The sequence below is a fragment of the Vitis riparia genome, chromosome 14, assembly GCF_004353265.1.
Source record: "Vitis riparia cultivar Riparia Gloire de Montpellier isolate 1030 chromosome 14, EGFV_Vit.rip_1.0, whole genome shotgun sequence".
Taxonomy (NCBI): Eukaryota; Viridiplantae; Streptophyta; class Magnoliopsida; order Vitales; family Vitaceae; genus Vitis; species Vitis riparia.
Genome location: NC_048444.1, coordinates 28,225,692 through 28,347,929, shown reverse-complemented (window position 1 = coordinate 28,347,929; position 122,238 = coordinate 28,225,692). Strand labels below are relative to the sequence as shown.

At 33.9% G+C, this 122,238-nt stretch overlaps 21 protein-coding genes and 2 non-coding genes across 31 annotated transcripts; 4 read left to right on the top strand and 19 right to left on the bottom strand.

Annotated features, from left to right (window-relative positions):
• Window positions 1-2,340: 2,340 nt before the first annotated feature.
• On the bottom strand, window positions 2,341-3,126 carry LOC117930957. The gene is made up of 2 exons (XM_034851774.1): window positions 2,900-3,126; window positions 2,341-2,815 (listed from the first exon to the last, which is right to left on the bottom strand). The coding sequence occupies exons 1-2, from the start codon at window positions 3,087-3,089 to the stop codon at window positions 2,565-2,567; spliced, it is 441 nt and encodes a 146-aa protein (XP_034707665.1). The 5' UTR covers window positions 3,090-3,126; the 3' UTR covers window positions 2,341-2,564.
• A 7,470-nt stretch (window positions 3,127-10,596) lies between these two features.
• Window positions 10,597-11,431, bottom strand: LOC117930895. The gene has a single exon (XM_034851677.1). It carries the CDS (start codon window positions 11,379-11,381, stop codon window positions 10,881-10,883), a length of 501 nt encoding a protein of 166 aa, XP_034707568.1. The 5' UTR covers window positions 11,382-11,431; the 3' UTR covers window positions 10,597-10,880.
• An 8,003-nt stretch (window positions 11,432-19,434) lies between these two features.
• LOC117931012 lies at window positions 19,435-20,282 on the bottom strand. Its single transcript, XM_034851852.1, has one exon. It carries the CDS (start codon window positions 20,213-20,215, stop codon window positions 19,724-19,726), a length of 492 nt encoding a protein of 163 aa, XP_034707743.1. The 5' UTR covers window positions 20,216-20,282; the 3' UTR covers window positions 19,435-19,723.
• Window positions 20,283-22,898: 2,616 nt separating this feature from the next.
• On the bottom strand, window positions 22,899-23,739 carry LOC117930945. The gene has a single exon (XM_034851760.1). It carries the CDS (start codon window positions 23,684-23,686, stop codon window positions 23,177-23,179), a length of 510 nt encoding a protein of 169 aa, XP_034707651.1. The 5' UTR covers window positions 23,687-23,739; the 3' UTR covers window positions 22,899-23,176.
• Window positions 23,740-25,478: 1,739 nt separating this feature from the next.
• On the bottom strand, window positions 25,479-29,214 carry LOC117930628. The gene is made up of 2 exons (XM_034851261.1): window positions 28,771-29,214; window positions 25,479-25,646 (listed from the first exon to the last, which is right to left on the bottom strand). The coding sequence occupies exons 1-2, from the start codon at window positions 29,212-29,214 to the stop codon at window positions 25,479-25,481; spliced, it is 612 nt and encodes a 203-aa protein (XP_034707152.1).
• Window positions 29,215-31,492: 2,278 nt separating this feature from the next.
• On the bottom strand, window positions 31,493-32,156 carry LOC117929819. Its single transcript, XM_034850241.1, has one exon. It carries the CDS (start codon window positions 32,124-32,126, stop codon window positions 31,650-31,652), a length of 477 nt encoding a protein of 158 aa, XP_034706132.1. The 5' UTR covers window positions 32,127-32,156; the 3' UTR covers window positions 31,493-31,649.
• Window positions 32,157-33,826: 1,670 nt separating this feature from the next.
• On the bottom strand, window positions 33,827-36,149 carry LOC117929818 (bidirectional sugar transporter SWEET16-like). 2 transcript variants are annotated; one of them, XM_034850238.1, is made up of 6 exons: window positions 35,969-36,149; window positions 35,826-35,862; window positions 35,515-35,725; window positions 35,233-35,394; window positions 34,931-35,050; window positions 33,827-34,108 (listed from the first exon to the last, which is right to left on the bottom strand). In XM_034850238.1, exons 1-6 carry the CDS (start codon window positions 36,000-36,002, stop codon window positions 33,959-33,961), a joined length of 714 nt encoding a protein of 237 aa, XP_034706129.1. In that variant the 5' UTR covers window positions 36,003-36,149; the 3' UTR covers window positions 33,827-33,958. The 2 variants fall into 2 exon arrangements, with proteins under 2 accessions (XP_034706129.1, XP_034706131.1); XM_034850240.1 differs by lacking the exon at window positions 34,931-35,050.
• Window positions 36,150-38,995: 2,846 nt separating this feature from the next.
• On the bottom strand, window positions 38,996-40,954 carry LOC117931226 (bidirectional sugar transporter SWEET17-like). Of its 2 annotated transcripts, none has more exons than XM_034852150.1 (6): window positions 40,840-40,954; window positions 40,692-40,728; window positions 40,403-40,607; window positions 40,146-40,307; window positions 39,894-40,013; window positions 38,996-39,446 (listed from the first exon to the last, which is right to left on the bottom strand). In XM_034852150.1, the coding sequence occupies exons 1-6, from the start codon at window positions 40,871-40,873 to the stop codon at window positions 39,294-39,296; spliced, it is 711 nt and encodes a 236-aa protein (XP_034708041.1). In that variant the 5' UTR covers window positions 40,874-40,954; the 3' UTR covers window positions 38,996-39,293. The 2 variants fall into 2 exon arrangements, with proteins under 2 accessions (XP_034708041.1, XP_034708040.1); XM_034852149.1 differs by having other exon boundaries at window positions 40,397-40,607; window positions 40,840-40,951.
• Window positions 40,955-45,200: 4,246 nt separating this feature from the next.
• On the bottom strand, window positions 45,201-47,698 carry LOC117930627 (bidirectional sugar transporter SWEET16-like). Its single transcript, XM_034851259.1, has 4 exons — window positions 47,665-47,698; window positions 47,527-47,563; window positions 45,579-45,789; window positions 45,201-45,503 (listed from the first exon to the last, which is right to left on the bottom strand). The coding sequence occupies exons 1-4, from the start codon at window positions 47,696-47,698 to the stop codon at window positions 45,201-45,203; spliced, it is 585 nt and encodes a 194-aa protein (XP_034707150.1).
• LOC117929870 (bidirectional sugar transporter SWEET16-like) lies at window positions 46,917-50,517 on the bottom strand. Its single transcript, XM_034850294.1, has 6 exons — window positions 50,377-50,517; window positions 50,237-50,273; window positions 49,452-49,662; window positions 49,171-49,332; window positions 48,861-48,980; window positions 46,917-48,606 (listed from the first exon to the last, which is right to left on the bottom strand). The coding sequence occupies exons 1-6, from the start codon at window positions 50,408-50,410 to the stop codon at window positions 48,274-48,276; spliced, it is 897 nt and encodes a 298-aa protein (XP_034706185.1). The 5' UTR covers window positions 50,411-50,517; the 3' UTR covers window positions 46,917-48,273.
• Window positions 50,518-52,910: 2,393 nt separating this feature from the next.
• On the top strand, window positions 52,911-61,783 carry LOC117930626. Its single transcript, XM_034851258.1, has 15 exons — window positions 52,911-53,061; window positions 54,963-55,044; window positions 55,183-55,250; window positions 55,391-55,488; window positions 56,359-56,495; window positions 56,718-56,785; window positions 57,460-57,523; window positions 57,743-57,774; window positions 57,832-57,900; window positions 57,976-58,010; window positions 59,072-59,214; window positions 59,315-59,404; window positions 59,503-59,631; window positions 60,332-60,514; window positions 61,436-61,783. The coding sequence occupies exons 1-15, from the start codon at window positions 53,051-53,053 to the stop codon at window positions 61,592-61,594; spliced, it is 1,368 nt and encodes a 455-aa protein (XP_034707149.1). The 5' UTR covers window positions 52,911-53,050; the 3' UTR covers window positions 61,595-61,783.
• A 771-nt stretch (window positions 61,784-62,554) lies between these two features.
• On the bottom strand, window positions 62,555-64,455 carry LOC117930212 (epoxide hydrolase A). 2 transcript variants are annotated; one of them, XM_034850729.1, is made up of 3 exons: window positions 63,935-64,455; window positions 63,148-63,389; window positions 62,555-63,055 (listed from the first exon to the last, which is right to left on the bottom strand). In XM_034850729.1, exons 1-3 carry the CDS (start codon window positions 64,397-64,399, stop codon window positions 62,809-62,811), a joined length of 954 nt encoding a protein of 317 aa, XP_034706620.1. In that variant the 5' UTR covers window positions 64,400-64,455; the 3' UTR covers window positions 62,555-62,808. The 2 variants fall into 2 exon arrangements, with proteins under 2 accessions (XP_034706620.1, XP_034706621.1); XM_034850730.1 differs by having other exon boundaries at window positions 63,148-63,386.
• A 2,577-nt stretch (window positions 64,456-67,032) lies between these two features.
• On the top strand, window positions 67,033-67,941 carry LOC117931151 (pectinesterase inhibitor-like). The gene has a single exon (XM_034852055.1). It carries the CDS (start codon window positions 67,142-67,144, stop codon window positions 67,721-67,723), a length of 582 nt encoding a protein of 193 aa, XP_034707946.1. The 5' UTR covers window positions 67,033-67,141; the 3' UTR covers window positions 67,724-67,941.
• A 5,891-nt stretch (window positions 67,942-73,832) lies between these two features.
• On the bottom strand, window positions 73,833-77,679 carry LOC117931380 (peptidyl-prolyl cis-trans isomerase G). The gene is made up of 6 exons (XM_034852353.1): window positions 77,458-77,679; window positions 75,418-75,496; window positions 75,263-75,325; window positions 74,453-74,497; window positions 74,311-74,367; window positions 73,833-74,227 (listed from the first exon to the last, which is right to left on the bottom strand). The coding sequence occupies exons 1-6, from the start codon at window positions 77,634-77,636 to the stop codon at window positions 74,135-74,137; spliced, it is 516 nt and encodes a 171-aa protein (XP_034708244.1). The 5' UTR covers window positions 77,637-77,679; the 3' UTR covers window positions 73,833-74,134.
• A 1,577-nt stretch (window positions 77,680-79,256) lies between these two features.
• Window positions 79,257-81,539, bottom strand: LOC117930065 (putative pectinesterase/pectinesterase inhibitor 28). The gene is made up of 2 exons (XM_034850511.1): window positions 80,315-81,539; window positions 79,257-80,216 (listed from the first exon to the last, which is right to left on the bottom strand). The coding sequence occupies exons 1-2, from the start codon at window positions 81,348-81,350 to the stop codon at window positions 79,483-79,485; spliced, it is 1,770 nt and encodes a 589-aa protein (XP_034706402.1). The 5' UTR covers window positions 81,351-81,539; the 3' UTR covers window positions 79,257-79,482.
• A 369-nt stretch (window positions 81,540-81,908) lies between these two features.
• LOC117930353 (putative pectinesterase/pectinesterase inhibitor 22) lies at window positions 81,909-84,187 on the bottom strand. The gene is made up of 2 exons (XM_034850973.1): window positions 82,868-84,187; window positions 81,909-82,789 (listed from the first exon to the last, which is right to left on the bottom strand). The coding sequence occupies exons 1-2, from the start codon at window positions 83,910-83,912 to the stop codon at window positions 82,119-82,121; spliced, it is 1,716 nt and encodes a 571-aa protein (XP_034706864.1). The 5' UTR covers window positions 83,913-84,187; the 3' UTR covers window positions 81,909-82,118.
• A 1,307-nt stretch (window positions 84,188-85,494) lies between these two features.
• On the bottom strand, window positions 85,495-92,428 carry LOC117930352 (F-box/LRR-repeat protein 3). Its single transcript, XM_034850971.1, has 7 exons — window positions 91,478-92,428; window positions 90,432-90,557; window positions 89,276-89,380; window positions 88,791-89,190; window positions 87,954-88,083; window positions 87,567-87,861; window positions 85,495-86,111 (listed from the first exon to the last, which is right to left on the bottom strand). The coding sequence occupies exons 1-7, from the start codon at window positions 92,105-92,107 to the stop codon at window positions 85,839-85,841; spliced, it is 1,959 nt and encodes a 652-aa protein (XP_034706862.1). The 5' UTR covers window positions 92,108-92,428; the 3' UTR covers window positions 85,495-85,838.
• Window positions 92,429-94,297: 1,869 nt separating this feature from the next.
• LOC117931056 (glycine-rich domain-containing protein 2) lies at window positions 94,298-99,606 on the bottom strand. Of its 6 annotated transcripts, none has more exons than XM_034851905.1 (8): window positions 99,342-99,603; window positions 99,132-99,246; window positions 98,375-98,755; window positions 97,819-98,088; window positions 96,456-96,973; window positions 96,211-96,335; window positions 95,516-95,676; window positions 94,298-95,417 (listed from the first exon to the last, which is right to left on the bottom strand). In XM_034851905.1, the coding sequence occupies exons 1-8, from the start codon at window positions 99,539-99,541 to the stop codon at window positions 94,869-94,871; spliced, it is 2,319 nt and encodes a 772-aa protein (XP_034707796.1). In that variant the 5' UTR covers window positions 99,542-99,603; the 3' UTR covers window positions 94,298-94,868. The 6 variants fall into 6 exon arrangements, with proteins under 6 accessions (XP_034707796.1, XP_034707797.1, XP_034707800.1 ...); XM_034851906.1 differs by having other exon boundaries at window positions 94,298-95,414; XM_034851909.1 differs by lacking the exon at window positions 99,342-99,603 and adding an exon at window positions 98,858-98,929 and having other exon boundaries at window positions 99,026-99,224.
• Window positions 99,607-104,898: 5,292 nt separating this feature from the next.
• LOC117931471 lies at window positions 104,899-104,997 on the top strand. Its single transcript, XR_004654046.1, has one exon. It is a non-coding gene; the product is annotated as a small nucleolar RNA snoR69Y (small nucleolar RNA).
• A 122-nt stretch (window positions 104,998-105,119) lies between these two features.
• On the top strand, window positions 105,120-105,209 carry LOC117931472. The gene has a single exon (XR_004654047.1). It is a non-coding gene; the product is annotated as a small nucleolar RNA snoR53Y (small nucleolar RNA).
• Window positions 105,210-105,456: 247 nt separating this feature from the next.
• LOC117930820 (F-box protein PP2-B15-like) lies at window positions 105,457-107,248 on the bottom strand. The gene is made up of 3 exons (XM_034851569.1): window positions 106,966-107,248; window positions 106,138-106,256; window positions 105,457-106,063 (listed from the first exon to the last, which is right to left on the bottom strand). Exons 1-3 carry the CDS (start codon window positions 107,218-107,220, stop codon window positions 105,604-105,606), a joined length of 834 nt encoding a protein of 277 aa, XP_034707460.1. The 5' UTR covers window positions 107,221-107,248; the 3' UTR covers window positions 105,457-105,603.
• A 2,273-nt stretch (window positions 107,249-109,521) lies between these two features.
• LOC117931065 (F-box protein PP2-B13-like) lies at window positions 109,522-111,960 on the bottom strand. The gene is made up of 3 exons (XM_034851920.1): window positions 111,567-111,960; window positions 110,627-110,745; window positions 109,522-110,128 (listed from the first exon to the last, which is right to left on the bottom strand). Exons 1-3 carry the CDS (start codon window positions 111,870-111,872, stop codon window positions 109,648-109,650), a joined length of 906 nt encoding a protein of 301 aa, XP_034707811.1. The 5' UTR covers window positions 111,873-111,960; the 3' UTR covers window positions 109,522-109,647.
• A 5,400-nt stretch (window positions 111,961-117,360) lies between these two features.
• On the bottom strand, window positions 117,361-119,351 carry LOC117931231 (F-box protein PP2-B13-like). The gene is made up of 3 exons (XM_034852154.1): window positions 119,052-119,351; window positions 118,757-118,875; window positions 117,361-117,906 (listed from the first exon to the last, which is right to left on the bottom strand). The coding sequence occupies exons 1-3, from the start codon at window positions 119,313-119,315 to the stop codon at window positions 117,432-117,434; spliced, it is 858 nt and encodes a 285-aa protein (XP_034708045.1). The 5' UTR covers window positions 119,316-119,351; the 3' UTR covers window positions 117,361-117,431.
• Between the last annotated feature and the right edge of the window lie 2,887 nt (window positions 119,352-122,238).

The window sequence follows — 122,238 nt, the reverse complement described above, 5'->3', positions numbered from 1 at the left end:
AGTAAGTCACGAGTTGCAGACCTAATTATTTTCTAATGCTTTTAATATTTGAAGGGCAAGATAAGGTTTAATGACATTCAAGTATTAATACCAATATTGGTTGACCTAACCCAATAGGGATGAGTCGTGGACATAATTATTTTCTAATGCTTTTAATATTTGAAGAGCAAGATAAGGTCTAATGACGTTCAAATATTTCAATTAAATTTAAGTATTAGGTGACAGAGATGCAGATATGAATAATATTGCATGCTTTGTTATTGATATTATCGAATATTTATAGAGTACATAATATCAGTTTGAAACAAAGGAAACAAACTATTCCTAAAATACAGTAACAGAAATTCAAACTTATTCAAATACAAATCAAATCAAAGTAGTTACAAAGTTACAACAATATTGACCATATCTGCTGTTACGCCCCCTCAAGTTGGAGTTCGGGAGAGAAGTCCAATCTTGGCCTTTAGAAGAAGAAACCGAGGTCGGGGAAGTGGTTTGGTAAGAGCATCAGCGAGTTGATCAGCAGAGGCAACATGAGCAACTCGAAGAGAACCACGTTGAACTTGATCACGAATGAAATGAAAATCAATGGCTACATGTTTCATTCTGGAATGGAAGAGTGGATTGGAACAAAGCTGAGTAGCGCCGACATTATCACAATAAACAACAGGACTTGTAGAGAGAGAGATACCAAGATCATGTAATAAGATTCAAAGCCATTGTTGAAAACTATTTTGATACAAACATCAAAACTCTTTACTCTGATAATGGTGGTGAATACATATCTCTTGTTACATTTCTGGCCACAAATGGTATATCTCATAAGACTACACCACCTCACACCCCTGAACACAATGGGTTTTCTGAACGCCATCATCTTCACATAGTCGAAACAAGTTTAGCATTACTCACTCATGCATCACTTCCTACAGTTTATTGGCCTCATGCTTTTGCCACTGCTGTATATTTAATCAATCGCATGCCAACTCCGTCCCTCAGTCTCTTCTCTCCTTATGAAATTTTTTTTGGTTTTGCTCCCAATTACTCCAAACTACGAGTCTTTGGTTGTCTTTGTTACCCTTGGCTTAGACCATACACCTCTCACAAACTTGAATCACGCTCCAAACCTTGTATCTTTCTTGGATACTCTTTAACTCAAAGTGCCTACTATTGTCTTGATCCTTCCACGTCAAAAATATATGTATCTAGGCATGTCAAGTTTGTTGAATCCTTGTTTCCCTTCACTTCTCTTACTCAAAAGTCTGATTGTTCCCAACCCAACACCATTAACTCTTGGATTCCACCGCAACTTTGTGTCACCACTAATCCCTCAGTATCACCACTCAATACGTCAACTGAAGTAGAGGCTCCTCAGCAGTCCCCATGTGAAGTTCTATCACCCTCCACCATATCCATGCCCTCACCTGTTCCATATCCCACTCCTAACCCACCCTTACCCACACCCACTTTAACCTCTCCTCATTCACACCAAAATTCCCATCCTCCTCCATTGAACCCCCCACCTCCTTCTCACCCTATGACCACCCGAGATTTGCTTGATGTGTCCGCGAGACGGTTTGGCATAGGTGTTGGCTAAAATGGTCCAAGCTTCTCGTGAAGTTGTAGCCTGAGCAATGAACGGAATAATGGTGGGAGATAGGGAGCCAATAAGTGCATTGAGAATTAATTGATCCTGTCGGATCCAAACGATATGGGCTGGATTCGGTATTGTGGCGCCGTTATAAGAGATGGTGCGTGATGGACATGGCGTTGATCCATCAATGTAGCCAAGGAGGTCATAACCTATGAACAATGTCTGAAACTGGAGTTTCCATGACACGTAGTTGTTGGCAGTGAGTTTGAGGGGAGCTTGAGCTGTAATATTAATGGTGATCAGTGTGTGATGGGGATCATTGGTATTATGGATGGTGGCAGAGTTGGTTGTCATGTTGACAGCTTATGGAGGAGAAAAAAGAAGAAATAAAAAAAAAGAGGAAGAGACTGGAGTTAAGATTGCTCTGATACCATGATAGAGATGCAGATATGAATAATATTGCATGCTTTGTTATTGATATTATCGAATATTTATAGAGTACATAATATCAGTTTGAAACAAAGGAAACAAACTATTCCTAAAATACAGTAATAGAAATTCAAACTTATTCAAATACAAATCAAATCAAAGTAGTTACAAAGTTACAACAATATTGACCATATTTGCTGTTATTAGGTTCTATTCAGATTTAAGTTAAACTATTATCTCATCCTATCTCAAACTAAAAAAAATAAATGCCACCTTAATCAACTTGACCATGGACTACAAGTATCAACAATCAAACAAAAGCAAATCAACCAAACTTTTAAATAACTTATATATGTGAATAAAAAACATCATTTTGTTTACATCTCGCTCCCCACTTTTCTTCCATCAATGCTAAACCTATAGATAGTCTTCACTATTGAAACTTGTGTTGCCATCCAGCATCCAACTCTGGATGGCTTAGATTTCCAGTACAAGGTATAGAGCAGCGGCTAAGCTTCTAAATACTCCAAAATGTTTGTCTTCAACTCCCTTCGTAAGGAGAAACGAAAGGGTTTATTCTAGGCATCCTTACTTGCCCACCGCCACATTGGAAGCCACATCCACATTGAGGACTTTCTTCAAAGTAGTCGATGGGAAATACGGAGAACAAAACTCCCACAGAGAAAAAAAGTTCATCCCCGTACCGGAGGATCTCTACTATCTGCATCCACATGAAGAACACCCTGACATAAATACCCTCCAAGGTAGATAGCTTGCCATTTGATATGTAACCTTTGATAGTGGGCATGTACTTCAATTGGTATGAGCTTTCAAGAGAGAAGCTGCAGGTATCATTGAAATAGGCTGAGAATTTACCTGTAGTGATGTTGAGGTCATAGCCTTTGACCCCTTTGGGAAGAAGGCCGACTGGGAAGTTGTAGTCCTCAAGAACCTCATAAGCTGTTCGGTTCTCCAGGGAGGAGCTGGCTGGAGTTGAATGTATCAGGATTAGGTAGATCAGGGTTGCTGCGAAAGGAATCAATCTTTGGGTTGTGGCTGAACCCATCTCTTCTCTGTCTATGGGAAGATTGTTGAAGCCTGAAGTCGGGCTGGTCCTCTTAGCTTGTTGATAAAGGCTAGTTAATGGAAGCCAGAACATTAATAATTTCAAAGAGCAATCATGGGGTGTTGAAAATTTGGTTCAACATTATTAAATAACTTTATAAATAAGCTAAAATAAGGCTTATCCTAGAAGCAATACTGCAACATGAATCCAAAAACTTTTGTGGAGCTTAGAAAAGAACGGTTACTTCTCAATGTTCTTATAAGCCTATTACAGGGACATTTTGAGTTTGGCTGAGCATGAGAGAAATGGTTTGACCGCGCTAGGGTTTGTTTGGTTTGGGTTGGGCTCATATTGAGCTTTGAATAATGTTTATATCCTATCCTTACTCGAGTTTGGTTTATTTGGGGTAACAAATTCTCAAATAGTGGGAAAATTGTGCTAGATCGGCATTCATAAGCACAACTTTGTGTACGACTGGCTAACTCTTGATTAGACTTGGGTCTCAACTCTAAAGTTATTTTATGGTATTGACAAGTAACTTTTCAACATCATAAAAGAAAAATAGTGGCCAATGAAAAACGAATATAGCCAAAAAATTTAAGGGTTTTGTTTTTTTTAACCTCAATCTCATTTCTTTATATCTTTATTCAATGTTTTGAATTTAACTATGCACATTGACAACTTAGGACTTTGATATAGTACTTATTCAATATGATATTATTTTTCTAGGAGAGTATAGCATACTAAAACTTATTCAATATGATATCATTTTTCTAGGAGAGGATAGAATATTTTAATATTAATTAACACAAAAGAGGTGTATGGAAGAATTCAAAAATTCCTTTTGCTTTCTAGGTTTGGAAAAATATGGACCTTTAAGATCGATCATGTTGTAGTGTATGCAAGGAGTGATGGTGAATTTTGAACTCTTTCTTGCAAAGCATCTTGTAGGCAGCTCCACATCTCACTCAGCGAGATTGATTGGTGTAGATGTAGTGGATCTAGCAATGTGAGAATGGGATTCACACATGTGATATGGACAGGTGGATAATTTGATTTTTGAGTGGCATAGTTCACACGTGTAGTGGATTAGCGTGTTTTATTAACAATACAAAATATGGAATACAAAACGTTGTGGATTTCATTTTTGGATGCATAAAAATCTAATGGATCAAAATTGACAAAACAGAAAATTAATCAAGTAATATTATATTTTGCTTTGGGATATATGGTACGAAATAAAAACTTGAGACACTTTATTAATCGAGTCAAAATCTTGAAGCTTCTACTCTCATTTGATTGATGGAAAAAAACAGAAGGGGCTGTGTGGTTATCTTCAAAGCAATACAATCTTGAAAATTTTTTTTAGAGCATGCATGCCTTGGTACCTCAACCAAAACCATATATATTAGTTATGTATTCTCATCAAAGACCCTTTAAATTCATGTAATTACTTTTTCATCATTTATTTCACATTATCAAAGATTCATGTAGGTTACCCTTTCATTCATTACATGTCATCAAATATTCATGTAGTTAGGTTACAATTTATTTTCCTTCTACCTCTCCATACTATTATTATAATTATGTTATTATAATTGTTTCTATTTCATAAATGATGGAAGAAACACTTGACAAGAAGGTTATCCTACTCAAGAGAAGGAGTTGTGAGAGGTGACTCTTGGGGATGCTTACAATTGAACATATTGACCATAAGGAGGAATGAGAAAGAAAGTGAAACTTGAGAAATAATTTGGAAAACAACTAAATCGTTGGAAGTACTAAGAAAAAAAAAAAAAAGAGGTCAAGAACAATCTTACAAAGTTAGATTGGTTAAAAACAAACACAAAAAGTCACAAAAGACATGAAATGGCATGGTGGAGAGAGCTTATGCCCCAAAGAAAATGAAACTTAAATGAGCGCTAGAAGGTTTCTTATAGCCTTTGTCTATGTGGGAGTATTGGATGCAATGCTTGGAGCTAGATTAGCACTTGAGTGCTACAAGTATTGGATATGACTTTGAGCACTTAAGTACTTCTAGCGCTTGATGGGCATTGGAAGCCCACTAGAGCACTTGAGTGCTAAAAGGAGCACTTGAGCACTTCAAAGAGTGCTTAAGCCCTCAATACCCCTTATCAAGTGATAAGGACAATAGTAGCGCTCCTTTGAGCATTTGAAATATCCTTTTTGATGTGAAAAACTTAAGAACTCAACCCCTTATACCCTGAAAGACTTGGAAAAACATTAGAGATCAACAATGACGACCTAAGGCTCTAAAAATCCATAGAAACTTGAGTTATTAGCATGAATGAAAATAAATCAAGTAATTAGTTGTACAATTAATATCCAAGATTTTAGGAATGAATCAACATTGTACTAGAATTAATTGCAAAATAGTACTTATCCACAATCCTATGCCTAGTGAATGTGAGTTCTCCTTCTTTATTAAATACTTCACAAATATTTTAGGAGAACTTCACACTTAAATCACTATTACAAATTTGACTTATACTTATCAAGTTAGCCTTAAGTCCATGAACAAAAAGGACATCATTCAATTTAGGGCATCCAGGAATAGACATACTACCCCTACCTTAGTCGAGCAATGCTTTTATCATCAGAGGTGTCATTATCTCTATTGAAATCTTCAAAAGTGGTAAAGAAGGATTTGTCCTTAGTTATGAGTTTGGAGTGGCCACTATTAAAGTACTATTTGCTAGGGGCCTAAACTCAAAGTGCAATGAATACCACATTGCACTTAAACTTGTCCTTTCTCAACCACACTTGTTTAATCTTAGGAGTATTAGAAGAGCTCTTCTTAATTCTCAGCTTAATGCTAGACTCTTTTCCTTGCTTGATATTTAAAATCTAATTTTTCAAGAAATTTAACTTATTCACTATCCTATATATTTAGATGAGATCAATACCTATTGAAAAGTCTATTGCAGTATCTACCTTGAATGTGTCTTGATTTCTTGTAAATTGAGTACTAGGGAGGTATGCTAGAGGGAGCTACAAGGTTAAGAGTTTCATCTTTGCCTTTAACAAAGATTATTTCTCCACTAGTGGGAGTTTCAATCTTGTTTACATAGCCAAGACCTCTCTTTATCTCCATGGGACTTACATTTATCAATTGTTTCATTTAATATTTTAGTCCTATGGTGAAAGTTTTTTTTTAATTTTTTTTTATTATTTAAAGAAACTACCTTTCTTTAATGTTCAATCTCTTAGGCTAAAGTATTGTTTCTCTCAAGCAGAGATTTATAATCAATCTCAAGAAACTGAATCTTTTCAAGAGGGTTCAATTTTTCTTCATTTAACACACCAAGCTCAATTTTTAGTAATTCATAAGTAGTAGTAACTTTCATGCAATTATTCAATAAAAACTAATACACTTCACACCTATTTTCAATTATGGAGGCATTATCATTAAAATCACTATTACAACACTACCGTTATCATGATCAAAACCAAATATTGAAAGCAAGGTAATCTTTTTAATCATACATGTTGTCATTCCAAGTTGCCTATATAAACTTTTTTAACAACTTTTAAGGCTAGGATTGTTAGAAGACACATGTCTTAACCCATCACACTCTTTTTCCCTTCTTTAAGTCTTGTTTCCTAAAGAGCTTTTTTTCAAAACTTCATGGTATTTTTAATTCATTTAGACATTAAGGCAAGCTCTTCCATTCCTACAAACTTATAGTTTTCAATATCTTTTCCTTCATTCTTAGGACCTTTCAAGCAGGTTTCCTATGGCTTTTTAGTACCATGTAGAGCTATTTCATTTGTTTGAAATGATCCAACAAGTTCATGAACTTTCATAAAGTTGATGTTCTTGCTTTCCTCTATGGCCATAACCTTAGATTTGAATCTTTAAGGAAGAGATCTTAGAACTTTTCTCACAACTTTGGATTTAGGTATCTTTTCCCCTAAGTTAAAACAAGTGATTATATCACTAAGCTTAGAATGGAATATATAAAAGCTTTCATCCTCTTTCATCCTTATGATCTCAAGTTTGGAAGTGACCATCTAGATTTTAGACAACTTTGTAGCAAAAGTACCCTCATGGGTCATTAAGAAAATGTCCCAAGCTTCCTTAACCCATTTACATGTGGCCATTCTATGAAATTCATCAGAATTGACCCCATTAAAAATGTTGTAGAGAGCTAGAACATTTATCTCACTGCCCTCATTATCCAGTTTGTCCCGTTCTTGCTTAGGCTTGAGTTCTCCAGTATTTGATCTTTTAGCTCCATCCAATTTTAATGGTGATCCACATCCAAATTCCACTAGAAGCAATTAGATCTAGTTTAAGTAATACTTAGGGGTGGAAGGGTGAATAGATGTTTAAACCTTTTTAGCCTATAAATTAATTATTTTTTAATTTTGTAACGGGAACTTTTCAATTTAAGGAAGCTTAAAATTATCACCACAAGAAATACACTTTTTTTTTTATTTGTTTATGTGAAAAACTATTAGGATAGAGCCTTTAAAAGCATAACATGATGTAACGGATTTGAAATTCATTATTAAATAATATTCCAATTTCACTTTTATTTATCCTTATTCCATGTATTGTACTTTATGAGCATTTTCACCTAACATATCTTACATTGTACATGATTTGGGTGCATTAAAAGTTACATAGAAGATCCAATACATTAGTTCCTTGCTAATTGATGACTTGTTTAAAGTCGATTCATGGACTTAGGCAATCCATTAGAGGCTATAGTGCATTACTTCATAATTGAAGGGATAATTAGTCTTAGTCATTAGAATGGGTGTCCTATGGTGAGTGAACTAGTGTGTATGGTTACATATTAAACAAAACCTACAATGAGTTGTGACATAAGATATCAAGTAGTCATGACCTCACCAAATTGCTTCATTGTGTTGTCTCTCAATCTTGAGAGAATATTGAGTTTATAATAAAGTTAATAGTGGTTTTGACTTACGAGTGAGATCATAAGTTGATCATATATTTCCTATACATTGAGTTACTGTTGATGAAAGCCGATAGCAATAGGTATTCTCAATAGAGGCATCATGATATTTCATGGAATTGAGATAGAGTGTCCCCTTGGGTAATACTAAGGAGGTGTGTTTAAAAAAATTATGGTTATAGTAGTTCTATAAGTGGAACTTGACATTAGCTTTTAAGGAGCTAAAACATGTTAGTTGAACACAAAATAAGAGGATTTGTAACTCAATGATAATAGAGGTGGTATTGAAAGACTGATAACTTTCACTTTGTTAGATCATAGATACCAATTCATGGGAAGACTGAGTGCAATGGATAGCAGGTCATGGACTCGAGCACATAGTGTTTTATTATTATTTACATAAGATACTGGAGTTCAATTGATTCTCTATGAAAGGATGTTAAATCAACTTTAGAATTGGATTATAAGAGAACCAATACTCACATGGGTCTCAACAGTCCTTGCTTAAGCTTATGTACCTTGTTGGCATGGTTTGTGAGGGTTGGATTGACTTTGGGTTCGCTTTTGTGCATAAGAGCGTTTTGGTAATTACGCAAGATTGCATACAGATAAGTGAACAAGGTCTCTAGATTAGACTAATTAATTAATTAATAGGACATGTTGGATTAATTAATCAATTAGGACCTGTTGTTAACTCTTAAGTGACCTAAGCCCTTAGTGGGCTCAAGTCACTTAAGTCCATTCGGGAACCCTATAAATACCCCCTTAGGAGTTAAAGTTTCCACAACTTTTCCACAGAGTTATCATCTGCCTCTAGAGAGAAAGAGAGTCATAGCCTTTACCATCTCTTCCCATTCTCCTTCCACTGAAAGTATGCCAAGATCAAGGAATAGCCATCAGATAGAAGATCTTGGTTCTATAAATATTCTAATGACATCGATTTGATTCTTCAATAATTGGATTCAAGTTCGGGAATATACAAATCTAAAGGTTAGTATTTTAACCCTAAAGATTAATTTTTTTTAAAAATTGATATTGATTTTATTGATTAGATCTAAGATGCCAACAAAGACCACCCACATAGCATACAAATATAAAAACCACGGGGGTTATAGACGTCTAATCATCAATCCACTACTTGAAAGTACAATGCATATATGGTTTTACCTAACAAAAGGTATCTCTAAGTCTTATTCCCTAGCACTTATACTACACTTAATGGATTTTATCTCGATGCTTGAAGGATGTAGATGACATCATTCTTAATCTAGTAGAGGTGAAGACAATTGTTTTTTAGAGTTTTGGGAACGAAAAAGTAAATTTGGTTTTTTCAAACATTTGCATCAAAGAGGAAATCCTTTTCAAGCAACGTGCTTATAAGCCAAAGGACTTGGTGGACTAGATATAGGATTCTCCCAAAAATAAAGCTTTTAAAAATTGGAAAATCAAATCTTCAGAATTCTAGCAAATTCTGCCATGGGCGCTTTAGCACTTATGGAGATTTTAAAACTATTTTAAAACATTTAGCTTAGTTAGCTAAATGTCCACACCAACCTTAACTAACACCAATTTGCTTTTCCCAAACCTTTCTATACTTACCTATATCATCTCGATTGATCACATAGTGATCTTGAGTCTTCAATGGAGAGTAAAATATAATCTAAAAAGGTTCTAAGCTAAAACGAATGGAACAAAATTACTAATCCTAAACTACATAGCGTAATAAACCAACATTCATCATTGCTATCATTATTTTTATTAGTTTTCTAAAATCTAAAAGCCAAATATTCAATGATAGCTATATGGGCTATGCCACTAGCATTTACAAGCAATGACATAATGAAAGCATTCAATTGATACTATATCTTAAACTTGAAATCCAACTCGAATTCAAGATAACATGACAAGGAAGAAAATGTACCACAACTTGTGGTTTCATTTTTATAGCATGGATTTTACATTAAAACCCCTATAAAATAATACACTTGATATCAAAAGAATTTATTATCTTAATGAAGTTATAATTTATTAGTAAATGAATATTTATTAATTTAAAGAGAGTATTATGTTTTTTACTGTATAGTACTTGTATGTGTACAACTTACAAAGAAAAATACAATTAACCAAGGTGGTCAAAAGTTAATACATATACAAGTTTAAGAGACTAAAAAATAAGGGATATTGATTGTTAATTGTAAAATATAGAAATACCATATTAATTATTAATTGTAAAAGATAGAAATATCCCTAAAAGAAGGTGATGTGGTGTTAAAATTTAATGACGTCCTGGTTTCAAGAAAGAGAAGTTGATATTTATGTCCACTTAATGTGTATCATTGTTTTAATCGCAACTATGAAGCATCAAATCGCTTTTTAGGAGATGCAATGAAGAGAAATGATACATAGGAAATGAGCCAAATACCCACAGTATCTTCAAGCAAATGCCCAAAGCACCTTCACACACAAACCCTAGTACATCCATAAGTAAATTTCTATGCATCAATATATGAATAATGAGAATTACATTTGCTAAAAATCCCACATTTGAAATCGGTATCTTAAATGACAGTGGTAACGAATTGACGATAAATATATAAATGAATTTATATAATTGCATTATGCACCTTACCCCTATTCTTGATGGTGCTCGAAGGAATAAGGTAATATTTGACTTTCCCTTTCTTAATTTTTCCATCTTCAATGGGAATACACATTTGTACATGCATCCCAAAGATCAACTAAAAACAACAATAATTCATCATAATAAGCACAACCCACATCAATCAATCCAACAAACAACTCAAAGGAATTCAAACAAGCCACTTATCTCAATTCAATTCCCCTACCAAGACCAAGCAAAAGGGTTTATTCCAAGCTTCCTTGCTTGCCTACGACCGCAGTTCAGGCCACACCCACATTGAGGAGAGTCCTCAAAGTAGTCAACAGGAAACCCCGTCTTCCCAACCCCCACAGAGAAATCAAGATTATCGCCGCTCCTGATGATCTCTTTTATGTCCATCCACATGAAAACCACCTTTACACTGATACCTTCCAAACTAGATAGCTTGCCATTTGATATGTAACCTTTGATAGCGGGCTTGTACTTCAATTGGTATGAGGCTTGACGGAAGCTGCAGCTATCATTGAAGTAGGCTGAGAATTGACCTGTGGTGGCGTTGAGATCATAGCTTCTGACCCCTTTGGGAAGAAGGCCAACTGGGAAGTCGTAGCCTTCAAGAACCTCATATGCTGTTGGGGAGGAGTTGCCTGGAATTGCCTTGATCAGAATTAGGCAGAAAGTTGCTGCTAGAGAAATCAGTCTTTGGGCTGTGGCTGAACCCATCTCTCTCTAGATCTGTCTCTTCTTTCTTTTTGTTTTATCTAACTGCCCAATTGAAAGGTAGTTGATGAAGCCAGAAGTTTCGGCTGGTTCTTTTATAGTTTCTTGATTAAGGGCTGAAGGGGAAGCCAAACCAATCATTTCAAAAATCAATCTTGAGGTCATGAGAGTTTAGTTGAACGTGTGTAATAACTTTCTGCATAAGTTAAAGCACAAAAAAGGGTTTACGGAAGGGAAGGGGTTTATGTAAGAAGCAACACTGCCTTCAATATTAAGTTTTTTCGTACTTTAGAAACTTACGAAAAAAATCATTCAAATGCGTCCAATTTTTTTTATTAAGCTTAAAACAAAACTTTTGAATCCTAACCTGCTTACAAAGGTAGCTGGAATTGAGTGCCATGAATGAGTGAGCTATTTGACATGTCTTTTGTAGGTTTTGGTTAAATATAATCGGATTTGATACAAATTTATGTCGATTTGCATAATTCATTTAATAAATATGTAGTCCTAATTTAAGCTATTTGACTCATTTTAAATTTGTTTTTTTTTTATTTTTAAGTAAATAGGTCAATTAAGCCACAAATATATTTAGTTAAGATATTAATCATATAAACTTATATAAAACCTAATTCAATCTAATTATTAAATGAATTAAATAGATTATACAACGTGTTATATGTTTAATAATTAGATAGTATTTTGGTTTATATTTTTTTACACTATTGTTATCCATATCGGGTTTGAATTGTTTTATATAGTAGAATACTTAGACTTTAACATAATATGAACAAGACTCATCAACATAAATAGCCATTCAAAACTAAGATTAGGATTTATCTAATTTATCTCTAGATAAAATTTCTAGTGTAATTCAACAACAATAATAACTTACATTGAAAACACTGTAAATGATATTGACCTCCTACATTAATGATTCATTAATTTATCATCATCACTATTATTGTTATTATTATTATTATTAAAAAATATGTTTCTAAATAATTTAAATTATATATCATATTTGATTTGATCATGGATTACACCTGTCAACAATCAAAATAATAAAACTAAATTAAATCAGCAAACTTATAAAAATTAAATTAATAGACATTATGAATAATCTTTTGTAAGTTTCATTCCTTTTTTTTCCCCTCATATGAGACAAATGTGTTGCTATCCATTATAAGTCCTCTGAAATATTTTGGGATGATCTAGATTTGAATTTGATTGTTGATGCATGTAATCCATGTTGGTTTGAAGACATGTTGGTTTTTATCTTTATGTTCATGCTTGAAGTATTAAAAATATTTATTTCATTTATTAAAAAAATCTAAAAAGTAACAATGAGATGGTCTTTGCGCTGATAAAAATAATTATTATTATATTTATTTTATTTCACCTAAAAAATAAGGCATTTAAAAAACTAATAATTTTACAAAATACAATAATTTAATATATTTTCGAATGTCTCACAATACCAAAATTTATTATAACAATAAAAAGTCTAAAAATTAGTGATGTATTACAAAAAATAATGATTATATTTGTTTTTATTTTATAAGATATTTAAAACTAATATCTTGATAGAACCTAAAACAAGTTGAAAGATATATAACCATAAAAAAATTTATAACATGCTTCTCAATATCTAAAAATATCACATTTTTAATTTGAATGACAAAATTAATTAGAAGCATTGAATGAAACTCTGAAAATGATTTTTTTAATTCAAAGGTTTTTTTCATTTAAACTAAATTATCTTAAAAAGTGACATAAATTGAAACATAAGTATCACATTGGGAAAAGCTTAAAGTTTGAAATAATATTACTTAATAAAACAAACTAAAGCCTTGGATAAATTATTTATGTGCTTATATGGCATGACTAATATTCATTGTGCAATGAGGTTCATTTTTTTTGTTGGAATATAATCCATAGACACATATGGGTATGGTCCAACACTACTCAATAATCCATGTTGACACTTTTCATTAATTATGAAAGAAGTGAAAACAAAATGTAATAAGAATTCTTAAATTTGATACTCCTAATAATTATTAAAATGAATTCTACCAAATGATAATTTTGATGTTCTGCAGATAGAATTAGTGATGTTTTTATATATATATTGATATTAGAGGGCTCACTAAAACATCTCAAGTTTCATATGATTGATGTTACTAGACTTTTTGTTCATATCCCTTGGTGCTTTTTGCTCACATCTCTTTAAGGCTATAGACAAGAGTCTATGTGCAAGGTGGGGCTTTGTATATATTAAATGGAATAGTGTGCTGGATTGAGTACTCCGAAATGGTTTACAACTACATCTTACCTGTAATGCATGGTTAGTTCCATGGAAATCTCTTCCACGTCCACCATGGGAGACATCTCAAGAACCACCAGTTTTGTTCTTGCCTCCTTTCCCACCCAATCTCATCCAAATTGGACGATAACAATTTTCTGGTTTAGAGAAAATATACAGATATTGACAAAGTTAAGAGGACACAAGCTGCAGCGTTTTCTCTTCGATTCCTAAGTCTTGGCCTTAAAATTTATTTCGCAAGATGATGAAACCTAACATCGGATAAACCCTGAGTTTCAAAACTGGGAACAACAAGATCAACTCATCATGTCTTGGATTCTTGCATCCATATTTGATGCTCTTCTTACACGCATGGTGAACTGTGATACTTTGGCCCAAGTATGGAAGACTCTTTATCTGTATTTTGCTATCCAAGTATAAGCCAAAGTAACCCAATTCAAGAGTCAACTGCAAAACACTAGGAAATGAGACCTACCTATAAATTACTACCTCCTCAAGATCAGAAATATTGTTGATCTTCTTGCCCTAATTGGCCATAACCTTTCTATCAAAGACCATATAGATGCAATCTTTGAAGGCCTTCCTCAAGAATATGAAACCTTTATCATCCTCTATAAGCCCAAGGATTGATCCGTATACCATTGAAGAAATTGAAGCACTCCTTCTTGCTCAAGAAAGTCGTATTAAGAAAAGCATCAAGAGCTCAAAATTTTCCAACCCTAGCTTAGTTAACTTAGCCACAACCAATGGTTCTTCACACCTTAACAAAAGATTTGGAACAGTAACTCAAGTATGAATTAGCCTGGTCATTTTAGAGAAAATCAAAATGCATTTTAGTACTCAACAAGATCTCACAAATTATCTGGATATGGAAAGCAAAACTTTCGTGGAAACTTCTCTCAACGAGGAAAAGGATGACATTACAGTTCTTTGGGCGGAAACAACAAACATCGGTCAACTTTGTAGGGGAATGGGTCATGTGGTCATGCAGTGCTGCTACTTATTTGATTAATCCTTCACTAGACCCTCACAACTTTAAGGGTATCATCCTCAAGGGAACATAGCTCACCTTCCACGACAGTTCCCTAAACAATTCTCCCCAAGAATCTCTTCTACATTCGCACAGCCTGCAACACTAGAAATCTCACAAGACACTAACTGGTACCCAGACTCCGGAGCAATGAATCACCTTACGTCTGACCTTAATAATCTCATGACCAAAACACAATTCTTTGCATCAGATCAAGTCTTCGTGGGAAATGGTCAGGGTCTCTCTATTCACTACATTGGACATGTATCATTTTCATCTCCATTTGTTCTTTCCAAGTCACTTGCCTTAAAACAACTTCTACATATTCCATAAATCACCAAATAAAACCTTCTTAGTGTTTCAAAATTCGCTAATGATAATCATGTGTTTTTTGAATTTCATCCCACCTCTTGTTTTGTCAAGGATCTTGCCACCAAAGCAGTCCTCTTGTAAGGCCAACTTAAAGAAGGGTTATATGTATTTGATAATACACAAACAAACCTCACTTCAAACCTCAATCCATCTTGGAGTCAACTCCCTCCAAACTTTAAGGCTCAGAGAATTCCAGCCTAACATGTTTCACATATGCACCTACCTCCTCCAAGACGTTCACTGCAACTGCTACATAACCATCTTGTTCATCTTTTGATCTATGGCATAATAGACTTGGTCACCCATCTGCACAAATAGTATCTCTTATACTAAAAAAATGTAACCTTGCTCATCTTAATAAAAAGTCTTATACTGTTTGTTTTGCCTACTGCATGGGTAAAATTCAAAAGTTTCCATTTAATTCCCCTTTCAACCTCTTCAAACATAAAACCCTTAGAGTTGATACATTCAGATTTATGGATATCGGTATTATATTCATTTTGTTGATGCCTACTCTTGATTTACCTAGATTTACATGCTTAAACAAAAATCTGAAGCATTTCAAGCCTTTCTTAACTTCAAATCACAAGCTAAACTTCAACTAGATCATAGAATCAAAGTAGTGCAAATTGATTGGGCAGCGAGCATTGTACCTTGACCCATTATGTCCTCTCCAATGGTAGTATACATAGAACCTCATGTCCCTACATTCATGAACAAAACGAAATAGTTGAGCATAAACACAGACGCATCGTTGAACATCGCCTTACCCTTCTAGCTCAAGCCTCTTTACCTCTCAAGTACTAAAATGAAGCCTTTTGCACCTATGCATTTCTCACCAATAAATTGCCCACCCCAATTCTAAAAAATAAATCCCCAATAGAGATATTCTTCCACACCGCACCATCTTGCTCTCAGCTCAAGGTGTTTGGTTGTACTTGTTGGCATCTTAGATCTAAGCAACAAAAGTAATAACATTTAAAAAAAAAAATTGATCTTTTAGGGTTAAATAACTAACCTTTAAGTTTGAATGTTCTCAAACCCTAAAATCCAAATGTTGAAGACGACCTTGAAGTTGTTGGAAGTCTCGTAAACCCACGATCTTTGGCTCAATGACTCAACTTTGTTCTTGGCACACTTCCAATGGGGAGGAAAAGATGGTAAAAACTATAACTCTCTTTCTCTTTGGATGGTGGAAGAACAAAAGTTATGGAAACCCTAACCCCTATGAGGTATTTATATAAGTAACTTGAAGCCACATGGACTTGCGTCACTTAATCTAACCCAAAATGGGTTCTAATTGATTAATTAACCCAATAAAGCTCACTGATTAATCAATTAGCCCAATCCAGATACTTTGTTCACTTACCCCTATGCAACCTTATGTAATTACCAAAATACCCTTATGCACAAAAGTGAACCTAGAGCTAATCTGACCCTCATAATCCATGTCAACAAGGTATATGAGTTCAAAGTGGGGACCACTAGGACCCATAGGAGTATTGGCTTCCTTAGAATCTAATTCTGAAGTTGATTCAATATCCCACTATAGAGAATCAACTGAACTCCAATCCTATGTAAATAATAATGAGATACTAAGTGCTCGGATCTATGACCTACTATACATTGTGTTCAGTCTCCCTATGAACTGATGTCCATAGTCTAATAAGGTGAACGTTATCAACCTTTCAAGACTACCTCTACTATCCTTGAGTTACAAATCCTCCTATTATATATTTAATTGACATGTCTTAACTCTCAAAGAGTTTATGCCAAGTTTCACTTAAGGAACTACTATGACCATAGTTTCCATGAACACTTCTCTTTAAGATCACCCAAGAGGACACACTGTCTCAATCCCATGAGATATCATAGTGCCTCTATTGAGAATACCTATTGCTACCAATTATCATTAATAGTGACTCAATCCATAAGGAATATATGATAAGCTTACAATTTCACCCGTAGGTTAAAGTCACTACTAACTTTAGCACAAACTCAATATTCTCTCAAGGTTGAGAGATAGCACAATGAAGTAGCTTGGTGAGGTCATGACTACTTGATAGCTTTAAGTCATGACTCACCTTAAGTTATGTCCAATGTGTAACCATACACACTAGTGCACCCGCCATGGAAAACCCATCCCTCCAATTAGGAGGTGATGTACTACAACCTCTAATAGGTTGCCTAGACCCATGAACCGATTGTGAACAAGTCATCTATTTGCAAGGAACGCATGACTTAGATCTTCTGTGCAACTCTTAATGCACCTAAGTCATGTACAATGCAAAAAATGCAAACAAGAATGCTAATAAAGTATAATACATGGAATAAGGATAGATAAAAATGAAATTAGAACATCATTAAATGAATAATGAATTCTAAATTTATTACATCATGTTATGTTTTTAAGGGTTTTTCTTAACAGTACCTACTACCCTAATCTCAGGCCTTATAACAAGAACAAGCTTTAATACCACTTCATCCCTTGCACATTTCTTAGCTATAGTCTCAACCACAAAGGTTACAAATGTCTTAGCCCTGATGGTTGTACCTCAACAAATATAAAGTTCAGTTGATTGAAAGCCCATTGGCTACAAATGGATGTTCAAGGACAAGGAAAATCTTGATGACACCTTTAGTTTTGTTGTAAAAGCAACTACAATACAAATTGTTCTCACCATTACCTTAAGTAAGGATCGAAAGATTCGACAAATTGATGTCAATAATGGTTTTCTCAATGGAAACCTTCAAGAAGAAGTTTTCATGGATCAACCAAATGGATTTGTTGATCCTCTAGCCCCAAATTTTGTGTGCAAACTGAACAAGTCCCTTTATGGTCTCAAACAAACCCCTAGATCTTCGTTTGAGAAGCTCCGCCAAGCCATTGTTGATCTTGGTTTTACATCAACCAAATCTTATCAATCACTCTTTGTTAATGTTACTCCACAATGCTCTACCTAAATCCTAGTTTATGTGAATGACATTTTACTAATAGGTAGTAGTGAGAACCTCGTCCAACAAGTGGTCACTTAACTTAATCACAAATTTGCTCTCAAGGATTTTGGAGTTGTTGATTACTTTCTTAGCATCCAAGCAAAGTCTACCTTTGTAAGGTTACACTGATCTCAGACTAAGTACACAGTTGACCTTCTTCACATGACCAATATGCTTCATGCCAAACCTATTCCCACACTAATGGTTTCCAACCAACAATTAATTGCCTCTGGTAGTGATCCCATCTGCAACACTCAACTCTACAGAAGTACTATTAGAGACCTCTAATATGTCACAATTACACGTCCAAAGATTACCTATATAGTGTGAACCGTGTGTGCTAATTTATGCAAGCCCCTCTTGTTGTTCATTGGAAGGCTGTTAAGAGAATCCTTTGCTACTTAGCCTGCACTTTCCACCATGGACTTTATCTCAAACGCAGCTCCACCTCACATCTCAATTTAATAAGATTTTGTGATGCTGATTAGACATCTAACATGGATGATCAACACTCCACCTCTAACTATCGTTTCTTTCCTTAGCCCCAACCTTGTTTCTTGGCAATCCTGCAAAATAGCATACCATCTCCAAGTGGTCCACCGAAGCTAAGTATCCTTGCAGATACTCCAAGTGGTGAATATTTTTCAATATATCCTTGCAGACGTATTCACCAAAGCTATTCCCAGCTCTCAGTTCGTTATCAAGTGAGACAAACTCAATGTAGCACAAGCACAGTATATATTTTTCACCATTACTATTATCTGCCTAATAAATTGTATTAATCACAACGTGGGCAATTTCTAGCCTAAAAAAGGTTAATTATACGAAGCATGAAAGTGCTTTCTATGAGGTGCCATGAAGAAAAATAATGCCTATGAAAGGAGCCCAAGGCCCAAATCATCTTCAAGCACTTAACCTTAATAATGAATTCAATATTTTTCAATCAGAAAAAAGAAAAATAAACTTGGAGTTGGAGACTGCAGGTTAAGCATCAAGCACACTTCGAATACAAGATATAGAGAAAGAAAGGCCTCAAGATATTCGTAGCAAGATAAGCCAATATTCTCTAGGCTATATATGAGAGTTGTTTTTCAATTTTCACTCAAAACCATCCATATAGAGAACTATTTTCTTATGTTGAAATTTTATATAAGAGAGGTTCTTAGTTGCCATGGCCACAAGACCAGAGAGAACCGTATTTGTGTAGAGGTCTGCATGCACAAACCCTAGTACATGATCCATATGTAAACTTCAATGATTCATCAAACGGCTAATGAGAAATACTGTTGATGGAATCCCACATTCGAAATCGATATCATAGATGACAATGACAATGAATCGATGAAAAATGTATGTGATATATACATATATAATTACATAACTTACATTCTGTACCTTATATATATGAGGAATAAGGTAACATATAACTTTCCCCTTCTTTTCACATTTATCAAAAGGAATACTGCTTTATTTTGCCGGGCATCCCAAGATCAACTATAAACAACAATAATTCATCATAATAAGCACAACCCACATAAATTAATCCAGCAAAAATCTCAAAGAAATTCAGGTACGGCACTTGACTCAATTGAATTCCCCTAATAAGAGGATGAAACAAAAGGGTTAATTTGCTCTAAGCTTCCTTACTTGCCTAGGACTGCAATTTATGCCACACCCACATTGAGGAGGCTCCTCAAAGTAGTCAACAGGAAACCTGGTGGACAGAATCCACACATAGAAATCAAGACCATCTCCATTCCTGATGATCTCTGATATGTCTATCCACAAAAAGAACAACTTCACACTGACGCCTTCCAGGCTAGATAGCATGCCATTTGATAAGTAACCTTTGATGGTGGGCTCGTACTTCAATTGGTAGAAGCCTCCAGAGAAGCTGCAACTATGACTGAAATAGGCTGAAAATTGACCTGTTGTGTCGTTGAAATCATAGCCTCTGACCCCATAGGGAAGAAGGCCAATTGGGAAGTTGTAGGCCTCAAGAACGTCATATGCCGATGGGGTGTTATTGAAGGAGTTGGCTGGAGGTGTATGTATGAGGATTAGGCAGAAAGTTGCTGCTAGAGAAATCAATCTTTGGGTTGCAGCTGAATCCATCTCTGTGTTTCTTCTTCTCCTTTTTTGTTTGATCGAAGAGGTACCGCTGATTGAGAGGTAGTTCAAACCAGAAGCCTGGCTGGTTCTCTTATAGTTTCTTGATTTAGGCTGAAGCAGAAGCTGAAGCAAATAATTTCGAAGAGCGTTCTTCAGGTGATGGAAGCTTGTTATTGGATGTGAAGTAACTTTCGCATAAGTTAAAAAGAATGTGAAATAAAATAATAATAATAATAATAATAATAATAATAATATATCAAGATATCAAAATTTATGATAATAATAATAATTTAACATTATTGCATTGACAAAAAATAATTATTACATTTTTCTTATTTTATAAGATACTTGAAAACTAATAATTTGACAAAATCTAGATAAAGTTAAAGAAAATTGTAACAATCTATTACATTTTTTTTAAGATTAAAAAATGTCATAACCTTTCATCATAAGGGTAGAAAATGACAAAATTAATTAAATGCTTGAAAAAAGAATCTCAAAAAGTGACATTTTTAATTAAAAAAATGTGAGCAATTAAAAAACAAATACATTAAAAAAAGTCTGAAAATTTGAAAGAAAATTACCTTAAGACTTAAGTTAATAAAACAAACTTTTTTAGATAAACTATTTGTGTGCTTATATTGTATGGCTAGCATTCATTATGCAATTAAGTTGATAATTTTTTATTTTTTTTACATTAGATTATTCATAGAGACACGTAGGCATGGTCCTGCACTCCCACAATACTCTATGATGTCACTATTTGTTTAATTATGAAAGAATTGAAAACAAAAAGAATATTCTTAAATCTGTACTCATCTTCTACAACAATTTAATTTTATTGGCTTTTATAACACACATTCTATTCTACTTAAATGGGAACTATTAAGTTGTAAACTTTGATATGTTGACGACATGATAATTGTCTGGATTTGATTGTACAAAAAGAAGGAAGGGTGGGGGGAAGGGAATGAGTTACAGCCTTATAGGGACTCGAATTGAGCACCTTCTGCATACATGCATTTATTGACTATTGGGATTTGGGACTTGACAACTAGTAAGTTCCACATGAGAAACATGCTGAAATGAGAAAAAGAAATTAGCAAAGAGACCACAACTTATTGCCACCAGATTACAAATCTGTTGTACATTTGGACTCTCCAAATTTTCTGATTAAGCTGCAATTACAATGATCTCAATAAGGACAATCCGAAATATCACTAACAAATCTCTCATCTTTTGCCCAGAAACTGACAAAGAAACACCCCAAACCAAACAAATCAATATTAAAAAAAAATGCCTAAAACGATTCCTATGGAGAAAATAGTAATAGCGTAAATTGATGAGACTGCTAGTAGTTGTGAATATGAGATTAACAAGGATGAATCAAGAGGAGATGGAGGAAATGAAATTATTGAATGGATTTTCGGATGGATTATCTAATGGATTTCTATATTGAGTAGGAGGAACAACAACCCCGGTGATAGAGAGGAACGAGAACCCTAAAACGAGAGAGGAAGACCGGAAAGGATCAAAGGAAGCAAATATTTATAGGTGGGGGGTAAACTTGTAATTTCATATTCGGGTCGGGGTGAGGCATATTATTACTAAACTCGATCCTGCCCCGAACCTGATTCAGGTTTAAAAAAAAAAAACCGAACTCATCCCATCCCTGATTTCTATGCTCCCATACCCATTCTAATATGGGAGGGTGATTTGAAAAACCCGCAAAATTGTCATTCCTAGATAAGATGATCACAAAATTATTTAGAACAACAATCTCACTTTAGTTTAATTAAAGGAGGTCAAATGCTTACCCTTTGGATTTTGGTACTTCTCCAGAAGCCCTATCTCTCTCTTTATGGCTTTGGCAATGTGGATTTGGTAGGCTGTCCTACCATAAGGAGCACTATAAGTTTTTGTGTTTTTATTGAAGCCAATTGCATTTTATGGTATTCAAAGAAAGAACCAATAGTTGTTTGTTCTAATTCTAAAGACACTCTATAGCCTTCACTAGAGCTAGGATCACTAGACTAATGTTTCTATATATGTAGGGACATTGGGTTATCTCTTCTAAAACCACCATAATTATTTTGTGACAATATGAATAATTTACATATATCAATTCATCCAATGTTTCATGCTCACTTGAAACATATGGAGCTCAATTACCTCCTTTTTCATGAAAAAGTTGCTATGCCAATTAGCTAATATTTTTATAAACCTCTTGTTGAAAACTATTTTTATATTATTTCAAGACAAGTTGGACATTCATTTTCATTCCTACCCGAGCTTTAGGGTGAACCTGAAATTGATTGCAGGCTCTGGAGAATCTTGTGGGCTCTTTCTTGCAAGGCATCTCGAATGTGCGAGATAGATTAGCACTGATTTTATGTTTCTTGTGTACCTCCATGAGAATGGGCTTCATATGAATGAGATCATGCATGACAATCACTTAGTCATGTCCTTAATTAATCAGTAACATCAAAACATGTGAATATAGTACTGCTATATTAAACTTTTGTCATTACTTGAGCCGCACATGTATTAAGAATTAATACAGAAGCTACCATAACCACAAGAAGTGATGAAGCATGTTTGACTAAACTTAGGCCTGCACACACAAACCCTAGCTCATATATACGAAAATCTTCATGCATAATCAAACCAATAATGAGAAACACTGTTAATTGCTGGAAATCCCACATTATCATAAATGACAATGATAATGAATTGATGAAAAATATGTGATATATACACTGTTACATTCTGCACCCTTATTCTTGAAGGTGCATATATGAGGAATAAGGTAATGTATAACTTTGGCTTTCCTTTTTCATCACCAACGTAAATTATAAATAATAATCATCAAAATAACCACAACCCACATCGATCAATCCAGAAAACAACTCAAAGAAATTCAAGGACACCACTCATCTCAATTCAATTCCCGGCCCCTACTAATTAAGGAGAAACAGAAGGATTTGTAAGGAGCTTCCTTGCTTGCCTACGACCGCAGTTCATGCCACACCCACATTGAGGAGACTCCTCAAAGTACTCAATAGGGAACCAGGCTTTGCCAACCCCCACAGAGAAATCGATATCGTTGCCCCGCCGGAGGATCTCTACAATGTTCATCCACACATGGAAGAACTTCACACTGACACCTTCCAAGCTATCTAGCTTGCCGTTTGATATGTTACCTTTGATAGTGGACAGGTATTTCAATTGGTATGCGCCTTCAGAGAAGCTGCAGGTATCATTGAGATAGGCTACGAATTTTCCCGTGGTGGAGTTGAGTTCATAACCTAGGACCCCTTCTGGAAGTAGGCCTACTGGGAAGTTGTAGTCCTGAAGAACCTCGTATGCAGTAGGGTTTTCATTGGCGGAGGTGACTGGAGGTGAATGGATCAAGATTAGGCAGAGGGTTGCTGCTAGAGAAATCAATAATCTTTGGGTTGTGGCTGAATCCATTGATCTCTCTTTCTTTCTGTTTTTTCTTCTTTGTTTTATCCAACTGCTGCCAATGGAAATGAAGATGGTTCAAACCAGAAGCTTGGCTGGTCCTCTTATAGCTTTTCGATTAAGGCTGAAGTGGAAGCCGAAACAATAATTTCAAAGAGCAATCCTAGGTAATGAGAAATAAATTTTATAATAAATTAAAAAAAGGACTTAAATAAGAAGCGATATTATCCTATCTTCTATATACGTTAAATATTTTTCTTAAATTAGAAACTCTTCTACGGAAAGTACTCGAACACATCCAAAATGATTCATTAAACTTAAAATGATAACATTTTGGCTCAACCTTGCATAGACTAGTTCATCATTGAGGTGGTTGCCTAAGGCCCCTCTAAGTTCTTTGAGCTTGGATTAGTAAGGAATAGAGACAATATTACACTACAAAAAAAAAAAAAAAAAAAGGGCCAAAACAAGCCAAGAGTTGACATCCCACTGTTGTATGTATATGGTTAAAATTATGTGGGCTTTTGATTAATGTGACTATAATGAAGTTCTCGAAAATACATTTTTCCTAATGCGTATATGATCTTACAATAGTAGAGTGTGATTTTAATCAATTCATCGCTTGAAAGAGGTATACATGAAAGTATTTGTCTCATGAAGGAACCCTAGTGACTTGTTAATTAATTTTTTTTCATTATCATCATTACATTTTCTCAATTTTAAAGCTAGTTTTTCATTTAGAAATTAAGTTCTCATCTTAATCTATTACTTGACATGATAATTTATCCAATTGTAATTGGAATTATATGTAGGTATCATCCATCTTCAAGTAGACTCAATTATTAATAAACATTATTGGAATGAAGACCTCTGTTGATCTCTAAGTATGGTTTGATCATTTAGACATTATTTTCTCATGCAGGGTCTGTTATTGTATGTTTTTGATCAAATTTCAGACCTTTAATGAAGTTCTTATCTCAATAGCTTAGTTCTCTCTTACACACTATATATATTCAATGCATCAATGAGCGAGGTCTTCATCAACTCAAAGTCTTGTTTGTATTTCTTCAACTGGCCATTATGGAAAATGATTTTAATTCTGAAATTTTCTCTACTAAATTCAATGTAAGTACTCACCATTATCAATTCTATATTTTGTAATTCCTCCTTCACATGGCATGACGATGGATTACAAATATCAACAATCAAACAAAACCAAATGATCATAATATATGCTCAACACATTGTTTCAATCACAATTCACTTTGAGATCACTCTTGAGTGACCCATCTAGCTAGCACAAAGGCCTTTTAAAACTATATTGTTCTTTCTTTTGGATTACTCCACCTATATGATCACCATTGAAATAATTTTCATTAAAAAAACAACTTAGAAGAAAAGAAAGGACTCATATATGAAAATATTGTTAATTTATGTGATACTCAATTTTTAGTTTTATTTATTTGGGAGCGAAGCTGAGAGGGTTAGAATCACTTCCCGACATTTAGACGATTACAAAAATTAGGTGTTTAACAAAATTTCAAAAATCACTTTTAAAGTTTTAAAGAATCATTTAAGTGAATCTTGAACTAGTATTTGATAAATAAATGTTTGCTCTAAAAATCACCTAATTTTTATGGGGAGGGGTATATTGGGCTTTGCAGGGATGGATCTGCCTGAGGAGGTGTGAAGAAGTCTGGGATTTGTCTAGTTTCGGATGGGCTCATAATGGGCTTTGAGCAATAGTTTTGGGCTTGGAGTTGGTTGCCTGAGCCCATAAGTACTTATTTTGCATTCTTCTTCATTCAATGTTAAACCTAAATTCTTCACTGTTTTCATGGATCAGAAGCTTGTGCTGCCATTCATCTGCCAACTCATCTGAAAGATTTTGGGATGCCTTGGATTTCCAGTATATAGCATAGAGCACAATCTGAGCTATTCCAAGAATGAATCCAATCCCATTTGGTACCTATAATTTAGAACACCATGCCCAAAAAAATTGTTTCAATCATAACTATATTGTGTGCTTCATTAAAATTCTTTCTAGGAAGTGAAATCAAGACAAAAGGACAAGGAAGAGATGTTGATCCATCATCCTTTATGTATGTTTAACCTTATTAGCAAATTGAAGTACTTTCAATTAATAACTTTCAAAAAAATCTTAAACCTTGCTTGGAAATTGTTCTTAAAAACAATTTTTTATTTAAAAAGCAGAAAACGGTTTTCAAACTTACAAAACAAGTCTAATATTTTTTTTATAGAAACCAATTCTTTAAGAATTTGTTACGAAAATATGTTAATTTTAAAATAAATTTGAGATGTTTTTAGTTATTTTTTTGTAGCGTTTTAAGTAATAACTAAAAATCAATGTTTTTAATTAGAACCGGAAGGGTCATTGAACCGAAAAATTAAATTATCGGTATCGGTTCAAGGTTCATCGATCAGACAGATTATTAAACTGTAATTAAACTAATGATGTCATAAATATATAATTTATATATTATTAAAATTAAAAATAAAAATAATAAATTCTACTGATTGATAACTTCTTTTCTATTTGTTGAGCTTTTTCACAAATTTTTTTATCTGTAAAAGTCACCATATATCATAAAATTATTTGAAATCAAAATATTATTTTTAAACTAGAAAATCACTTTCAAATATGAAATTTAGATTAATTAAAATCAGAATTTTTATTTAAAATTAGAAATTTTAAAATTTATTTTTAAATTATAAACTTATTTTAAAATCATGAACTTACACAATGTTTTCATAAATTTATTTAAAATCACAATGTTTTCACTTTTCAAAAGTATGATTCATCAATTTAAATTAAAATCACAAATTTTAAAAATCAAAAAGTTAAAACAAATAGAAATGTAAAATAAATTATAATGGAAATAAAGTAGATAAATTACAAAGAAAATGGGAGGGGAGACTTACAGTTACAACCCGGAATTAGACTACTGATGGCATCCGCGATGTCCCCATCAGCCAGTGACGTCGATGCCGATGTGCTCTAGAGCTTGAAGGAGGCGCATTGGACTAGAGCACGAAAGGCGCTAGGCAGCTAGGGGAGGGCAATGGCGCATAAGGGTTGGAGTGGGAAGGGGGGAAGGAGATAAGGTAAAACGTCATTTCGATGCACGCAAAATGCATCAAAATGACTTTGTTTTGAATCTATTCGATTCATGAAGAACCATTTGATTTAGCCAATTCATCAATCCAATTGCCAGCTCCAGTGCTTCACGGTTGGCTCAAAGGGTGACCAGTTCAAAAGGTCAAATCGAATCGGAATGGTGATCAGCCAATAATCAAACCGATCAAAAACAGTTCAATCCGATATGGTTTTCAAAACACAACTAAAAATATGAAGAATGTTTTGGGAATTCTTAAATTATATATAAATATATAATAATTTCATAGAAAATGAATTGAGAAAAATATTTTCATATTGAAGTTTTCAAATAGAATTTTGCTCTTAAAATAAACAAAAATTATGTTTAAGAATTGTTCACAAATTTTTTTTTTTTCAAAATTGTTTTTAAAAACTTTCCTAAACGTGTCCATTTAATTACTCCTCAACCCTAGGCAGATAAAATTAATTAGGGTTTCGAGCAATAGATTAGCTAGTGGTACCATTTGTAGAACATGGAAGGGAAAAAGAAAAAAAGACCCTTAAAAATGTCATTTTCACAATATTAAATAATAGATTAGATAGTAGTACCATTGTAGCATATGGAAGGGTTAAATGCCAAAGACCCTTAAAACATGTCATTTTCACAACAACTTTACATGGGTTTTTTCTCTTTAGTGGACGAGGGTGAGAGCTTACTCCAACGAAGAAGTCTTTCACAAGAATAGCTCTCACTAAAGGAGTCTTTCACAAGGATGACATAAAAAGTCCAAATTGTTCCATTTAAGGGAAGGGAAAATAACATAAGCAAAGACATACTTTATGCTTTTTGTCATCACCACCTTCTTCTGAAAATTGACATTTTGATGTCATTTTTAAGTTTTAATATTAATATTAAATACATCTACTTTTCAATAAAAGAAAGAGAGAGCTCAACCTTAAAAATAAAAAATAAAACTTCTAGTTAACATTTTTGCAAAGGGTGAAGCATATATACATTAATATATTTAGGATTGCATTCAATCCCAAACACATGAATTTGAATTAGATTATATGATAAACTTGTTATTTTAATTTTAGTTAGTAGAGGTTTATCCCCTCAAACATCATGGCTATATTTGGTTCTCGAAAGATTTGAGGGAAAATACAGAGGAAAAATAATAGAACAGAAAAGTAGGAAGAAATAAAATATGAAATAAAATTAAAAAAAAAAAAGATTAAAGTCTATAAATTATTTTCATCTACTTAGTTAAACTCATTTATAATATTTTAACTAATTTTAATTATATTTTTCATAATGAAACCAAATATGAGAAAATCACTTTTTTATTATTTTTTTCTTTCATTAATATTTTCCAAGAATCAAACATAGTCTATTTATATTACCTTCCACTGCCTTAGACTACTAAAATACTTGCTGTTGAAGGTATATATAGTGAAACCAAACATGAAAAAGTCACTTTCTTTATTTATTATTTTTTTTTTCCTAGTATCTTTCAAGAACCAAACATAGCCTATTTGTATCACCTTCCATTGACTCTTTTTTTTTTTTTAGACTACTGAAATACTTGTTCTTGAATGTACATAGATGAGGAAGAAAGTAATGTAAAACATCGATTTAAAGCCCATTTGACAGTGAATTTTAGGAAACGCTTTTAACATTTTTAACACTTGAAAATTTTTATCATATAAGTATTAGAAAGATTCGAAACGTTTTTTAGAATCAATAGCAAAAGCACTCATCATCAATGGGAAAGATCAACTGTAAATTAAAAACAGTAATTCATTAAAATAAGCACCACCCACATAAATCAATCCAGAAAACGAGTCAGAAATTAAAGTACACAACTAAATTCAATAGTCTACTAGTTAAGGAGAAACAGAAGGATTTATCGTGTTCCTGTTTGCTTGCTTGCTCGCTTGCCTAGGAAGTAGGAAAGCAGTTCATGCCACACACACATTGAGGAGATTCCTCAAAGTCCTTAATATGGAACCTGTCTCTTGCCACCCCCGCAGAGAAATGAATATGATTGTCACGCCGGAGGATCTCAACAATTTTTCTCCACTTATGAAAGAACATCACACTAACACCTTCCAAGCTAGATATCTTGCCGTTTGATATGTAACCTTTGATAGTGGGCTCGTATTTCAAACGGTATCCTCCTTCATAGACGCTGCAGCTATCATTGAGATAGGCTGAGAATTCACCTGTTCTGTGGTTGAGCTTGTAGCCTGTCACCACCTCTTCTGGAAGAAGGCCAACTGGGAAGTTGTAGTCCTCAAGAACCTCGTATGCTGTTGGGATTTCAGTGAAAGAGTTGACTAGAGTCAAATGTATCAGGATTAGGGAGAGGGTTGCTGTTAGAGAAATCGATAATCTTTGGCTTGTGGCTGAATCCATCGATCTCCCTTTCGGTTTCTTCTTCTTCTTCTTCTTCTTCTTCTTCTTATTTGAAATTAACCAAGTTTGGGGGTTCTCTTATAGCTTTTCGATTAAGGCTGAAGTGGAAGCCGAAACAATAAATTCAAAGAGCAATCTACTGTCATCACCACCTTCTTCTGCAAATTGACATTTTGATGCCATATTTAAGCTTTGATATTAAATACATCTACTTTTCAATAAGAGAAAGATAGAGCTCAACCTTAAAAACTAAAATTAAAAATAAATATATAAATAAAAACTTCTAATTAACATTTTTGCAAAGGGTGAAGCATACATTAATATATTTAGGATTGCATAAGGGTTCAATGCCAAAGACCCTTAAAACATGTCATTTTCACAACAACTTTACATGGGTTTTTTTTCCTTTAATGGATGAGGGTGAGAGTTTACTCCAACGAAGAAGTCTTTCACAAGGATGGCATAAAAAGTCCAAATCGCTCCATTTAAGGGAAGGGAAAATAACATAAGCAAATGTATATACTTCATGCTTTTTGTCATCACCACCTTCTTATGCAAATTGACATTTTGATGCCATATTTAAGCTTTGATATTAAATACATCTACTTTTCAATAAGAGAAAGATAGAGCTCAACCTTAAAAAATAAAAATAAAAATAAATAAATAAATAAAAACTTCTAATTAACATTTTTGCAAAGGGTGAAGTATACATTAATATATTTAGGATTCCATACAATCCCTAACACATTAATTTGAATTAGATTATATGATAAACTTGTTATTTTAATTTTAGTTAGTAGGGGTTTATCTCCTCAAACATCATGGCTATATTTGGTTCCTGAAATATTTGAGGGAAAATGCCAATGTTTTAAAAACCGGATCGGTCATTGAACCAGAAAAGTTACCGATTCACGGTTTACTGGTCGGACCGCAGGTCAAACCGTTATCGAACCGGTGACGTCATAAATATATATTTTATTATTTTATATAATATAAAAAATTAATAAATTAATAAATTCTATGTAAATTTTGATAGCATCTACTTTGTTTATTGAGTAACTTGAGTTTTGTCACAAAAATTTTTACCTGTAGAAGTCATCAATTATCATATATGATATTTATAACACAATATAAAATGTTATACATTCATAATGTCAATAAACTCAATATTTATCAAATAATCAAACCATTACTATCCTATAATAACCAAATTATCAAAGAGTTGTTAACTTAACACATTGTCTATAACAAATAATACAAATGTCAACCATATGTCCACAACACTTAATATAATTACTCAAAATAAAAACATAACATGTCAATGTTTGAATATTCATGAAGATTTTTGCATACTAATAAATATAAAATTCATGTCTTCATTTATTTTGGAAATTGGAATATGGAGATTGAAAATGAGCATTTGGAAAACCAAAAAAAAAAATTAAAATAATTTGAACCGGTTTTTTCCTCAGAACCGGCCGGTTCGTCCGGTTCACCAGTTGGACCACCGGTTCAAGCGGTCCAATCCCGGTTCGGTCCTCATATGGTCTAATGACCAGATCGAACCGGAACGATGATCGGTCGGCGGTCCAACCGGTCGGACCGGCCGGTCCGGTCCGGTTTTTAAAACCATGGAAAATGCAAAGGAAAAAAGTGGAACAAAAAAGAATGAAGAAATAAAATATGAAATAAAAAAAATATAGATTAAAGTGTATAAATTATTTTTATCTGCTTATTTAAACTCATTATCATCTTCTAACTAATTCTAATTATATTTTTTTATAGTGAAACCAAACATAAGAAAATCATTTTTCTTATTATTATTATTATTTTTAATATTTCCAAGAATCAAACACAATCTATTTATATTACCTTTCACTGCCTTTTTTTTTTTAAACGAGACTACTGAAATACTTGTTGTTGAAGGTGTATATAGTGAAACCAAACATAAAAAAGTCACTTTCCTTATTTATTTTTTCTTTCTTTAGTATTTTTTCGAGAACCAAATATAGTCTATTTCTATCACTTTCCTTTGACTTTTTTTTTTTTAGACCACTGAAATACTTGTTCTTGAATGTACATATATGAGGAAGAAAGTAATGTAAAACATCAGTTTAAAGCCCGTTTGACAGTGATTTTTAGGAAACGTTTTTAACATTTTTAACACTTGAAAAATTTTATCATTCAAGTGTTAGAAAGATTTGAAACGGTTTTTTAGAATCAATAGCAAAAGCACTCTTAATTTCTTGTTTCATCATCAATGGGAAAGATCAAGTACTGTAAATTAAAAACAGTAATTCATTAAAATAAGCACAACCCACATAAATCAATCCAGAAAACGAGTCAGAAATTAAAGTACACAACTAAATTCAATAGTCTACTAGTTAAGGAGAAACAGAAGGATTTATCGTGATCCTGCTTGCTTGCTTGCTTGCCTAGGAAGTAGGAAAGCAGTTCATGGAACACACACATTGAGGAGATTCCTCAAAGTCCTTAATATGGAACCTGTCTCTTGCCACTCCCGCATAGAAATGAATATGATTGTCACGCCGGAGGATCTCAACAATTTTTCTCCACTTATGAAAGAACATCACACTAACACCTTCCAAGCTAGATATCTTGCCGTTTGATATGTAACCTTTGATAGTGGGCTCGTATTTCAAACGGTATCCTCCTTCATAGACGCTGCAACTATCATTGAGATAGGCTGAGAATTCACCTGTTCTGTGGTTGAGCTTGTAGCCCGTCACCACCTCTTCTGGAAGAAGGCCAACTGGGAAGTTGTAGTCCTCAAGAACCTCGTATGCTGTTGGGATTTCAGTGAAAGAGTTGACTAGAGTCAAATGTATCAGGATTAGGGAGAGGGTTGCTGCTAGAGAAATCGATAATCTTTGGCTTGTGGCTGAATCCATCGATCTCCCTTTCAGTTTCTTCTTCTTCTTCTTCTTCTTTGAAATTAACCAAGTTTGGGGGGTTCTCTTATAGCTTTTCGATTAAAGCTGAAGTGGAAGCCGAAACAATAAATTCAAAGAGCAATCTACTGTCTAATTGAATGTGAAATAATTTTATAATAAGTTTAAAAAAGGGGTTTAAGTAAGAAACAATATTCTCCTATCCTCTATCTTAAATTTTTAAGTCAACAATAATTTCAAAGAGCAAATCTTTGGGTAACCACAATTTAATTGAATGTAAAATAACTTTTATAATAAACTGAAAAATGGGGATTAAGTAAGAAGCAATATTGTCCTATCTTCTATGTTTAATTTTTAAGCGGAAACAATGATTTCAAAAAAAAAAAAAATCTTTAGGTCATGACATTTTAATTGAATGTGAAATAACTTTTATAATAAGCTAAAAAAAAAAAAAAGCTTAAGTAAGAAGCAATATTATCATATCTTCTCTGTTAAAATTTTTTTTAATTGAAAGAATAATTTCAAAGAGAAATGGTTAGGAAATGATAGTTTAATTGAATGTAAAAAAAAAAAAGGAGGGCGGGGGTGGTTTAAGTAAGAAGCAATATTGCCCTATCTTCTATATTAAATTTTTAAGCTGAAACAATAATTTCATAGAGTAATTTAATGACAATTTAGTTGAAAATGAAATAACTTTTATAATAAGTTAAAAAAAAGGTACAAGGACTTAGGTGAGAAGCAATATTGTCCTATATATCTTCTATGTTAAATTTTGAAATTGAAACAATAATTTCAAATAGCAATCTTCAAATAATGAAAGTTTAATTGAAAATGAAATAACTTTTATAATAAGTTAAAAAAAAAGTACAAGGACTTGTGTGAGAAGCAATATTGTACTATATATCTTCTATGTTAAATTTTGAAATCAAAACAATAATTTCAAATAGCAATCTTCAAGTAATGAAAGTTTAATTGAATATAAAATAACTTTTATAATAAGTTAAAAAAACAAGGGTACGGAGATTTATATGAGAAGCAATATTGTCCTATCTTTTATGTTAAATTTTTAATCCCAAACAATAATTTTAAAGCACAGTCTTCGGGTAATGACGATTTAATTGAATTTGAAATAACTTTTATAATAAGATTAAAATAAAAATAATAATAAGACTAATAATGTAAGAAGCAATATTATTCTATCTACTATGTTAAATTTTTTTCTTAAATTAAAAACTCTTCTTAAAAGAAAAAAAATACTCGAATGCATCCAAAATGATTTATTAATTTGGCCTATTATGGGGGTATCTCGACCTAGGACTAAATGGGAAGAGGTTGAGTGGGCTAGGGTTTGTCTAGTTTGGGACCTTAGGTTGGCCTCATAGTATGCTCTGAATGATGGTTTTGGCTCAACCTTTCACAGACTAGTTCATCATTAAGGTTGTTGCCTAAGGCCCCCTCTAAAAAAATGCCTTTGTATAGCTCTTGGGCTTGGATTATTAAGGAATAGAGACAATATTACAAATAAAAACCAAGAGTTGGCATATCCCATTGTTGTATGTATATGGTTCAAGCTCTTGGGCACATTGGGCTTGGCATGCAGGGTTTGTCTAGTTTCGGATATGCTCATATTGGGCTTTGAGTAATGGATTTGGGCTTGGAGTTGGTTGTCTGGGCCCACAAGTACTTATTTTGCATTTTAATTTTATAAATAAATTAATTACTTGGATAGGCCAAAGCACTTATAAATAAATCACAAAAATTATAAATAAGTTACACGTATGAATTGAAAAAAAAAAATCACTTTGGATTCATCTTCATTCAATGTTGAGCCTCTACTCTTCACTGTTTTCATGGATCAGAAGCTTGTGCTGCCATTCATCGTCCAAGACGTCTGAAAGATTTTGAGATGTCTTAGATTTCCAATACATGGCATAGAGCACAATCTGAGCGGCTCCAAGAATGAATCCAATCCCATTTGGTACCTGTAATTTAGTGTTAACACCATGCCCAAAAAATTGTTTCAATCATAAGATATGTAGTGTGCATCATTAAAATTCTTTCTAGGAGAAGAAATGAAGACAAAAGGACAAGGAAGAGATGTTGACCCATGTTGAACCTTATTAATGAATTGAAGTACTTCCAATGAATAAAACCTCTAAGAAAAATCTTAGAACTTGTTTGAAAATTATTCTCGAAAATAATTTTTTGTATAAATTTCTTATAGAAAAAAAAAAGTTCTTAGAGAATTGTTGATAAAAATATTATATTTAAAAACAAATTTGAGATGTTTTCCGTTGTTTTTTTATAGTATATTCAACAACAACTAAAAATTTGGTGGATATTTTGGAAACTTTTACAACTTACATAAATATATGGTATCTTTATAGAAAATAAATTGAGAAAATTGTTTTTCATATTTAAAATTTCAAATAAAATTTTGTTATTGAAAATAAATGAGAATTATTTTTAAGAATTGTTCTCAAAATTTCTATTTTTTAATAATTATTCTATAAAGCGTTCTAAAACAGATCCTCAATTCTCAACCCTTAAAAATTAATTAGAGTTTTCGAGCAATAGGTTAGCTAGGAGTATCATTCCAAGGACATGGAGGGTTGAATTCAAAAGAAAACCCTTAAAAATGTCATTTTCATGGCTTTCGAGCAATAGATTAGCCAATAGCACTATTTGTAGCATATAGAAAGGTTGAATTCAAAATAAAATATGTCATTTTTATAACAATTGTAGTTTTTTTTTTTTCCATTTTTTCTTTCTTTCTACTTTAATGGACGATGATAAGTGCTTACTCCAACGAAAAAGTCTTTCACAAGGATGGCATAGAAAGTCCAAATCGCTCCATTCAAGAGAAGGAAAAAAGACAGAAGGAAAGGCATATATTCCACACTCTTTGTCATCACCACCTTTTTCTGCAAATTGACATTTTAATACAATATTTATGCCTTGATATTAAATACATCTCCTAGTCAATATGAGGAAGATAGAGCTCAAACCCAAATAAAAAGCCACTAATTTTAATCAACATTTTTGCATCAAAAATTAATCAACTTTCATGTAGATCAATCAAATATATATACTTCTAGATTCTTACCATGGCTGCAAAGGGTGAACCATACATTAATATATTTAGGACTGCACAAACAATCCCTAATACATCGAGCCGTAAATCTCCATCCATGGCGAAAAGAGTAATCAGAACCACACCTGCTGGAAATCCCACATTCAAAGTCACAACTAGTATGGCAGTCTTGGCCTGAAACAGATACAATATTTGACAAAGATCATGAATGGATGAAAAATATGCATATATGCGCATATGATCATAGTCATATATGGGGATCTATAGTTGTAATATGACTGTATACAACTTTACCCTCACTCTTGTAGGTGCAAATATGAGGAATAAGATTACATAAACGAGCTCGATGATTATGCCAAAACCATTGACAGTGGCTATCAGGAGGCCTCCAGACTTCATGAGTCCATAGAAAACCCACAAGGATGAAGTTGCTAATGAGCTAACATAAGGGAGGCTCTCAAACTCCTCGGTCGATCGATGTTTTACTATTCGCGAGAACGTCGGCCTGCAAATTGCATTTCAAGTTTTTTTGCCAGTTGTAAGCAATATTAGAAACTAACTACTTCAGGACTCTTGAAGATACATACACTAATATCACTACTCACACAGGAGAAAGCATGTACAGTACAGAAATGATGTTCCCTGAAAAGCAAATTGAGCCAAAAGATCAACCATGATTCTCCCTTTGGATATGGCCTAAAACCCTAAACATATATGTCCCAAAAAGAGAATTGAATTGGGGTCTTACCTATTACTCCAGAAATGAAGCTTAGGGTTGCCATGTTGATCAGGAAAACCTTGGATTGGGAAAAGAGAAGAGATTGAAGAGAAAGGGCTGCAGCTTCCTATATAGCTCTTTTGTGCTTGGTTTGAAGGGAGTATCCTTGAATCAGCTATCTAGGAACCAAGGTTCACCTAATGTCAACATTAAAATTTTCATTTGAGAAAGAAAATGAAAGAAAATTAGCAGCCATGCTTGAAATCTTTAATTCATTTAGGCCTGTGAGACTTCACCTAATCTTTATTTTTAATATTATTAATTCAAACCAAAATTAACCATGCAAGTGTATGTATTTTTTATGGATGATGATAACAAAGTCCATGGAAATGCTCTATTGAACTTATTCTTCATGTCATTTTCCCCGTTTTTGTTCTCACAAATATAATTTATTTATTTTTGGCTAAACCATACATTAATTAGTTAATTTTAGAGAAGAATTCTTAAAAAATATTCCACTATTACTCTATATATTAATCAAGAATTTTAAAAATAATCTTGGATATTAAGTTAAACAACTTGCAAGTCAAGTGGATTGCACCAAAGATTATGATTTTGATGTTAAATTTATTTTTATGTGTATTATAACAATAAAGATAGTATGTACGTTTCATCTTCGTATATTAAATCCTTCTTGTAAAGAAAGGTGATCAAATCCTTAATCCAATGGGTTTAATTTAAAAACTTACACGTCCAAGTCGAATTTTTTTATTGAATTCTAATTCGTAGACGCCAACTCGTATGCCTTTTTTATCAAATCCTACTTTGAAGATTCAAACCCTATGCCTATAAATTATGTTATGGACTCCAATCACCACAAGATTCCTTAGTAATTTTTAAATGAAAATAAGAGAGAGGCAAGTTAAGGGTCAGTTAGATAAATTTCTTGTTTTTTATTTTTTAAAATAGAAAATTATAGTAGTTCATATAAAAAATACAAAAATTCTTTAAGACTCATCTTGTGGGAGTTCATTAGTCTGGGGACCCTAGAACTATGGTTATATATAGCTCTTTTGGAAGTGAATGAGTGGGAAGAATCGATCAATGGTTGTAATTACTAACACCAAAATATTTACTATGTAAAAGGCCACTCGATTAGCCAGGTAAAAGTCCTTTGCAAAGCATAAAAATGAAATATTATGTAAGGAGATTACTTGCTAAAAGACTATACAAGTCGTGGCTAAAGTTGCAAAAATAAGGGCTTGAATACCACTTGTAAATTTTATGAATCTAACTCTAAAAAAATTGTTTAAAATTTTAAAATATTTAAAAAAATTCTTTAAAAATGTATTAAAAAAAATTACTATCTCAAATCTCAAAAATTTTATAAACAATTTTTACAAACATAAGATGAGTTTATATTTTTGTAAAACAATTATTATATTTTATGGTGGATTGTGAAACCTAAATCAGTTTTGTTACATTTCACTTGAGATGTCGAGGATCAAGCTGTTCGATTAGCTTGCGAGGGGCAAGCTCCCTGTTGATCTCTCGAGGATCGAGTCGCCCAATTAGCTTGCAGGGATTGAAAGGGGTAGCACCCCTTGGAGAAATTTTTTGATGAGATGAATGACGAGTTTGCCCTTGTTATATATTTAACTCTTTTATATTTTGGGGTTTTGTTTTTGAGAGAGTGCGGCCATAATTGAGAGGTGTTTTCGATAGCTTCACTGTTGTAACTCTACTTGTTCTTTTATATTTATAGATTGTTGAATATTGATGCACCTTGTGGACATAGGGATCACATTGATCATCAAACAACATTAAAAATCTCGAGTTCTTTTTATTTTCTATTTATGTGTATGCGTGATTTGGTTAACATTTTACTATAAGGTACATTATTTTCTATTTTTAAAAATGGAAAATAGAGTTTATCTAATAGAGCATATAATACTTTATCTTGCTTCTTCTTGTAAGTTAGATTTAATATGACATCGTTTTCTCCTTACTTTGAAGTATTTTTCACAGAATATGGATGTCCCTGTATTTGGTTGTTTTTCACAATCTTTCGTATATTACCTTTCACTCTTTTTATAGACATTTGGGTGTATATATGATATTTGAAGTGTATTTGCATGCACTTTGGATATATGATATTTTCTTTAATCCATAAGTAGATTTTGTTTAGGTTATAGATTGTCTTGTGTAAATTCAAATGGAAGGTAAAATTGTTGTGGATAAATTTATCTAGCCCATGAAAAGTTTCCTAAATTCATGTATTGAGCTATCTTTATTTAGGTATTCTCTTATTTCAAATGTAAATAACATTAGGGCCTTGGGATGTTGGTGAAAAATGGTTGAGAAAAAAGGAAAGAAAATTAGGTTGTTTTCTAGGTACTATTCTACGGCTCAAGGGTGAAGATACAAGTTTTTTTATCAACTTTTTGGGGAAGCTTCTATGCTATGATTTCTCTTTCTATTCATTGTTTTTTGGGTGATGGATTCCACATCCAGCATTGATATATGTTTCCATTGGTTTTTAAAGTGAAAAAACTAATGAGGATTTATTTGTATCAATAATTTTATTGAAATTGAAGAAATTCTCTCTGTAGTTTTTTTATCGGTTATTCATATTATTTTTTGTGTCATTTTGGTTGGACGTTCTTATATTATTATTGTTGTTATGTTATTATTACAAGAGATTATTATCATTGTGGAGGAATCTTTTAACTTGTAAAGGTGAATACTCTATAATTACATTTAACTTCCCAACATAAGCGAGTAGGATGATTAAGGTTATATTTGGTTCTTGCAGAACAGGAAAGGAAAAAAATGTAAAGAAAATGGTTTTCTCATATTTGAATGTCTTATAAAAAATATTTAAAAAAAATTAAATAAAATTAAAATTAGTTATAAACTTATACATTTTAAATTATTTAATATTTATACCAAAGATTTAAAATAAGTTAAATGAATTTGAAATAAGATATAAAAATACATTATCGACTTTAAATTAATCTATTTTTTATTTTTTTTTCACTTTTTCTTTCTCTTGTATTTTCTCTTATATTTTCCCGTAACCAAACATAACTTGAGGATTTGGTTCGTGACCTAATGGAGAGCAACATACATTTCAGACCTGCACTACTCTTAACTCCAACAGACTTCAGTGGATGTAAGCATCGATTTTCAAATGTGAATGAAGTAGCCTTTGTGACAAATAAGAGATCGATCCCGGATCTTGGAGCCCTTACAATTGAAAGACCTTCAATTCTTTATGACATTCTTTCAATATTCTTGAGCCTCCATGTTTGCACAGTTCTTTTCTTTTCTTTCTTCCATGAATGTTAAACATCTAGTCTTCGGAACTGTTTTCGGGTATGAGATGCTTGTGTTGCCATCCATCCTCCAACTCCTCTGAAATATTTTGGGATGGCTTAGATTTCCAGTACATGGCATAGAGCACCATCTGAGCTGTTCCAAGAAGAAATCCAATCCCATTTGGTACCTATGATTTAGAGTTAAACCATTAATATTATATGCCTAATACCTTGTTTAAATCACAACATACATGCAATCTCAGCCTACACACATTTCATTATATTAAGAGAAATAATACTTAGGAGAGGAGCCAAAGGCCCAATGCATCTTTAATTAAGCACTAAGCACCGCATTAATCGAACAAGTACTTTTGAAGAATCCGAAAAATGGAAATCGGAGACTGCAGGATAAGGAAGATGCTAGCACATCATTTTTCTTCCCTAGCCTTCACCTAAAATTGAGGATAAATCAAAATTAACCTTTGTACTCCTAAACGCTAGGCTGATAAATTTAATTTGGGACCCAAGCAAGAGCTTAGTTAGTTTAGTTCTAGCACATGGAATAGTTGAATCCTAAGACAATCCCAAAAATATGTCATTTTCATGACAATCAATATATGTAGATGAGAGCTTACACCAAGGAAGAAGTCTTTCACAAGGATGGCGTAGACAGTCCAAATCCCTCCATTTAAGAAAAAGAAAAATGATAGAAGGAAAGGCATATACTCCACACTCTTTGTAGTCAACACCCTTTTCTGCACATTAACATGTTGATACAATAAAACTTTGGTACATATATAAATCTACTAGTCAATAATAATTTTGCATCAAAATTAATCAACCTTGATGTAGACATTGTAGCATTTTGAAGTAATAAAGGTTCTTACCACAACAACAAGAGGCGAACCGTACATGACTATACTAAGGCCTGCACACACAAACCCTAGCACATCGATGCGCAAGTCTCCATGCATTGTGAAAAGAGTAATGAGAATTACTATTGCTGGAACTGCTACATTCAAAATCCCAAGATATATGGCAGTCTTGGCCTGAATAAATATCAAGATAAAAGACAATGATCATGCATTAATGAAAAATATATATATGATCATGATGTTACAACTAGTCTGCAACTTACCCTTACTCTTAGAGGTGCATAAATGATGAATAATGTAACATAAACAAGCTCGATGATGATACCGAGACCATTAGTAGTCGCTAGGATGAAGCCCCCTGGCTTTATGACTCCATAGTAACACCACAAGGATGTGCCCAATAATGCAATTACATATGGAAAGCTCTCAAAATCCTCGGTTGATCTATGCTTTACTATTCGCAAGAACGTTTTTCTGCAAATCACATTTCAAATTTATAGTAAGTTGTATTGATCATAAATTAAGATTATAGGTTCTTGAAAGATATATGCTACTTACATGGGAGAGAGAACCACAGTCACCGAAATGATGTTCCCTGAAGAACAAAGTGAAAAACATTATATATGGCTCTCTTAAGCATGGTCCAAAACCCTAAAAAAGAAACAAGAATAAAGCATTGTATAGAGAGAATCCAACTGGGTTTTACCTATCACTCCAACAAAGAAGCTCAGGCCCTCCATGTTGAGGAAGAAAAAGGGCTGCAGCTAGTTAGTCCTTCTGTTGTTTTGGAAGTATAGCTTTATGGACTTTAGGGCTTTACATTGAAGTGCTTTCCCATGTCTGCACTAAAAGCGCTCACATTTTAACAGGGTCAATTTCACGGGACTCCATGCACCTAATCCTTGGTGTTATCTTACTGAGATCAACTCTATTGTCCTAACCCTAAGACCAGCATCCATGAAATTGTAGTCATCCTATGTGCTGAATTTATTAATGGTTCATAGAAAATGGTAAATAAATTGCTTGAAATGCGTGCTTTATATATTAAGTGCTCAGATCATACAATAACATATCATATAAGCTCTTATGGAAGCACGTTGGTGTATTGTTTTTATCTGCAGAAGTAGGTTAGCCATATTTTATCTCATTAATATATACCAATTTTTATCTCACGAGAATTATTTTTAGTAACAAAAGAATGAATTAAGACATTATTTAATCCCATGATTTAATTTTCTTTGCAAATTATTTTTAGTGCATAATCCTTAAGAAGAGTTGGGACAACTCAAATCACCAGGATCTTTGATGGAAAATCTAGCTGCCAAATTGTTCAAGAAGAGTTGGATTACCTTCAATTCCTATAATGTCATTGACATATGCAACCACATACAAAATAATTTGAAGAGAAAATAATTTTGTCTGAACTGAAGGAGAAAGTGCCTTAATTAGCTCTTGGTACCATGCTCATGGTGCTTGTCTTAGGCCGGAGATGGCTTTTTTTAATTTGTACACATCAAAAGTTGGGTCATGTATACATCATCGGACAAAGTAATGTGTAAGAAAGTATTATTTAATTTTACTATTGTTTAAGAAAGCATTATTTACTTTTAGTTGACCTAAACACCTTTTATATTTTCTTTTGGTTGCCTTAAACACTTGTGAGAGGGGGATTTGAAATCCCACTCAAATGGACCTAGCTAAACCCGAAATCCTAAGCAAATGAGCTTAGCCCCCTATGCGTGCAAATCTCTCACTTTGTTGATCATAAGCCCATGAGACTAAGGAAGTAGGAGACAATGTAAAGCCCAAAAAAGGTTCCAACCCCTTAGCTTTTTCACTCAAAAACACATACACACTATTCTAAATTTCTAACATATATGATATTGGTAGATGGGCCAAGGCACAAGTATGGACTTTCCTTTTGTGAATAGCTTTAGAAAGGCACAAGGTTTGGATTAATTTGGACCAAGCTTGTGGTGGAATAATTTTACTCGTAGTTGGGAAGAATGGAGAATCACTTCTTAGAGAGAAATTGAAGATTCTTCATAGGTATAGGCAAATGGTTTATAAGGTAGATAGATTGTAATGTGAGGAAGACGTAGGACCAATAGCAAGAAGAAGTGGAGGCATCTTGATGTAACAATGCGAGACCGGTTTCTACCATGTGAGAGTGACAACGCTCAACAATAGCATTATGTTGATAAGTATCGGGCGAGGACTTTCGGTGTTGGATGTGAAGGGATGAAAGAAATTATTGAAGGGGGTTGTACTCATTAAAGCACCATCAAAGTAGACACCATCAATAATTCGAGTGTTACAGAATTAATTTTCAACAAAATTAACTTTAGATTTGACAAATGCGATAGATATATCATATTTATGACAAATTAGATATAGGAATTTACTTCATGAAGTGGTCCACAAAGAACGCATGTATGATATCAAAATCCAACCATTGCAGTAATTGGAACAGGACCCTAATATCGGCTTGTATTAATTCCAAAGAGGAGAAAAAGATGATGGTATAATTAAGGAGATTGTAGGAGAAAATTAGACGATGTAAAATCTTGCAAAGAAGGATGGTCTAGTTGTCAATGCCAGTTTCCAAAATGGGATTTGACACCAACCCGTGCTTGAGTTGATTGAGAGGACCACCCTACTCCGCCCCTTGATTAGAGATATATGCTACTTGATATATGATGTTACCTGAAATGATGTTCCCTGAAAAGCAAAGTGAAAAACATGATATATGGCTCTCTTAAGAATGCTCCAAAACCCTAAAAAAGAATTAAGGCATGGTATAGAGAGAATCCAATTGGCTTTTTACCCATCACTACAACAAGCCTACCATGTTGAGGTAGAAAAAGGGCTGCAGCTAGCTAGCCCTTTTGTTGGTTTGAAAGTATAGCCTTATGGAATTCAGCTTTGAAACCATGCACTTGATTAGCAGCGTGATTTAGGGCTTTATAGTAAAGTGGCTTTATATTAAAGTTCTTTCTTTTGGCTTGTTCCACCTTGTCTGTACTAAGAGCACTCACATGGTCAATTTGTGGGGCTCCACCTAATCCTTGGTGTTATCTTATTGTGATCAGCTTTCTTGTCCCCAACCCTAGATCCGATTACAACTTGAAATATGGAATTTGAAGACAAAAACCATGACTCTAATAGTCTAATTCAATCATTTTCTCAAGTTATTTGAGTAAATATAATTGTGAGTCACTCTTATCAATCATAATTCCATACAATAAATCTAGTCACATTCCTTAATTTCGAAGCAACATCGATCTTGTTTGGTATTAGAGTGATCAGGATAATTATGACATATATCTTTAGAAATTCTAAATAAATAAAAATTTGTCTTTTTAAGGAAAAATATGGATCTAAGATCTATCAGATTAGAAAGTATGAAGGTCATGGTTGAAAATTATGTCAAAATATTCTTTAAGAAAATATTGTATTTTTGACCTTTTAACACCATTTTTAGAATTTGTGGGCTACTATTAAATTGTGGATTCCAAATATTAATTAATAATTCAGCCATACTTACAGACAAAAATTAAACAAACTAATGAAGATAGAAACCTCCATTAGCATTAAACATCTTGATTGTATATATATATATTCCACTTAATCCTTATTTCATGGCCAACATGCCGGCTAAGGAATAGGAAATATTTCTCTTATTATATATATGAATTCAATTTTCATATCATCCTTGGAAAAAACCATCTTAAATAGTAAAGTGGCTTTATATTAAAGTGCCTTCTTTTGGCTTGTTCCACCATGTCTGTACTAAGAGCACTCACATGGTCAATTTGTGGGTCTCCACCTAATCCTTGGTGTTATCTTATTGTGATCAGCTCTCTTGTCCCCAACCCTAGATCCAATTACAACTTGAAATATGGAATTTGAAGACAAAAACCATGACTCTAATAGTCTAATTCAATCATTTTCTCAAGTTATTTGAGTAAATGCAATTGTAAGTCACTCTTATCAATCATCATTCCATACAATAAATCTAGTCACATTCCTTAACTTCGATGCAACATCAATCTTGTTTGGTATTAGAGTGATCAGGATAATTATGACATAGGTCTTTAAAAATTCTAAATAAATAAAAATTTGTCTTTTTAAGGAAAAAAATGGATCTAAGATCTATCAAATTAGAAAGTATGAAGGCCATGGTTGAAAATTATATGCAAATATTCTTTTAAAAAAATTGTATTTTTGACCTTCTAAAGCCATTTTTAGAATTTGTGGACTACTATTAAATTGTGGATTTCAAATATTAATTAATAATTCAGCCATACTTACAAAAAAATTAAACAAACTAATGAAGATAGAGACCTCCATTAGCATTAAGCATCATCTTGATTGTGTTGTGTTGCAGATGTAAGAAGGTTCTAGGGTTTAAATTTCAAAGAGCAACAACTATCAGGTAAATCCGTGTACCTCTTCTTAATATTTAGTGGATTATAACTTTACCGTCTTTGAACCCATGCTTTTTATATCCACAAAGTCTTTGAAAGATCATGTGGGTGATTTTCCAAGTAAATCGATGTCAACTCATTGTGCAATTAAATTTCTCTACTTCATCTCTAATGCTTAAAGACAAAATTTAAAAATAAAAAAATCGGGTTAAAAAAAATAAGAATTGCCTATTCACCCTTCTAGATATTTCATAAGCAAGATCTACAAACATTCGGTACTCAATAGATCAGCCAAAGAAATCAATTGGAGACTGAGCAAGATGGTAGAGTCTGCGTAGTAATTTTAGCTAGGAATTGATGTTTGTTGAATCCTTGAGAAATCCTTGAAAATATGTCACCCCCGTTAACTATGAGAACTTACTGCAATGGAGTAGTCTTTCACAAGGATGGCATAGCAAGTCCAAATTAGAACACTCGAGGAAAGGGAAAATGATAGAAGAAAAGGCATGTACTCTACACTCTTTGTCATCACCACCCTTTTCTGCATATTGACATATGATACCTTAAGCTTTGGTATGAATACACCCCATAATCACAACTAAGAAGAATAGGGTTAGAACCCTCGTGTATATTTAAGCTAGGCATGCATGAAGAAAGAATTTAGGCCTTTAAGATAGGAACACAAGCCAATACCCTCTATTTCATATGGACTGGCCTTTGCACTATCAAAGGTGCCATTATGTGTGTGTGTGAACTTTGATAAAAGAGAGCTTCTTAACATAGCCACTAAAGGTGAAGCATACATGGCTATAGTTATGCCTGCACGAATAAACCCTACTACACCGATCCGTAAATCTCCATGCATTGTGTATTGAGTGACGAGAAATACTGCTGCTAGAAACCCCACATCCAAAACCCCAACAAGTATAGCGGTCTTGGCCTGTAATTATTACATATCATAAGAGATAATGTCATATGAATTGATGAATATATATAGTTATAATTTGCAGCTTACCCTTATTTTTGGAGGTGCATATATGAGGAACAAGACAACATAAACAAGCTGGATGAGTGCCCCAAGGCCATTGATAGTGGCTAGCAGGTACATTCCGGGCTTTGTGACTCCATAGTAGATCCCCACGGACGAAGACAATAATGTGCTAACATAAGGAAGGCTCTCAAACTCCTCAGTTGATCTATGTTTCACTATATGTGAAAATGTCTTTCTGCAAATTGTATTTCAAATTTTCTGTTAAATTAATGTTTCCAAAAAGGTTCTAGATTTAGAAGATATTTATAGTACTACTCACATGGGAGAAAGATAGAGGAAGATTGTAAAGATGCTCGCTGAAAAGACCAGAAAAACAAAAAATAAAAAACAAGGTGAAGATTCTTTAATGTGATAGTTGTTGGATGGGGAAAAAAATTAATTTTTCTTACATGAATGTGTGCGTGTGTGTTTGGATATCCCTTAATCATGTAGACATAGCCATGTTTTAAAATCGTAAGTGTCCTTTGAGGTTAAAGTAGATAATATATATACAATTAAAAGTGGATCGTCACAAATAGTATTAGAGTTGATCTCCAACCCTGATGTAAGAGTTTGTTTATCCTCAAAACAGATATTTATCTATTTGAACTCGTAATCTTGTGGGATACTGCTATGTGTTTTCATGGAGGGTGATTGCGATATCCTACGTCGGATAGAGAAAAAAGTTTCCAATACTATATACATATAAATTCATCTTAATCATGTAAATGTGTTTTAAAGTTGTAAGGACTCTTTCGATTCAGAATAGACAATATATCTACATAATTGAGAATGGATGGTTACATTTAGTTCATATATTTTTGTGGTCTATAATCCCAAATATATACACATATGCCAAAGAATTAGGATTTAGATTAATGACCCATTTGATTTTATTCGCATAACTAATCAAAGTGGTCACTGTATCATTATATATATATATATATCAAACAAGGACCAAGTATCTTGATCTGCAATGAGGACCAAGTATTTTGATCAGGAATTTATTTGTCATATTGTTTGAGATTTAGTTTGACATATATTGTTTAACAACAGATTTCATGTCAAGTGGATTGCACCAAAACAAGACAATGATTTTGCATTATATATATGGATTCACATGTGATATGCATGGACAACGAAGCTTTTATCTATATTATGATAAACCCTTGATCTTATGAAAGCCGATCAAAGCTTAATTTAAATTTAAGATCAGACAATCACAACTCATCTTTCCATGTTAGTTCACATGTTTACGTGCTTATGTATCGTATGATATTAAATAAAACTCATCAAATGACAAACCTTAGCTAATGAAAAACATGGTAAAATTTATATCTTCAAATTAATATAGAAGCATTGACACCATACACTAGAGTGAATTTTGGCAACACTTCCTATGTTCTAGTGAAGGGTTATGTGTTCATAGTCTTCATTCTCAGCATCCTTCTCTTGTTGCCAACTTGACTGGAGTTCATATGAGCCCAAAGATAGTGTTTTCATGATCTTCTATAAGCTGTATTGTCTAGCTATGGAGGGATTGGGGAGGCTTCTTCCCTTGATGAATCTGTGATTCTTCACTCTTGCCTTGCCACCATCATCATAGACTCCCATCTCAACCTCCCTTTTCACCAGTTGGGCTGAGTCATCTTCATTCTTTTTTTTTTCTTCTGATTTTGCTGGCACTGACTTTTTTCTGTAGATCGTGTTAAGGATCAGCTGGGCTGACCCCAGTATGAATCCTATAGCATTTGGCACCTGAAATAGTACTCAACAACATTCCCAAAAGAAATCAGAATTGTCAATAATTCAAATCAATATGCCCAGAACAATTTTTAACATTTCAGATCAGTGATATATAATTTTAGTATGAAGCACAAACAGCTTATATAATTCTAGGCAAGAGGTACAGCTATAGTATAGTTTATCTTACATGGGAGCAAGATAAACTAGTAGAGAGGCCATATTTCCTGCAAAGCAAACAGGGAAAAAGAAAATCAGCATAAAAACAAAACCCCAAGAAGCATATATCGAGAAAAGGGAGAAAAAAAAAATCAAGAAAGAAGCAAACCTATAATACCAACAATGAAGCTTGGATTAGCCATGGAAGCAGCTGAGATTGAATTGCAGTTGAAATGGTATAAGAAGAAGAAGTGTGTGCTGATGCATGTGAAGAAGGAAAAACAGAATGATACGTGTACCGTCTCTTTTTCTAACACGATGATCTGCCTTTCCCTGCATTTATCATTTCCAGACTGTCTTTTGTCCTTGGCTAGGCTAAATTAATTTCAAATCTTCATACCTCTTTCCAATGAAGTTTGGGAAGTCTTTTTCTTCATAAAAAATGATCAAATTTTCAGACTCTTCTCCAACAAATGATGAGTTATATAACACTCTGTATGTCTCAATGATCAAATTTGAGTTTGAAGAAGAATCTTAGAGAGAGTTTTCAATCTATTAATCTCACTTAAGAGGAAGTGGCTATGAACTGCAAATGAGTACTGCCAACTTCTAAGTATACAACTCACATGCCCTTCTTTACAAAAGGGTACTGTTATGTTTTATGCTGTCATTTTAAAGGATTCGATTTTCCCGGTAACTATAGCTTCATATTACAAGAACTGCACAGGAGACTGATTCTGTGCTGCATTAATTCTTGATGTTCTAATGAAGGTTGTGATCATATGTCACCCTTCTCAATGTCCTTATCTTGCTGCCGATCCTGCGGCTCACATGGACTCCAGGAAAGAGTTCTCATGATCTTCTGTAAGCTGTATTGTCGAGATATGAAGGGCATGGGGAGGCTTCTTCCCTTGCTGAGGCTATGATTTTTTGGACTGGCCTTGCCATCATCCTTAGAGACTTGCATCTCAACCGCTCTTTTCACCATGTGGGCCGAGCCTTCCTCCTCCACTCTCTCCTCTGATGTTGCTGAAGGCCTTGACTTGTTTCTGTAAACTGCGTAGAGGATCAGCTGGGCTGACCCCAACACAAATCCTACGGCATTTGGAACCTGAAATCATACCAGGCCATCACTCTTAACCGTATGCCAAAAAAACCAGCATAATCATATGAAGTATTCATAGAGGAGAATGGTGAGTGATGGTTGCAGTACTCTTTCTCAGGTTGTGAATCATTCAAATGAGTCGGAAAATTGGAACCCTTTTGCAGAACTCATTGCAGAAATATCAGCAAAGAGTTTCACAAATCACCAATGGAAAGTCTTCATAATATGGGAAAAGGGTGGAAAGAATTGAGAGAACTCACTCCAATAAAGAAATCCGTGACAAGCACTGCATAAACAGACCAAACACCTCCATTGAGGAATAGGAAAAATGAGAGAAAAAACGGCATGAACTCCACAGACTTCGTCTTTATCACCATCCTCTGTCGCGCACAAAATTGAAACAGAATTATATTAGTACTCACCACTGCCATTGCAGATCTCATGTTTCCGGGTTCTTGCTATAGCAATTGGCATCAAACACCTTATAATCAGCATTAAAACCACCCCTTTTCTCGCCTAATGTGGATAGCCATCATTCAAAAGGTTACCAAGCAAAGTAAGAAGCCTTACCATGGCTGAAAGAGGAGATGCATACATGACTATAGTCAATCCTGCACAAAAAATTCCCACACAGATAAGCTGAGAACTTCCATGGAAGGCTAGGAGAGTTAGTGCAATCACTGCTCCAAGAAAGCCAACATCCAATATGGCTGCCACTTTCATGGACTTGATCTGAAAAAATCAAGAGGAGAAACACAAAGGGTCATTGATACAATATACTAATTTCACTCCATGCATGACAAATATGCAATTCCATGACTTAGATATCAAAAAATCTATTAATATCTCACCTTTACATCCCTGGGAGCATAGATCAGAAACAGAGTGACATAGATGAACTGCAGAATGGCACCAGCACCATTCACAGTAAGGACGAGTAAGCCGCCAGGCTTGAGAATTCCATAGAAAGACCACAAACTTGTGCTTAACAGGGTAGTTATGTATGGAATTCCTTTGTAATTCTCTGTTGATTTCTTCTTCACTACTCTACGAAAAGTCCCTCTGAAAACCCCAATTTCATTAACAAATTATTGGTTTTTATTTCCAAATTGGGTATTCTTAGAATTACATATCTTGATCTGACCATAAAAGTACTGTACTAAAAATTGACACCAGAAGAAAAGTTCTAAGTAAAATGAAAAAGAATTCACCAGCTCACACACATGCCTCTGAAAATTATTGGTTTTTATTTCCAAATTGGGTATTTTTAGAGCTACATATCTTGATCTGATCATAAAAGTTCTGTACTAAAAACTGACAGTAAGAATTGATCAGCTTTCATACATATCATACAATATGAAACTGATGGATTTATGGTGTAGTGGTACATGTAGAGCATCAAATTCATCATATTCTGCAATTATCAGAAAAACCCAAAAAAAAAAAATGAAAGTAAAAAATTGAACTGGGCCAAAACCCCCTGGACCCTAGCTTGAAAAGGTATCATTGAATTGGATCTAGTTGGAAAATATAAGCCTACAAGAGACTTAACAAATACACCTGCTGCCATGCAAAAACATGGAAGTGCTTATAGCTCTAGCAACTTCATATTTTTAACAAACGGTTAAGTGCTTACATGGGGGAGGTAAAAACCAGTATAGAAATCACATTTCCTGCAAACCAAACAGCAAAAGGAAAACATCACCATACACAACAAAGAAAACCCACCAAGGAAAAAACTCAGAAGATTGAAGTTCAACAAACAATCAACTAAACCTATGATGCCAATGATGAAGCTCAAGCTAGCCATGGAGCAAAGGAGGTGGAGGTGGAGGTAGAGGTTGGTGACACTCAATTAATGAATGAATATATGTAGGAAAGAATGATTGTAGGGGTGTCTGCGATGCATGTGACAGTAGGACAGAGAGGCAATTGTGAGTCGTGACTGACTATGGGATAAAGATGACTTGCAATTCTTTTAAAGGAGTGATTCTCGATGAAGTTTGAAGCCTAGATGTGTGACATGTTTTCGTATGGGGATTTGTGACGGTTCCAATTAGGGCACGTGGACCACATCCTGTTTGGCCACCATGATTTTGCTGCTCTTTTGGGGGATATTGAAGAAGTGGGAGTTAGGAGGACTTCTAGATGATGTGTTTTACCTTGGTCCTTGAATAAATTTGGAATCTTGAGGAGTACGGGTAAAATGATGCTTTCCCTTAGTGGGTAGTTGAATTCCCTTGTTGTTGATTGGTATTTCTATTTATAGAGAACTTGTCACTTCTTGGGGTTGGTAGTAGTACTTTTCATTTAACAAATGAAGGTTTCGTAAAAGGCCAACATGTTCCAAACCATTTCGTGTCCAATTATTTACCTATTTTAATCTTATTCAAGATTAAATAATTTTTTTATAAGTTAAAAAAAAATGCTTTTCAAGAGGAATGATGATATTATTTTACAATTTTTTTGGTCAAAAATTATTTGGGTGATATTTTAAAATAGATTATTCTTTTGTTAGGTTAGTGGTTTATATGAATATTTAATAATTAGTATAATATGATATTAATTCATTTTAGGTTTTTAAAAACCAAATACTAAATTTTATTAAATATTAAAATCATGTTTGGTTATCAAGAAAACTACAGGGAAAATACAAAAAATAAAAATAAAAGGAAAGAGAAAGTAAATTTAAAGACAATAAATTATTTTATATATATATTCATGACAAGTCATTTTCCAAATGCTTCTTCAAATATTCGTGTTAAGGCGTCCTATGATTCTGAGACTGTTTTTCTAAAATAAAATCAAAGGTTTTTATAAAAGGTATCAGTCACATCTATAAACTAAATTTAAAGTCAATGAATTATTTTATATATTCTTTAAACTTGTTTTACTTATTTTAACATTTCAATATAAAAATTAAATAATTTAAAAATACATAAATTTCTAATAAATTTTAATTATATTTTATTTTCCTTCTATATTTTTCATATTATAACAAACACAAAAAAATAATTTTTTTTAACATTTTCTTTTCTTTCTTTAATATTTTATAGGAACATAATTTAAACATTTTATTCTCATGTAAATAATTTAAATCAAATATAAGTATTTTGATAATACTATTCTCGTACTAATTCTAGCTTTCTGGTTTACATTTATATAATACCATGTTTAAAAATTTATTAGGTTAGAGATTTGTTACCTTACTATAAAATACATTTATTATTATTTTTAATATGTTATTTAGAAAAGCTATTTTTGAGGACTTTTGGATAATCTCTTCTTATACTAACTTATTATCTTCTATACTAAAAAGTGTTTGTAAACCACAATACTTTTCTACTTAGACAAACACAAACTCTATATACATAGAAGAAAAAATCAATGAGAAGTTTTTCTTATTTTGCTTTATTTACCATATGATCTCAATTAAAATAAGTGGGTAGAAAAAAAAGAATAATTTAGGGATTTGATTAATATGGGTGATTCTTTTTGAAAAGGGAAGTGTTTTTTTTTAACTTGTTCAATGTATCTTAATAGCTTTCCAATTAAATAATATTATTTCTCAATTTGACGTTAAAGCGAAGTTTGTTAGATATCACATCACAATTTAATAAAATTGATCTTAAGATTAAAGTGAAGATATTATAGATATGATAGTCTATCATTGGTAAAAATTAGCATGTCGGGGCTAAGAATAAGGATTTTGTCTTTTAACTTTTTGATACATGCGGTCATCATTTGCAAAAATTAGCATGTCGGCTAAGGATAAGGATTTGGTCTTTTAACTTTTTGATACAAGTGGTATGAGAGGTAAATAAATTTTACGCTATATTTGATTCCCGATAAATTTGAGAGAAAGAAAATATAGAAAATAGATTTAAAATTAATAAATTATTTTTTTATATTTCTAAAAATTCATTTAATTTATTTTTCTTTATTATATAAAGACTTAATAATTTTAAAACATATAAATTTTTAATTAATTTTAATTAAATTTGATTTTCTTTACTATTTTTTATAATAAAATCGAATATAAGAAAATAATTGAAGAAAATAATTTTCTCTCATTATATCGATTTTTATTTAATTAATTTTTTTTTAAAATTTCAAAATATATCTAATTCTTAAGAAAAATAGAATTGAGAAGTGAGAACCTTCAAGCCGAGGTGAAGTTGGGTTAATCTCGAAAGGGATCTAATCTTATTCCTGAACCGACTTGATCCACACCGTTACCCAAACAGAGGCAAAAAGAATCGCTTGAGAACAAGTGAACAACGAGGGCTCTATTCTAAGGTGCGCTAGTGAGCTCACCGTCACCCCCACTTTCCTGTTCCTCATTCGAGGTTTTAAATTCACCAACCCTGTAAAACCCTAGAAGAGAAGGGGTTTTTTTTCGTCCGAATTCTTGAAGATACTCACATTTTCTCTCCATTCACCTCTCAAAATGTTCAAAAAGTAAGCGCTCTCTCTCTCTCTCTCTCTCTCTCTCTATATATATATATATATAAATTTTATTTTTGAATTGTAGTTTTTGTTTATGATTGATTATAGATTGATTCGTAAATTGGGATTCACTTGATGCGTTGAATTTATTGTTATTGCGTGTATTGTGAATTCATGTGGTTTAGTTCCCGGGAAAATCAGAGATGGAAAGGGTAAAGGGTTATTGAAGGTGGGTTCTTTTCTTGAGGCTTTTTTTTTTTTTTTTTTTTTTTTTTTTGGCGTTTTTCTCTGAGAATCAAACAAAATTTGGAGCATTTGAGACAACCCATGACATTTTTTTTAATTGAAACCGTTGGAATCACTCAAATGCATTGACAGCTGGTACTTGGTGAGATTTGTATATTGAGTCACACTTCAATTCTAGCCCCAAAGAAGAGAAGAGGGTTTAAAGAGGGAAAAACCTTGGCTACAAATTACGTTCCCTTGTGAGTCCATTTGTCGAAGCCATAAACACATTGTTTATAGATCATGAATCTCAAATGATCAATCATTATCTCCTTGGTTCACAGAACTTCGATAAGCCCTTGTGCTTGAGAGGAGCATTGCTGCGAGTTATTCAGCTTCATGGAGTTCGTTAGTATCTAAATTTTGTTGACATGGGAAATTTTAGTTCGTTTGTTCGGAATTGCAATGTCACATGGTTTGTACATGAAAGCAATGCTGTCAAGTTTTCTGCCTTAGGGTTTTGTTTCTGTAGAGCCTATACACTAGCTGTCTCCTGAGGGACCCTCCAAACACAGTTTCTGTTGTCATAATTTTGCTTTTATTAATTCTATAAGATGAATAGCATTTACTACCTCCAAGCACACTTTTTGAATCATTATAATTTTGGTCTTCTCTTAATTAGATAAGATGGATAGCATTTAGTTCCGTTGAAACTTGGGATGAACTCTATCTTCTGATATGGTGGTCTAATGGAGTTGATGTGGTGGAACTTGGAACTTGAGTGCCTTGCAAATTGGCTTGCTTTTTCTTTATATTCCTGTTAATTTGATGCTGTTGACTGCAGCATGCTAAAAACCCTTACAAATTGACAGCATTAAGTTTTCTAACTAGAAGGTTTAGGATCGTTTAGATTAAGATCCATCCTAATGGCGCTGTAGCTATGTACTGTAAGGGATTGGAGGATAAAATGAGCCTTGTATCCAGTGAGTTTCTATGGAAGGTGTATGAAGTTGCAATCCTAGTCTTTTCTGCTGTGCATCATTTGGAGCTTCCTCACCTCATTCAAGGTTCCTTCCATATATACAATGTTTGTTGGGATTCCTGATGACAGATCATTTAGCTTCCAGGAAGCCAGTTATGCCCTATTTGCACATCATATCAGGAGCAACTGTCTGAGGAGTGCACCACCTCATCCGCCACATAACAAATTTTCTCTTCTACTATAATAATGCCTTCTAGTTAGTTTGCGCTTTTTGTGCAATACCTTAAGTGGGCGATTGAACATACTTATGCTATGGAGGTCAATGTTGGGCTACTGCTAGAGGATTAAACAGTTCTGTGTTGCTTTGGAAAAAGTGGAACCATCATCTCCTACAACAAGGATTCTCTTGTAGACAAATTTCAATTTAGAGTCTGGGTGCTTTGTTGGTTTCATTTTTAATGGCATTTTAAGGCTGGCCCTTCTTGGATTTTTCTGACATCTGCAGCAGCATGGTCTTTTGTAGAAGTCTGGTCGTCTTCTTTCTGTCTAAACTTGCTGTGTACCTTCTATTATGTTTCTATGATTGTGCCTGTTTGTATATTGCACAATTTTCTGTGCATTCTCTTGTATTACTATAATTGTGCCTATTTATGTATGCCGAAATTTCTCTATAAACTTTTGATTTTTCTTTTCTTGTATTCTATAGGTTCTCATCTGAAGATGTATCCTCACAAAATCAAGTTAAGGCATCGGTGCAACGCAAAATTCGGCAAAGCATTGCAGATGAGGTTTTAACTCTTTAGAGGCATTCTTGTTTTTTTTATTGTACCAATGAATGACGACTGATTCACTTATTTAAAAAAATGATAATTGTCTTCTAAAATGACTTTGTCTATGTCTTTGATAGCATTTCATTTTAATGGCAGTACCCAGGACTCGAACCAGTGTTGGATGATTTGCTTCCAAAGAAGTCCCCTCTCATTGTTGCTAAATGGTTCTCACTGTCTTATTGGTTTTCTTGTTTCCTTTGATGTTCTTGTTAGTTTGTTGCTGTTGAGTTTTGATTCTTCATGATAATTACTCTATCCAACATATGAGAGATTTGTTCTGACAAACCCTTTTTTCTTCTATTAGTCAAAACCATCTGAATCTGGTGTTGGTCAACAATGTGCCACTGTTTTTCAATGTTCGGGATGGACCTTACATGCCTACGTTACGACTTCTTCACCAATGTAAAGTATTTCTTTAATTGTCTATTATATCTTATGTTATTACAAATTGCAATTTTTGTTTAATAATTGATTGTCATGGATTTTCTGCTCTTTCATGCTGCTTTTCTTTAGGATGGTCTAGCTTCATGTGCTTGGATGAAAATGAGAGTCAATAGTAGGAGAGAAACTTGCACCTGATTGTCTAGTGTGTGGCTTATATCATTTACTATGGACTATGGTGAAGCTACTAAAAAGAACCCTTGCAGTGAATATCTATAATAGTATGGAGCTTTTGAACTCATGGTGTCCATAGTTTTACATGTAATTCATCTTTTTTTTCTCGTTTACTAAGAAACTAGGTTGTAACATGCACACATTTGGTGCTTACCACTTAAACTCATCTCATATGCCCAAAGTATTTACTGTTGGCTGAGATAGGAAGTGTTGGGCATGCTTGGTATTTCATTTAGTTTTCATTCTTTCTACACATTTTTAGAATTTTTACAGTGTCATTTTGTTTAGATTTTGATTAAAACTAGCATTCCTGGCCCTGAGCCTTCCTGAACTTATCCTCTGTAAACTATTTTAAGCTTTTATGGTAGGAGAAGAAGATTCAGAATTGTGCCCCAGATTGTTCTCAAAGCAAGACTCTTCTTTTTTATTCTCAAACTTCACTAGATGTCTTTTAAAATGGGCTTCCAGAGTCCTAATCGAAATTCAAGAATCCTGTAGGGAGATCATATGAGTTTTTTCCTGATTGGGGATTGCATAAAGGCTTCATTCTTCTTCTTCTTCTTCTTCTTTTTCTTTTGTGTCTATCATTTTCCTTTTATTCTTTTGCAACACTTTATCCTGATCTTGTCTGATTTTTTATCTTACTCTGCTTTGCAGATCCCAATATAATGAAAAAACTGCAAGTAGACAGGGGTGCAATTAAGTTTGTCCTTGCTGGAGCAAATATAATGTGTCCTGGCCTCACATCTCCTGGTGGTGTTTTGGACGATAATGTGGCTGAAGAAAGCCCAGTGGTACGAATACTCTATTATCCTCCTTTATATTATGCTTTGCTTGGAGTATTTGTGCATTGTCAACTGTATCTGTATGCTATAGCTTGTCTCGGGATGTCAGTTCCTGTTACTATTCTGATATACTTTTGATTAGTTTTCCTTTTTGCTAAGGCATGAAATAAAATAGTTGAGGTTTCCCTTTTCAATATTTTCCTAATTTATTGAATTGAATAATGCCAAGTGGCCATAATGGCTGAAGGAAAGCAACATGCTCTTGCTATTGGGTTCACAAAAATGTCAGCAAAAGACATGTAAGTTAAACTACATTATCATGCTTTCTTGTACTCAAGTCAGGCATTTGTATTTGTATGTTGTTTTTGTTACACTATGTTTGGTTCTCGGAAAATTTGAGGGAAAATACAAGGGAAAGAAAATACAAAGGAAAAATAGAAGGAAATAAAAAGTGAAGAAAAATAAAAAATGGATTAAAAGTTGATAAGTTATTTTAATTTTTTACTTCAAACTCATTTTATTTATTTTAACTCATTAATATAAAGATTAAATAATTTTAAAATACATAAGTTTTTAATTAGTTTTAATTATATTTGATTTTCTTTTATATTTTTCATAGGACAACCAAACATGAAAAAATCATTTTCCTTTGCATTTTTTTTCTTTCCTTAGTATTTTCCGGGAACCAAACATAACCTTAATATTTACAAAGAGGGAAAGCATAATACAATTCAAATAAGAAATAATGATGTGAAAAAGAATGGATAGGAGACTTGTTACCATAAGATGTATTTTGGAATTTGTTAATTCATGGAAGTATAGCTAGTAGAGTCAACTTCTATTATACCCACTTGTTCATAGAAAATATTGAAAAGAAAAGGAAAAAAAAAAAAACTGTACTTGGATTACGCCTACTTCATTTTCCTCTATGTTGGCATATGTAAGAAGTTAAATGAGTTGCTTGCGACTGCAGTAGAGCAATCAACAAAGGAATTGGCGTGGATAACATGCATTACCTCAATGACGGGCTGTGGAAGGTACTACTTTATACTTAAACCTTCATCTCTTTCTTCCTCCATATGCATTCAATGGCTCATTTTATTCTTTGGAAGGTTCTCATTGTTAAATCTCAGACTTCTTCATTTCTCCCTCGGCTTTCTATTCATTTTCCTTCATAATCCTCAGTAGGAAATTGTCAGAGAACTCCAAAACCATCTTGTGAACTAACGTATAATGCATGGATCAGTCGCATATAGATCTGGGCTCAAACCTTGATTTCTGGAAATGGGTCCCCAAGACGAACGGTTAGAAGTTTGATATGTTATACTTCTGGTTATATTTGCAGATGGAGTGCCTGGATTGAAGCTGCTGTGGCTGGAGGGACTGCATTCATCGATGATCTGCAGTTTTCACCGTATCTTTGACCAAACCTTGCCTCATGTTATCCTTTTATTTTTGTTCCATATATAAATGCATATTTGCTGCATAGATGGGTTGCTTTGAATGGGCCTATGCAAATTCCAAGTATGTTTTTTTGTCTTTTTTTTTAGTGAATTCATTTTGAATTGTGGGGGAAATCAAACAGGTACTGGAGCCAGATTCCCAGTTATTCATGGAAGATTCACATGAGCCACATGAAAATGAAATGATTTTTTGTATGGATATTGTTTGCATTTGAGACAGATTGATAGGGTAAGTAAAAGACCATGTTCTTCAGTAGAAGCTATAGGAAGCAAGGGAAATGATTTCATTTAGCTGAAGTTCTTGATGATGGTCATACAGGTAGTTTTGTGTTTTAAAAAACACCAAACAGTTTTTAAAATTCAAATTTTGATTTATTGTAAAAGAATATAATGATTTTTTATTTTTGTAAATTGCTTTGTCAACTAAGAAAGTATGGTAACAGAGCGAGTTCAGGATGGGTTGCCTTCATCCCACGTTTATTTAAAATAATTCTTATATCTTTTTCGTTTAAAAACCATTTTAAAAAATTGAGGTATTAAAATTTTTTTATTGACTCAAATATATTAAATTTTAAAAATATAAGATAAGTTTGGACCTTTTATATAAAAGTTATTATATTTTATATAGAAATTGTAATTATTTTTTATTTTGAAAAATAGAAAATAGAAAGTATATATAAATAAAAATTTAGCCTTTTATTAACAATATATTTATTTTCAACTTAAATATGTTGTTAAACTTCAAAAGTAAAAGGAAAATTATATCAATTAAAAAATGTTTTTCAAAGTAGAATATTTAAAATTTTATTTTTGAGAAGTCAAACACACACACACACACACACAAAAAAAAAAATAATGTTAAATCAGATAAGATAGATTAATACCTTTCTAGTTTCTTCTTTTATTATTATTATTATTATTATTTAATTAGAGATTCTTTTACTCAAATAAAAAATTCTGCAGAAGAAATGGTGATTGTGAAGGGATTTGGATTGAATAATATGAGGCCACACAGTTGGGCCCAGCCCGCCTTTCACAGGTCCACATTTCTTGGGCTTCTAATCAGAAACCCATATTCCATAATCCCCCATTTCAACGACACGTGTACGGCGCAAGATTAAGGTCCACAGAGACACAGCACAGACCTCCGTAGTGAATTCACCTATCAAAAGCCTCTAAAAAACCCTAGTTTCATTTGCCTCGAAGGTCGAAGAAACCCTAACTCTCATCTCTCTAGCGGCCTCCAACTTCAACTTCTCACAATGGTTCTCTTCCACTCTCCCTCACTTTCCCTGGTTTTCTCGCAGTTTCTCTTGCTTTCTCACTTATTTTGTTTTTTTTTTTGTCACATTTCGATGTGCGCAGGGGATCGATCTTGTCGCCGGAGGCAAGAGCAAGAAGACCAAGCGGACCGCCCCCAAATCCGATGATATTTACCTCAAGCTTCTCGTGAAGGTACTCTCTCCGGCACTCTTTCTGTGTGTGTGTATATATATATATATTTATGTGTTGTGTATTGGATTTGTGATTGAGTGATTGGAGGTTGTGATCAGCTGTACCGCTTCCTTGTGCGGAGAACTGGAAGCAAGTTCAATGCGGTGATACTGAAGAGGCTGTTTATGAGCAAGGTCAACAAACCTCCACTTTCTCTCTCCAGGTTGGTCCGTTACATGGGGGGAAAGGTTCGTTTTTTCTCTCTGGATCTACTCTCTTACTTGTTGATAAATTTATGGCGTGTTTGGATTTTGCTTTGTAAAACTTGTGGCGTGTTTTCTAGTGATTTTGAATTTCATTTGTGCCACCTTGTTTCTTAGGAAATATTTTTTTCCCATGAGAAAAGTACGAATTTCGTCGGTGAAGTGGTGATATTTTCCCCGTTTTAGTTGATCATACATTATACTTAATTAAAGAAATAACTGGTATTTCCTGGGAAGATTTTCCAGGGCTACGTTTTGTTCAAACAAACGAAGAGCCCAAACAGTAATTAGAAAATTGAAGAAGGATAGAGCCTTTTTGGCAGGGGAAAGCAAACAAATGAGAACGACGTATTACATTGTAAAAAATTTGTTTGGTACCATGTTTTTTAAGGATTGTTTATGAAAACATTTCCTGAAAATGGGTCGGTTTTTAGAAATCTTTAAGATGTTTTTTCTTTATTTTTTAATAAAACGGTCTGGGAAACCATTTTTATTTCTGCAATCATAGAGGCCGATAACATCTTGTTGATGTTCTGGGGATTTGGGTTTTTTTGGTCAAGTTTTCAGTAAACATTGTCTGAATTTCTGTTTACATTATTTCTCTTTTGGGTTTGACTGGAGAAATTTTAAATTGCCAAGGACTATGAAGATTTGCTTGGATCTAATCCTGCATTTGATATTGCAGGAGGGAAAGATTGCTGTGGTTGTGGGGACTGTTACAGATGATATTAGGGTTTATGAAGTTCCTGCATTGAAGGTTACAGCATTGAGGTTCACAGAGACTGCAAGAGCAAGGATTGAGAAGGCAGGTGGAGAGTGCCTGACTTTTGATCAGCTTGCACTCAGGGCTCCACTCGGACAGAACACGGTATAGTCTATATTGCATTTCTTTAATCAGAAAGTCATGTTGCATTTTGATTGAATTTGACATTTAGTACAGTTAGAAATTTGTCTTGGTTTTATTTCTTAGTTTAAACTTAAATGAAATTGAAAATTTGGTTCCAAATTTTTAGTGATGGAAGTTTTTGTACCATAGGAAATGCGTTCAGGGTTGAAGCAATATTTTAACAGATTCCACCTTAAATTTTCCTTCTTATTTGAAGGGAAAAAACTTGAAAATTAAGTTGTAACTGCAATATGTCAATAAAATTAACATGGAAAGCTCCAGTATTCAGGATTGAGTTGTGTTATTGAACAGTCCCTCAATAGTTTTGATATGTCTCAAATGCTTGCTAAAAATCCAGGAGGGGTAGTAGTAGCTTTTAAAATTTTTTGTTTTGGTTACTAGCATTTGAGTTTTACATACCAAGTGTCTGTAAGTTTCAGGGATTGGTTGTTGGGATTTGGCACATTGTGAATCCAGAATGGGGCCAGCTGAAGTTTCAATATCAGTTGTAACTCTACATATTTGGCTGTGTGGTTATGCATTCTCATGTCATAACCCGGGCAAAGTGGAAGACCTTGGGACCTTTTGAGTCTCAATATCTTCTGCCTCCAACTGTTTAAGATTCAATGCTAGCTCACTAAAGTATGACAAAGCCATGGACACCTCTAACTTCTTTGTGCTTCCTATAGTAGCTCATCTGAATACTTTTACAGAAAGTGACTGTTGCTGAAAAGTAACTACACTTTGCTTTAAAAAAACCTGTGAAGTAACTAGGCAGTCTTCACCCATGTAAATGGGGGGGATCATCTTTTGACTCCAGTGCTTATTAATTACAATGAGGAAATGGAAACACACCGAGTTTAGTGGTTCGGTTTATTAAACCATTTTTGGTTGTATTTGCAGGTTCTTCTCCGAGGTCCTAAGAATTCTCGCGAAGCAGTGAAACACTTTGGGAAAGCTCCTGGTGTGCCACACAGCCATACCAAACCTTATGTGCGGTCAAAGGGACGGAAGTTTGAGAGAGCTAGGGGAAGGAGGAACAGCAGGGGATTTAGGGTTTGAGTTAATTATAATACTTAGTTGTGAGGTTGTTTGTCATTTCTAACTATGGCAATTCAAATTTTGCTAGACTTCTAGGAATCTATTGAAGTCATTTGTGGTATTTTTATGTTCTCATGGGTTTACATTTTTGATTTGGACAACCGAACGCCTGCTTAAGACTTGAATATCATTTCCCTACTTTGCAACTGATTTGTGGAATTAAAAGAAACTATGCTCAGATGGTAGTTGACTATCAAAACTTTCAATAAAAAGGTGTTAAATGACATGATCAGATGCTGATAAATTTGATTACAGAGGCAAATGATGCTCCTGATTGATTGAGCATTCTACTCAACTGAATGGTTGGATGTTGTTGGTTAAGATTTGTATTGACCGGAACTGATTGGTGGAAAAGGATGTCCTAGCAGGATTCTCTATATTGAATTAGGCTTGCAATTAATCATCATAACTCTCTGGGTATTCAAAGCTAATGCCAACTCAAAAAGTCATATGCCTAGTACCTTATTCCTTTGAATTGTGTGGTATCATGCGGTGTTATGCAGTGGGGATGTGGTATCTCCAAATTGGTAACTGAGGCAGCTATGGATTCGAACAGGGGATTGAAATTGTCCAAAACTAAAGGCAGATGGTTTGTGATTCAAGTCTTTAATCACCAGAAGGCTCGGTTCTGTGCTGAGATTTTATCTAGGTTGCCCTGAAATCGATTATTTTGGCCTACCAATCCTCCACTTAAGAGATCTAATCTTCATGTGATTTCTTGGGACTTTAGAGTACGGTAATAAAAAAATAAGCTGGAATGCCTGCACCAATCCATATCTAACAAAGCCCAAAAAAAGGCAGAAGTTCTAACCAGAGAGGAACAAAACCCAGTAATGTATCTGAAGATTAAGTAATTACCCAGTTGACATAACTCAAAAATGGCTGTATCCAAAATCGTTAGATAAAATGATGATTGGGATGTGCAGAAAAAATGGCTTCTGGGCTTCCAAGTCATAGAAATACAATATCTGTACACTTCTTTGATCATCAATATGGTGAAAGGCAATTGCTGAGGGCAGAAAGGAAAGCAACAAAAAAGAACTCCATACTTTTCTTGGACACTGAGGATATAGATATAACAAGCGAATTTCCTACTATATAGTGGTACCAACTTGAGCTAAAGATGATAACATGAAATCCAATGCTCACAAGAAACACGACTCAAAAACAGCAGATTAGAACTTCCTGATGAAATCCACAATGTAATTGTTGATTTCCTCTGCTTTTTCCTGGTTGATGAAGTGACCGGCTCCTTCAATTATAACAATATCCTCCAAACATGGCACATCTTTCTTGAAGGCACCAGAGTCTACATATTCCTTCACCCCTGGAGTAGTATAGACCATGTCCAGATCGCCTACGACAAATTTAACCGGAACTCTCACTTGCTCCCCTGTCCATGGTGCCGTGAGCTCCCAATTTCTGCAACAAGGACAGAAAGCATTACATCTGAATACAATAGGCCAAAATTGGAACTGCCCTGAAATGAGAAGAGGCAGGCCTAAGAAACATACAAATCCAAAGCTCTGTAGTAGTTCAACCCTCCAGTGAAGCCCTTCTCATCATATTTTCTGGCATAGTAGTTAAGGTCTTCTTCTGAAAACCAAGAGGGCAAGGGACTGGGAGGAATGGCTTTGATTCCAAATGGATTTTCTTTAGGCAAGCAGGGAGGACCCGGTTTGCGGTCTGTTAGAATTCTCTTGAGTACTTCTTTGCTACCGAGATGGGCAATCTCAGCTTCAATCTCCCCAGGCTTCTACAGGACAAACAGCAAAAACCAATGTAAGAGAAACAAAGGGCAGTATACATATAATGCATCAGAGCCAAAATCCTGAAAAGGCAAATGAATACACAATCTTCTGATATTTGCAAGGACTGTAAAAATCCTGAAAACCCAATTGTTCTCTCATTAATCTGTGGATGTTACACTCATTTATCAAAGATTTAGACTACATATGCTTCATTATTAAGACTCATTCCTCCTTACATGGAAAGAAAAACAAAACCACCCCTTGATCAGAATCACAAATGGAGCAGACTGCAACTTTTTTTTTTTTTTCATTTCAAATTCAAATAGGAATTAATGGTTTGTGTGCTTGGGCAGGTGTGTCATAATTATCTGAAAGAGGGCTCACAGGATCAGGACATGAGAATGACCTCTAGGAATCGTTTCTCAAAATGGAAAAAAGCCTTTTATCATGACTGTTAGATTGTGCTTCTAGAGAAAGAATTCAAAAAAAAAAAAAGAAAAAGAAACCCCACAAGCTAAATCTACCAAAAGGGTGGAGAAGATAGAGAAACCTGAAATCTGCACATGTAGTAGTCATCTCCAAAGAAAGCTCTCATCCCTTCAATTGGCCTAATCTTGGGGTTCCTGGGCCTGAAGGGGACAGTAAGGGACACATATGCCTTCACTCTATCAGGCCTAAAGAGGCACATATACCACCCTATCTGAGCACCCCAGTCATGTCCCACAAGGAACACCTTATCAGCTCCAAGATAATCTATAAGAGCAATAAGATCACCAACAACATGAAGGCAAGTGTAGCTGGTGAATGAAGCTGGAGCTTCGGAGTCACTGTAGCCCCTCAGATCAGGAGCCACAGCATGGTATCCATGTGAAGCCATGGCAATGATCTGATGCCTCCATGTATACCAAAGCTCAGGGAAGCCATGTAGGAACAGCACAACTGGGCCTTGTCCTTTCTCTGCTACATGCATTTTTATGCCATTAACACTCACCATTCTATGCTCTATCCCCTCCATCTCCCTCTCTCACTCTTTTCTCCTGAGTCTCTCTCTCTCTCTCTCTCTCTCTCTCTCCCTTCCTCTCCCTCTCCCTCTCCCTTCCTCTCCCTCTCCCTCTCCCTCTCCCTCTCCCTCTCCTTCCTCTCTAGCTGTGATTCATGTGGGGAGAAACTTGGGTTCAGGGTTTTAAAGTAGAGAGGAGAGTAGGGGAGAGTAAATGCACTTCATTCAGAGTAGAGTGTGCCATTAGTACTTGGATAGAGGTTAGGAAAAAGCCGGTGTTTTTTTCCTTTTCTTTGGAGACACCAATAGTGTAAAACCCTAGCTATAAATGCCAGAGAGAGAGACAGTCCACCGAATGGAGTTGTTTCAACTACGATATGGACTACAATTTGCCATGCTCCGACGATCACTTATTTGGATTAGACTTGGATGACTATTTCGGTCCCAAAAACCAACTCACCCAAGTTGAAGTCAAGGTAAGGGTAACATAGTAATCAAACCCACAAAATTTCAAGCCCGGGTGCAACCCTAAACCAACTCGCAACCCCAAACCAACTCACCCAAGTTGTAGTCAAGGTAAGGGTAACATAATAATCAAACCCACAAAATTTCAAACCCGGGTGCAACCCCCAATCAACTCACCCAAGTTGAAGTCAAGGTAAGGGTAACATAATAATCAAACCCACAAAATTTCGAACCCGGGTGCAACTCCAAACCAACTCACCCAAGTTGAAGTCAAGATGAGGGTGACAAAATAATCAGACCCACTTAAAGTTTAAAACACAATTTCAAACGCTCATATAATCCCAAACCAACTAACCTAAGTTGAAGTCAAGGTGACGGTGATATGATAATCAAACCCCATCAAATTTAAAACAAAATCTCAAACCCATTTTAACTTTGATCAAGTCCTCCCTACACTAGTCCCAATATTGGGAGTATTTGTCCCATTATCATATCTCAATATACCAAATATTTTTTACTTTTTCATCTAGATTTAAACCTTTTATATCTATTTTTATTAATATTTAAAAGAGAGTTTATAAATCCCTCTAAATGAGGTGAGTGTGTGTGTGTATATACACTAATTTTGTACTTAATCTGTGCTTGATTGGTTGTTATAACATATAGCAAATTTAGTTTGTGGTAATATGACATCAAATTTATCACATTTTTCCATATACCTTTCATTATTAAAAAGAGAGTAGTTGGCGTAAAGTAGTCAAGTCTATTCACAATAATTCTCTCAAAAGAGGGTTGGAACATGTGATGCATGCCCATATACGTGTGTGGCCCTGCCCATACTTCAATCCATGTCCTTGGAGTTCTTGTGACTGCATGATGGTTAATTATGACCCTATTCCACAACTCTTAACTAATCTCCTTTAAGTAGAAGGTTGGAATATGGACATTTTTCTAAGGGTACAAACGTTCATAAGGAAAAACTTTCAATAATTTAGGGGTCGCCCCTCATTAATACCACATGGGAGCATTAAATTGTCAAATTCTTTTAATTGGATTATAAGATACAAATAATTATTCATAGTATTGTAGGTAGAGAGATATAAATAACATTCATTAATTTGAGTTTGACATATTCTTATTTTGTGTGTGATGAATTTATATATATATAGTATCAAAAAATTTCATTTCTATTTCTAGTACTTGTCCTAATTCCAATGATTGTCTAACCCTATCATAAAAGCAAGAGTTTGCATAATAGACATGTCAAATACCCTCAATCAAACTAACCTCAACCTCAATATATTTTACGGTTTCATCTATTTCTTAATAAAACTTTGCTTTTAGGGTTGGTGGTTTTTTAATTATTGTCAACAAATTATTAAATTCTCATTTATTACTTTAAATTATTTTGATAATAAATGTACCCTCTTCAAAAAAAATACTAAATCTTAAAGCCACTAGGAAAGTTCTCTTAATTATTGATAATCTAATTAAGCATTTTTGTTTGATTTCAATTCCTTTCACCCACTATTTTTTTAGTTTTTTAAAATAAGAAGTCTAACAAAATCTGGATAACAAATAATCTAACTAAATTTCAACTCTACTCTTTAACACTCGCACTCGTATGAAAGATAAAATATATTTTCTTAACACATATTTCACACAAAATCCTAGTATTTTGTTTTCCTAGTACTTTCATGAACTTTATCGAATCCTGAATAATTTTATTATTGTAAACATGATTTTAGAGAAATATTAATATATATATATATATATGGTGTTAATTACTTAACATGATTTTATTGAAACCCCAATATTTTGTTCTCGTTAACACCTCCTTGATAGGACTTTATCGAAATTCTAATATTTTATTTTTCTAATGATTATTTAATATGACTTTATTGAAACCCTAATATTTTTATCCTTTTAACATTTACCTAACATGCATGGCCTTCATCAAAACCCTAATATTTTGTTTTCCTAATACATACTTGGCATGACTTTACCCAAACCCTAAGCACTCGCTTGGCCTAGAATGCTTGTCCACAAGTGCTAGAATAGAGCTAAATGGAGCTTGTAAATTGGGTGGCCAAACACAAAACTCTAAAATGAAATGGTCAACCAAGCAATTACACCCCTTCTTCAAAACCAACACGTGATTAAAGACATCCTTCACATGCCCTACATGTTTGATGTTTTTCCCTTCAAGTTCTTAGCCCAATACCCACCACCCCCAACAAGAAAATCGCCCAAAATTCCCACCAACCAAACAAGAAAACCAGCTACAAAGACATGAACACAATCTCTAGTGTCTTCTTCATCCTAATTCTTGCCTTCTGGCCACATCAAATCTTGGCCCAAGAGGACCAGGACTTAGGATTAATCATACCAAATCAGAAATCATCATTAGGGGAGGAGCTGATCGCCCAAGTTTGTGATCATGCAATCTACAAGAATCTGTGCATAAGTTCCCTACAATCAGTCCCAGAAAGCAAGGATGCAGACCTCTTTGAGCTTACCACAATTGCACTAAAACTTGCTGCAGCAAATGCTACTGAAATCAAAAAATATGTTCAGAAGTTGCTTAACAAGTCTCATTCAGACCGCTATACACACCAATGCCTCGCTGATTGTTCCGAAAACTATGAAGATGCGCTGGATCGGATTGAGGACTCATTGAAAGCTCTGGAATCCAAGGGATACAATGATGTTAACACATGGGTGACCGCTGCCATGGCGGATGCCGAGTCATGTGAGGAGGGGTTCCTTGATCGTCCAGGCCATAAGTCTCCATTGACTGGTAGAAGCACAATATTTAACCAGCTATGCAGTACTGCTTTAACCATTACCAACTTCTTATCTGGTAGTGTTTGATCTTTTGGCTTTTTAAGTACTATTCTCTAGCCATGGTTGTTGGTCCCATTTCATCTATATTGATTGTTTTTCAGGCTCTACTTTCTTAGCTTTCTTTCTGTATTTCATGCCAAGTTCTGTGGCAAAAGGGTTGATGAAATTTAATTCAAACCCCTGTTAAATCTAGAGTCTTTAACAGACTTTAGTATGAATAATGAATGATATTTATGTTTTACCAACTGGAATCCACGCCATCCTTTTGGGATTTTTCATTATTATGTGGCTAGGGAGCAACTGACCAAAGGGAGGGGCCCTAGAAATTAAGTACATGAGCATATATGCAATGGGGCAACAGAAGCGAGGCTTCCTTAATTGAAACAATGTCATCAAATTGGTGAAGTGGTGCAAGCCATGTTAGGTGACCATGTTAGAGTCACTATCGATGATTGATCGATCCATCGATCTCATGAACTCGATTTGGTGATGAACAATGACCCTTTGGAAGTTAAAGGCCAACAAGCATGCATGGACACAAAGCTTAGTAGTAAATGATTTTCAAAGCATAGCTAGAGGTCCCTTGTGGACCAAGCTGTGCCTGGCCATATTTGTACATATCTCAAAAGGAATAGCCAACAGTTTTCCATCTAAAAACTTTTGTTTTCTTTCACCAACTCTGTCACTTTCCATTGTGCCAAACACTTGGGTTGAAGATGGACCATTAGTATAAGGCGGTTTAAGTTTCCAACTTCTGAAATTAAATGGAAATTTGAATTGATCATTCAGCAGCCTGCAACACATTGCAATAAATACCCTCCTTCAATGGAGAACTGCAACACTGAAACTGCTCCTGAAAGTGATGCATGGATGAATCCTAATTTTATTTGCATACATTAATGGCTTCACCAACTTGTACTTCAACTTCTTCATGGCCAATACTTTGACTGTTGATGTGCAACATTATTAGATCTTTTCATCATTTTTTCCTGGTGTTAATTGGATTAAGCTAACAAGTGATTAATCACATTAATGGCGGCATAACAGATTTCGGTTTATAGTTTCTGGTTATCACCTTGGCCAAGTTACAGATTGGAAATTCAAGGCGAATGAAAGCCACAAAAGTATGGTTTTTAATCAAGATGTCATCAAGAAAGGGATTCTCCCAAAAGGATTAATGCCTTGTTTAGTAATTGTTTTTAAAAAATAGTTTTTAAGAATAGTTTTAGAAAAATGTTCTATGATATTTTATAAAATAAAAGTCTATTTAGGAATTTAAAATGTTTTTAATCTGTTTTTAATATTTTTAAAATAGTTTTTATGTTCACAACTTTATTTTTAATAATTATATATATGTTTGTATAATTATTTTTTTAAACAGTTCTCAAAAAACAACCAAAAATAACTAAAATATATTCTTTGAAAACACCATGTTGTTTTCTGATAACAAAAAATAATTTGTGGTTGTCTACCGTATTTTTCAGTTTTTTTTTATTCTAGAAAATAGAAAATTGTTTTTGAAATTAGTTTTTAAAAATATGTTTTAAAAATAATTTTTATGTCCAATATTTTATTTTTAATCATTCTATATATTTATATAATCATTTTTTTTAAATAGCTTTAAAAAATAAGTAAAAACAATATAAAACAATTAAAAATAAAAAACAAAAAACAATTTTTTATTACCAAATGTGTTTTCCTAATTTTTTTATTTTGGGAATAAAAAATTGTTCTCATAGTTGTCAAACATACCCTAAGATTTTGTTTTGTAACTCATTTTTAAAAAACAGTTTTTGAAAATTATTTTAAAATTTTTCTCATAAAAAATATTTAAAAAATTAAAATATTTTTAATATGTTTTCATATTTTTAAAATAAATTTTATATATAGTATTTTATTCTTAACCATTTTCTATATTTATATAGTTAGTTTTTAAAATAGTTTTTAAAAAATAAATGAAAACAATTAAAACAAAACACTTTTAGTTTGTAACAAACATGTTTTCCTTTCTTTTAATATTTGAAAAATAAAACTATTCTCGAAAACAATAAACCCATGAGCCCTAAGGCGTCGTTTGGTTGTTACTCGGCCATTTTGAGTAAGAAGTCTTTCAAGTTTAAAAGAACTACAAATTTGACGGATAAAGTGAAGTACAAAGGGGCTTTGACTGAGATGCTTGCAGAAAGACAAAAGAGATGTGCAGAATGGTGCATAAATTCATCCATGGTAAGTGTCATACCCCTTAATCTCACTCTAAATTTTTCACGAGTGTGCGGTGCTAAGGACCCTTCCTTAGCCAACCTTTCTTCCCAACCTTTAGAAAAACACAATAAAAGCAACATAAGAACAATGTAATAGGGACACAAACGAGATTACGAGAACCCTTCCCAACTTATATTAAACTCTCTACAAGATACAAAATTGTTTTCCCTGAGTCAGAGAACAATGCTTACACCCCAAGCATTAAGAGAACCATATCCCCCATCTCTCATCTCTGTTCTCTCAAGAATGCAGGAGTCAGAGCCCTTTTAAAAGACCTAGTCTGCAGTTACATTTTGAATTTCCAAATTCAAAACTTTGAGTCAATCTGGTGGTTATGCAACTGGCCAAAACAACCCAAAACTGTCTTGCATAACCACCCACTACCCAGATAATGGCCTGCTCGTGAACCACCCACTTGCACCAGCCATCAGCATCTCAGCCAACTGCAAGTCAATTGACTGCTTGACTTGATCACTTGCTATCACAGCTAGCTGCCACTAGAGTCCCCCTAACAAGCTGCCTCATTCCCCTTAAGGTGCCTCTTGTGACCAGGTGTCCACCAACGTGTCTTTGATAGAGGCCTTCTTAACCAGGCAGCATGCACTAACCAGCTAACCAAGTGTCTGGTGCATCAGTGTCTTCCCCACACTAATGTGTGAGCTCATGCCATGTCTAGGTGCCCATGGTTTGAGCGTGTTGCTTGCTTCCACTGTTAGGTCCAACTCCATAACAACGAGCCATGGCATTGCGCCCATGACTGATCTCTCTTAGTGCACAGGTCATTGCGCCTCTGTGTTGTGCGTAGGCATTATGGGTGCGAGTCAACTGTTGTCTAGTGCCCCATCAGACCATGGCATTGCGCCCATGGCTTCCTCAGCTGGCTCACTACACAAGGCTTAGGCGCCTTCGTGCCTGCATAGGGAGGAGGTAGGCCGCACCAGGCCCCGTGTCGTTGCGGCCACGGGGTGCACACCACACATGTCATGGAGCCCATGTGTACGTGCTCATATGTCGTCCGTGTGTCTTAGGCACACCCAAGGTCATGTCATGGTGCCCTTTTGGTGCAATCAAGGTTTTCCCTTGGTGCTCCACTGCTCCCCTTAAGTCACCTACCCCCTTAAAGAGCAATACGGGTCATTTTCATAGTTTCTAGAGGAGACATCAATATGTTTAAGGAAACATAATGGAATATTAAATAAATATAAATTAAATTCCAAAAATAGCTCTCAGCCTTCATCTGCACCACATAAGCTTGGTGCACGCACGGTGCTAATCTGGACTGTCTAGTTCACTCGCAGTGCACGTCTAGCTTGCCTGCATTGCATGTCTGGCTCGCACATGGCCTCCTCACTTAGCTCCTGGAGTTTGAACCACCAAACATTCAAGTCTTCCTTGCTCTCTTCATCTAGGCTCTCATGGGTGCAAGGCCTACCATAAGACCATTTCCTCCATAATTGAGTCAAGTGACTAAGGGGCTGACAATAATCCTCCAATCAATTGATTATATTTATTAGAGCAAAAGAGTTTTTGAGTGGTTAAATTTTAGAAGGAATCTTCCTTTTTTTTTGTGTGTTTTCTTTCCCCTTTTTTTTTATCCCTAGTAAGTGGTAATTCTTCCACATTCTTTGAGTCTACTTATTAGGAACAATAGAAAAAAAAAGTTTTTAAAGTATATTTTTAATTTTTAATTATTTTCTCAAGTTTACTTTAAAAATAATCATACAAAAAATATTAAAAATAGGATCATATAAAAATTCTCTTATCAAAATATGAAAATCAGATTAAAAACATTTTAGGTTTTTTAACCAAAATATAAATAGTGAGAATTTTCAAAACTATTTTTGAAAAATAATTTTTGAAAACACTTCCAACCTATATTCATTTTAATCTTTTAAAACTTTCATTTTTTTTTTTTTTTAAGATTTATTTGAAAATACTTGTTGAAACTACACTTTCAATATAAATTTAAAAACCCTAGTTTTAAACAAATGATTTCAGACCCATATTTATTTTGGTTGGTTTGACATCTTACAGCCAAAAGCATCAAAAGATATCACTTTCCCAGAAAATTTTCTCAGAGATTTACACAGAAAATGGAGCCATCTCAGTGATGACAGACACATGGTTCAAAACCCTAATGCCCAATCCAGAGGTGGATCCAATTAAATGCCAAGAACCAGAAGACTGCAAAATAAGCAGCAGTGGGATTAAAACAACAAAGAGGTTATTAAATGCGTATATCACCACAGCCAAACACACCCTTGATTCATATGAACCAAACAGTGAGATTAAAGAAATGGGGTTTGGGGGAATTGTAAGCCAATAACATTGGAGCACATCTCCATCGAGAAATGGGGAGAAGACTCAAGCAGAATGGATCATTTTTTTTCTTTATGCACAGATAAAATCCTGGAAATCATCTTCTGTGTGGATTTCCAAGAAGAACTATGTGCAACCCTTGTGATTCTTCTTTGGAAAATCAATCAAGGAAGGAAAAATAAAACCCTAGAAAGAAATTTGACCCAACCCACTACATTGTAGATGAAGAGAGGCCAGCGAGAGAGGCCATAGTCAAGAACTCTAAACACAAGATGCAAACCCTAACCCTGGATGCCCCTTTTATATGTGCTTGTTTGGGGTGTGGGTCCAGCCCAAAATGACCATTATGCCCTGTGGTTGCCATTCAAAATGGAAGATATATCATATTATCATGTACCCAGTAGTACCCAGGAAATTAAAGGCCAAAAATTCATTGTTGTAAATTAACTCTTCCAAGTAGAAAAGCTAAAAAGGATCACAATGAGACCCTTTTTAATAAAAAAAATAAAAATAAAATATATATTCTAACTCATCACACTTTTTTTTTCTGAAGTATGAAAATTTATTAGATTAACAAAGTGGATTGATAAGGTTCATTAAAAAGCAAACCCAACGTACTTAATCCAAATCAATTAATCAGGTTAGATGAGTTTATCCAATTGCATTCAAGTTAATTAGGTTAACCAGATTGTATAATTCAAAATTTATTTAGAATATTTTTTTATAAAAAAATTTCTATGTATTTATATGAATATTTAAATAATAAATAGGATAAATTTCAAGATAATTACAAAAATTAATAAATTTATATTTATATTTTAAAAAAAATTAAAATATACTACATGATATAATTTAATTCTTTTTTAAAAAAAATAAAATAAATATTGTTATATAGAATAACAAAATTTGGGTATTAAAACTTTAATCCAAGTTCACTCCAAATTAAATTCAGATTGAAAAAACTTGACTCAACCTTAATTTGGGTATTGAAATGTTTGTCTAAATGTCTCATACATCGGATTGGATTGATCTTAAATTAAAAGATTAATCAAAATATTTGTTTAACCCCTCTTTGGATTCGGGTTCAGTTTGACCAAAGCACCTTAGTATTTATGATTGTATAAATATAGAAGAACTTTCTTAGCCTTGTGATCACTGTTCATTCATCACCAAAAGATACCCTAGAAAAACCTGTGATTCAAAGCTTTGACTCTCTGCAATAATATTTGAAAAGATTGGTCGAATGGACCAGTTCATAGAGAGTCTGGGATCAACCATCTTCCCAGATCATTCAAAGCCCTGTAGGCATTCAATTTGGTAGGCGGGTTAAAAAAGTGAGGGCAAAAAATTATCAGCCGGTGGTAAGAGGACTCAAAAGGGCCTGTTCAAATATTCATTTCTTGATGATGGAGATGGAAATGTGGAGGGGTGAAAGCATTAGAAGACCATAATTCCATGTAAAAACCAAAAATAATAGGGCTTCCCAACATACAGTAAGCAGCCTAATAACTATGTCTAAGTGTCTAACCAAAGTAGATCATGGATATTACCAAAATTTAAATGCTCAAGGTCATTTGTATCTAATCAAATAGATTTCAATTAAGAGAGCACGTCGGTCCGATAAAATACACCATCACACCCATATATCAAGGGTTCTCATCATAGTTCTTACAAAAGCTCCAGGCTGTAAAAATATAATGTCTTGCATTTCTTGTAAACACATCATATGAATTCGACCCCATGCTGAACAACTTGGTCCATGCTCCCTGAGAAAGAATATTGGATGGACTTGGAAGCTGATCCAGTTCCTTCACTCACTTCTCAATTCTATTGCATTGCCCTCAAGCTCCACACATATCAATCATAACTAGCATTCAAGAATTTCAGCAATTCGTTTCGTTTGTTTTCTGCTGCCTTATCTTCCTTTGATTTGTCAAGCTTCAATAGAATCTACAAATGAAGAATCGAAGACTAATTAACTACCGCTGCCTATCATAACTAATAAAGGGGCTGTTGAAGGAGAGAGGGCATACCTTTTTTCCAGAGACAGCACTGCGGCGGACACTGTCATCTTTGCCACGCCCTAAAAACTGGATGAAGTGAACAAGAAAAATGAAGCAAGTGGGTAAAAGTAGGTAAAAACTGCAATAATAAATCTTGGTGCACAAGACAAACCTTAGAAAGCTGTACAGGACTGCTGCTCCTCTCATCCTGCTCCTTCTATATATGGCTCCCATTTCCAGGAAAAATCCAACCAGAAACAACATCCAGGCAAGTCAACCAAGCGCCCAGTCGTCAGGTCACAGACCCCAGCTCCAATTTCAAAGAGCCAATCCATAAAGAGGAAGAAGATATTATAAGCCCCTCAGATATAGAAAAACAGAAACTGTACTTGAAACCAAACAACATTATGATTTTAATGTGTACAGTAAAGCACCAAGGTGGTTTTGTGCAGAGTAAGGGATGTACCCACATGCAAAATAATATTTACTAGTTGACCAGATTGTTAGGCAATTATTTTTCTCCTACATTTTCTTTTAGTGGTCATTTTCATGATGAGTTTGACAAACCACATAGATGGTTACTGTTTTGAGCTGATTGTCAAAGACCTACATATTGATCCAAGGAAGCTCCCCACCCAAACATTTGTACATGACTGATGGAACTGATGTTTTCCCGAATGGCATCCTGATCATTACTGATCTTCTCATCAGATATCAAAACTGTTGTCTACAAGTTAAATTCTTTACACAATTAGAAGCTTTTCACCACAGATTTCCCAAGGTTAAACTACTGCAATGGGTTTTCAATTGATATTAGACCATTTGAACAGTATAGATGTCTCACTATATATATATATATTAGATAGATTGATAGATAGGTAGATTGATTGATTCTAATAATGAACCATTAGCATATCGGGTAATCATACAAAAAGTTATGTTATGTGAAGGCAAAAATACTACAGAGAGAATAGTGGCTTACCTCTTTATCTTTTTGCTTATGACGTTTTCGGTGGTGACTCTTGCTTCTTTCTTTTTCCTTATTCTAAAAAAGGAGAAGAAGAAAAAAGGGCAATGAAACTACACAGATAGACAAACAGGTAATATAAAAAGGAGAAAAGAAATCCAAACAAGCACCTTCTTGGGCCTGTCATTGTGTTTGCGTCTCTTCGAATGATTAGATGTTTCATGCTCACTGTCAGAAGAACCATCACTCCTAAGATCATAAATACATGGATGTTAGAAAGCTTCACATTCCCATTTTTTGGTCAATATTTAGCTAAGCAATAGAATTATGGAAGAATCGACTTCAAAATGTTGGATAACAAGATTCCTAACATGGGTTAGATAATCCTACTTCTAATGGTTGGTAAGACCTTTTTGATTCAGTTACATGAGATTGTGGACATGGCCAGATTGTTTAGATACACAGAAATTAAATCAAGTTCAAACTATGAACATTGAAAACAATGTTGGGTAACACAAGAAAATTGGTGTTTCTGGTAACAAGACTAGCTGTATTTGTTACAGACGTCAATCAGAGTGTTCAGGTTTACACAAAAAAATCAAATTATTTCAAACTAAGCATGTTGACAGAAGTGTTTTTAGGAATATGTGACAACTATAGAAATGCGAGAATGAATAAACAAATAAATGAGCTCATAAGTGAAGATGAGTTTGGAACCATGGGTTCTAAAATCCTAAAATAATGAATAACTTAACCACCTACCACTCTCCACATGGCCAAAGGAGCATGCAAACAAAAACAGTGAGCACTGCTATAATATTGTCTTAGGTTCTTAATGATATCAACAGGAGGAGATGGGAGCAAGTGGTGAGCATTTGTCTTAGAAACATAAAATTTGATGAATGTAATAGATCATAAGAGCAGAACTCCCAAACTAATCCAAAAGGAGTATCTCTACATTATGACTGCAAATTTTATCCAATCCCCAATCCTTAACACAAATAAAATCCCATCCTCTTGTATTTCTTAGATGGAATCAAAAGCTAGTGCCATAAACACCCAGATTTTCAGACAATAACATTTACGAGCTTGAAATGACCATCACACAATTAAATTTCTTAAATTATGTTGAAGGCATAACCAAATAGGCACACACTCATATAAGCATGAATCTCATGAGATATAACAACCATTAAGTCCCAAACTAGAAAGATAAAACTTGATCTGTACGGTCATGCAAAACCCATAAGGATAAAACCCAAATCCCAAAAGAACAAATAAATTGGGCAGAGGAAATAAGCATCCAACTCCCAGTTTATATTAAACCATCAATCATGAAGAAGGAAAAGTTTCAAAGAATGATTCTTTCAGGAACCATTAAGCAATAGTGGTCCACCAATACTACCAAGCAACTCATCATTAAGTCTCAAATTTAAATAATAAATCTGAATCTTGATCTAATTAAACTAATCAACAATACAACTGAAACCATTAATGCAAAAAAAATGTCTTCATAAGATTGAAATTATCTCGGCAATTGCACTATCAAACACACAAATGGGTTGTGCATGAACCAATCCAACAAAATATATGGGTGTCAAAGGCAGGCTTGCCAGAGTTTGGTTTATATTCCAGCTTAAATTCAGCTCAAATCATGAATATATATATATATATATCTATATCTAATCGAAGGAGAACCTTCTACATAATCCTAAAATGATCTCAGAAATTATGTAGCCCGGTTAGAGTGCATGATTGTTTGGCTCCATCAACACAACATACAATGCAAGATTCTAACTTTAATTTCTTTACTTTTTCCACGTTTTCTTGCAACACAAACAGGCATTAATTTTAAGAAACATCACAAGAATATTCAAATTATAGCACGAATTTTATATAATCATGCACACCAAACACAAGGAACATAGATGAGCAAAAAAAAAAAAAAAAAACAGAAAATTGGGGCTTTGGAGGATCCTACGAATAATAGAAAAACCCAACATTGAAAATTCGAATCCAATTCTCTTTCTCTTTCTCTTTCTTTTTCTTCCACAAATTTTCTCAGAAACCAAACGGAGCATCAATCCGTAAAACAAAAAAACAAAAACCTCAAAGAGAATCGAAGAAATAACAAAGACCCGTACATCACAGATTGATAGAAAAACACATAAAAATTAACGAAATGAATATTTCAAGGTTTCTTGAAGGACCTGGAATAATCGATGGAGGAGGAGGATGAAGAATCGGAGTGCCGACGGCGACGCTTCGTGTGAGAGCGACTCTTCTTGCGGATCTTGAGGGCGTCATCTTTTTCTCGGCGATGAAGACGCCGGCGACGGTGGTCCCGGCTGGATGAGTCAGAGGACGAGGACGACGTCGATGCCGCCATAGAAAACGGGAGCGTTTGAGCTGCGCTGTGAGGCTCTCATCCAAAACTGGGATCCCTATACTGGAATCGAGATTTGAAACGTCGTCGTTTTGATGGTTCGCTTCAACATGTTGCCTAACCCAAGCTTAATTCAAGTATTGCTTTCAAATTTGGTTTAAAATTGAGTTAATTTTAAATGAGTAAAAGTAAAAACTTTGGATTTGATCATATAGATGGAATTAACCAAGCTAAGAGGCGTTTGGCAATCATTTTAAGAAGTGTTTTTAGTTTTTTTAATTTTTAAAAGATAAAAAATTTTAATATTAAAAAAATTAAAAACATTTCTTAAAATCACATGCAAACACGTTCTAAGTGAGTTATGAAATAAGGTAAAAATAAACTAAAATAATAATAATAATAATAATAATAAAATTTTACATCTATTTATCTAATCATTACATCAATTAGTTATCTAGGTTGAGATTGAGAGAGGAAAAGCCATCAAGAATATTAATAGTAGAGCAACTGGGTGCAATAAAAACAAATATAACTAATTGAAGTAAAGAATATTTACCTTACTTGAAAAGATGGAAGATGGGGAAATTCTACCAACAACATCAACCTCAACCACATCCAAATTGGTTCAATTATTTAGCTTTTCATATATAATTAATTGCTTTAAACATTTGTGGCATTATAATGTTACATTGATTCAATCTATCTGCAACATTTATGATACAATGATCTCATATTCTTGGATCAGGTTTTGAACATCTTATCTAAAAACCAATAGGTCCAATGAGGATGTATTAAACGTTTTATAGTATTTGAAATCACATCTCATAAGCATGTTCTAAGAGTTTGAATGACGCAGTCTTAGGTTTAAAAGCGGTGTTATTACATCCTAACATATATGATACTCCCATGACACAAATCCATAACCCTTGATTCATGATATTTATGAATCAAGATTTGATCATCTCATTTGAAAATCAATTGGTGTCCAATAAAGATAAGTCAAATCCGTTGTGGAATCCAACATCATACCCTATCAGTCTATCATAATAATCATCATTAGGGTGACCCATCCTCAAGTTTAAAACCTTCATTATTGCACCCTATCATATAGTAATCTTGTTAGATGAAAAATGTGACAATTCATGTTGATATTATTTGCGTAAGGCTACTAACCTCATGGCTTTAGAATGTCATCTTTGGAACTTCTTGGAGGTGACATGGCAAATCAGTTCAACCTCTTACGTTGACATTCGATGTCTTTGCCATAGCCAATATGATCCATGAGTTGTCAAACTTAGCATTTCTTTAGTTGAAGGCTAAGTTTGAACTATGCGAGACACAACATTGATGCACTACCGCATATCATTAGTTGAGTCGCTGCTCATATATCATAAACTTTTCTTATAATTTGGGACATCACAAAAAATATATGTTTTCTTTATGATCTTAAGATCAACATGATCTATACCAAATTCCTTTGGTTTTTCTTGATCGTGATCCATCGCGCCATGACCATGGTTTTAAAATATTAATTGAGGATGTAATAGGTGCGGTATCAAGGGTGATGAGCACAAGGCCAGTAAGGGGTGGTTTCTATGATTTCATGTAAGGCCATAACAAATTAAAGATCAATCCATGAACGTGAAAATTTCATAGGGAATATTGTATGTACCTACATGGATCTCAAAAGGAAAATGATCACATTCCAATGCTTTCTATTCAATATATGATCTTTATAGTTTCTTTCTATTTGTCTTTTGATAATGGAGGATGGTGAGTTTATCTTCAAACTTAGTAGTCGTTCACACACAGAGAAGGAAGACGAAAAAGAAAACGTTACAAGCTCTCATCAAATCCTACCCTGAGACTTAGTAGTCACGTTCGAAAGGAGTGTGAATAAACCGGAGTTGTAGGGCACTCCTGTAGAAGGAATCCATCGATCACCCGATAGGAATCTTCCCGGGGCAAAGTCTATAGCGTGGGATGGTTTGATCGTCTTGATTCCTCTCCATTTCACCCGGTCGTGTGTCTTTGCACCAGGGCCTCTATTTCTGAACTCTGTGTAGAAGCATGTCCTCAAAGCGAAATCCCCCGCCCATGGCAACCACCCAGAAGGCTGAATCAAATCTTCTATGTAAGATTCCATGATAATAGTCCTTGAGAACTCCTTCCATGGCCTCCCAAGGTATGACTTGAGTTCATTTCTGTATGGATAGTACTGAGGGTCTGCAGTGAAGGTCGAGTTCTGGATGATAATGGCGGATGGCTGGCGCCTCTCCTTCCTTCCCTGTGCGGTTACTATACATTGCTGATTGTCCAGTGGCTTCCTTACGACGAACGTGCAGTTTTGGAATATCACAGCTGCATCACCGAATATGAAATCGATAGTGCCTGAGATGGTGCAGTCTCGGTAGAACTGGCGCTTGGTGTGCGTGTAGAGCGTGTCTTGGTAGCCGTCCATTTGACAGTTGTAGAAGATTGACCTATCAGATTGAACCCGCAACGCTACAGCTTGATGCTTTGCTGCGCCTGCAGAATTCTCAAAACCGATACCCTTAGCGATGAAACCATCTCCGAGCACAGCTGCATCAAATTCATAGAGTCAGGTAAGGTAACAGTCCAACAGGCCAAGAATGTATATATATATATTTATCAGACAGACTTATGCTAGGAGGGCATACCAACAGTGGCGGTTTTGAAGGTGGGTGTTCCATCAACGAAGTTTAAGCTTCCGGTGATCTTGGTCTTAGTTGGGCCATCGCCCACCATCATTAGATTGGTGAAGGTCTTATTTATCTGCACTTGTTCTTCGTAAATTCCTTTCTTGATGTACAATATGAAGGTTTGGTTGCTGAACTTGGGAAGCTGCCGAATGGCTTCGTTAATAGTCTTGAAATCCCCGCTCCCATCCTTGGCCACAGTCAGGTTAGGTTTGAGCTCGGAAACGTTAGCTTGAAGGAGTTTTCGGCCTTCAGAATGGCTCCAGTAGGGGAACTCATCATCTATGTGATTATCAGGATCTGCAGGGTCATCAGAAAGGAGGCGTCGGTTGAGGTTAGCGAGCTGTAAGTTGGAAAGGATGGAGGAGACTTCGCCGACAATGGCCAGGCCATTGCTGCTCAGCTCCATGGAGGTCTTCAAGATCTGCCTCATTTTCTCTCCAGCATCTCCTGTTGTGTTTTCAAAGCCATCCAAGCAAGTCTCTTGGTACGTGATGACAGCGCTGAGCCAAATCTTTATATCAGCAATTATATTATCCATCTTGCTGTAATCAAAGTCACCCACTTGGTTAAATGATTTCTTGAGGTCATCAATGGCGTAATTCACCAGGTCCTCACAGTTCTGGAGGGCCTGTGATGCTCTTGGGTCCTTGTTGAGCTCCTGTAAGAGAGTTGAGTTCTTAGCAGCCGCAGAAAGTTGTTCCATGGCAGATGCAAAAGCTGCCTGAACAAGGTCTTTCGGGTCAGTTGTATTGCCTGCCTTGGACGTGAGGCTGTTTACACAAGCGTCCTTATAATCAGTGGGTTGGCAAATGGCCTGGATAGCTTTCATTGAAGAAGAAATCTCTTGTTTTTGGGCATTTCCGGAATCATTGGAGCTAGAGTTAACACTAGCAATCACGGCAATCACCATGGCCACCAGGAATATCGATGAAAAGCCAATAATGGCCAATTTCTTCTTCTTACCTCTATCATTATTGTAATAGTTTTGAGCCATATTCAATAACCCAGCAACTCTTTCAACACCCCAAGGGAGCAAAAAGAACAAGAAAAACCTCCCTGATCTTATTCTCTAATTCTTCAAAAATTCCCCTTTGAGGCAAAAGAGCTGCTCAACAGCTCAAATACAATCAGAAGAGGGTCTGCAGAACTGCAAAGCAAAACCTCTTCTATCTTCTTTGCTAGTTTGCCACCCCAATGCGGAGTGTAAGTCTCTAATTTTTATAGGGAATTTATTTATAAGAAGGAAGGTAGGAGAAGATGGAGTTGGTTATTTCAGTTATCAAACAAGAGGCTTGGAGGGAAAAGAGTGTCTCCACAAAAATATTGAAGGTTGGTTAAGTTACTCCAAACATAGCACATGCTTCTCATTCCAAAGACTACCTAAATTTTAGCCCTTAATTTACTCGATTTAGGCCTTTGAGATAGAGTCTTGTTTGTTATCATTTAATGCCATTGAAGCCTGTAATTTTGAACTAATTCGGTACTAATTACATTGATCACTGATGGGACATAGTTAAGATAAAATGAACGTATTGGTGTTGAAGATGATAACTGTTTGTATTCTTGTAATATTAATTATTAGAAGGATATGTACTAACACGCTACAAAGCAATTCCAATACAAATAGAAGTTCTTGCACTCAGTTGTTCCACAGAAATCCTTAGAAAAATAGACACTTCACCCTCCACAAAATGTGTACCTCTGAAACAATACAAATATATATGATCACAAATGTTGAAAAATTACAGGGTTCATACATGACTTAATTCTTCAAACCTGCTGAGAATCTGACGCCAGTGGATGGCAGCCATGAAAGCCCATCAATGAACCGCCCAACAGTGAAGAAGTTAGCCACCGAAGCATCCTGAATTTTATGATAACCTGGCCATTGGACGCGGCCAGACAACAGTGCACCGGGGCCATAATTCCTATACTCACCATAGTACAATGTGCCTAAAGCAAAGTTCCCATTCCATTCTAGCCATCCTCTGGGCTGGACCAGGCTGCTCATGTAAGTATTCAAGAAAACAGTCCTTGAATACTGCTTCCATGGCCTCCCCAGGTAAGTTGGTTGAGTGGCATAGACATAGCTGTCTTGGATGGAGAATCCAGTGCTCTGGTCCGGGCTTTTCCGGCCTTGTGCGGTGATTGTGACCTTCTGTAGGGGCAATGGTTTTCGGGTGAAGATCTTGCAGTTCTGGAGGACTGCTGCACCATTCCCAAATATGAAGTCTATGGTGCCATGGATGTCACATTCACGGTAGAATTGGCGGAGGGAGTGGGCGTAAAGGGTGTCCTGGTAACCCTCCATGCTGCAGCGGTAGAACGCGGACTGATCAGAATCTACGCGCAGCGCAACACCCTGAAAGTTCTTTGGTCCGGCCGTGTTCCTAAAGGTTATGTCTCTAGCTATGAATCCCTTCCCAGACACAGCTGCAAGAAGAAAATTTAGAATTGGGATATGCATGCAATGAAAGGAAAACTGATAAAATAGCAGTTTAGCAGACTCACCAACAGTGGCAGTTCTGAAAGTGGTCCATCCTTGCATGAAATTTCGGTTTCCGGTGACCACAGTGGCTCCAATTCCATCCCCAACAATCATGATCTTGGTCTTTTTCTTCTTCATATCTATGTTCTCCCTGTAAACTCCCTTCTTCACGTATATGATATACCTCCTGTTGCTATAGCTTGGAGCTTCATAAATGGCCTGCGCGATTGATCGGTAATGACCGCTGCCATCCAGCGATACAGTGGTGTCTACCCCCATTTGGTTTGGATGGGCAAGAAGAAGGTCTTTATCCCCGTCCGTCATCCATTTTGGGAAGTCCTGACTTGGGCTTTTTTCGGTACTATTTCGGGGAGGTTTAAAGGGCAAGCTATGGAGTTGAACATACATGGCTAGAACATTACTGATGAGCTGTGTGACTTGCTTCAGGCTTCCTCTGATGAAGCTCTCGATTCGTCGGTCCGTGCCCTCAAAGCCTTCCAGGCATGTGTCTTGGTTACTCAGCGCAGCACTCAACCATGCCTTCAGGTTTCCTTCAGATTGAACATTCGTCGAACCAGCTCGAATACTCTTCATCTCCAGCAAGGACCAGGCCAGCTCTGAGACTGAAAAATCAAGCAGTTCCTTGCAGTCTTCAATGGCTATTTGTTCACGATAACTACTTGACAAAGCATTGAACCTGGTAACCATTTGAACGGCGATTCGGGCTTCATTGAGGGTGGTCTTGAGGGCGGCAGTCAGGATGGAACTGGGGCTGCGAGGCCCCATACTTTCAAGCTCATTGTGGATGCTGGAGACACATGAACTGTAATTCTCCACTTTGGCGCAAGCTTGTATGATCAGGGCTTGAAGGGTCTGGTTTTGGTCTTTGGAGGAGGAGGCATGGGGGAGAGGTTCAAGGGTTTGGTTTTGGGCATTGAAGGAGGAGGCATGGGGGAGAGGTTCAAGGGTTTGGTTTTGGGCATTGAAGGAGGTTCCATGGGAGAGGGCTTCAAGGGAAGGTAAAAGGATTAGAATAAGAAAGAAATTGGCTGAATAGGCGAAGGCCATTGCTTAGCTATGAAATATGATAGACAACTAGAAAGGAAGAGATTTTCGGGGAGCCTTTTTAAAGAGAAAAACTCTTTGACATGTACAGATGGAAGGATTGTTTGTCCTGAAAGAAATACTTTTACCCACAGCAAAGCTCAAGTTATGCTTCCTTGGGAGCTTGGTTTCATATTCCTTTCTGCTCTGCTTCTTCTCCAAACTTTTGAGGGATTCCCTAATTGTACTCCACCAAGACCGAGACCGAGACCAATCAGTCTGCAACACAGCCATCTTATGCAGTATTCAATCAGGGTGATCTAAGTGTTTGTTGGGTTGGTTTGGAGGAGGTTAAGATTGATTCTTAATTGTGACTTGGGTTGGTGGCTAGATGCTTGTTTGTACGTGTCAAAAATATTAAGCAAAACTTTACCCATAAATTCGATCAAATGCAAATAGTTTAGTCTTAATTAATCTACAATTATATAATGAAGAATTTACATAATAAGCATCAGATTTTTTCAGCCTCTGAACTCAAATTTCAAAGTGAGAAAACACAAAAGAAAAGGTGGAGTTTCATTGCCCATGGAAGTAATGTATCCAACTTTTACCTTTCCTTCAGGCCTTTTCATCTACCACAAGACTTTGATTCTCAGGAACCCTAAAATGGGAAAAGAAAAAGATAGAATGCCAGTTTAGACCCCATAAGATTTTCAATCTTCTTTCTCAACCTTCATCACTTTCTCCCATAGAAAGTGAGTATACAGGATGTACAGGCTTTATCCCAAGTTCTTAACTTGCCATTACATTTTCCTCTTTGCATCTTTCATTCCAACCAAACTGCCAGACAAAAGAAATTACCTTTCCAGCTTTCCTTCCAATTTTTGAATGAATCGACTTTAACTTCCTCACAACAGTTCCATCTCATTAGCATGAAAATATACCTAATCTTTAGGATTAATTAATCATCGACTCAACGGTTTAAGAGTCCATTTGACAATATTTTTAAAAAACAATTCAACCCTAAAAAATATTTTTAAAGAAAAATAAAGTATTTAACAAAATTTAGAAAACACTTTTAAAAAATTAAAAAATCATTTGATAGGTGATTCTTATAAAAAACGTTTCTAAAAAAAACGCTTCTACTAAAAGCTCTTCAAAAAGAAACACTGTCTAAGATATTCTTCCCCGGCAACTAAAACTTCCAGTAAAATATAATGATCAGTGTTCTTTCAACTTTTACTATTAGACATTGAACATTTCAAAGTATGACATCCCAAAAGCCTATTCCCATGTGAAACCAGATTGATTCTTCTTAACTTACAGACTCAAAGAACCTAGTTCCAGGATGTGTGTCACCAACTCATCCAAGGACCACATGCCTTATGATGTGTACCTGCTGATGTCAACCCTTCAACCTCAATTCTCAACTTAAATGTTCTACGTTGGCCTTTGACCAACCATAAATGGCAAATCAGGAGAAAGGAAAAAAGAAAAGCATTAAATCAAAAGATGAAAATCACTGATCTTTATATGCCTGCATTATACCATCTGGTGTTACTTCAGACAAACCCCAATGTTCACACTCCATCCAACTAAATATATATATATAGGATATAACACCTGCAAATTTCATTTCTTTATTTTTTAAATAAAGTTCTTGCTCCACAGCTCAATTGAAATTTCTCTGAAAGTGCTATAAAATCCCACTGACAATGGGTGCTTCGGCTTGATAAAATATGATGCTTTGCTTTAAAATGTTTTCTGCAAAGACAAACATTTTCATCATGTTTCCCAAGCATATACATACTGTTACTACATCAAGTTTCACAGAGTTTTCCAGGTTGCGTTGCGATTTCCATTTCCGTTCTCCCAAACAAGTAATCATGCTTCCATGAAAGAACCATTGTTGCCTCCATCTACATCATGGCATCCCTGATGATTGGAGCTTTATTCGTGCGTATACATATGCGTAGATCCTATCCATCTAATTTGACAGCCTCTCTCCCTCAGGGTTTGAAGTAAGTCTGAGGAAAACAAAGAACTGAGAGAGGCGAGTAACTTAACCTTTTTCAATCGAATGCAAGAGGCCCTAAGTGCAAGCTCAAACCCGTCCACTGTCACATTGCTGAGGTGCACCAGTTTTGCATCCTGCAGGCGAGTCAGGTTCCCCATCACCATGCATAACCCCATATTTGATACAGTACAATTGCTCAGGTTTATCTGCAATCACAAATTAATTCAGTTTTTGTGCAAAACCATCTTCCAATGACAAAGTGGAAGGATGTCTGAGCAATTTTTACTAAGATGTCAAGAAACTTGAGTAACAATAACTCTAAAAAAATTTCAAGTCACGTGTTAAATAGTTATGAGACCATTAACCATTCAACAAAGCAACTCCCAAAAATGATGGTCATTTTGGAACATCCCAGATGAAGGAGATCCATGACAGTCAGCATTCTTTATTTTAATTTTCAGAGAATCCACCCCAAAACCTCAGATGATATGGGTCCACCCCTCTATCCTACACCACCTGAATACCAGGAGACCACTTGAACACCATAGAGACTTGAACTCAAAACCTCTGGTTCATTGCCAAAAGACACTACCGTTGAGCTACACTTTGGTGGCCAGCCTTCTCATCTTTGCTTCCAAATGTTAAGAATAACATTTAATGAAAAATAATAACAATGATACCAGCATAGGTGTTTCAACATTTTTTTTATCTTCCTAATGAAATAGAAACCCTTCAACAATGCCTTCCAAGTATCCACTTGCAAATGCCTTCAGAAATTGTGATGAGGACTAGAAATAAATCATAAAAACAATAACAAAATCATCCAGAGTCAAGTACCACATGGAAGAACTTTAAAAAATTAAAATAATTTCCTCTAATTTCCTCTGTACTATTGTCTATGTCATCTTTAAGAAGGTATTTTACACTTCGATATCACTTGGGGGAGGAGGGTATAATTCTATAATTATGAGACATTGATTTCAGAGATCTCTAATGCACAATAAACAACAATTCACTCCCGAAGGAGATAAAAGCTATCTTAGAGAATCATTTGCTACTCCAACTTGATACAATTTCTCTATTAATGGAAATACGTTGGGAAAAAAACTGCATCCAAGTAACACCCTTCAAAACACACAAACAAATCCATGTAAAGAAAAAAACAAATTCATGGTTTGGTATATTTATTTTTCAGCCCTATTTGGATTGACATCTTGAAAGATAAAAGCCTCTATACATATTTGGTTAATTTTAATAAAAAAGTGTCTTTGACTTTGAAAGGAATTTAATTCAGAAGTAACAACAATGTTGCTTCTCATGAAAGCTCCTTTGTAATTTATGTGGGAAACTATTTCATGTTTAATGAAACTTTCATAACCACCCAGTTTGACCTTCTGAAATTATGGCTTCAGCTTAAACAAATATCTATCCCAAAAGGACTACTTTGATTGTAGTTTCTTATTATAATGTAAAAGATATAGCAACATTTTATTTGACCAAAAACAAACTTTGATTGTAGTTTCTTATTATAATGTATAAGATATAGCAACATTTTATTTGACCAAAAACTTTGATTGTAGTTTCATATTATAATGTAAAAGATACAGAAACATTTTATTTGACAAAATTTCATATTCCAATTTAATAATAGTAAGCCAAACCTGTCGTAAATTCCGTGAGTAGTAGGCAAGAGCCCAAAATCCAGAATCCTTGATTTTCTGGCAATGTTTCAAGTCCAATTCTGCGAGTCGCATGCATCCAGCTGCAACTGCTGTCAAACCAGTGCTTGTAATTTTCACAAGCCCCCGCAACTCTAGGTCAGAAAGGTCTTTCAACTGGCTTATATACTCCATTCCTGTGTCAGTAACCTCACTGCAGTATGACAAGTTAAGCTTCTCCAACTTCTTGCAACCACTTGATAAAGCAGCTAATTCATCATTACCAATGCTGTTACAGCTGCAAAAGTAAAACCAAAACATCTTTTCTAGTAATCATTTTGACAAAAATGTTCTTAATACCGATCATCTTGATTCATGGGAATAAATTACCGGTATAGATCAAGTTCACGGAGCTTTTTGCAGTTAGAAGCAATATAGAACAATCCCTTATCTGATATGTTTGCACAAAGACCCAATTTTAAGCATGTCAGTTCTGAACATCTGGACAAATACTCCAGTCCTGCAGAAGAGAAATTGACCACATTCAAATCACTTAAACAGAATTAAAAAGTTTAGAAACCAAAAGTAATACCAAAATTAATCAAAGATTACAGGAACAAATTTGAAAGAAAACAGCAAAAATGAAATTGGACAATTTCAAATCACTTGAGCAGAATTAAAAAGTTCAGAAACCAAAAGTGATGCCAAAATTAATCAAAGGTTCCAGGGACAAATTTGCAAGAAAACAGCAAAAATGAAATTGGACAATTTCAAATCACTTGAGCAGAATTAAAAGGTTCAGAAACCAAAAGTGATACCAAAATTAATCAAAGCTTCCAGGGACAAATTTGAAAGAAAACAGCAAAAATGAAATTGGACAATTTCAAATCACTTGAGCAGAATTAAAAAGTTCAGGAACCAAAAGTAATCCCAAAATTAATCAAAGATTACAGGAACAAATTTGAAAGAAAACAGAAAAAATGATGTAGGATAAAAGTCATAGTAATGAATACCTAAAAGGAAAATATGTTGCAAATACATGCAATACTACCTATGATTTGCTAACCAACAAAATAAAGTTGTAAATGACGATAATGCCACCGAAACTTTTAAACTCTACCTTAAAGGAAAATATGTTGCAAATACATGCAATACTACCTATGATTTGCTAACCAACAAAATAAAGTTGTAAATGATGATAATGCCACCGAAACTTTTAAACTCTACCTCTGTCATTAACACCAGAACAGTCTGTAAGATCAAGCTCCTCAAGCAGCAAGCAACATGATCCAAGCTGATCAAGACTTTTTTCAGTGATCAAATTACATGACTCTAACTTCAGACACAAGAGGTTCCTACAAGAGTCAGCTACAGCTGAAATTGCTGCATCAGTGATGGAACAGCAACATGTTAGATTGACAATCTTCAAATTTAGACAGCCAGATACCAGCTGCATAATGCCCAAGTCAGTCACCCCCATGCATTTACTCAACCCTATTTCAACCAAACATTTGCAATTGGCGCTGATGATTTGGAAGCTAAAGTCAGAAACTCGAGCCCCATCAACTTTTATTGAGTTAAGATCCTTCATGTCTTTCAACTGGCGAAAAAACATTTTAGAAAGTTCCTGCAGAAGCAAAATGCCCAAGTACAAGTTCAGGAGCCACCTAACTTAATACTTCGATCACCAAATCACCAAAAAATTTACCCACCGGAAAAGAGTATCCTGCATTGAGCTGCTGGAGATCACTATGTCCTCTAATTAGAGAAATTAAGCCAGATGAACTCACACCATCGCACCTCGATACATCTATTACCTGGAAACCATAAAAATTCAACAATCTATGTAAAGTTAATGTACAATTTCATACACAAAAAAATCTAATCACAGATTCTTTTGAAGATCTGGATTTGCAGATGCAAGGGAGAATAAGATTTTTTTTCCTTTTTGTTTTGATTGCCAACTAGTTGAGCTAGTCAGATAACAAAACCATTCATATTAAAGGGCGAAACATTGCTAAGCTGGTAAACTGATGTTAACAGATTGAACCTTGGAAAACTTTACTCTTGCTTCCTTGCCCCCTTTTTCTCTTACTCAGTGTATGCACTGGTAACAATTCTAATTTTTTTCTTCTCATAAATTCCTACTGTGCATATCAGTGTTCTGACTACCTAGCAATTAATTGTTAGGCAACAATCCAATAGAACATTGAACCTTTGCACACCTTCAAGAAATTGATGGAAGCCACAAACACCCACTTCCCCAGCCAGCCTAGGCATATCTTGCTGACAATGTCTTGAATTAAAAGAATGAAATTGAATTTTCAAAAATAGTCTTCTATTTTTCATCTTCTCTAAAATTTTGGGACGGGGAGGAGTGACAGAACAAAAGGCTGTCAGCCACTTTAAACTTCTTAACATTTTGAGAAAAAAAAAACCGTTTTGGAATATAAAATTTAAATTGGAATCTAAACTTTCAGAAAACTTGGAAAACATCATATCATAAATACAAGTTTCATTTGCCAATTGGATGAAAAGTGGGCAGTAGTGCAAATTCAATCTGCAGAGAATCAGGAAAACAAAGTCATTTTCTAATTTTTGGTTTTTACCACTTTCAATTGTAGAACAAGACATTGGTTTGATTTTGTTGGAGTGAAATTTCATCAGATTATCCCAGGGCAATCTTTTGAAACTTGTAAAATAAAGAACAGAACAAGAACGATAAACTTAACCTGCTTGATCTTTATCAAAGGAAAGATCAAACGCACATTTTCACCAGAACCATTGTATGGATTTTATATTTGGACCCCAATAAATGAACGGAAAGTAAAGAAATAAAACAATTTTATTTATGAGAAAAGAAATTACCAGGAGAGAAGGGCATCCATTGCCAAGAAAATGTAAACCAAGGTCACCCACTAAAGAGCATCCCGACATAGCCAAACCCTCCAGCTTTTGTAGAGAAGCAATTGAACGTAGAGACTCACTTGTCACCTGAAAATTAGCATAGACGTCAATTTTCACATAAAACAGATAAAACCATGCTTGGTTTGTAATATAAGTTATAGTATGTCATTCTCTGTTTTGTTGCCAAGAAATCGGAAGAAAAGAAAAGAGAACAAAATTTTCAAAGGTTCCTTTCTGTTGCTGTTCGGATCCTGAAACCTCCTTTTTTTCCTTATTGCTTTCCTCAGGTCCCAAACAATGTAAAACCCAATACACAAAATCTTATTTCTTTTTCTCTACCCACAAGCATTTCTCAGCCACTGAATGGAGATTCAAAATTTTAATCTCCCTTTTTTCCTCAATATTCTTAGCAACCCAATGAAGCACAGCTTTCAGGAAATTATTTTCTGAACAAGCAAAGCAGGACAAGAATGAAAATTATAATGCAATGACACAATATTCTCGGCAACCCAATGAAGCACAAGCTTTCAGGTTCAAAATTTCCCTTCAAATTTTCTGAACAGCCAAAGCAGGTCAACAATGAAAATTATAATGTAACAACTCGCTCTAGGCCAAAAAGCCTCCATGGCTTTAAAATGCATCTTCGAGGTTAAGAAGAGTCCATACATACCCCATAATTTCTTATATTTTCATACATTTCCCTCAACTGAATGGAGAACAAAAATCACACTTCAAAATTTTCAATTTTCTTTTCATTTTCCCACATTTCCTCATCAACCAAATGGAGCACTTCTTTTATTTTCCTAGGCTTTCTCATCAACCAAAAGGAACACAACATTCAAAATTCTAGTTTTTTTCCCTTTTCTACCGAATCATATTCAGAATTCAAACTCCTTTCCTTTCCCACATTTTCTCAGTAACCAAACGCAACACCAGTCAAAATATTCTATACTCGAGAGCACAAGAAAGTAGAGATACAGGAGAAGAGACAAGAGCGAAACAGAAACCTGAAGATAGGAAATATCGAGAAACTTCAAATCCGAACACTTCTTCACCAGAAGATCGATTCCCAAATCTGTGAGCTCCATACACCACTTCAAACTCAATCTCTGCAACTTATTGCATCCAACGGCTATCGTTGCGAGCCCAACGTCCGTCACACCCAAGCACTTGTCCAGCTTCAGCTCCCTCAGCCCCACGGCGCAAGATAGCGCCGAGGCCTCTCTATCTCCGAACCCACAACAGTACGACATATCAACAGCCTCCAAGCTCGGACACGAACGAGTCAGCAACTCCAACCCGGCAGATTTCAACCCAGTGGCCCGACTCAGCACCAGCCTCCTCAGCCCCCGTGTCCAGCTCACCGAGCCACGACCGAGCAGAATCGCCACCATCGCGTCGTTGATCCGAGGACAGACGGAGAGGTCCAGGCTCTCCATGTTCCTGCATTTCTGCAACAAACCCGGGAGGAACTCAGTGCGGAGGACCCTGAGCGAGGTCCGACACGCTGAGTCGACTCGAAGGAAGTCGCGGCAGACGAGTCGCCAAGTCTTCCGATCCAACTCGGAGCTCAGCTTGCTGCGGATCCGTGCGAGTATGTCGTCGGACAAGACACATAGAATGGAGGGAGACGCCATTGGAGGGTTTAAAAACGAGGTTTTGGGGCTCTGGGTCAGGTGAAACCGTGAGCGATTTCAGGGTTTTGGAGATCTGGGTTCCGTGAATCTTGAGGTGATTTTTGAGATTTAGATTAGGTGGGGACGAAGAGGAAGAGAAGGCGGAGATGGAGGGGTTGGGGGCTGACTGTGAACAGGATGTGGGATGATCCTAAATGGGGATTTGGGATCGGATTCATTGTTTCGGAGGCCGGTTGATGGGGGATGAGACCGAAATATCGGGCCTTGTTCAAAACTCAGAGCTTGACCTTGTCGAGAGTGACAGTATGCAGTCTCGTGGAAAGAGAGAAAGGGAAACTATTCAGTGTGAACATCTCCCACTGATGTACCAAGAGTTAACCAATAATGGTTTGCCACGTCATAGAGCTTTCTTTGCAAAAAACAACAAGATGTAAAACTTAATGTAAAAAGAGAAGAAAGCTAATATGATTAAAGAATAATTCAGGAATTCATAGACCTTCAAATGAATTGCAGACGTGGCAAACTACTATTGGTTCAGACGGTGAAGTGGAGAGCCCGCATCACCGAATCGGTACTCAGAGCTGCATGCTTAGTCGATTGAAAATAACAAAAATACCCCCACTTGTCGTGCAATCATTTCAGTACATGCAGGAAGTCCAAGGGCATGGTAGAAATTAAACCGAGGAATTTATTTGCTGCGGTCATGCATAAGGAGAAGAATATGCACAACAAAGCAAGACCGTGACGATAAAGAGTACGGCTATCCTACGGTGGAGAAGAGTAGGATGATGAAAGTGGGGCCCGGAAGGGGGTACACAATGAGAGTACAGAGCCGTTCGCGGATGTGTACTGCAACTTCTAGGAAAGTCCAGACTCCAGAGTCCTGCCCACCAGTGTACGACACCGTTTTGGGCCCCACCAATATCCTATTCCATTCTGTACTAAGAATCGTGAAAAAGGTTGAACGTCGACGGGCATTTGTAGATATTTTATTTCTTTTTAGAGTGCTTTTGTTAAATTAAATAATTTAAAAAAAATTGTTAATTTTAAAATAAATGTATTAAAGGAGAAATCAATGCACGCTTGAAAGTTAAAAATAGTTTTTTTGTTTTAAAAAATAGAAAAAGATATAATAATTTTTTATTCTTAAAAATATAAATAAATATTTTTAAAAAATATTTTGTTTGTTTTCAATTATTTTTTATTTTTTAAGATTTAATTTAAAAATTAATTATATAAATATTTGATAAGAATTGAAAATAAAAATATTTTTAAAAAATATAGAATTTTTAAACATATTTTTATTTTATAAAATAATTTTCAAAAATTATTATTTAGAATTTTTTTAAAAAAAATTCAAACAAAGTCTAAGTGATAGCATTTAGCAATTTAATTTTTTAGAAATATAAATATAGGTAAATATGAAACCCAAATTTGAAAGTTATAACTATATATTCTTAAAAGTGATAATTAACAATGATTTTTTATGACATATAATCAATACTTTATATAATTATAGCAGATATATCGCAATCTTTTTAAAAATATTGCAAAAAGAATAATCTTTGATAATATATATATATTAAATCTTTTATAGTTATGATATCACATAATTTGAGTGATCTATTCTCAAATTTAAGAATGAATGTGGTATGGCATAGTTTGACAAGAACCCTTGAGACTCGATCTTATATCAAGATAAGTGCAAGACTTAAGTACAATAAAATCCGACGACATTAACGTCAAATCTTCTTGTAAACGACGCTTGCATAAAATATACGATTAATTATAAAATAGTAAAATACATCCAACTCTCTCTAGAATAGTGAGAATTTGTCATAAAACTCCTTGTTTATAACAACTTGTTCATAATTTAATTCTCCTACCAAATCACCTCTAGGGTTTGCCCTAAGTCGTCCCATCCAAGAGACTTGGTGGAGAATTTTGAAATTGTTGAATTACCTTAAATTTGATTTGAAGTAGTGGTTAATTTAAGTAATTAAACATGTTAAATATTTTGGTGCAACACTTAAAAATACTATTTGTTAAAATTAAAACTAATTTAAATTAATAAGTTAAGAAACCATTTTTTTCCCTTAATAAAGAATACTAAAGAGGTTCAACCTCGAGACATCGGATAAGGGTATGATAATACATAATACATGTTTGAGATATCGTGGATTCAAATTCTAACAATTTAAGCTTTTAGAAAAATTGGTAATTTTTTATACAACGTGGTCTATATTGAGGTCTCTCAATCTACTTACAAAAACATTTGAGTGAATTGGCTTTCATAAACAGTAGGTGAAACAAAAAAAAAACAAGTGATTTCTCCTAATTCCTCTTCTAGATGCTGTGGTAAGAAAAAGAGTACAAACCCAAGTTTTGTCTGTGGATGAAAGATCAAAACACAAACCAAATTTTCTAAGTCATGTTTCTGCAGTAGACCTTGGAAGCACCTGTTTGAGATCCTCCTCTGTGTGTCCAACTCTCTCAATTTGCTGTGAAAACCAATGTCAAATACACTAGGAATGAAGTTAAAAGTTTCTTGTTCTACTAGGTTGAACCAAATATGCAGCTACTCCAATCCAGATTGAGGCGTTTTTCCCAGGAAACTGATCGAACCAACCAAAAAATGAAGATGGAGTATGTGCTGGTACAGTTTGATGAATGGTCACATACTGAAAAGATCAAAATTATGAGCAACTGCTCAACATTGTGCAGGATTGAGTGTGCTGATACAGACATGGTGTCTTCTTGGTCAGGCAATGATCCCCCGCTTGTATAACTTATCACCGCCTTCCACGGGTGAATATGTGAAGGCCGGTTGCTTAGTGAAATTATCTGTTCCATTTGAGGCTGCTGTCACTGCCATGGCATTCCAATGCCAGGGTTGAAGATGAGGCAAAGAGATGCCAGAAGAACACGAAGGATGAAGTACTACGGATCCCCAATCTCTGGTTCCTTGCTTTGCTTCTTTCAATCTCCTTCTGATCAACAAGCTTCCCACGTCTTCTTTTCGCATCTCAGACACACTTTTGAGTATTGAAATACATAGGAGCAGTGCTAGAACTGCATCTTCTTCTGGCAACAATTCTACCACCAAGAGCTTCCAATTCAAGAGGGCGGTTGCTCTTCCAGTTGGGTTCTCCTCTGTGAACCGAACAAGTGTCACAAACCCTTCATCATCATCATCATCTTCCTCATCCACCTCTTGCCCATTGTTCATGTTTTGTTTGGCTTTCTCTTTCTGGGAATTGAATTTCTTTGCTTGGTACTGCATTTTCCTTCCTTTCAACAACTTCACCTGCTATTTTCAGTTGGGCTTTAATCAAATCCATTGGCTCCATCATGGATTAAAAAAGTCAAGCTTTTTCTTAGAAAAGAAAATCAAAATCTCCTCCTTACCAATGAATCAGGACATGTTTGATTTTGTAAACTAAAATTGAGGCCTGCTGTTGATGACGATAAGTCCCAATGTATAGTCAGTTCATCTCCAGTGGAAAAACACCATGCTGATTTCTGATGGTCTGGGGGTTCTTTTGGTGTTGCTGTTCCTACCACTTTCTCTGTACTAGATGGTGAATGCAACCAAATGAAAAAACAACAGAAAGAGCTGAGAATCTGATCCCATAGAGGTGGATAGAAGCTAATAGCACCATAGTTACAAGAAACAAAATGCAGAGAAATGCTTTAAAAGATAAACAAAATAATCTTCCCAATATGCTCATGACACTTGCTCTGTTTGGTTGCCGAGGAAGAATAGGAAAAGAAAATAAATCAAATTTATGCACCTTATTTGTATCATATATAAGCTAAAAACAAAAACTTGGAATCAACTGCACCAAATGCAAGTATTTTGCTTAATTGAGGTGAATTTGCACATTTTAGAAACAAAGCATCATGAAAAATAAGATTGTAAATTCATTTTGGTCTAATTTTTCCCTATATTTCTCGGCAACCAACACAGCAGGTTCTTTGCAAGATTTCCAATTTCTATCTTAAACATCACATCCTGTGCCTGCTTCCCAAATGGGTAACTATGATAGCATTGATATGATATTCCATCATGACTAACAAAATAAAAATTTTTGACAACATACCAGGAAGTCTACCAATGGTACCAGCAAGATAAGACCAAGAACCTTCACGTATCTCTATAATCCGATCCTCCCTTTTCACTGCTGATGGAGTTTCACCCCCTCTCCTCCAAAATCCTCCAGCCACTCTACCATTTTTATCAAAAACTTGTGTCAAGAAGATTATATGCGGTCAGATCACTCATGTAAGGGAATAAAAAAAATGTCCTTCCTTAACAGAGTGAAAATAAAATGCAGTCGAAATTTACCGCATTCGAACCACGAAACACTCTCTCCCTGCATGATCCAAAACAGTCCGAGACAACCACCTACCTTCTTGAGGCCGATAACTGTTCATCCTTAGGACCACATCTGATATCATGGCCCCTGAATCATCAGTGACCCTATCTGGCACACATTTGAACAAGTATGGTGCTTGGGCTGGTGGAGTTATTGAAACAACAACTCTCACTTGTTCATCAACTTTACTCTCTAATGTAAGGGAAGGTGAACGTAGTAAGTCATTCCAAAGAACTGCTACCATGTCTTTGGAGCTACTTCCTTTGAAACAGCGGCCACCACGGAGACGGAGGTCAAGCACAACTCCTTTGGTTCCAAACTCACAGTAGAGATGCCAAGTTTTTTCCCATGAATCTGAAGAGAAACTGGAGAAGGGTTTATCCATCTTGAGCTCCCTGTGACATCTTACTATTCGGAGACGTAAGAACTTCTTTTTCATATCTTCTTGCATTACCTTCATTGGGTTAAGCCTCACATGCACACAGACCTGTGACCAGGCAACATAACACAACCCATTAGATGGATCTAACTGTTTAAGGCCAGCTTGAAGTACTTCCTGTTCAGTCTTGTGCAGCTATTCACTAAAATTGCACTATGAAAGCCCAAAGGAAAAGGATTCCGCTTCAGCTACCAATTGGTCTCACTCAGTGGATTAAATGCATTGAAAGCTTCATTTTAAGTGTCACCCACTTCAGTTCTATCAAGTCTGTGAGTGCAGCCATCAAATAAAACTTCTGTTTAGTAGATGTGATCTTTTAAGGAAATCCATTAATTAGTGGCCCCTGATATTTTCCTTTATGTGAACAAGACATAACTTTTGGGAACAAGTGAACTGCAGTCAAGTCAATCCAACTCAAAAGAAAATGAGTAGGCATTCTAACAACAATCTCGAATTATGCCCAGAATGTCAAATTTCCTACATCATTTATCAAGTAAATAAAATTTTGTTTTTACATACAATTGAAAATTTTCATCATCCTAATACTCAAATGTAAAGTTCAATTCTCCCATTAATTCTGCAATTCACAAATGAATTTAGATGGTTCAAGCATGACAATATACTATGCTTTTCCAGGAAAGTTTCTCTAATGTGCATGAAGCTACTATTTAGTACCCTTTAGCAGATTGAGACCCAGAAAATGCACTTTAACAAAGTCTTGACTGGGTAATATACCTCTAAACCAAACCCTAACCACCCCAGCCCTTCAAACACAGGTCTGTACAGGGCAAATTTTTGGTTGTGGATGTGGCCGTCGGCCTGGGCCAGGCCATTGTGCAGCTGTATGCAAAGTCTAAAAACAATAGCAACTAAACTTGCAAGTTCCAACTAACCTCAAGTAAGAACCTAGGCATCATTGACTTGTATTTAGTGTTGACATCACAGTTGGACACCTCCCAGTAAACTGGTGGCTTGACTGAAACAACCTCTCCCAAATCCATGGCCACTTGCCCACCTGCTTTCTCGTATGGTTGATTGTATATGCTCTCCCACAGTTTTCTGGTTGCTTCCAGCTCTTCTTCCTTCACCTTCTCCCACACCCCCACCACCTTCCTATTAATATCCTCAATCTCCATGTCTCCAGCATATACTGTCGGGTAACTCTGATTCATTCAAAGCAAAAATTGGGTTAACGAGTGTGAACAAACAGAAAACCAAAAAGTTAAAAAATGAGAAAAAAATTTCCATACTATTCATCATATGCCTTACTATACTGCAACAAAAAGGGAATAAATCCATCATTTGCAAGGTCCCCATTTTGCAAAAGAGGACTTTAATATCAAATTCAAACAAATAGTACCATGACAAATGAAATTTGTTATAAGCCGCATTAATTGAAAGTCAGACAGAAGAAAAAAAGGAGAGGAAATAATGAAGAAAAGAATCCACCTGATGGGTCAGCCACAGGAGTGAAATATCTGCAGCAAGCACCAACCGGGGACACCCATCTCCATATCTCTGCAAAATACAGAGAAACCCCTTGTATCTTTCTCTTGCTGCAATTAAATAAACCAATTCAGACATGTATGGCTCTGAAAACTTGGAATACAGAAGTCTCTGTTTCTTCACTTCAATCAGAAGATCCTCGTTTCTAGCATCTGGGTATTGGGAATCTGAATCCAACTCATTCTCAAAAGGCTCGGTTGGGTATCTTTGGACCCAAATTCCCCTGCACCTCATCACTGCATACTCCTCATTCTCTTCATCGAAAATGGCTGGTTTTCCAATAATTTTCGAGAACCTTGACTCGCAGTATCGCCGGTAACTGACCTGAAAACGGGTTCCTGTCAACTTCTACATATATTATAACCCAACCAAAATTTCAAACATTCTGTTTGGCAGCTAGGAAGGGAAAAGAAGATCTAGACTCACAGCATGCGGGTAACTGACTGAAAATTGGGTTTCGTGCATCACCTAACCAAAGTTTAACATTCCGCTTGGCAGCTATGAAAAGAAAATAAAAGAAAATTTGGGACTTCGGAGCTAAGTTTTCTGCTGTTTTGCGATCTGAACAATGAAAAAAGGTGAAATCCCACTAACCCAAATGGTAAGACGATACTAAGAAGAGTAAAGTTCCATTTTCTTTTCCCATATTTTCTCAGCAACCAAACAGAGCTTTCTCCCCTGAAAATCAACCAAAGCTCACCGGGTTCAAGGTGTGGCAGTACCAAACCCACTGAACATCAACTGGAGGAAGAATCATGGGAGGCGTTGACCCCACCGTAAGATCAGAAATCAACGGCATCCACAGCTCATCATACCTGCAAAAAAAAGTCCCCACAAAGCTTCACGATTCAATGCAACGCCAACCATACGATCAGATTACTGAATGAGGAGGAGTGGAGAAGTGGGGGACCTCCTGATGGACTCGAGCAGAGTGGATTCCTGGTGAAGCCACTCCGACTCGGCCACCGCTCTCAGGAAGGCTATGTGACGTCTGGCGGCGGCGACGAGATCGATGGTGACGCGTACCGGGGGCTCATCGTCCGATAATTCGGTGGGGGTCGTGGGCCCCGTATCGGCCGAAACACCGATACTATTGGGAGTTGCAGACATTGGTGGAGAGACAGAGGGAGAAGAGTCACAGAAATTGATGGCTCCTAAACATGGCCTAACTGCTCTTTGAGAACATGCACCTTCATTTTTTATTAGGTTTTTTTCAATTTTTTTACGTACACGTATTGTTGTTGCCAAGAAAATCATATTTTAAAAATATTTTTATTAAAAATAAGAATAATTTTAATATCTTTTAAAAATTTTAATCAAATAAAATTTTGTTTTTTTAATCGCAATCCTATAAAATGGATTGATCCGACCTAATCCAAGCAATGTTTTGACGGGTTTAGACAAACCTTTTCAATACTTGAGTTAAATTCAGATTAAGTTTTTTTTAATTCAAACTCAATTTGTATCGGGTTCATATTAAGATTTAAATAATTCAAATCTAACCTGAATTCAAATCGAGTTTAGAAAAAAAATGATACACGATGTTTCATTATTATTTTTTTTTTTTTGGTACATGTTGATGTCAACTTGAAATTATGAACAGGTTGAAGGAAAATTGAACAAAAAGACTCAGACATGGACCATGTAAAAAGTGTGAAGAAAGAAAAGAATATGGAATATTAGGATGTTGAAACTTGGAAGTTAGCTTTGAGGTGGAGTTGTTGGAAGCCACAACTGGACGAGCTGGACGAGCCTTGGATGACAAATTCCACTGGCTTTAATAATTTCATGGTGAGGTGTAAGGCCCACTATCAGATGTGGGCCCTTCATGGTGTGGACTCCCATGTTTTCATTCTCCTTTTTCATTTTTTTTATTATCCAAAAAAAATATGTTCGCCACGTCAGATAAGGGATAATATTGTTTTCTAGATACCCAAGGTTAATGCATGTTTTTTTTTATTAAAAACATAATAATTCAGTATCTTCCATAGAAATTATGGATTCTGTAATATTAGATTTTTTTTATAATTAATATAAAATATTACAATCACTTTCACGTAAAGACTATATGATCGTCATATTATATGAAATTATAACATCAACAAACAAATCGAATAATTTTTTTTATCAAAATTAGAAATTACTTCATAATAACTTTTTTCTTTTGTATAAGACGCGTTGAAAAGTATTTTAAATTATTAATTAATATTTTTTTTATAAAGAATGTATATATAAATATTTTAAGTCATGAATGAAAAAAATCATGAGATGAAAATAAGGTTACAAAAATTATACGAGATGAATAAAGATGTGAGAAAAAATAATTGAGACCGTAGAACAAAAAGCTCATGGTTTAAATACAAAAACTAAGAAAATATAATATGTTTGGATAATCTTATTTGATTTTTGTCTTTGATAATATTCTTTATAATATAATAGAATAATTATTTCTCATCTATGGATGTAGACACGTTTGATCGAATCATCTTTGTGTGAATCGTTTATTATTCACATCAATATTAGAGATTGATACAAATATCATTTGTAACAAGTTTTTGATAATATTTGCTTTATAAGATTTTAATATCGTATAAATAAATAAAGTAAAAATCATATAAATCCTATGCTAAGGTTAATAACCAACATGGTCGAATAGATAAATTTTATATTTAAGGGGTATAGACTTCTTCTCTTATAATATGATAGAATTCATTTCCTTGGCCTAGAGTAAGTGAAGCGTGTGAAGGAGAACACTACAAAATATGTGAGTATCACTTGATCAAGGTTGGTAGCTCTGACCATGGGTCCACCATTGCAGAAGTCAAACATTTTGATGGGTTTTTGGAGTACTCTATGTTGCCACCATAGTTTAATATGGTAGTCCCCTCGGCAACAAATTATTGTTGATTTTTTTTTTTTTAAAATACGAAGAAGACAAGCATTATGATTATATTCCTTGGACATTGGAAATAAATTTAATTAATGTTTAGACCCATTCACCAGCCAAATCGACAAAGGAAGCACACCTTCTTTGTTGTATCTTTTTTTCCCATCCTGACCTGTCCAACATTAAAATTGTACAAAATTTCCAATAATTGTCATTAAAATAATTTTTTAACTTTGGTAAATTTATGATTGAAAAAGGTTTTTTTTTTTAAAAAAAAAATATCTGAGTTCCCACTTATAAAGGGCTATTTTTTTTTCATATTTAAATCTCAAACAAAATTTATTACTAAATGTAATTAGAAATAACTTTTAAGAATTGTTTTTTGAATTTTATTTTATAAAATATTGTCAAATAGTTCTTTACTTTTTTCTTATTTTCATAATTTTTAAGAATTATTTTTGAAAATAAATAATTAATTTTGATAAAAAAAATTACTTTTAAATATTAGAAAACTATAAACATTCGGTGACTCAGGTAATAAGATAGTCTGGTAAGTAACCCATTCTAAGTAATATCGACCTGAGTAATCCCATTTTACCAAAGTCTATCCAAATAGTAAGTTATCATAAATAGATGATTGTTACGTGTTAACTAACCGTTATGTGACATTTAAATGCGAATATAAGATGGTAAAAAAGAGGTTACAAAATTCAACATATATAATAGCATAGAGATAAGAATTGAAGACACATAGAATTTTCGAGTGCGTCAGGTAATAAAATAATCGATTAGGCAACCCATTATAAGTAATGTCAACCTCAGTAGTCCCATTTTACCAAAGTCTATCTGAGCAGTAACCTGTCATAAATAGATTATTGTTACGTGTTAGCTAACCATTATATGACGTTTCAAGATGAAATGCAAATATAAATAGGTAAAAAAAATGCAACAAAATTCAAACTATATAATAGCATAGAGATACAAATTAACATTTATTATATAAATTTTAAACTAAAACATTTTATCCAATTTGATTTAAAAATGTCTCAACTTTATTTTGTTATCCGTTTTATAGTAATTTTATGAAGTACTTTTAATATTTTTAATACTTAAAAAATTTTGATAATTTAAGTATTAAAAATATTAAAAACATTTTCTAAAATCGCTATTAAATATACTCTTATTTTCATATCAAATTTTTTATGCACTCTTATTTTCATTATCAAACGTTTTATATATTTCCCTTTGAGTAGAAGATAATAAATCTCTCCGATTCCAAAACAAGTCCCAATCACCATCCAAAGCACAATGTTTGGTCACTAAAATAAAAAGCAAAGGAGTCAGACCATGACAAGGGGTGATTTGGCTTTCCATTTATTTGCAGCCCCATGAGGTGAACGTGTCTCAAAGATGGTGGGTGCACTAGTCTTCTATTATGTGGGAGAAGGTGAAGTGGACCCTGGTGCACCACTGTTCATAAAATCTTGAAGGTCACCACCATGTGGTCCACAGCCACTGGGTTCCTTGGGCTCATGGTGAGGCTAATTTATTACGTTAGGTAACATGTGTGCCTATGCTAGGCTCACATATAATGGATGTGGTGTACGAATCCCCTTCGTTGGTCCAAACCCACCCCCATTGACGGCCTTTCTGTATCAGTAGGACAATTTTTTTCAAAAACTATACCATAAAAAATAATTTTAAAATTACCACACTACTGAATTTCAAGTAGAATATTCTTCTTTTCAAAATATGAAATTCAGGACGAGTTTAATATAAAATTGTATATAGAAAGATACCATAAAATTATGAAAATTACAAAAAAAGGAGAGGACTAACGATCGAGAAAAATCAAACATGCAAATTACAAAGAAACAACTCAAATTCATGACCTCCTGTCAAATACCATGTTGAATTAACAATTTTCTTAAAAATTTAAACCCATAAAATTTGAGTTCGATATATATCATATTTCTTAACACAAAATATATATTTTTTATTAATGAAAAATGCTGATTTCAAATTACAATTCATTGGATGATGGTGTCAAATTTATTAGAAGTGTCACCCATGTAAGTTTGTAAATACACCAATGGGACAGGTGGTATGGGAAGGTCATATTCCTTTTGTTTTCAAAAAGGATATGGTGACAGGTACTATGTTTCTTATCACATGGTCTGTGTCATAAAATAGTCATCAAATGGCATAGTGTCATGTGAATCAAGATGTGGAATGGAAATTAAATATAGGGACAACCTAATAAAGCAAGCAAAAGTCTAACAAAACAGATGGATTAAATTCAGATTGCAACATCTGACCTAGCCCATGTTCTTTTCTTATAATCATCAATGATTAGTACGTCATTTGCTTATATGAGATATTTTTTAGAAAAAGACGGAATCGAGGCAAATTAGAGTACGAAATGAGTTTTTTCAGATACACGTCCTCGTCTTTCCTAATAACATGAGTAAGAGAGAATAATAATTAAGATTAGGATGAGTTGGACAAATTTTTTAAAACTCAAAATGGGTTCAAGTATTATTTTGTCTCTTACTGCTTCAAGCCAATTACGTATATAATTAAATAAAAAATAATTTAATTTAATTTAGTGCTTATATATGTACACTTTCTATTTTTGTTTTTTAAAAATAAAACCTATATATAAATGTACAACATTTAGTACAAAATTATAGGTTTTATCTTTTTAAAATCATTTTTAAAAATTTAAAATTTAAGGTAGTAAATTTTTTTTTTCATGCCTCAATTTTTTTACACAATTTTTAAAATCATTATTTTTTTCAATATAAATATTTAAGAGTTCTTAAATTTTAAATAAAAATAGAAAATTTTTTATTTACAAAAATGTATTCAAACAGATATTTAATTTTTAATTTTTAATTTTTTAAGAGATATGAATTAAAATTTCATAATATTTATTTATTTATCAATTAGATTTATTTTTAATATTAAGTTATTAACTAAAAAATTCTGAAAAAAAAAATTAGTTGGGGTGGGGCAAGGCGGGGATACTGGCCCAGCCTGACCTAGTCCAACCCAATAAGGGCAAAATTCGATATGAATAGTCAGCCGATAAACAGGCCCAGCCCAACTCAGCCCAACCCAATTCTCATCCCAAATAAGGATACATTTGTAAATCTAGCCAACTCTCAGGGTCATAAATGGAAATCAAGATCATTGTCATCACCATAAACCCTAACCCTAATCCTAGCCGACCCTCATCCTTTTAAGCGCCCCAAAACCTCTCTTCTCAGAGCCCCGAGTCTCGCTCCCTGAAGCTCAGGAGCACAAAAGGTAGTTCCTTTCCCTCTTCTCTCTTCTTCCCCTAGTCACCCACTGCTGTGTAGACTTTACATCTCCCTAAACTCGGCTGAAAAGCCTGCCTTTTTCTTCAATCAAACCTTGTGGGGTTTATGTTTTTGATGGAAAACTTTGTGGGTTTTTGTTTGTGTGGTGTTTTCAGATGGAAATTCTATGGGGTTTCAATTATTTTTTTTAATGACAATTTTGTGGGTTTTTGATCTTGTGGTGTTTTGGATTGAAAATTTAGTGGGGTTTGTGGAATTGTTGCAATGATGATAAATGTTAATCCCAGCTCATTATGAGACCTTTCATTGAAAGGTTCAGGAGTAGACTCAATGAACACATATCTGAGCCTCTGCAATTTCCCAATAATTCTCTTTTTCTTTTTTTCTTTTTTCTGTTTTTTCTTTTTTTCTTTTTTTCTTTTTTTCATTTTTTGAGAGAAGAATAAAAAAAGAAAATATATGTTGAGGAGATGGGGTTCCCTATGATGGTTTGGATATAACCATGCTAATTCTGATCATTCTGTGATTGAAGCATTTTTCTTTTTCCTAATTTTCTGAGGGAACAAATTGCCTACCCTTTAATTATTTTTTAAGATTTTTGTTTGATTTTTTAATTAATTTTGCTTTGCAAGGATTTGATATCCCTTGTTTGGTTTACCATTTTGAGGTAAAATTTGAGTTGGGTGAAGATGACAAATGGGAAGGAGGCCAAGGAATTCAATGAGAATCAAGTATTTAGTCAAGTCCTTAACCCTTTTAAAATATTTAAACAATAAATAAAATATTTAAAAAAATTGAAATATATATATATATATATATAATTTTGATTTTTTTTCCTATTTTTTATTGCTAAAAATTTACCTTTCGAATACAAAGGCCCAATCCTTATTGCCAAAAACCGTAATTCACAACAAAAGAAAGATTGGGCCTATTCTCAATCCTCTCAACAAAAGAATGGCCTAATCTTTGGGCCTAATCTCAATCCCCTCAACAATAAGCCCACCCTTAAGATGCACTCCCTTCACCTCCCTTAGGCTCATCTTCACCTCCTCATCACCCCCATCATTGTAGAACTCTCCTAATTCAACCTCGAACCATCCATCTTCCCGTTCGTAAGGAACGCGCTCTTCTCCCTTCGAAACCTTCGATCGCAACGCTTCAATTCGATTCAAAAAGCAAACACGTTCCAGAGTCGCTCTGTTGCTTTCAGGACGACGCAAGTAAGCTATTCCCTGTGATTGATGCTTACCAACAACAACCGAGACCTCCGAAGGGAGGGCGTCTAGTCCATAAGCACGATCAGCAAATTTTACAATGAGGTAAGCCCGATAAGTAGTTTTTGGAGAAAGCATGCACGTGCTTATTTTGCCTTGAATTTCTAGCCAACAAATGGTTCTTAATTCGACAATTTCTGCAAATCTTAAAATTAGAAAAATAAAATAACGTTAATTTTTGTGAATAAAAAAGTTAGTAAAGAGTCGTGAAGTGCAAACCTCGATTGGAGTAGAGGTTTCCATGACCAATAAAGAGCATTGCTTGACCACGTAATCGAAAGGTTCCTTGCACTCAACATGTAGCCTTTTTTGCCCATTGTTTTTGATATTGAAAAGGACTGCACTCAAGAAAAACAAGGAATTGATAAGATTTTAAATCATTTCTTTAAATTAAATTTTTTTTAAACATTATTATATATTTATTCATTTGAATTTTTATTTTTAAAAATTGGTAGTAGAAAATTTTGGGATGTCTTGAAATCAAACACAAGACCAACCTATTATGATTACAAATGTCTTTTTTTTTTTTTTTTTCGTCTCATTTTGATAAAAATACGTTTATTATTATTATTATTATTATTATTTTGTAAAAATGACCTTATATAAATATTTGAAATGGTAAAGGGCATTTATGAGAAAAAAAGTAGGTTACTTTTTAAGAAAAAATATGAAAAGGATTATATTCTTAATTTGAGAATTATTTTATCTCTTTTTACCAAATATTTCTAAGGATTAATTGATTAAAAGGGATGAAAATATTTCAAATTTGAAATTTTCAAATTTGAAAAACTAATCTCTTCCATTTTTTTAACTTAAATTGTAACCCAATTTTGACATAAATGTCCTTCAACATTTTTATTATTTACATTTGTTTTAAAATAAATGAATATTTTTACAAAAAAAAGGAGAGGATATTTTTGTTCAAAATAAGTATTTTTTTAGATTGAAAAAAATATGAAAGGTTAGTTTTACAAAATGGGAGGACTTAACTCCTTTTAATCAAATAACCCTATTTATAATATCAAATTACCATAAAATTGTAATTACCTTCCTACCCTCATCAATGAGAAGTGGGCTACAAAGCTTGGAGTAGAGCTCCTTCTTGGAAGCGAACACCAATGGAGACACCAATCTTGATAGAATTTCTTGATAATCAGACGGCAGAAATTTCTCCCAAACCGAGTCCGAGTCCCCTGCATGCCGAACCGTCGTAGAGACCAGCTCCGATCGGCACGCATCCCGAGGCGAAGTGCAGGACAGGATGTGGGAGATGCAGTCTTGAGGCAAGAGCTCGAAATTCATCTTGTCGCAGGGTTGATGAAAACTTAGAAGAGAAGAAGAAGAAGAAAAATGGAATATATAGAGTAATCAATTAGGGGCCCTACATCTATTGTAAGGAGAAATGGAGTAATCGTATAGTAAAGATGACAACATGATGGCGACCCATGAGGCCATTTTGAAAAATTGAAAGTTTTTTGGGGGATATTTTAAAGGTGTGGAAATGTTGGGATGACTCAAAATCAATCACATCTTTGAAGTTCATTTTTAGAAAATTTTAAAAAAATATATATGAGAAAAAAAAATAAGAAAATATATTTTCTATAAGCATATTAATATTTTAATATAATTTGCTTATTTATTATATTTTTAAAAAATATTTACTCTACACTATGAATTAACAAAAATTTTCATTTCTTTTTATGATAACAAATTAAAGAGTATTCACATCGAGGGAGGCTTCTTATCCCTAATCTAATTAGATGTGGCTCAAATGGGCCCACAATTTGGTTTGGTTTGGTTGAATGGTGGGAAAGTTGAGGAAAAGGAGTGAGCCTGGGAGGAAGGAAAAAAGGGACGGAAGGGATTTTGTAGGTAGACAAAATGGATTATTCAACCAAATATATGATAAAAAAAGGGTAAGAGAATGAATATTATATCTTATCCTATAGTGATTAAATATGATAGATATGATAAATTATGAATGGACGATTATATATGATAAGTTATCAAATATAGAAAAAAATGCATATACCAGGTATTTGATTTTATCCTATCTCGTTAATTAAATAAAAAAAATGAGATTAGAAATAAAAAAAGAAAAAGAAATTTTTTTATATATATGAATAAGGCTTGAGTATAAATAAAAGAGATATATATACATCAATATACAAAACAAATGAAATACTTTTATAAAGCGGTTATTTTATATTAGTTATCAATTTTTTTTTTATGATATCTGAAGAATAAGGCTAAGTTTAAAAATTGTTTTGAAAAATTAGAGTTTTTCTATTTCAGGGGAAGATGTTTGACAAATTTTGTTTAGAATTTTATTTTGAGAATTTATAAAATATACTATTTTCTAAAAATAATTTTTAATTATATAATTTAAAAAAAATAAATTTGAGGTATTTTCAATTATTTTTATATAGTATTTTAATATTTGAAAATATGTAGAATATTTTGGTAATTTTTACCTTATATATAAGTGTAAATTATTTTCTAAAAAAATCTTATTTCATGGTTAAGTTCTCAAAGAAAATTTTATTCTTAAAAAGAAATGATAATTGTTTTAAATTTTCTTTTTAAAAAATTCAAATAGATCCTTACTTTTCAACCACATAAAATGACACCAAAAACCAATCATTTAAGCTCAACGGATAGAAACCATTTAAAATCCTTTCCACTATCATGTTGCTTGTTTTGGTAGGCATGTGAACAGCAAGTTACAAACGTCATGCGCATGTTGGCTCAATCAAGATATGTATGTAGCCTTTATATGGAACCACAAAGGGGAAGTGAAAGGTATAGATAAGGCTCCTCTTCCCCTTCCTCTCATTCTCTATCCCATTAAAACTTGAATCCAATTCCGCGCCGCCAGCCGCCCGCCGCCCCCGCCCCCGGATTCCAATTCCCCCGCCCCCTCCACCCACTAGATTGAATGACCTTTTTTTCTGGTTTTTTTTCCTACGTAAATCCAAAGGAGTGAGTCCATGCTTTCTATATTTAATTCCCCTAAATTTTTAGTTAAATATACACTTCTCTATTGATTTGAAATTTGATTAGATACATATTTTATTATTTTCATTTATTAATTTTAGTCGTTACTTATTTCACTCAAGATAAAGGGAATTAATTCAAATTAATGAGAGTTAGATAGATGTGCAATTTTAGGTGGATTGACTTCACCCAACTTGAAATTAAGACAAATTTAAACAATCAGTTTCAATACAGAAAAAAAAGTTTTTTAAAAAACATTATAGGAATTATGTTACTTGATCAACCTTACCAACCTGTGTCTAATCCAATCAACTTAAACTCAACCCACAATTTAAAAAATAAGGTTAGATAAAGTTTGGGTTAAGTACCTCCAATTAAAAGTCGAATTGAGTTAAACTTGAGTTGATTGTTTTATAATTTGGGTTGAGTTCGAGTTAACCATCAACTGGACCAACTCACCCAAATTGTAGTCCTAAAATTAGGTGTATTTAATCAAAATCTCAAAAAAAAAATGAATGAAATTAATTAACCTTCTTACTTATCTATATTTAAAAAAATGAGAGTATAAAAGTCAAAAATTAAGCAAATATAATTTTTTTTCTCCAATTTTTGCTTTTACATGCAAAACCACACCAAAGAACCAATACACATGATACAAAAATGACCTTCAATCAATCTTTCCAAAATGCTTAATTTTGTAAACATTTTAATTAAATAGTTGAATTAAACATATCATTTTCTTGAGTCCTTGGGCCTCACTTCAATGCCTTCAATGATAAGCCCTCCTTTCAAATGATAACCCTTCACCTCCCTCAAGCTCATCCTCACTTCCTCATCACCTTCACCATTAAAGAAGTCTCCAAGCTCAAGCTCCATCCATCCATCTCCATCTCTCCTCTCACATGGGACTCTTCCATCACCTTCAATCACTCTTGACCTCAACATCTCTCCGCGGTTCCCATAAAACAACCTCTCCATCTGCTTGTTCTGGCTGTCACTACACCTCAGATATGCAGTCCCATTACAGACTTGAGTGCTGTTGGAGACTTCTACCGATATCTCTGATGGCATCAAGTCAAGCCCAAATGCCCGGTTGGAGATTTTGATGATGAGATATGCACCATATTTTGTGTTTGGTGAGAGCATTTGAGTTCTAATCTTTCCATGAATTTCTAATCTGCACACTGTTTTGAGCTCAGCCACCTCTGAGAACCTGCATATAAGAAAATGTGAGTACCCTCTCATAAGTCTTTGATTTAAGAAAATAGGTTATTTTTATTGACCACTTATGTACGAGGTATTTACTAAATACACCTAAACCCCGTTGATTTTAAATTTCATCAAATGTCTCGTTCAACCTTTTTATTTAATATTTTAATTCAAAATAAGAAACGTATTTAAAGAATTTTTAAATCAATAAAAAGAATTATATTTAGTTAATATCTTAAAAAAGATGAAAGGAATCAACCCTAAAAGAATCCTAATTTCAGTTTTTCAAGGTGACCCATATTAGGGTTTTCAAAACAAATGTCAAAATATGTGATAGAGACGCATCATCATGGTGTCATTTGTATCACTTGTTCGATACCCTTATTACACTTGTTGATTGTGACAGGCATGACCGACATCTCGAAGTTTGGATTTAGGAGTTTGGAGGGCCCAGCATGGAATGTTACTTGGTTATAAAAAAAAAATTGAAGGGGAAACAAACCTTGACTCTGGGATGGATGTCCAACTCCAATGCGTAGGATCATGGCTCCATGAAATGGACAATTCTCTTGCAGACATCATATAGGAATTTTTGCCACTCCATTTGTCTAATCTGAATCTCTGCATTAGAGTCAACAAAGAGATAAATGAGAATTAATGAAAACTGACGACCGGCTACTTTACTTTTCTTTTTGGTCTCCTTATGCCTTATCTTCGAACACGGTATTAGGAGGGTTTGTTTGAAACAACTCTTCTTATCTTCTACTTTCCTCTTTGGAATTCAAATTCTATGGATTCATTTGGGCCTATGCATAATTCAAATTCTATGGATTCATTTGGGCCTATGCATTCATGACTCCTCTAGATGGTGGAATCAGTCAACTTTTTCTGTGGGTATTATGTTGAAAAATTTTTGTATGTATTAATATTAATTGAATAATTTGTATTTATAAAAAAAATGGTTAATGAATAATTTATTATATAATGAGTCCAATTAATTAATAATCATATTTAGATTGAATTTTATATCTTTTGAGTAGAAGTTCAAGTTGAGTGACAAGTGTAGACTACGAGTCTCATTAAAGCCCATTATAAGAGGGCCTAATGAGAACCTAATATTGAGTTATGTTAAGTCTTATTTCTAATCTAGATAAAATGTCTTTCTGTTTTCTCATAGAGCCATCATAATCGATTGTAACAATCAATCACTTTTTTTTTGTGATGATTCAAACATGCATGTTTTTTATAGTGATTTCTTATTATTAGTATCATTTAATCATGCATGATTAATTTATATAATTATGTAAATATTCTACGTATTGTCCCACAATACCCATGAGTCATGACAGTATTCATGCATATATTTTAAAAAATAATTAATTTTAGGAGAATTTTGGATTAAGGGTGATGAGGAGAGGCAAGAAAACGGCAATGAAACCAACCTTTTTCCCACCATCAATGAGACTGGGATCACACAAACGCAGAAACAGCTCCTTCTTTGAAGAAGCCACCATGGGCTCAGCCAACCTCGACAAGATATCATGATAGTCCGCCGGCAAGAACCTCTCCCAGACCACATCAGACTCCGCCGCTGCCCGGAAAATGGAAGACACCAGTGAGGATTTGCACGCATCTGGAGGAGAAGTGAGGGAGAGAATTGTGGAAACACAGCCTTCTGGCAACGTATTGAAGCCCACACAGTACACCATTGTAAAGCAATATGTTATTGCTCTTTGTCTTGCTGCCATTTATAAAAGAGAGAGAGAGATGTAGGTGGTTGATGGTGGACAGATCCACCACGTAGGGCTGACTTCGAATTGTAAAATTTGTAGGCCAATGTCTTCTGCCAGCATATTTATGATGACCCAGTGATGAAATTCATGTCTGGTGGCCACCAAGTTGTTGTTGGGGATTAATGAATCATGTGGATGAGTTCATATCACTGAAGAAGATGTTGAAATGATGAGGGGAAGAGAGTGTGAAACGGTGGGGTGCCACGTGGCCACGCGGCCACATGTTTCATGTATTCAGGATACGTGTATTAAAGATAACACGGAATATTTGGTAATATGAAAAATGTGAGATGGTTAATTTTAAGAAAATGTTAAAAGAAAAAAGAATTCATGTGAAAAATAAATTATAAAGCTAAAGCTACCTCTGAGTGTGATCCGTGTCATTGTATGTCATTGCAAGCTTTTATAAAGCTGAAGCACCGTGATTCTTGATTGTGATTTTTGAAAACGGTTTTAATTTTTTTTTATATTTAAAAATTTTAAATTTTTAAAAATTTAAAATATTAAAAACATTTTCTGATTGTAAAATGTATTTTATTTTCATATATGAGATTTTTTTTTGTTTTTATTACCTTTATTTATTTTTCATAAAAGTAAAAGGGTAGTTTTATGCTTTTTTTTTTTCTTGACTTCCTCTTTCTTTTTTAATTTATTTTTTATTTTTTATTTAATTAAGGCATTTTTTTCTTTATCTTTTACCTTTTTGTTTAATTAAAAATAAAAGAGAGAGAGGAGGCTCTCTTTCTGATTCTTTTTTCTCCCATAATTAAATGACAAAAAATAAAAATAAAAAGTAATAAAAACTGTTTTTAAAAGTTTCGAAAACAGTTTCTACTCTTCAAAACAAAAAAGAAAAAAGAAAAAAATTGATATTCAGAAACTATTTTCTATTTTTTATTATTAAAAATATAAAATATTATATTTTTAGAATAATATCTTTTAATTATTTTTTATTATTTTTGTTTGTGTTCTGAAAATTATTTTTAAAATTAATTATATAAGCATATGAAATGATTAAAAATAAAACACTATATATAAAAATTATTTATTAAAAATGTTTAAAAATATTTAAAATAAATTAAAAATATTTTAAATTCATAAACATCTTTTTGTTTTACAAAACATTAAAAAAATAACTTTTAAAAAACTAATTTTCAGAATCATTTTTTAAAACAATTATCAAACAAGGTCTAAAGTTCGGAAAAATATTATCCCATCATTTTTATTTTCATCTTGTTAAAATCCCCCTATCTCACACTTTTTTTTGGTTAAATAAATAAAAACAAAAAGTGAACAATGAAGAAAAGAAGAAACAGGAACAAGAAAAGAAAGAAATAAAAATATAGGAGGGAAGTGGGGAAAAGGGCTTGAAAGAAGGTAAAATCATCCTTTCATTTTTACTCTTTTTTTTTTTTTTTGAAAAAAAAAATGGGGGAGTAAGGGAAAAACTGGTGGAAGTGTTTCACATTTTTCCTGCCAAACATTTTTATGAAATGAGAGGAGGTTACAACCTGGTCCAACCTGGCCTTATGAATTTGGTATATGCAAGGTTTGAATTTGATAGTTGGACTTTGAGTCTATAATAGTTATTTATATTAAATTAATTATAATTAATGAATTAGTTTATAATTTTAAGTATATTAGTTTTTGTTTGATAACCAAATATTAGTAAGAATCCTAATTGCCTACGAGTTTAGTGTAAATTTAGAAATTCCAACCCAATCTAGAATGGGAGAAGTGCAGGTTTAATATATGATATGTACAAATTGCAACCCTAAAAAATATATAATATAAAATAAACAAAAAAAATCAAAATTTTTGTTTAATTGACCACAAATATTATTTAAAATTTGTATATTCTCAAATTTCCCATTCTTTACATTATTAATAATAATAATAATAATAAATTAAAGTAGAGAATAAGAAAAGTTTATTATTTAAATTTTTTTATTTCCCTATCATTTCTTTTCCCTTTCATTTTCTTTTTGTTGTACTTCATCTTTTAACATCTCGAGTTTCAAATCTCCCATCTATTAAATTTTTTATGGATTTAAATATAAATACTAACACTAACCGATCAACATGCATTACATTTTTTTCAATAAAAGATTTATTTCAATAAATTGAGCCGCCAAAACATGAAAAGACAAGCTTTGTGTCACATAATTGTTAGAAAAATGAGATAACTAAACTATCGATCTCCAATCCAAAAATAGAAACAAATACCGATATACCAAAATAATTTGTCTTTTCACTAATACAATTCAAGTGAAAGTAATATAAAAGACAAAAAAAAAAAAAAACACCAAAACTTGACATGGTTGGATAGTCTGTCAACATCTACAGGTCAAATTATGATAATGATTGACTATGATTTGAAAAGATTATAGATGTCCTGCTCAAGCTTATCACAAGAGATCAGTTCATGTACCACAGAAAAAGAGATGAGTTCATGTACCCACAGAAAAGGGATACTACTACTACCATAAATGTACCCAATATAACCTCTAAATAACAATGAGTGAATTATCCAAAAGGGTGGACCGGATAAAATAATTATTAAAAAGGTGATGTTTTTTAATAATTTTTGAAAAGGATTTTAATAGGTTTAATATATCAAAACTGTCATTTAACTAAAACTTTTAAAATTCAAAGTATTTAAAGCACTTTACTTGATTTGTCAATACATTTATGATACATGGGTCTCATATTATTATAATTATTGATATTTAAATTTTAAATCAAAAGTTTGGGTTTAACCCCTACAATTATATATAATTTGTTATTTAAATTTACTATTTAAAACAAAAATATTTTAAAAAAATATTTGTCAATACTATGGTACATGGGTCCCACATTATTGTAATTATTGATATTTAAATTTTAAATCAAAAGCTTGGGTTTAACCCTTACAATTATATATAATTTGTTATTTAAATTTACTATTTAAAACAAAAATACTTTTAAAAAATATTTTCAAAATATCATTTATTGTTTTTTTACCTTTTTTATTTTTATTCTAATTTTTAATTTTATGAAGAAAAAAATAAGTTTTATAATTATATAATAAAAATAATGATTTTTTCATATATATATATATATATATATATATATATATATATATATATATATATGAATTATGTTTTTGTATTAAATTTAAAGAAGATAAAATGTTTAATTTTTCATTCAGATTCTCTAAAAAGAATAAGAAAATGATAGAGAATGTTTAATCATTTTTTACTTTTATAATAAAATAATTTAAAATTTTTATATGATTTTTTCTCCTTTGCATAGTGTTTTTTTTTTTTAAAAAAAAAAATTTCATATAAATTTTTTTTCTTAATGCATCGAGTGAATGATATTAATATATTTGATATGTTGAATATTAATAAGGTATAAAAGGTGATCCTCAATATTATTACTTTTATTATAAAATACAGACACAACAAAAATATGTTATAATTACAATATAAATACACTTACATTACAATACATTACAATAAAACCTAATTAAGAAATTTATGAAATTTTTTTATAAAAATTGTAATTTTATATGATTATACTATATTTCACAACATACCTATATCATAAATAATTTCTAAAATCAAATAAAATATTAATTTGAATTCACGTAGTATATATATATATATATATATATATATATATATATATATATATATATATATATGTACAAAAATTATTAAATAATTTCAAAACACTAAATAAATGTTGTTAATATATTAATACGATGTGTTAATACCAATAGGGTATGAATAAACATTTTTAAAATTATTACTTTTGTAAGGAAATATAAGTACAACATAAATACATTATACTTACAATATAAATACACTATCATTATAATATATTACAACATAATTTAATTTATTTTTATTTAATTTTTTCACGTGCTATATTACCCAATGAATAATTGTGAGTTATTCCATTTAATAGGTGTGTGTTAGTCAATTGCATATTTATATATTATTCAATTGATGAGTACTCATAAAAAATAATTATTCATTATATTATGATAACAAAGTTTTTAATTGTATGTTTCATATATAAAACGATATAATAACTTTAGGATATAGTTTTTATTTATGAGATATTAAAAATTATTTTTTTTACAAGGTTCTTTAAAAAATCTCAATTTTTTTGAAAAAAAAAATAGCAAATTTTTAAACAGTCAATTGTTCAAAAGTGACAATAATTTTTTCAAACTGAGAAATGTAGCGTTGATTGCTTATTAACATGTACTTATCATCATGTATGAGCTCCACATCATTGACAATCTCAATTTATTTATAAATAATATAGAAAACATATTCAAAGGTAAAATTATTCTCTAAAAGAGTGAGCCTTCATACTCATTATTTTTTCCAACCCACCCTTTTGGGTAATTCTCCCAATAACAAATTGGAGAACCCAAAACACCCACGACCCTTGCTTCGACGTGCCTTTCAATGACCTTAATAGAAGAAAAGGAAACCTCACAAATTTTTTCCTTTTCTCTCCATGACTCTCATTGTCTTTTCTATTTTAGTAAAAACCTTAAAATTCTACTAAATATGTTATGGTGGCAAATTTTGATATGATTCATCGATATAACATGAACTTAATACACTTTTTACGAGTTTGGATTGAGTATAAATGAATTTAAATCAAATTTGTATCAACTTGTTTAACCGATTCAATAAATAAGTAATTTTTTAGTCAATCTACGTAATAAGAATTTAATCTAAATTGACCTATTTAATAATTTTGTCATTAACTTAATTTCATCTATAAACTATTTAGCCTGACTCATTTTAAATTTATTTTAAATAAATAGGTCAATTGAGTCATAAATATATTTGATTGAAACATTAATCATATAAACATATATAAGATATAACTCAACCTAATTATTAAATAAGATGACTTAATTATTAAATGAATTATACGACGTGTTACATATTTAATAATTAAATAGTATTTAGATTTATGTTTTTTATACAATTATTATTCATATTGGGTTTGAGTTGAGCTATATAGTAGAATGCTTAAACTTTGACATGATACAAACATGATCCATCAACATGAATTGTCACCTCTACTGCTTTTACTCAGATATTGGGCTAAGAATTGGTTCCAACAACCATCAATGTGCTACCCAGTCAATGACAAAAATGCTCCCTCGAACAAAATGGAACCTACACATAGCAATCTTCCCTTTTAGTACATGAATTAAGAGTGTATTTGACGGTATTTCTACTTAAAATACTTCTACAAAAATATTTTTTATAAATGTGTTTTTATAAGAATTACCTATTAAGAATTCATTTAACAATAATTTTAGAAAGATTTTTTAGCCCAAAAAGTGTTTTAGAAAAAAAAAAAATAGATGTTTTGCTTTTACATGCAAAACCACACTAAATAACCAATACACATGATACAAAAATGACCTTCAATCAATCTTTCCAAAATGCTTAATTTTGTAAACATTTTAATTAAATAGTTGAATCAAACATATCATTTTCTTGAGTCATTAGGCCTCACTTCAATGCCTTCAATGATAAGTCCTCCTTTCAAATGGTAACCCTTCACCTCCCTCAAGCTCATCCTCACTTCCTCATCACCTTCACCATTAAAGAAGTCTCCAAGCTCAAGCTCCATCCACCCATCTTCTCTCTCACATGGAACTCTTCCATCACCTTCAATCACTCTTGACCTCAACATCTCTCTGCGGTTCCCATAAAACAACCTCTCCATCTGCTTGTTCTTGCTGTCACTACACCTCAGATATGCAGTCCCATTACAGACTTGAGTGCTGTTGGAGACTTCTACCGATATCTCTGATGGCATCAAGTCAAGCCCATAGGCCCGGTTGGAGATTTTCATTATTAGATATGCACCATATTTTGTGTTTGGTGAGAGCATCTGAGTTCTCATCTTCCCATGGATTTCTAACCAACACATTGTTCTAAGCTCAGCCACATGTGAGAACCTGTAGATAAGAAAATGTTAGTGCATTTGAATTAGTACTTTGATTTAAGAAAAATGACATGGTTTTCAACATTCCAAGATGACTTTAATTAAAGTCATAATGGATATCGAGATCATAATTTATAGATTTTAGGGTGGTAATTCGGGTTGGTGAGTCATATTCACATACATCATGTTAGATAGTCACTTAATAGATAGTTCTAAACACAACTTAAATGATATTTGAATTAAAAATATATACTCAAATATGACCTAATCATTAAATAATATATACTTAAATGTTACCTAATTATTAAATAAGTAATACATAGTATGATCCATTTGAGAATCAAGTCTTTCTATTTAATAATATATCAAACTAAATTTTAAATAAGTTTATATGATTAACTTTTTAATTTAATATGTTTATGAGACAATTAACCGAGCTATTTATTCAAAACAATTTTGAAATGATCAATCAAATATGAATTAAATAAGTTAAAGTTATATTTAGATTAATCAATACAATTATTAAATAGATCAATTCAAATCAAATTCATATTATGCACATGGATCCAAAAAGCAGTTCAAAAGAGTGAATTGCATATTAAGTCCAAATCGAGCAAACTTAAGCTTTTAAGAATATCAGTAATTCAACGTATTTAAACTTAGTTTGACGAAAAGTCATGGGTTTAAGTCACTAAGCTTTTAGGAAAATAACCTTTCTATTAAATATGTTGGTCGATATGAATTTGGTCCAAACATAATTATACTCAACCTAAACCTAAATCTACTGAAAACATATTGGGTTCAAGTGAATCCTATGAAACTTCAATAGGATTTGAAACAAAGAAAAAAAAAAAAAAGCAAACCTTGATTCTGGGGTAGATCTCCAACTCCAATACATAGGATCATTGCTCCACGTAATGGACAACTCTCTTGCAGACAGTAGATAGGATTTTTTGCCACTCCATTTGTCTAATCTGAAGCTCTGCATGACAGCCAACAAAGAAATAAATTAATGAGAATTGAAGACAGATGGCATCAACTTTACTCTTCTTTTTCTGTATATATTAATTATTGAACTAAAAAAATAATAGTTCAATGTTGGAAAAGTTTGGATAAATGGTAAGGAAGATAGGGGAGAAAATGAGTTATGAAGCCAACCTTGCTGCCACCATCAATTAGAATGGGATCACACAAGCGCAGAAACAGCTCCTTCCTTGAAGAACACACCAAGGGCTCAACCAACCTACACAGGATATCGTGATAATCCGCAGGCAAGAACCTCTCCCAGACCACATCAGACTCCGCCGCTGCTCGAAACATGGGAGAGACCAATGAAGACTTGCATGCATCTGGGGGAGAAGTGAGGGAGAGAATTATGGAAACACAGCCTTCTGGCAGCTTGTTGAAGCCCAAACACTCCATTGTAGAGCTTCAAAGTATGTGAAGAATGAGCCAAGATAAAAGAGAAAGCAATTTGTTAGTGTTGTCTGTCTTCCTACTTTATTTATAGAGAGAGAGAGATAGAGATAGAGATTTGGGGTTGGTGGAAGAAATACTATAGGGAAGATCCCATTTCACACAGGGTAGAATTAAGAAAGGAGTCTTAAACGTGAAGAGAGGGAACTCTATGGATCCAAGTTAACAAATATTTAGGTTCATCAAGTGGGTCTTTTTTTTTTTTTTTTTCATAGATAAGAGGGTCAATTTCTATTAGATTGTTAATTAAAATCTATTGTATGGAATTTAGAACAGGTCATCTAGGGCCAAATTGTCTTGACAAAATTTGTGGGTCAACTCAATTTAAATTTTTTATTTTTTTGTTATTATTATTGCGTCCAAATTCAACCCCTATTCATTTAACGGATTTAATAATGGTAAATAAATGTTTAGTAAGGAAAAAAAAACATTATTTGTATTGAAATTAAATACTCCAAATATGATAAGGAATACAAAATCAAACATTTATTTCCTTTTTTTTTTTTAATCAATTAATAGATCTCTTTACTTATATAACTTTGACGTCCATCCTGAATATAATGAAAGTATAACATTAGAAAAAGATTATATTCTTTAAATCATAAAAATAAATAGAAGTTGTGCTTCGAAATAATTATAATATAAAATATTGAAAATATAAACACCTCTCCCTTATTCATTCCTTTCAAAATACCCAAAAACTTATAAGACACGCCCCATGATATTTTTATTCAAAAAACCAAAAGAGAAGATAATAAAAAGTGTTAGACTTTGTTATGATCCAAGTTGCATTATTTGAATCAAGAAAGAAAAATAAAACAAATTCTCTATAAATGATGAAGTTTGGTATAATTGATTAGAAGTATTTAAACTCAATACATTTTAAGTCATTTGAGTTAATAATTAAGTTGTTTTTGGAAAATCTTATAAAACACGAATTTAACTTGTATTAATTTATTTAATAATCATGTTCATGAGATGTATTACTTATTTAATTATTAGGTTGAATTTGGATTCATACTTTTAACATGATTATTATTAGTGTCATGTTTGGATCGTCTACTTAATCAATTACTTGAGTTTTGACACGATGAAAACACGATCCAAATTGACATCTATAGATGTGATGCAACTATTCATTCATATAATTTTATTCCATAAAGGTCAAGATCTAATTCTTAATAGTAAGAAGAAGAAAATAGGAAAATGACATGAGGAAGAAATTGAAGGGATTGGACCCTGTCTCCTTGATGATGTTGATCACGGCCGCGATGGTCGTAAAGCGACTGGGCACACCACACGGGGGGCGACTTTGAATATTAGAGTTGACTCTCAAATATTTGAAATAGTAGAGGCAGCAGGCCAAAGGAGATGAATGAAAGTCCATGCAAGCTGTCTTGGTGGGTTGCAAGTGGTGGAGGTGGGGGTTGAGTCAAGTCCTACTCATGGGTGAGATTAATTTCTTTTATTATTATGATGGTTTCTTTTCTTTTTTATTTTTTTAATTAATTTTTACAATTATTTGTCTCAACTCGTTTATTTTCAATGAAAAAAGACATTGGGATGAGATGGTGTAAATCTAAATAAGTTGAAAAGAGTGTATGGAAAAATAATGAATCATAACCATGTCCATACTTTAGGGCACCTTGTTGAGGCCTCGCGTCCCTATGATCCACGTAGCTGTTGAATGGACGCATGATTTCAACCAATATTGAGTTCTGGTTTAGTAGTCCCTGCAAAAGATGTCCGAACGGGGTGTTCGGACACACCCTCCGATGGTTTTGTAAGCCATGTATCTAGAGAGATAAATCAGTTGGTCTGTTACTAGGTATAGCAAGCTTACCTTCCTCCTTGTGTGAAGGTTCATATATATAGTGACAGAAACTCTACCTCCCTCTTTAATGGTAATGAGACTTCTTGGCTCGTCATGATGCCTCTAGGTGGTGGCAGGGTCATCATCACCCTACGGACGGTTGTCAGAGATCTTTGGAGGTGACTTGGCTGTCATAGATCATGGGAGGTGACTTGCCATCATTCTTGTCCTTTCGCTCTGCAGGCGGCGGAATGTGGGTTGTGGCAGGCTGTCGGAATGACGTAGTAAGACTTGCTTACTTTGGTCAACGATCCGAACAACAATATATCCGGAAAGGATATGACGGTCGTCCGGATATGGTGTTTGCGAGTGCCGTATGCTTCTTCTTGAAGGAGTCCGGATAGGAGAAGCGCGCCACGTGTCCTTTTGGGGAAATTCGGATGGAGTTGATTTGGATAGAAATACGTGCCACGTGTCATCAGGGGGAAGGGCCCCTACACACCTTATTTTTTATTTTTCATATATATGTATATATTAGTTAAAATGACGCATTTTTAATTATTTAATTTTTATATAAAAGAAAAAAATAAGTGTAATCAATATGAAAAAGTATTTAAAATAATTTATTTTTATCTTTTTAATTTTTATTTTATTTTATTTTATTCTCTCATTTTCTTTCAAAATTTTCAAGAATTAAACATAGGCTTAAACAAATTTTAAATTAAGAAATTAAGAGTTAGTTTGGAAACTATTTTTTAAAATAATTTTTTGTTCTTTAGAACAAAAAACATATAAAACACGTTTTAATAACTAGAAACTATTTTTTATTTTCTATTTTATATTAAGAACATAAAATAGGGTGTTTTCAGATAATATCTTTTAGTTGGTTTATATTATTTTCACTTATTTTTTAGGTTTATTTTAAGAAATAATTATACAAACATGTAGAATAATTAAAAATAAAACACTATGATATAAAAATTATTTTTAAAACATATTTAGAAATAATAAAAATAGGTTAAAAATATTCTAGGTCTCTAAACAAACTTTGATTCT

Coding starts and splice junctions, on each gene's coding strand:
- LOC117930957 (XM_034851774.1), bottom strand. CDS start 3,089: ATGGGTTCAGCCACAACCCAAAGATTGATTCCTTTCGCAGCAACCCTG. Junction 2,816..2,899: donor TGACCTCAACATCACTACAG/GTAAATTCTCAG, acceptor CCACTATCAAAG/GTTACATATCAAATGGCAAG.
- LOC117930895 (XM_034851677.1), bottom strand. CDS start 11,381: ATGGGTTCAGCCACAGCCCAAAGACTGATTTCTCTAGCAGCAACTTTC.
- LOC117931012 (XM_034851852.1), bottom strand. CDS start 20,215: ATGGATTCAGCTGCAACCCAAAGATTGATTTCTCTAGCAGCAACTTTC.
- LOC117930945 (XM_034851760.1), bottom strand. CDS start 23,686: ATGGATTCAGCCACAACCCAAAGATTATTGATTTCTCTAGCAGCAACC.
- LOC117930628 (XM_034851261.1), bottom strand. CDS start 29,214: ATGGATTCAGCCACAAGCCAAAGATTATCGATTTCTCTAACAGCAACC. Junction 25,647..28,770: donor TTGAGGAATCTCCTCAATGT/GTGTGTGGCATG, acceptor TCTAAATTATAG/GTACCAAATGGGATTGGATT.
- LOC117929819 (XM_034850241.1), bottom strand. CDS start 32,126: ATGGATTCAGCCACAAGCCAAAGATTATCGATTTCTCTAGCAGCAACC.
- LOC117929818 (XM_034850238.1), bottom strand. CDS start 36,002: ATGGCAACCCTAAGCTTCATTTCTGGAGTAATAG. Junction 35,863..35,968: donor CTTCATTTCTGGAGTAATAG/GTAAGACCCCAA, acceptor TTTGCTTTTCAG/GGAACATCATTTCTGTACTG. Junction 35,726..35,825: donor CTGTACATGCTTTCTCCTGT/GTGAGTAGTGAT, acceptor TGCAATTTGCAG/GCCGACGTTCTCGCGAATAG.
- LOC117931226 (XM_034852149.1), bottom strand. CDS start 40,873: ATGGAGGGCCTGAGCTTCTTTGTTGGAGTGATAG. Junction 40,308..40,396: donor ATGCACCTCTAAGAGTAAGG/GTAAGTTGCAGA, acceptor ATATTTATTCAG/GCCAAGACTGCCATATATCT. Junction 40,014..40,145: donor GTTCGCCTCTTGTTGTTGTG/GTAAGAACCTTT, acceptor GTTAATGTGCAG/AAAAGGGTGTTGACTACAAA.
- LOC117930627 (XM_034851259.1), bottom strand. CDS start 47,698: ATGGCTAATCCAAGCTTCATTGTTGGTATTATAG. Junction 47,564..47,664: donor CTTCATTGTTGGTATTATAG/GTTTGCTTCTTT, acceptor TTTGCTTTGCAG/GAAATATGGCCTCTCTACTA. Junction 45,790..47,526: donor CTAGTTTATCTTGCTCCCAT/GTAAGATAAACT, acceptor TACAATTTGCAG/AAAGACATTTTCACATATAG.
- LOC117929870 (XM_034850294.1), bottom strand. CDS start 50,410: ATGGCTAGCTTGAGCTTCATCATTGGCATCATAG. Junction 49,663..50,236: donor CTGGTTTTTACCTCCCCCAT/GTAAGCACTTAA, acceptor TGGGGTTTTCAG/AGGGACTTTTCGTAGAGTAG. Junction 48,607..48,860: donor TCACGGATTTCTTTATTGGA/GTGAGTTCTCTC, acceptor GTATGATTTCAG/GTTCCAAATGCCGTAGGATT.
- LOC117930626 (XM_034851258.1), top strand. Junction 59,632..60,331: donor TCCGTTACATGGGGGGAAAG/GTTCGTTTTTTC, acceptor TTGATATTGCAG/GAGGGAAAGATTGCTGTGGT. Junction 60,515..61,435: donor CTCCACTCGGACAGAACACG/GTATAGTCTATA, acceptor TTGTATTTGCAG/GTTCTTCTCCGAGGTCCTAA.
- LOC117930212 (XM_034850729.1), bottom strand. CDS start 64,399: ATGGAGGGGATAGAGCATAGAATGGTGAGTGTTAATGGCATAAAAATG. Junction 63,390..63,934: donor ACTACATGTGCAGATTTCAG/GTTTCTCTATCT, acceptor TTTGTCCTGTAG/AAGCCTGGGGAGATTGAAGC. Junction 63,056..63,147: donor TACTACAGAGCTTTGGATTT/GTATGTTTCTTA, acceptor TCCTTGTTGCAG/AAATTGGGAGCTCACGGCAC.
- LOC117931151 (XM_034852055.1), top strand. CDS start 67,142: ATGAACACAATCTCTAGTGTCTTCTTCATCCTAATTCTTGCCTTCTGG.
- LOC117931380 (XM_034852353.1), bottom strand. CDS start 77,636: ATGGCGGCATCGACGTCGTCCTCGTCCTCTGACTCATCCAGCCGGGAC. Junction 75,326..75,417: donor ACAATGACAGGCCCAAGAAG/GTGCTTGTTTGG, acceptor CTCCTTTTTTAG/AATAAGGAAAAAGAAAGAAG. Junction 74,228..74,310: donor GTGCTGTCTCTGGAAAAAAG/GTATGCCCTCTC, acceptor CTTCATTTGTAG/ATTCTATTGAAGCTTGACAA.
- LOC117930065 (XM_034850511.1), bottom strand. CDS start 81,350: ATGGCTCAAAACTATTACAATAATGATAGAGGTAAGAAGAAGAAATTG. Junction 80,217..80,314: donor CTTCAAAACCGCCACTGTTG/GTATGCCCTCCT, acceptor AATTTGATGCAG/CTGTGCTCGGAGATGGTTTC.
- LOC117930353 (XM_034850973.1), bottom strand. CDS start 83,912: ATGGCCTTCGCCTATTCAGCCAATTTCTTTCTTATTCTAATCCTTTTA. Junction 82,790..82,867: donor TTTCAGAACTGCCACTGTTG/GTGAGTCTGCTA, acceptor TTCTTCTTGCAG/CTGTGTCTGGGAAGGGATTC.
- LOC117930352 (XM_034850971.1), bottom strand. CDS start 92,107: ATGGCGTCTCCCTCCATTCTATGTGTCTTGTCCGACGACATACTCGCA. Junction 89,191..89,275: donor ATGCAGGATACTCTTTTCCG/GTGGGTAAATTT, acceptor TTGCTTCTGCAG/GAACTTTCTAAAATGTTTTT. Junction 86,112..87,566: donor ACTCACGGAATTTACGACAG/GTTTGGCTTACT, acceptor TTGTGATTGCAG/ATAAACCTGAGCAATTGTAC.
- LOC117931056 (XM_034851905.1), bottom strand. CDS start 99,541: ATGTCTGCAACTCCCAATAGTATCGGTGTTTCGGCCGATACGGGGCCC. Junction 96,974..97,818: donor TGCCTAGGTTCTTACTTGAG/GTTAGTTGGAAC, acceptor GCCTGGTCACAG/GTCTGTGTGCATGTGAGGCT. Junction 95,677..96,210: donor TACCATTGGTAGACTTCCTG/GTATGTTGTCAA, acceptor CATCTAGTACAG/AGAAAGTGGTAGGAACAGCA.
- LOC117930820 (XM_034851569.1), bottom strand. CDS start 107,220: ATGAATTTCGAGCTCTTGCCTCAAGACTGCATCTCCCACATCCTGTCC. Junction 106,257..106,965: donor TCATTGATGAGGGTAGGAAG/GTAATTACAATT, acceptor TCTTGAGTGCAG/TCCTTTTCAATATCAAAAAC. Junction 106,064..106,137: donor AAACCTCTACTCCAATCGAG/GTTTGCACTTCA, acceptor TCTAATTTTAAG/ATTTGCAGAAATTGTCGAAT.
- LOC117931065 (XM_034851920.1), bottom strand. CDS start 111,872: ATGGCAGCAAGACAAAGAGCAATAACATATTGCTTTACAATGGTGTAC. Junction 110,746..111,566: donor TCATTGATGGTGGGAAAAAG/GTTGGTTTCATT, acceptor ACTCTAATGCAG/AGATTCAGATTAGACAAATG. Junction 110,129..110,626: donor ACATCCATCCCAGAGTCAAG/GTTTGTTTCCCC, acceptor TCTTATATGCAG/GTTCTCAGAGGTGGCTGAGC.
- LOC117931231 (XM_034852154.1), bottom strand. CDS start 119,315: ATGGAGTGTTTGGGCTTCAACAAGCTGCCAGAAGGCTGTGTTTCCATA. Junction 118,876..119,051: donor TAATTGATGGTGGCAGCAAG/GTTGGCTTCATA, acceptor GCTGTCATGCAG/AGCTTCAGATTAGACAAATG. Junction 117,907..118,756: donor AGATCTACCCCAGAATCAAG/GTTTGCTTTTTT, acceptor TCTTATCTACAG/GTTCTCACATGTGGCTGAGC.